The 140,263-nt window shown below is 37.8% G+C and overlaps 9 protein-coding genes, 2 long non-coding RNA genes, 2 other non-coding genes and 1 pseudogene across 22 annotated transcripts; 4 read left to right on the forward strand and 10 right to left on the reverse strand.

Moving 5' to 3' along the window:
- Positions 1–7,644: 7,644 nt before the first annotated feature.
- Positions 7,645–9,782, reverse strand: LOC131332035 (uncharacterized). Its single transcript, XR_009201575.1, has 2 exons — positions 9,446–9,782; positions 7,645–7,772 (listed from the first exon to the last, which is right to left on the reverse strand). It is a non-coding gene; the product is annotated as an uncharacterized LOC131332035 (long non-coding RNA).
- Positions 7,655–10,677, forward strand: LOC131332034 (uncharacterized). The gene is made up of 4 exons (XM_058366052.1): positions 7,655–7,767; positions 9,441–9,546; positions 9,789–9,837; positions 10,378–10,677. Exons 1-3 carry the CDS (start codon positions 7,655–7,657, stop codon positions 9,801–9,803), a joined length of 234 nt encoding a protein of 77 aa, XP_058222035.1. The 3' UTR covers positions 9,804–9,837; positions 10,378–10,677.
- A 2,983-nt stretch (positions 10,678–13,660) lies between these two features.
- LOC131332029 (WD repeat-containing protein ATCSA-1) lies at positions 13,661–21,722 on the forward strand. The gene is made up of 9 exons (XM_058366047.1): positions 13,661–14,015; positions 15,007–15,267; positions 15,365–15,524; positions 19,146–19,324; positions 19,465–19,714; positions 20,751–20,905; positions 20,993–21,082; positions 21,207–21,278; positions 21,396–21,722. Exons 1-9 carry the CDS (start codon positions 13,866–13,868, stop codon positions 21,453–21,455), a joined length of 1,377 nt encoding a protein of 458 aa, XP_058222030.1. The 5' UTR covers positions 13,661–13,865; the 3' UTR covers positions 21,456–21,722.
- A 706-nt stretch (positions 21,723–22,428) lies between these two features.
- On the forward strand, positions 22,429–24,439 carry LOC131332031 (F-box/kelch-repeat protein At5g43190). Its single transcript, XM_058366049.1, has one exon. It carries the CDS (start codon positions 22,957–22,959, stop codon positions 24,064–24,066), a length of 1,110 nt encoding a protein of 369 aa, XP_058222032.1. The 5' UTR covers positions 22,429–22,956; the 3' UTR covers positions 24,067–24,439.
- Positions 24,440–38,272: 13,833 nt separating this feature from the next.
- Positions 38,273–53,516, reverse strand: LOC131333919 (T-complex protein 1 subunit theta-like). Of its 4 annotated transcripts, XM_058368738.1 has the most exons (14): positions 53,285–53,516; positions 53,088–53,166; positions 50,991–51,318; positions 48,478–49,009; positions 48,231–48,377; positions 47,465–47,503; positions 44,924–45,030; positions 43,881–43,953; positions 43,393–43,470; positions 43,202–43,324; positions 42,951–43,045; positions 41,747–41,959; positions 41,598–41,655; positions 38,273–38,657 (listed from the first exon to the last, which is right to left on the reverse strand). In XM_058368738.1, exons 4-14 carry the CDS (start codon positions 48,985–48,987, stop codon positions 38,472–38,474), a joined length of 1,629 nt encoding a protein of 542 aa, XP_058224721.1. In that variant the 5' UTR covers positions 48,988–49,009; positions 50,991–51,318; positions 53,088–53,166; positions 53,285–53,516; the 3' UTR covers positions 38,273–38,471. The 4 variants fall into 4 exon arrangements, 2 of the variants coding, with proteins under 2 accessions (XP_058224721.1, XP_058224720.1); XR_009201968.1 differs by lacking the exons at positions 53,088–53,166; positions 53,285–53,516 and adding an exon at positions 40,232–40,317 and having other exon boundaries at positions 38,595–38,657; positions 48,478–48,989; positions 50,991–51,093; XR_009201967.1 differs by lacking the exons at positions 38,273–38,657; positions 53,088–53,166; positions 53,285–53,516 and adding exons at positions 39,874–39,928; positions 40,232–40,317 and having other exon boundaries at positions 48,478–48,989; positions 50,991–51,093.
- LOC131334909 (small nucleolar RNA snoR100) lies at positions 43,676–43,783 on the reverse strand. The gene has a single exon (XR_009202313.1). It is a non-coding gene; the product is annotated as a small nucleolar RNA snoR100 (small nucleolar RNA).
- A 2,186-nt stretch (positions 53,517–55,702) lies between the features above and the next one.
- LOC131333096 (uncharacterized) lies at positions 55,703–62,398 on the forward strand. Of its 5 annotated transcripts, none has more exons than XR_009201702.1 (10): positions 55,703–56,136; positions 56,287–56,342; positions 56,686–56,783; positions 59,441–59,559; positions 59,626–59,709; positions 59,843–59,978; positions 60,077–60,381; positions 60,470–60,553; positions 61,872–61,955; positions 62,220–62,398. It is a non-coding gene; the product is annotated as an uncharacterized LOC131333096 (long non-coding RNA). The 5 variants fall into 5 exon arrangements; XR_009201704.1 differs by having other exon boundaries at positions 55,704–56,136; positions 60,473–60,553; XR_009201703.1 differs by having other exon boundaries at positions 55,704–56,136; positions 60,488–60,553; positions 62,220–62,396.
- Positions 62,399–66,627: 4,229 nt separating this feature from the next.
- Positions 66,628–68,725, reverse strand: LOC131333510 (U4/U6 small nuclear ribonucleoprotein Prp31 homolog). 2 transcript variants are annotated; one of them, XM_058368072.1, is made up of 2 exons: positions 68,599–68,725; positions 66,628–68,047 (listed from the first exon to the last, which is right to left on the reverse strand). In XM_058368072.1, exon 2 carries the CDS (start codon positions 68,029–68,031, stop codon positions 66,835–66,837), a length of 1,197 nt encoding a protein of 398 aa, XP_058224055.1. In that variant the 5' UTR covers positions 68,032–68,047; positions 68,599–68,725; the 3' UTR covers positions 66,628–66,834. The 2 variants fall into 2 exon arrangements, with proteins under 2 accessions (XP_058224055.1, XP_058224056.1); XM_058368073.1 differs by having other exon boundaries at positions 68,565–68,700.
- Positions 68,726–92,570: 23,845 nt separating this feature from the next.
- Positions 92,571–95,118, reverse strand: LOC131334416 (protein WHAT'S THIS FACTOR 9, mitochondrial-like; annotated as a pseudogene).
- On the reverse strand, positions 93,981–105,435 carry LOC131332991 (pleiotropic drug resistance protein 1-like). Its single transcript, XM_058367293.1, has 27 exons — positions 104,909–105,435; positions 104,258–104,378; positions 104,062–104,150; positions 103,851–103,935; positions 103,608–103,767; positions 103,441–103,517; positions 103,255–103,308; positions 103,069–103,159; positions 102,407–102,708; positions 101,786–102,067; positions 101,375–101,691; positions 101,127–101,287; positions 100,936–101,039; positions 100,686–100,842; positions 99,947–100,057; positions 99,696–99,859; positions 99,051–99,383; positions 98,426–98,716; positions 98,251–98,334; positions 98,036–98,169; positions 97,672–97,899; positions 97,395–97,566; positions 96,661–96,915; positions 96,348–96,574; positions 95,538–95,664; positions 95,024–95,237; positions 93,981–94,027 (listed from the first exon to the last, which is right to left on the reverse strand). The coding sequence occupies exons 1-27, from the start codon at positions 105,229–105,231 to the stop codon at positions 93,981–93,983; spliced, it is 4,710 nt and encodes a 1,569-aa protein (XP_058223276.1). The 5' UTR covers positions 105,232–105,435.
- Positions 105,436–106,405: 970 nt separating this feature from the next.
- Positions 106,406–121,352, reverse strand: LOC131334415 (uncharacterized). 2 transcript variants are annotated; one of them, XM_058369408.1, is made up of 9 exons: positions 120,835–121,352; positions 119,526–119,685; positions 119,350–119,411; positions 118,242–118,336; positions 113,402–113,515; positions 111,223–111,288; positions 110,703–110,800; positions 108,577–109,016; positions 106,406–108,105 (listed from the first exon to the last, which is right to left on the reverse strand). In XM_058369408.1, exons 1-9 carry the CDS (start codon positions 121,187–121,189, stop codon positions 106,994–106,996), a joined length of 2,502 nt encoding a protein of 833 aa, XP_058225391.1. In that variant the 5' UTR covers positions 121,190–121,352; the 3' UTR covers positions 106,406–106,993. The 2 variants fall into 2 exon arrangements, with proteins under 2 accessions (XP_058225391.1, XP_058225392.1); XM_058369409.1 differs by lacking the exon at positions 120,835–121,352 and having other exon boundaries at positions 118,242–118,325; positions 119,526–119,613.
- A 76-nt stretch (positions 121,353–121,428) lies between these two features.
- On the reverse strand, positions 121,429–121,500 carry TRNAM-CAU (transfer RNA methionine (anticodon CAU)). The gene has a single exon. It is a non-coding gene; the product is annotated as a tRNA-Met (tRNA).
- Positions 121,501–123,405: 1,905 nt separating this feature from the next.
- Positions 123,406–133,606, reverse strand: LOC131334414 (uncharacterized). Its single transcript, XM_058369406.1, has 6 exons — positions 133,269–133,606; positions 128,646–129,385; positions 125,948–127,836; positions 125,782–125,863; positions 124,285–124,332; positions 123,406–124,033 (listed from the first exon to the last, which is right to left on the reverse strand). The coding sequence occupies exons 1-6, from the start codon at positions 133,537–133,539 to the stop codon at positions 123,830–123,832; spliced, it is 3,234 nt and encodes a 1,077-aa protein (XP_058225389.1). The 5' UTR covers positions 133,540–133,606; the 3' UTR covers positions 123,406–123,829.
- Positions 133,607–137,463: 3,857 nt separating this feature from the next.
- Positions 137,464–139,878, reverse strand: LOC131333503 (transcription factor RSL3). Its single transcript, XM_058368068.1, has 5 exons — positions 139,075–139,878; positions 138,638–138,892; positions 138,086–138,151; positions 137,795–137,860; positions 137,464–137,680 (listed from the first exon to the last, which is right to left on the reverse strand). Exons 1-5 carry the CDS (start codon positions 139,576–139,578, stop codon positions 137,588–137,590), a joined length of 984 nt encoding a protein of 327 aa, XP_058224051.1. The 5' UTR covers positions 139,579–139,878; the 3' UTR covers positions 137,464–137,587.
- Positions 139,879–140,263: the final 385 nt, after the last annotated feature.

A 140,263-nucleotide genomic window follows, 5' to 3' on the forward strand; every position in this document is an offset into this window, starting at 1 on the left:
GATAAGGGGATGGTTGTCAGGGGAGGGAAGAAAGACTATGTAAGAAGAGCTAGCGATAAGGGGATGGTCGTCGGAGAAGCGGCCGCTAGGACTTCTCCGACGAGCATTATTTCAGGGGCGATGACCGAGTTCTTGCCCGAAAAATGCATTCATTGGAAAAGCTTTTGAAAGTGGTATACCTTGTGAATTTCTTCCTTCTTTTTTTTTATTCTTTCATTTCTAAATTGTTTGATGTTTCTTTTCTTTTTTCTTTCTCATGTAAATAGGTTTTTGTATTTGCCCACATTAGGTTTTGGAGTTTTGGAGAGAGATTGAGTCTGTTGTTGACGTGCTACATTAAAGGTCAATATTGTAAACAATATGGAGTATGTTGCAATTGCACAGTTGTTTTTTGGTCCCTTTGATATTGAAGTATGAGAACAAGAATCCCACTTTTTGCTACTGCAGAGTTATAATGTTATTATTTCATAGTATCAAGGAATTTTTTCAACTAATTGTTAATTAGAACTCTTTACAAAACGTACATTCTTTTAGGTTGGAATCTTCCGAGAAATCTAACACTTATGAGAGACTAGACTTTCTGTGAACGACGTTGAATGGTTGGCCAATAATCGAACTTCTACGGCCCGGTTTTCTGACATACACTATAGCTTCTTTCTTATCGGTGGCTGATAAAAGGTTGGCAGATGTGCCCTATTTTGCAAATGTCATCCAGAATAAAATTAATGTGATCTTGTGGGTAACTGAATCTCCAATTTTTGAACACTATTAGTTGATTCGGTAGGACTAGTTAATGGATTAAAGATGATTAGCTCATTACTCGAATAAAAAGTAAGGGTATTAAGAGGTACTTCAGATAATTAAGCTTGGAGATACTTCAGATAATTATACCTGCATGTCTGTTAAGAGGTTAGTTACGAATGTTGGTTTTACATAAAAATGTGTTTCAACAAAGATACAAACCTTTTGGTTTTGATCTTTCTAACCCAAGATTTTTGCTTATTTCACCTCTTTGGTCATTTTTCTCTGGTGTTTTTCTAGTTATTTTGTTTACCCTGCAAACATTCGAGCACGAATATAACATAAAATTCTCCAACCATATAATGTTGTGTAAGTGACCTTACGCTTCCAATTTCTTAGGATCGTGGGTCACACACACAACATAAACACACAAATGTAAGTATTTTGGCTGGAATGCCTGTTCAATGGAATTTAAAGTTTGTGATAACCGATTCACAAAGGAAATAATATTTTCACTAACCGGTTGTCTAAAAACAATGTTAACTCACATTCTCTCACACCTCCGAGTCTTACTGTTCTGTTCTACACTCTCCTACAACCTTACATATGTGTATATGTGTGTGTATACATATGATAACAGTAGGAAAGTAGTAGTTTCTATCATTATTTGTGGATTTTTAAAAAATGAATTTAATTAATTATTAATTGAATGATGACCACGTAAAAGTAAAATAATAGTATCTATACTTGGTCTCTCTATAAATATAGAGGTGAAAAGTACTTTCCATTATCATTTGCGGACTTCAAAAAAATTAAATTTGATTAATTGTTATTTGAATACCAACCGCGTAAATAGAAAATAACAGTAGTAAAAGAAAAGCTTAATAGCATTCATGAAGTGGATCCCATGGAACTCAAAATATAATACTCCCTCCGTCCCTAAATAAGTGTCCGGCGGGCAAAATTAGGCCTTCAAAAAAATACATTTGTTTTGTTAAAAAAATTAATTTTTTTCACAAATCAATAGATAGCAATGAATTCTATTAGATTGTGAAAAAAAATTAATTTTTTTAATAAAAAATATGCATGTTTTGTAAAGCTTAATTTTGCGTGCCAGACACTTATTTAGGGACGGAGGGAGTACTCAGTACATGGTCAGTCGTGAATTTAAGAAACAGTAATATTTATTTAACTCTTAGTTAAACTTCGTCTTGATAGTACAAATGAAGATTGAAGTGGACCCATGGGACCCAAAACTAAAAATAACATGATACTCATGTAAATCGTCATCTACAGACAAATAAGTGAACTTAAATTTTCTCGATTACTATTTTGAATCTTGACCGCGTAAATGTAAAATCTTATTAGTAAGGGAAAATTTTAAAATGATACCTGAACTTTGCATCAAATGTCACAGAGACACCTGAACTTAAGTTTATTTCAATTAAACACCTATACTAACAAAATTTCCAAATTTAGACCCTCGCCGTTATACTCCGTCCCAAAAATTGCTGACAAGGCATCTCCAACCCGTTTAAGTTGCCTCAATGCACATGTTTCTAACAAAAGACGATGCGCCCAAGCGAAACCCATAGGCAGACTTTAGGTCTTGGGTTGAAGTGAGGGAGATGGTGGAACAATAGGCAGACTTCTGGAGAGAGAAATGGAAGAAAATCAATTAGGTTAATGTCATTTTTCCTCCAAACCATGTTTTTTTGCCTAAACCCAGTTCTTCTTTCTGCTCGGCATACTTCTAATGATGAGTTTTGCTAGGGTGCATCGTCCTCTGTTAGAAACATGTGCAATGAAGCAACTTAAACGGGTTGGAGATGCCATATGAGCAATTTTTGGGACAGCGTATAACGGCGGGGGTCTAAATTTGGGAATTTTGTAAGTACATGTGTTTAATTGAAATAAACTTAAGTTCAGGTGTCTAAATTTGGAAATTTTGTGAGTACAAGTGTTTAATTGAAATAAATTTAAGTTCAGATATTTCTGTGACATTCGTTGCAAAGTTCATGTGCCATTTTGAAAAATTTCCAATTAGTAATTAAAAAGTCTAATGGCATTAATGGAATGGGCCACGTGGGCCTACAACAATGAATAATTCAATAGAAATCTTCAATAGAACACAGTGGAATAGAGCACCGTAGGACCGGTGATAATATCAAGGTTTTGAAAATAGTAGTAGTACTCCTGATATCTACTAGCTAGGTTTCACAAAACAAATGGAAATTGAACCCCAACCTAACCATGACCGAACTTAAGCAAATATGGTTGAGCCATGGCTCCTCTTTTGCTGGCCTAACCTAACACCACCACTTCCTCATCCTACCCCCGCATGCCACACCTCCATTTCCACCAACCCATGGCCCCCAAGGCCACAAGTTTTTTTTTTTTTTTTTGCCATTTGGTAGGAAAGATATTACATCATGTATAAAGTACAAAATACAAACCATTGGATACTATATACATTGTGTGAGAGTCTACGAGGTAACCATGCCTAACAACTAAACCAACTCAACTATAAGCCCTATTAAGGGAATAAATAACCCCAACAATATAAAGGAAAGAATACCCATATGCATGTGGGAAAACTCGAATTCCTAACTTCTTAGTGAAATGTAAGAGTTTTAGTCAACTGAGCTAACCCCAATTATTTGCCACAAGTCTTTGCTAACCTCCCCTCCACCATTCTCCTTTTTTCAACACAAACACAAGTCATCTCACCTCTACCCCCTCCAATCAAGCTCCTCTCCCCCCACCGCCCCCCACACCCCACCCCCCCCCCCCCCCCCCCCCCAAAAAAAAAAAAAAAAAAAACATCTCACCTCTGCCCCCTCCAATCAAGCTCCCCCCCCCCCCCCCCCCCCCCCCACACACACACACACACACACACACACACACACACACCCCCCCCCCCCCCCCCCCCCCCACACACACACACACACACACACACACAAAAGTCATCTCACCTCTACCCCTCCAATCAAGCTCCTCTCCCCCCACCGCCCCCCAACCCCCCCCCCACAAAAAAAAAAAAAAATAATAATAATAATAAACACTTCATCTCTACCATGTATTCAAACCAATTTCGTGCGTACTCCCTACTGCATTTTAGAAACGAGAGAGAGAGGGGGGAGAAAATCAAATTCTCATGATTGTCGTCTTCTTCTTCTTCTTTTGTCTTTTTTGTCTTTTGTATGAATTTTTTTTTCAATTTTTATCTATATTATATTTTTTTATTCCTCTTATCGAGACAAACGAAGTAATACAAAATTTTGAGTCAAAATAGTAGTAAAACACTAAAACTTAAGAGAAAGCAACAACTACAAAAAGAAAATGCCAAAAATCGCCAAAAAGTCAGGCCAAATGGGCTTTTAAGTGTTTGAACGAATCGCATTCGTTCTGGGTACTACCCTACCACAAAATATCATTGTCACATTTGAAATTTATATTTTTCCTCGTAATACTTTTCTGTGGTTTAAATTCAAGTACTATAATTGATAATCTAGACTTTCTGACGCAATCATCTTTGCTTCCATCCCACGGCACTTGTTTTTTCTCAGTTAAATAGGCCTCCGTTCATTTATCTCTACAGGATTTCTATTTTGTATTATTTCTTAATGGTGTGGAAATCTTTCTTCCCCTATAAAAAAAAAAAAAAACTAGTAACGAAACTGGGGTGTATATATATAAAGATTTGCGTAAGTAAAAAATGATTTGGTTTTTCGTCTTCTTGCTTACAGACATAAAGAATCTACGCATGAAAGCACAATGTTTTAACTTCACAAACAAAAGAAAAAAAAGGACATAAAATTCATAAAATTGGTTATAATATCACTAAAGTAGTATAAATGTTACTATGGAGAGACATAAAATTCAGATAGAAGATCTTTTTTATCCATCCAATTTCGTGGCGTGAGGAAATAAAAAACATAAATGCTAACAATCCAAGGAAAAAAAAGGTCATTTTTATTCATCTTTTCGTGACATGGAAAAGTAGAGTTCTGGATCCTTTTATCCATATTCTAATCCGTCATGTGATAAATAAAAGTATAACCTAAGATCCTGATCCTTATCCATGTAATAATTCATGACATCAAGTTAACACAGATCAGACTTGTTGGTCCAAAAGCAACCCAAGAGGGGGGGTGAATTGGGTTTCTCACTAACTATTTACAATTTAAAAAAAAAACTAATTACAAGAAAGAAACAAAGACAACGCTGCAACACAATTGAGTCGACTCAACTAGTAAGTACACCAGCAAGCTTAATAGATTGAACTAGCTCAAAGATTAGAAACACAGCAGATGCATATAACAACTCAACAGATTCTATTATTGCAATGTAAGCACGAAATCAACTAATTATGCAAGCTTTTCTACCCCAAGTGTGATTTCAGAATTATACCAATTTTCTTATGCGATAATGATAAGCAAAACTGAAAGTAAAAGAGTAAGGGATAGAGAAAATTAACACGAGGATTTTATAGTGGTTCGGTCCGCAACTTCACGGCCTACTCCACTCCCCAAGTGTCCTACTCAGGAATTGCTGCACTATCTCCAATAGTCGTTACAAACCTCTAGCTTCGCGGGTGCTAGAAAACCTTACACCGAGCGATTACTCCAAATCCACTCCCAACTAGCTAAGACTCCGGCGCTAGTCACACCTAAACCCAAATGATTTTTCTACCAAAAAAATCACTCAGAAAAATGGTTTCAATCTCAGACAAGGGTGTGAAATCCCTTTTACAATATGGTTCAAAGAACAAAACTCAAACTAGAGTAGATATTCAAGATGTAAGCCTAGAATTGAATGATCAGTAGACAAATTTGCAAGTGAGAGCTCACTGGATTTTTTCTTCAAACAGTTGGAGTGCGATTTTCTGCACTTGGTCTTCTCTGCTTTATATTCTCGAAACCCAATTGAACGTTAGAATTTCTTCTCCTAGCCGTTGCAAGAAATCAGCCACAATCTTACCTTATTTGCTCCTTAATTCAATCTTTGTATTCCCAGCAGATTTCTTCTTTCCTTGCAAAGCTTTTCCAGCCGTTAAAAATTAGGGAGAGATTTTCCTTACTCTCTCCTTCTTCAATTTACTAGCCTATTGGAGATAGGAATTGTGAAGAAGAGAATCACTTCAATCTGTATCTTCAATAGAGCCGAATCCGTTTGATTATTCAGTGACAATTTTCCTTCCTTCGATAGCTTCCGTCGTTCTTGCCTTTAACGTAAAAACATAGAACTCTAGGTTTAGGAAAAAATGCTATCCTGTATAAAGCACACCAATAGATATGAGGGAATTGCTTATAAGTCCCTATAATAATGAGTGATAGCATAATTAGCCCAATAGAAAAATATTATTCCAATAAAACCCGATTAACTAACGTAAGTCCAATTAGGTTGTGTTTGTTATCATCAAAATCTAAAACCATGGGGCTAACAAGACTTTTCTCAAATTGACCTATAAAAAACTTGTTTTCAACTTTTCTCAAATTGACCTATAAAAAACTTGTTTTCAAATAGATATTTGTTTCATGAATGGCGAATAATTTTTGCACTCACATCATTATAAATGCACTCAAAAGTTGTCTTTTTATTGCTTCAAATTACAGATTCATATGTATTACTACTAAGTAAGAGACAAAATTGAAGTAAATTTATAAAAAAAAAGGCTGCTGATTTTGCCACTCCCTCTTTTGTTAACGCCACTCCCCAGCAAGTGTATTTTGGTGCAAAAATACACTTGCAGATGATTGGCTTTAACAAAAAGAGAAGTGACAAAATCATTTCCCAAAAAAAATTGGAGTGCAAATTTTCTTCATTAAAACACCATCATCAATTATCAAGGAACATAGGGTGAGTTCATGCTGTATTTTTTGTTTCAATATTGTTGTTCATCTTTTCTGAATTTTTTTGAATTCACATTTTATTTTTTGAATTAATTATCTGTTTCAACGAAAAAAGTCTAAAAAGTAAAAAAGTACTATTAAAAGTAAAAAGAAATCATTAAAGACGAAAAATTTCAAGCAAAATATTTTTTTTTTCCCCATTGTCATTTTATATAAGCCTTTTAAAACTCCCGTCTACATTTTTATACTTATCTAATTCTCCTCTTAGTTCGAGACAAACCATTAATCCAAAAAATTTACGACGAAAATCGAAGAAAAACTGCCAAACGTAAATTAAAAGGGAAATGATACACCCACCGAAGGAACCCCCACCGCACCACCCACCGCACGTCGCCTGGCCCACTCCGGCCACCGGACGGCCAATCCGAACCGTCCAAAAATTTTAAAAAAAAAACGAGTGGGCCTATGAGAGAATCAACGGCATCCGACGTGTGTAGGTGCTCAATCCAAACTTTCATTTTTAATAGCTCGAATCATCTGATTTTTGAAAGTTCGGATCGAGCACTTACACACGTCGGATGCCGTTGATTCTCACGTAGGCCCACTCAGTTTTTTTTTATAGAATTTTTGGACTATTTGGATTGGCTGTCCGGTGGCCGGAGTGGGCCCGGCAATGTGCGGTGGGTGGTGCGGTGGGGGTTCCTTCGGTGGGTGTATCATTTCCCAAATTAAAAAAAATCCGATTCATGACATGGTCAGTGGTCATTATTTAACTGATTTTACGAGGAAGTGAACACACAATCGTTCCAATAATTATTCAGTGCCTTGGAGCTCCGTCACATGATGTTTCGGGTCATTTACCACCACAAAGTTACGTGAAATCATATGCTTGACTGTGGAGCCCATGCTAACGTGCAGTGGTAAAGAGTTTGAAGCACTGTCATGTGGTGCTCCAATCACATTAATAGTTTTTACAATCGTTAAACAAAGTCAAAAGTCAGAAGGTGACAGATTTGACAGATTTTACGGAGAGAGATAGAGAGAGGAGAGAGAGAGAGATGAGGTGCTTTGCCTGCTTCGATGGAGGCAAGAAGCAGCAGCAGAGAAAAGAAGAAGAACAGAAAGCCTCTCTCGAAGCTCGATCTAAAGCTGCCGAAGCCGCCGAGAAGAGGCAATCTCTCTCTCTCTCTCTCTCTCTCTCTCTCTCTCTCTCTCTCTCCAACATATTCATATACGTATACATGTTCATATATAGTCATCGAATTTTTGTGTTTCTACTCTAGTTTGATTGTATCCCCAAATTCATCTTATCATTTGTTCATTCTATTTTGTTTAGGTGGCTGACCTTGATATGTAGAGAGTTCTTCGAATTATCCAAATTGGTGCTTAATTAGCGATTATAATTGAATTTATGGCGTATTGTGTGTTAGGGTTTAACTAGTAGAAATGTTGAGATTTCAAAAATTACTGACTGAAACTACGAGACAACAGAGTATTTAGGGCAATTTGGTCTAAAGTGAAAACAGCGAATTATTCACCAGTTTCATGGAAGAGGCAATCTCTCTCTCTCTCTCTCTCTCTCTCTCTCTCTCTCTCTCTCTAGAGCATATGTATTCATCTTCACAAACTGTTAATTCTGTTTTGCTCACGTGGCCGACCTCGATATCTTAGAATTATTAGAATAAACCAAATAGGAGGTTAATTTGCCCTTATAATTAAATTTTATGGCGCAAGAGTTAATGATTGAAGGCTCTCTGGTATTGCATTCTATCCATTGTACATGGTTTTCAATATGATAGAATTATTAGAATAAACCAAATAGGTGGTTTTCAAAAGGCTCTCTGATATTGCATTCTATCCATTGTACGTGGCGTGGATGGCCCATAGCATGGGAAGAAGCTCTCCGATATCATTATACAGAGGCTATGGTAGTGATACCTCCTCTTTGTAGACTAGGTTTTGCATGACTAAACATGTAGAGTTGTGATCTTCTCATCATATACATGGGATATCTGCCATGGAAGCATGCAGGCTCTAACATGTCTATTCAACACAAAACCAAAATGCGCTGATGGTACTATTGCATTTACCATACGCAAATTATATGCATACCTGTGTGCGTGCGTGCGTGCGTGTGTGTGTGTAGAAGAGGGGCCTTTATATTTGACTCTCAACACTAACTCTGGCCTTGACACAGATTTGTTGTGCATGTGGACAAGATGATTTAGAATTGTTATAGACAATTTTGACGGGAGCTTTTTTTCAAAATTGCAATGAAATTAGAGAGTGTGACAGACCATCTGATTTGATAGTTGTATCCTGATGTAGTGAATTGATTAGGAATTTAGCAGCCGTAAAGATTTTGCTGTGAAATCTGGTTGAGATATTTCTTCATGATTCATTGTTAGGCAAATGTGAAACCTAAATTGTAAGGGATTCTATGATCTACCTCTTAAATGGTTGTATCTCATGCACAAGGTTCCTTTGTACAGCAGGGTGTGTTAGAGGTATAACTTATTAGGTACGCAGCCTTCGCCCAAACTTTCTATGTGGAAAGGTTGATTCTCATGACTCCCCCCAAACCACAGTTCTGGAAGTGGATACCACTTGCCATCTTTGTGACACGGCTTCTCAAATTGAATATTGAATTCACGTAGAAATACATAAAAGAGTATGAGGTTGGGCTTTCCATTACTAGATTGGTCAAGCAAGCATGGTAAGTTTTGGTCATGTTGTCTCACCCATTTTGTAGTTAATTACACAATCAGTGGATAAAAATGAATAATAAAAATTTACTTGCTCTTTACTACATGAGATAATGTTTGTCTATGACCTTAATTGCAGGCAACAGCAATTTGATCAGTCTGCTGCAGGAAAGGCTGCACGTGCACAGATAGCTGCGGCTGCAAAGCAATCTGCAAACCCGAACAGTGGGGAGCCAGTTCTTAAGGTATCACTTAGAGAATGAGGGTTCTGTTGCTTGATTGCTAGTAGTAGTAGAATTTATTTAGTAGTTTCCATGTTATATTGTTCGTCACTGAATGTAAAATGCTTTAGCATGTTTCAGTCTTTCAGATAGTGACCTGCAAAGTTAGAGCCGCCTAGTTGCCATGCTATTTTCTGTTGGTACTCGGCAATGTATCATAGTTCTACTGATTGATTCAAACAATTTTTCTCATTCTGTGGATGCAGTGGCAAATGGGATGAATGATTCAAGTATTATCATTTGTAACCTCTTATTGTAAGTATGTGTTCTCTACTCAGTATTTCATTTGACTTATTGATGCATATTGTTATGGCATCTTTGATTATTCTTTTTGTGTCAATGGATTCTTCATTGGGGTTTCTTTGCGTAAAATGCAGTAGATACTTGGACGATGTTTACTCATTCACATTTTGTCCTCATGTGAGTTGCTTAACACTGTATGAGCTGACCTTTTCTGATTATCATTTTTAAGAGCTTAGGCTGTCAATAGTAGCATAGTAGGACATGACTTTTAATGCATCCTTATACAACAAAATTATGCAACATTATCAGCAAATTCGCATTTGCAGGATTCTGAAACTATTTGGCATGCCATTAGACATATGTGGTTATCTTATTTTCTCCAAGTTTTCAGTTGAGCCAGCACTTTTCCTGGTTATAAATCATTTCCGTAGTTGATTATTTATAGCAGCAAGTCGAAATTTTGGGTTGCGTGCCCTGTAAAATAGTTGAGTTCAGTATGTTCATGATTCTAGCTGTCGCTACCCCTCACTGATTACGTGATCCTTTCTGCAGTGTTTACGCGAGGAGTAAACTAGATCGTTCAGTCTAAGTTCTCTCATGTTTATCAAGCAATCAGTCGCCGGTGTAAATGCTTCTTTGGTCCAGGTCGGGATGTGTTGTAATGTAATTTATACAAAAATAAAATCAATGAATGTAAGATTAGGTTTTATGATTCAACTGTTCAAGCCTTGCTATTTTAATTTAAGCCTCTCCTTGTGTATATAAAGTTACAGATTGTTTTGGCTTTGTTTCCGTCCAATCCTATATATAAATCCTAGTGGAGTATCGTTTTATTTCATATAGTTGTTAAAATTGAGTTGGTTTTCCTCAATTTGTCTCTTCGCTGATGGGATCAGATTATTATGTCAGATGTTGCATCTTTCTCCAGAAGATCAAACTTTAAGTTGCAGGCTTCTCAACCTTCATTCCAGCGTTTTGAGATGGCAAGTGAAAGTGTTCCTTATTTACCACAGAAGTCGAAGTTACTGATATTGTGTACAGACAGGGAACGGGGGGGCTCAACTGTCCCCATTGACGGACAGCACCTGCTCTCCCGGCCATCGAAGCGAGATCTACGAAATTTACGTTCCCGATCATCGAAGTGAGACCAGAGCGGGCCCCGCTTGGCCAGGACAGCAGGTGCTCCCTCAATGGGGACAGCAGAGCCCCCCCAGTCCCAGACGTAGTTGTTTTATTTGGAAGTTTTCAGCTGTGTTTGTGTTATTGTGCATGGTTTATCTCAATTTGTTTTCCGGGGGACCTCTCTTGCGGTGTGAACCACTGCCCTATCTTTTTATTTTTCTCGAAAGAAACGAAAGAATTGCTCAAGAAAAGTATGCCAGGGCTAATAATTTTCATCTGCATCGATAAATGATTGGTGCAGAGTTTGGGATTGACTCCCATGGTTTGACCTGGTGGTGAAGACACAGAACTTAAAGAAATTTACGCCTAAGTTTCAGGTTCAAAACTTTATCAAATATCTGTTAGTTGGGGCACCTAATAATCCTTCTTTGGTTTTGTCGAATAATGGCTCTCTCTCCGGGATACCTCTCAATATCCATAGAAGTAGGAGCAGGCCGTTAAGGTGTCCACAAGCGATTCTATTAGCAAATGACTTTTGACCGGATAAAAACCTGCGTACTATCTAATATATAGTTCGTTTGACATGGTATTTTCAATTGCAGGCAAGGATGGGACCAAGGGTTTAGTGGCGGCGACCGCCACTACAAAAATTTTAGCAAATGCAATTATTATATGTAAAAAAAAAAATTGTGCCCAACTTATATAGTATCGCCACCACTAGAATTTTTTAGTATGCATTTCATCACTGTTAGAGTAAAATCCTGGTTCCGTCCTTGATTGTAGCTGTATTGGACAACATATTCTGTTATCAAGCTAGCAATCAAGGTGGAGAGACAACGAAAAGCAGCACATGATACTTTTGTGCAATCAAATTTTGTGAGGTCAGTAAATACAGGCTTTGTTTTAGCTGTAATTGATCATCTAGTAGTGGAAGGTAAAATTGGTCCTCAAGACAAGACCCGAGTTAGTTGGCCTGGTGCTTCTTTCATACTCAAATGCGTTTCCTGAGGTTTGGGCTGTGTTTAATGTTGAATTCATAGACACAAAGTTTTTCCTTTTCCAACTGTGTCACCATATGCACACACCGATTTATCAACAAATGTTGTGGAACAAATCTTTTGCCACTAGCGGGGTCCGTAATTAAAAAGAGAGCACGTTTTATATGGACTAGTTCCAAAAAGTTGATAATGCCTTAAAAAAGTTTCAAATGTGAGACAGAGGAGGCAAACCTTTAAGTCTTCGCCCAAACCTAAGTCACACAATGCACAGGCGGATGCAGATACGGAAGCGCGAGCGTGAAAGCTGCTTCCGAAAACCTCTCAAACGATTAAAATTTGTGAGTATGAGACTGAGAGCACGAGTCAGGACCGGCTCAATGTATTTGGGGCCAGGCCAAATCGTTAAGTGGGCCCTATGATTTAATTAAATAATGGATAGTATCTTTATACTCTGTGTATAGATGTGTATAGAAGTTCCTTTTGGCTGTATTTGGATCGTGGATTTTTTTTCCCCAATTAATTTTTGGGGCTGTGGGGGTGGTTGTTCTGTTACTCTAGCAGTGTTAAAAGGATGTCGCAAAACTGTACTGGAAGTCATTCTCAGAAACCCCCTGTGTTCCTTTCATAATAAATAAAAAAAGAACGCAATAACAAATAAACCTGACTACAAAGAAGTTAATAATACCTCAAGAAGTTTCGAATGAGAGATTCTCGGTCCCGACCTAAGCCACATAATATGCAGGCGGCTATGGGTACAAGAGCGCGACGTAAAAGCATTTTTCAAAAACTTTTCAAACAAATTAAAATTTGTAAATGCGAAAACTGAAAGTGTGAGCGTAAAATAGTGATTGAGACCGAGAACGAAGGATATTTCGAAGCAATTGCACTTCTCTTATCAGTGGGAGGAGTTTAGCTAATCTGTACCTTATGGGTTCGTTTGATCAAAACAAAAATAATGTTGGAAAGTAAAAATGAAAGAAAATAAAAGAAAAGAAAATTACTTTCTTACATGTGTTGGTTGAAATAATTTTTTTTGAAAGAATCTTGCAAGATAAATATATATATATATATATATATATATATATATATATATATATCTACTAGTAATTCTTAAGAGTCCGTTTGATTAGAAAGAAAATTGTGATGGAAAGTGAAAATGAGAGAAAGTAAAGTAAAAGAAAAAAAAGTAAAAAGAAATTTCCTTTTCTTACATGTGTTTGGTTAAAACAAATTTTTTTGTAAGAATTTTACAAGAAAAATATATATTTACTAATTTACCCTTAACATACATAATGAATTATGATTGAAAAGGAAAAGTTATGGATATAATGGGAACTGTTATAAAATATGACAATTTTCACTAGAAAAAATTTATTTTCTTGTGTTTTTAGAAAGAAAGTGGAAGCTAATGCATGTACTTATGCTTGAAAGAGTTGTACAAGAAAATTCGCCTTTTTACATTTTTTTTGTATTTTCATGCTAATCAAATAGGAGTACTACAAAAGCATAAATATTATTTCTTTCTACCACTTTCACTCTATTCAAACGGATCCTTATATACACAGTGGATCATGGTAGAAAATGAAAAGTTATGGACAAAATAAAAAATATCATAAAATGTGACAACTTTCGTAAAAAAATAAAATTTTGTTTTAGCGAGAATGCAGAAGCTACGTCCTTTATTTTCTTGTATTTTCAAGCTAATCAAACCCCAAGAAAAGTGTCATTAGCTTTAATTAGGGCATGTTTCACTAAACAGAGTAACAGGCTTTCCAACTGTATTTTCCGGAAGAGAGAGAGAGAGAGAGAGGGGGAGAGAGAGAGAGAGAGAGAGAGAGAGAGAGGGGGAGAGAGAGAGAGAGCTCGCGCGCAGAGTCGAAAGTGAATTCTTGGCGGGAGGACGAAGAAGATGCTCGGAAGATGTGGAAGGAGATCAGAGATAGAGAATCGGGAAAACTCCGCCCTAATTCATTCTCCAATCGGATTAGGTCGAGTCGAGTCCACTCTCTCCAACTCTCCAATCACAAAGAGATCATCTCTCCTCATCGTGGCTCCGTCAACTCTCTTCAGGTTTCTCTCTCTCTCGCTCTCTCAATGGAGTAGTTTTCTTCTTGCTTAGCTGTATCAACTTTTATCAAGCTTGTGGTTGTGGTACAATTCTCTTATGGGCTTTAGACCTCAATTTGTATCCAATGGCGTGCCCGAGCTGTTCTATGATTTCTGTGCCCGAGCATGTGCTCTTCAAGTTTAAGTATAAAAAGTAGGAACAAAAGAAATTAAGTGTAAGACCATCTCCCACACTTCCTCGTACTTCTACTCAAATTTGATTTCTTAGGAAGAACTCCAGCGAGAAAGCTCAATTCGAAGCTTAAAATTTTATGCAAAATCTTCGGTGATGGCGATTGGGGAAGTTGTAAAATTTGGAAGATACAAAATGTCTTTCTAAATTTGGGTAAAGATCTCCTGTAGTTTCAGTAATTTTTTTTATGTGAAACGCGATCTGTTATAGATTTGAGTCAAGGAGTTTAGTGTCTTCGGAGGGGGTTTTACTCAAAAGTTGACATTGAGTCCGGAAAAGGGGGTACGGGCTAGAGATGTTCTATTGATCATCTCTCAAATAGAGAAATAATTATTTTGGAGACTGTTGTATTTATCTTTTGCAAAGTGCATTGCGTGCTATCAATGGTTTCTACTTTTAAATAAAAGAGAAGTAAGTTAGTTACATAACAAAACTTGAAGAGTTTGTCGAAGCGCACTTTGTAACTAAGATAGTAAAGGATAATCTTGCATTACGGTTTCACATATTTGCCGGAGGTGCTGTTATACCTTTTTGAATTGGTGTTAAGTTCCCCTCTCGCACCTTTCTTTTTGCTTTACCGTATGGTCAAATCTTATCAAAATATTATGAATGATGAAGCAGAGGCTTTAGATTAAATTGAGGACTCGGGTTCTCTGCATCTCTCTACCTTCACTTTGTATTGTTATTTTTTTGGTGGGGGAATAAGATTTGAATTTCTCTTAGGAACTTCTTCTAGCCACGTTTTTTTAATCACAAAATCAGGTTGATTTGACAGAGGGACTATATTTGCTATCCGGTGCATCTGATGCATCGGTTGCTATCTATGATGTTCAACATGCAACGGATTTTGAGGGAGGTGGTTTGGTTGCAAAGCATAGGCCCTTGGTTGTTATTGACAAGCAACACAAACATGGGCATAAATATGCTATATCATCAGCCATATGGTACCCTGTTGACACTGGTCTCTTCATCACAGGGTCTTATGATCATCACGTCAATGTATGGGATACAAATACTACACAGGTAGTCATGCCTTGCGATTTTTTTGGTTGCCTCAATAGTATATCATCTTCATTCGGATTGTAATCTGACAGTTTCGTTGGGTAACATTTTTTTATAGGGAGTAATGAATTTTAAACTGCCCGGAAAGGTTTATACGACTGCTATGTCTTCAATGGCCACATCCCACATGCTGATCGCTGCTGGAACTGAAGACGTTCAAGTGCGCCTTTGTGATATTGCTTCAGGGGCATTTTCTCATACATTGTCTGGTCATCGTGGTATGCTTATATATTACCCTGATTGATTTATTCTGTTTTATTCCAGAATTGCTCTAGTCCATGCGGAACTCTAGATTTCCATAACTAGCTTCTGTTCAAGGCCCCAGTATGGAAGTAGAAGTTCTTCTAAATTGGACTTCATCTTCTGCTCTCTCAGCCTTGCAACATGTGGTAAGTAATCTTAAAAAGTTGTGATTAGTTGGGTCCACTGCCATGCAGTCAAGGTCATGCCCTGGTTCGGTCTTGGAAAGAAAGATCTCCATGGAATATATCGTCACATCTTTATGCCATGAAAAAGAAAAACAAGTGGCGTGTTCTCCTTACATAGGATCAACCATACGGCCTCTTTAACTCTGAGTGCCTTATAGGATACAGTGCCACTACCTGTTTAAGCTTTTTTTGGGTAAATGTACATTTCATTAAAAAGTCCTAACAATGGGAAGACACCCCTGCCAGGCTGCTAATAACATCTTGCCTCAACAGGTATCAGGAAAAAAAAAAACCCCAATAGCACGAGGGCTTTAACCGAACAACCAAAATAGAATCAAACAAAACCGCAAAAGAAGGTGACCCTGGTTCAACAACCTGTTTAAGTTGCTTTAACAAGGTTCGAGACAGTCAGAGAAGCCACTTGTCCTTTATACCTGCTTGAGCACTGCCGTTGCACCACCTGATGTGTATTGCTCCTCATCTCTTTCCTCTCCAAGGAACTATCTTCTTGTTTGGGTCCCTCGTTCAACTATGGAATCTTCATTATTGTGATCTCTCCTCTCCTTCCTAGGATGGGTATACTATCATCCAGGGTGTTCGATGCTATGTCATAAGTCATAACGCTATAGTTTCTTAAAGACCCTGTCTGGTTTGCTAGCCTACTTTTGTAGCTGCCAACATGAGCTAAACTATCCATGAAATTCCATTGGAATTTAGGGAAGAGGTGGGAAGGACCCAAAAAGGATATTCACAACCATTTGACTTTGTGACCATAGTTGTCAGAATCGTACGATTCACGATTCGTATCGTACGATTCGATACGATTCGGTGGGTAATCGATACGAAAAGGCTGCCGAATCGAAAATAGCTTTGAATTGTAAGTGAATCGGTGATCCGAATCGGTGAATCGTTCAATTCACTTAAAATTTCCGAAATTCATTTTTTACTCTTGTTTTGCTTCTTTTGTTGTTTGAAAAGGGTTCAAATATTTTTTTAAGGTCTTTAGTATTGTTATATGTCATCTTTTGTCTATGTTATATGGATAGATAATAAGAAAAGGAGATTTATTACGAGAGTGAATCGAAAATGAGGAAGATAAATGGAATATAACAACCCTATAGACCTTCTAAGGGTTTGTTTTGTACTTATAACTCTTTCGTACAAAAAGAACCATAAGTAGGCTTTTATGAATCATCATCTCTTGGTAGTTGCAATAGAAGCAACTTACCTAATACTCCATGTTATTATCAAATCATCATTTAGAAGAAAGTTTTTATTGATTTAGGCCTAAATCTTTCATTTGTAGTATATATTGTTGTTACCCTAATCAATAAGCATAGGTTTCTATGCATTATAGAAGTCATGACCGAATCAGAGTGATTCACGATTCAAAAAATGACCATTTCGATTCTTGATTCGATTCACGATTTGACAACTATGTTTGTGACAACAATAAGGGTGTTTTTCTATGTGCACAACAATCTAAGAATTTTAGATTCCATGGTGTAATGTAAATTGAAAGTAATATGGGTGAAGATTATATAAGGCATCACCGGTTTGTTTGATGCTATTTAAGCATGCAGTGAAGTGTTGGTGTGAATCTAAGAAACATGGAGACTTTTAACATGCCTCACATACTTGTTGGACACGGACATGTCTTACATGCCTAAGTATGTGTCCAGTTTTTGTCTTATATTTTTTGCTTGCTCATTATGGACAATCTAAGACATGTTGGGGACACTATTGGGGACACTTAGTGACGGTTGATTTGTATCTCCTATTTTGTGTAATATTTGTGGTTTTTATCTAATTTGATAGTCCTAATGTTTTTTACTTTTATATTAATTCATTACACTCATATGTAATATAGATATGAGAATCATACTTGATGTGTCCTCAATTTGCCTGTGACCAAATTTTTGCAAAAATGATGTGTCTGTGTTGTGTCGTATTCATTTTCCATGTCCGTGTCCTAACTTCTTAGGAGTGAATCCTTGGAGATTGTTGGGGTGGAATTGAAAAGTGCCAGGGCTAGGTTGAGGTGAAAGAGGGACAGGGCAGCGGCAAAAGTGTTTGTAACCCAAGTAAAGCATGAGAGTTTTTGGCGAGGCTTGCAACCCACCTTCAATTTTGTTGGACTCCTGTGAGTGGATTTGCCTCTAGCCTTGGGTCACCATTCTCCCTACATGACTCTTATTGCTAGACAAGTGCCCCTGGACGCATACTAGAAAAAGATGGATACAGACACTTGTCGGTCTTCGAAAAATTAGGGCATGGTCTTATTGGGAACATGCTGGATGAAACAACTTAGACAATTTTTGTATATGCATTTTGTTTATATCCATATTTGAAAATACCACAAATTTCAACAATCCAGGTATACCAAACAAAACAATAACATTACCAAGATATCAAAACAACAATGCCACTATAATTGAGAATTTTATCATAGTACCCTCAAGAAAATATAACCAAGCCAAATAGATCCTTAAGTCCCAATCAATTCGGATTGGCTACATGAGTTGTTTCCATTGAGCTCCACCGAGGGCATCGTGTTCCATGATATTCAAAAAATCTAGATCCTTTCGAACTACCGCCTCTAATGTTAATTTGGTCTACTCCTCCCCTTAGTGATACCCTCAACCATAACCATATCACTCTTCTTAACTATTGGGTTGTGCAATGTACAATAGACATATCCCAACCGCCTTAATATATTTTCTCTCATCTTATGTTCTATCAATGCTACCCTTCCGATTCCACGAATGTTCTTGTTTCTGATTCTATCTCACAAAGTCTTACCGTAGATCCATTTCAACATTCTCATTTCAGCTGCACTTATCTAAACACATGTTGATTCTTAGTAGCCCAACACTTCCTGCCGTATAAAATGGCAAGCTTATGGCAGTAGGTAGAATGGCAACCCCAGACTTGTAGAAGTGTCTATTCTTGTTTTATCTTTGGTCTAAGTTTCAGAGGTGAATATTATATGCTTTCTCGATGATGTGGGAGAGAACCTTCTTGGTAATTTGCTTTTCAGAGTCAGGGCTGGCTCTTAATACTTTCTTCATCCCAGGCGCACATGAAATATCTAACTCTTGCACCATGTATCTTCTCTTCTAAAAGGGTAAGCGGTAGTTGGGTTTCTAAGAATACGCATGGCTGATGTTGGATCCATGTTATGTTACAAAGCATTTCTTTCAGTTAGACAGTTTGCATCTATTGTTTTTGTGGAAATTAATTTTTTCTCTTGAGTTGTGTAGATACTATCCCTGTTGGTTGATGTTAAATCTTATGGATTTATTTATTTTCATTCTCTGTGTAATGAATTGTTCTTTCTACCTCCATTGCTTATGTAAGTACTATCTGCGTCTGTGCTTATATTGCATTGAATCATCCTTGCAATTGAAGATGGTGTAATGACAGTGGAGTGGTCTAATTCTAGTGAGTGGGTTTTGGTAACTGGAGGATGCGATGGCGCAATACGTTTTTGGGACATCAGACGTGCTGGATGTTTTCGGGTTTTAAATCAGTCCCACTCTCAGCTAGGAAGACGCCCACCACTTCTAGAACGTTCGGTCCTGAATAAGGTTGGCTATTGTCCTCTTATCTGTTGCAAAAGCTGTCAAGGCATGATAGTTCGTATTTTAATGTCACAAACTTATGTCCCATCGTGATTAACTCTTTGAAATTTCCATTTCTTATCCATGTTCCTTAAATCTATTCTTAGGGTTCAACATCGAAAACCTTGTCAGAAGGCCAAAGCTCAACTGCAAAAGCGCGTGCACCTCAGCGGAAAATGGCTCATGGGAATGGTTCAAAACAGTCTGCTAGCAGTAAGACACCTAGTCTACTCAAAAGTTCTGTGAGGCAGAGACTGCATCCAGGAATGTTGTCTAGTCAGGATCGTGCCACTGCTCATTATGGAGCTGTCATTGGGTTAAAAGCGACTGAAGATGGCATGTATCTTCTCAGTGCAGGTTGAGTCTGTCAGTTTGTTGAAGTAAAACACTTTTTGGATATTTTTTGTTAAATGTATTTGCACAGACCATAATTTTTGTTGGAGTTATAAACGTCAAAGAAAACATAAATTATACTTTGGTTGGAATTTAGTATAGCTCTATTCTAGCGCTTGACTTCTTTGTCTGCGGGGGCAAAAACTAGAGAAGACTGCTTTCTTTCCTTTTGAGGGAAAAAAAAAAGGTGTAACCTTGCTCTTATATAATACTTGGGCTTATATTGCTGCATTCGGCCTTTTTTGATTTGTTCCTTCACAAAACGGTGAATGCATACCTCATATATTATTTTTGGTCGGAAGCAACACTGCAGGTGGGTAGGTGAAGATAAGTGTTTGAGGTGACTCTATGAGCTAAACTGACAGCTTTTTTACCAAGCATTATGATTAATTAAAATGATTGGTGATGGCTAGGTAGAGAAGAAATCTGCATCTAGCAATCTAGATCAGTTCCTGTTGTGCCCTGCAATCCTTTTTCTGTACAATCTCTCTATCGATAATGCTTTTCCTGCAATAATGGACCTTGCGACACGTTAGTTGCCTTTAACTGGCTAATAGTGGCTATTGGTTCCTTTTAAATGAGAGCAATTACTATAGAGCTGCTTGTTGTGACCACTATTGTTTTTGAATAACTTTTTGAGTCTTCTTTGTTCTTCTACTTTTGAATAGTTTCTGAACAAGTAGCTGACATCATGGGGAATCAATATTGAGCACTTTTGATTCTTGATCACCAAGCCGCCAACCGCTCTTGCTCCACACCCATTACAGAAAGCCATACGCCTGCTTGTTGGGCCACTGGCCTTGGTATGGGTATTAATGGCAGACCACCTACCAAAAGGCTAGGCGTGGCCTTATCTGGATGGGTATGAAGCAAGCACTTGTGGCACTCAAGGAACAACTAGTAGATCCTCCAAGTCTTGTTGCTCTATATAAACCCGTTAAATTGGCCTAAAGAAAGTACATTTGATTAAGCACTTTATGTTTTGGGTTACAAATTTCAGGTTCTGATTCAAGGTTAAGGTTGTGGGACATTGAATCCAGCTGCAACACGTTGGTGAACTTTGAAACTGCTCGCTTACAAACCGGGAAGGCAATGCAGCTATCCACGACACAAGATTCGACCCTTGTTTTCGTTCCTTGCATGACATCTGTAAAAGTATGGTGTCATTCCTATATTTCTCATTATGTTTAGCCTTACAAGTCAGCTGGTACACTTTTTGAAATTATGGTCTGTATTTGTTAGGTCTTTGATGTTTGGTCGGGAAAGACAGTTCAAACGTTTCGTGGTCACTATGAACATGTGAATTGTTGCTGCTATAGTTTGCAGGACCAGGTCTCTCTCTCTCTCTCTCTCTCTCTCTCTCTCTCTCTCTCTTAAAGATGGTAGCAGTAATTTTTCTTCTCAGTACCAAACCCTGGTTACGCAATTGGTTGAACAAATGGTTGCTTTGTTGTAGGAATTATACACGGGTGGTACTGATAGGCAAATTCTTGTTTGGTCTCCATCCAAATTGACTTCTGATGAATTGGTATGTTTTTCAAAGTTGTAATTCTCACTGTACAGAATTTGTTCCTGGCTGCATAAACCTTGAGTTCTGTCAAGTGAAGAATAAAGATTGCCTAAATTAGTTTGGGTGACTATCCAGGATGAACGGAGCAAGATAGGGAAGACTTCTACACTGGATGAAGATAACTGGAGTGATTGACATTGACTACGGTCTCTCCGTGGTGCAGATTTCCAGGTCATCTATGAATTCGCCTGCTTTATATGTACATAGGAGTGTTCATCTTTGGCTGCTAGTACTGTGTATTCATTTGTTCTTTTTCATTTTGTCTCTTTGGCTTTTGGATGCAAAAGATTACACTTTGCCAAAGTGGGAAGCTATACCTTTACCTTAAAAGCGATCTTGTGTATATTGGGAAAACCATGTTCATCTGCTGAAAACAAAAAAGAGATGATTATGTTCCGGTAAGATGTTTTTAACGCACAATACTTTTTTTTTTTGCCATAATTTGTATATCAGCGGGGCGTTAGTATGTTAGTCAACGGGGATTCAGAGGCTATCCATAGCCATGAATCCCAAATCTGCTTCCCGTGGGGCTCAAACATTGGCCACCATTGGGGAGACACATGAGCAAACCAACTCAACTAAGCTTGGTTTCTCTAACGCACAATACTGTTGCTCTACCAAAGAGGAATGGAACAATGGGATTTGTCAAGTACATTCCCATTTCGCCCTTTGTCCATGTCGATAGAATGGACTAGTTAGTGGTACCGTAGCTGTTGTAATAACAAGTGGTATGCCAATGACCAAGTGTTCTAAGTGTAGAACAATGGGATTTGTCAAAGTCATTTCCCTGTTGCAGGAGGGTTTGAGATATTACCGTTGACGGCTACTTCAGAATACAAAGGACGGCTACTTCAGAATACAAAGGGTGGCGGCCGAGGAAAGATTGGTCCGTCGGTGGCCTCTATGTTTGGATCTCGGTTTTTTTGAAGAAAAAAGAGAATCGAATGAAAAGAACATTTATAAAGAAAATAAAGTGAAATAATATTAGGAAGTGAGGGGGGTGCTTCTGGTTCCCATAGGGCCCCTTTGTCTGTCTGGGTATAAGCATCGGATGAAGTGAGGGGGGTGCTTCTGGTTCCCATAGGGCCCCTTTGTCTGTCCGGGTATAAGCATCGGATTAAACTAAATATTCAACGAACATCTAGTGTTTGGTTATATTTTTTTAGTGCTGAATGGAATATATATTGGATGTATAATCGCCCAAAGTGGGAAATCCTACCATGGGATATATGGTCATCATTTACCTATCAATGTTAATCAGCATGAAACTACGTATAATACGTCCCTTTACTGATAGTCCCGTCAAACAAACAAGCCCATAAAGTATTACTAGTACATGTTTTGGTTTCTTTAGAAACTTCACCAAAGGGGGTTAGAGACCACAGCCAATTTGTCAAAAATGGTTACAACGTAGTTGTGTAGTTTCCTTGCAATGTCTATATGTACCCATCAATACGCGGTCCCACTCTCATCATCTTATCTATAATAGTGCTGAGCAAATGTAAAACAAATCTTTAGTCAAATGGTGTGTAATGGAAAAGATTAGCTTAATTGAGCTATCAAATGACTGTAGCATAATTAAGTACAGCCCACGTTTTGGATCGAAGACTTGGCCTTAGAGAATACTTCATGGTAAATGACGAGCTCACAATCTCCGGTAACTTCGCCGGAAATGGATCCCGGAATATGGAGCCAGCTGCCTGAGGTCCTCCTGGAACGTATTCTTTCATTCCTACCGCTGAGGAACTTCTTGAGCCTCAGATCAACCTGTAAGCACTTCAAGTCTCTCATCTTTTCTCCTTCCTTCGTCTCAAAACACTCTTCACCATCTTCTTCTTCTTCTCTCTCCTCTTTTCTCCTCTCTCACCCACATTTCCACCTCTATTACCCTCTTTACGACACTATCCTCAAAACCTGGCGCACCTTACGGCTCTCCGTCTCTCCCCTGCTATCATGTGCACCCTCTGGTCCACACCTCCTCTCCGTATCCCATGGCCTCCTCTGTTTCTCTCTCCCAAACTCATCCTCTTTCCTTGTGTACAACCACTTGGCAAGATCTTCAAGAGTTGTGGAATTCCCAGAACACAATTTTGCCTTTGAGTTGCTTACTTTGGTGTCGTCGCCCAATGGGTACAAACTCTTCATGCTTGGCTCTTCTTCCGGGTCATCAAACAAAGCTTTTGTCTATGACTCTAGGCTTCATCTCTGGCACCAATTCGACAGAGTTGACTCAGTTCTGGGTGATAATTTCCTTCAAGAAGGTGTTTCCTATCATGGGTACCTCTATTTCACGACACCGGAGCCTTTTTCAATTGTGTGCTTCGATTTGGAAAGTGGGAAATGGGAGAAATTGATGACAGAGTTACCGGGTCAGCTGACTTTTGCCCGGTTGGTGAGCAAAGGGGATGAGAAGCTACTCCTGATTGCGGGAATTGGGCAACACGGAATCTCGAGGGAATTGAAATTGTGGGAATTAAATGAAGGGAATTGGGTGGAGATAGAGAGAGTGCCAGAGACGATGTGCAGGAAGTTCATGTCAATTTGCTACCACAATTATGAGCATGTTTATGCGTTTTGGCATCAGGGTTTGATTTGTTTGTGCTGTTATACTTGGCCTGAGATTTTGTATTACAAGGTTTCAAGGGGAACTTGGCATTGGCTACCTAAATGCCCTTCATTGCCTGAGAAATGGAGCTGTGGTTTCAGGTGGTTTTCCTTCATTCCCGAGCTTCATGCTTCTGTGTGAGACTCTTGATCCCTTTGTGTGCCCCACAATCATGTTTTCTGATCCCTGTTACTTCAGTGATAAAACGTTCTGAGAGCAGCCACTCTGTGCATGCATATATTGTGAAAGACAAGGTCTGTCTACAGTCCTTTCCCGTCCCTAACCCCATCGGTTGGAGATTTCCGTCGTCCTTGTACAATCCTAACTATGAGTTATAAAACAGATTGACCAGGAAACGTTTTGTAATTGGCTCTATGTTAATTAGACTTTGGCAAAACTAGGATTTTATTATGGGGTGCCCAGGGGTGTGATTAGGATCTTATGTGTTGACTATACAAAATGAATGTATGTATTTTTTACATGTGTTGAATATGTTAATGTGTATCCATTTCGTTATTCTGTGGTAGAATTGCTGCAAAAGTTTTCTTTTTCCGGAGGCTCAGTAAGAAGAGATTATCACCTTTAAAATTACAAAATGTCATTGTTAATGGGTATTTTTCTTCCTCTTCTTCTTCTTTTTTTGAACCAAGGAAAATCTAATCTATTCTATCTTTAGGGGAAATGAGAGTGGGGAGTGGGGGCGGGATACGTTCCCTCATCAACTGAGCTAGGAGGCAACTTTCGTATTTTTCTTCAAAACAAACATCCCTTGGGATAAGTGTAGACCGTATGAATGGACATGCCTATACCACAATTATTTACCTCCACAATATTTTTCACATCGGCTAATTCTGAGAGATCAATTTCACCGTCCACTTCCGGGGGTTCCAATTAAAGTTGGAGCAAAGTTTTGTATGGACTGGTCCCGAAAGAGTAGATAGCATCTAAGAGGTTTCGAACCTGAGACCTAAGGAGGAAGCAAAACCCCCAAGTTCCATGCCTTGGCCACCAGATCAACCCTTTGAGTGTTTTTCCTTCTTTTTTTTTCCTGTCACATTGATGGGTTAGTGTTTTTTTTTTTTGTTTTAATAACCGGATATCCGGACCAATGGTAGATTGGTGGTTAGTAAGTTTATTATCTCTACATTGCTATCTGAAACTAGCCATCCATTGTCTACTAAAATGGAAAATATCTTAGTGTGTCATTATCGGCATTTTTATGAACGTTAGACTTTTGATCCTTATGTTATCAGGTCCAATTCGGGACCCACTGGGTCAATTAATCAAAGATCGGAATCCCATTGTTATACTCTTTCAAAGCACAGACATGAATGAATGCCATTGTTTGTTACTCATCCCATTGCTAGGAAAGTAAACTGTCAAAACGTTACTAAACAAACTTAAATCGAAGTTATATTGAGGTGCTATAAAAGTAATAACATGGGTAGCTTCTGACTTTCTTGGAGAGAGAGAGAGCGTGCGCGCTCTACATTGCATGACAACTATTTTGATTAGCTCTCCGTAAAAAATAATTAGATTAAATCATTTGCAAGAGTGAGACCCCGCAAGTAGCCTGTAGAATTGATTCCTAGAATTAGTCAAGCGGTGAATAATAATTGGAGTTTGTGTCGATTTGTGTCATCCGAATGGGTTGCACTACGTACCCTTTGGTCTGAAAGATTGAGCAGCCCGTGGTCCGTGCATAATGAAGACTCAGTTTACCCTTCTTGTGCACACAAGGACCTGGAGCCCATGAGGCTTTTTATATGGGCTTATGGGCTGTTTTCGCTAAACTAAATAGATTAAAGTTATGTTGTTGCAGATTTTTAGGCGGTCATTCTCTACATATGCATTAATTGAAATATTATTTAGCAAAAACAACCTGACTAATGTCATTAGTCTCTAGTCCAATAATATAGCGGAAACACACTTCAAATGAAGGTCCCAATCGAACAAGAAAATAACATGAAAATTGATGAGATTTTTTTTTTTTGACATGGCCTAAGTTTTTTAGATTTTTTTTAGATTTAAGTTGATGATGGGTCGGCTTTGTAACCGGATAGGATCGGTTATATCCAAATTTAAATTTTTTAATCTTTGGATTTTAGAATTCAAACCAAACGAATTATCCGATCAATTTTTGGTAATCTATTCCAAATTGCATCGGACTGGGTTCGAATCGGATCCAAACCTAATCTGCTAACATGCCTAATTCATGACATACGTTAGGTCGCAAATACGGGGGTACAAGAACGATGATTAACCAAGAGTTTAAAGTAGTTTTCATATGATAAGAATGACCAATATAGAGAGGTGGGTAATGTGTGGCTGTACAAAATCAGGATTCTCCTTGTTAATCTTGGTAGAAGTCGTGAAGATAAAAGAACAAGTAGTACTAGTTCCAACTTCTAAGGAGATGAAGAAATTAAGTAGGAACCCAACACATTTAGGACTTTCTGATCAGACCCTACATTATCAAGTTCACTCAGAATTGAAATTGGGGTAAGGTTTTCTTCACTACGGAATTTAAACTTAGCCTCGGAGTACTAGTAGTAATTTGTACCATGGATTTGTTCGCAATTCGCAAATAGAGACTTGATAGTGTGGGTTCTCATTGTTTTCATGGAGTGATAATTCGGTGGTGCTCAGAGATCTCTATCACCACACATTCACGTGGATCTATACACTTAGTTCTGGATCTTACGGAAATGTGTTGTAGTAGACTTAGTAGTAGTAGTATTAGAGGCCCTTGGAGCACCACGTGGCGGTGATCCAAGAGCAAATAACAATTTCTAGTTTTACGTTGACTTTTTAAGAAGTGATTATTCAGTGCTCTTGGAGCACCATTACGTGATGCTCCCAAAAGTTTTTCCACCCCACATTGGTGTAGAAGCCACACATTTAGTAGTGGAATCCACACCAATGTGTGATGGAGAAGACCATTGAACATAACTTGGCGGTGCTCCAGTTAATAATAATTTACTCTTTTTAAGGGCCCAATTTGGACATTTATGTCTCCTTAAATATTTAACTTATTTTTTTCCGGGCCTGACTCTTTTGGGATTTTGGGACCTTTCGGTTTTGTAATCTCCGATTTAATGGTTATTTTTACCGATGAATGAAAAAGGAAATGATTTTTACACTCTATTTCTTAATATTCACGCTTCTTTTTTTTTGGTCTTTTAACAAAAATAAAAATAAAAAATACATACACTTTTCAACCCTAAAAAACATTAAAAAAAAGAAAGTGTGGATATCATAAAGAGAAGCGCAAAAATCACTCCCCGTAATGAATCAGTATTATGCTCGATCCCAAGTTTGGAGCTCGTGATTTTAAAAGTAAAACTCGCAGCAAAAGCCTTGCTCGTCTTTACTCAGGACCAATATGACGTACGTGTAGAAAAAGGTGATCGAATGTACCATAATCAAGAACGTCGGCGCGCGTAATATACCAAAATCAAATCGAGTATGTATTAGTATTACTACTTGTGTTATTTCCATTGCAGAGATTCAAATATGGAATTCAAGAAGGGAAGTTTTCTCCTCGAGATGCAGTTCGATCCTACCGACGTCGAAGACAACGTGCTCGTGTTTCCTTACGACAAAGCATCGAAATATTTCCATTCGGTTCCGAGCCGTTTTTCCGAGAGGAACGTCGAATTTTCCGACCACCTAAAAAACAGGTGGAATATGAAACTGAGCTACTCTCATATTGATCGAGAGTTCGCGCTTACGGACAATTGGGTCGATTTTCTGGATCGTCACCGTTTGGATCGTAAGGACGTGATTTACTTCAGCATACCTTCACGACGTTTACACGACCACCATTACTTGATTGAGTACGTAAGGAGAGCGGAAATCGAGGGTAACGTTCCTGAAGGCACCGCGACGTATGAGTATCATCCCATTCGTGAAGCTGAGACTATGGATTTAAGGCAAGGAGAGGGAAACTGTTTCCTCTTCAAGCTTCCATTGACGAAGAACGATATCACATCCGGTAAGCTCGTTATTCCTACCAAGGAAGTGAAGGACCATTTCCCTGGAACTGAAATCCCACCGGAAATAGAAAACCTGGGGAATCTGTGGTTTCTTGATGAGCGAAACAAGAGTTGGCAAATGAAGCTGATGTTCGATTATCAGGCCGATGCCTATTTGGTTACGGATGAGTCGATGAAGTTTGTCATAGAGCGCGATTTGAAAGCCATGGATGTGATCGAGTTGTACGAACCGGTTGAGTCTTTGGATGCGAGACATTTTCTTATCGATCACGTGAAATCAAATACGGCGCCTGAAGAAATTTGAATCAAACCCTTTGGGTCTCGTTTGTTTGCTTGGAACTTTGGATTGTTGTTAAGAATATATAGATTTCAATTGGAGTCATATAGTATCTTTCTATATTATTGTTTAAACGGGACGGATCCGGAGACACCTAACCTAAAAAAATATTTCAAAATCATGTTCTGAACACATTGAATGACTCAAATCATTAAAATTTGAACCGGTAACAATGAGATTGAAATTTGGGGTATTTTTTTTAAGTGTCTCCAGAACCGCCCGTTGTTTAAATATCTTGATCACTGTTTTTGTTGTCGAACAAACATGCCCTTAGATAACCATATCCACCACACCCGTCCCAATAAAAATACTAGTACCTTTCAAGCGCTTATTGATAAAGTCCAATCCAATTTGGCTGGCTGGATCTGCCTCCTTCCCTGGCCGGAATACCCTCATCACCTTTGTTAACTCCACCATTCCTTCCTACATATCCCAAACCAATGTCCTCCATAAGTCTATGACTAACCGCTTGGACAAATTGAACCGGGATTTTTTATATATGGGGTTCTTCCGCGGAGTCTCGGAAGTTACATGCTCTTAGCTGGGACAAGGTCACCTTTACCCGAGGCTTTGGGGGGTCTGGGTATCCGTAAAGCTCATGCTGCTAATCAGGTTGCCTTGGCCAAACTCAATTGGAGGTTTCATCATGAACCGGATTCTCTCTGGGCCAAAGTGCGAAGAAGCAAATACGGTTCGGTGGATAGGGTAAACCATCCGTAGACCGTCTTCAAGATTGTATCTTGAAGGTGCGTGATCTTTGGGATGGGGGTATTTGGGCCCTGAACAGAACCTCTAGCTCTAGATATTCCTCCTGTTATTAAAAATCTGATTTGGAGTCATCCGGCCCGTTGTTTCTCCGCTGAGATGACGGATGGTGTTTGCTGGAACTCCTAGCTCCTCGGGTTCTTTTAATAGTAGTAAGGAGGCTTACTCCCTAGACTCTTGTGGGGGGTTGCATTTCCCCTTTCACTGATTGGCGCTGGCTTTGGAAAGTTAATGCTAATCCGCGCGTCTTACATTTTCTCTGGCTTGTTGCCCACGGGCGTCTTGCTACTGAAGACAATCTGTTTTCTCGCCATATCACTTCCAACCCATTTTGCCCGCATTGTCCAAATTCCAATTGAGGATACTGTCACGTGGTATTCACTCGCGCATCCGAGCCGTTCATTGCATGTTTGAACGGCTCAAATTTGGCGAGAGAAAATGTTAGGGTGAGAGGAGAGAAAGGGTTTCAATCCGAGCCGTCCAAAAGTGTATCGGACGGCTTAAATAGGCTGAACGGATACCACATAGGATATACCCGCTCGGTACTGAAAAGTCACTCCTTTGCTAGAGATATGTGGTCTTACCTTGTCATTCCTAGCAGTCAAGTCTCCTTCTTTGATTGCTCAATTCCTTTTCATTCTTGGCTGAAATCTCAGTGCCAATCCTCCATTGCCCATATGTCGGGTATCCCGTGGTCCATTCTCTTTCCTCTTGGGTGTTGGACCGCTTGGATTAATCGCAACAATCTTGATCACTTCCAATCTTTATCGAATACACCGGCATCTAGATATTTCACCCATCAAGATGTTTTCGCCCGGGCCATCGAATGGCACTTCACTGTCTACAATACCAACCTTGCGAGAGGGTACAGTGAAAAGCTGGTTGGTTGGGATCCACCTTCCACCGGAACGGTTAAGGTTAACACCGATGGTGGAGTTGACCGTTATGGTACTGCAGTGGCCAGGGGTTTGATTAGAGATTACAACGGTAATTTTTTGGCAGGTTTTCAACGTAAAATTGGTCCTTGCTCCATTTTGGCAGCTGAGTTCCAGGGTTTGCATGATGGTTTACACCTCGCTTGGGCTAACAGTTGGCCTCGAATTGAAGTTAGTTTGGATAATAATTCTAGAGAATAAATTCTCTCCGCCAGAGGAGGAAAAATGGGCTTTTCCTCCAAACCAATACCCTTCTGCCACATCAGCCAATAGTACAAAACCAAAGCATACAGTACAAAACCAAGGGGAAAATCACGTGCTGCGCTGTGCTGTGCTTGGACTATGTTAAAATTATACCAACTCCTCCTTCACGTCATAAAACAGTACAACTGTACAAAATCCTTTTTTTTTTACGAATGGTTACAAATCCCATTTTATCCCGTTTTGGATCTCAAAAAAATGATAAAAACGCTCATTATGTTTAAAATACTTTATATACGGCTCTTGCGAAAAATAAACTCAATTCGATATCGGTTAAGACACCTACAAAACGTCCAACTTTGTTCCAGAATTCAAGCCTGAATTCTAGAGCAAAGTTTGAATGTTTTATAAATGCTCTTAACGATACCGGGTTGAGCTTATTTTTTATAAGGACCATAAGCAAAGTATTTCAAACAAAATGAACGATTCCGATTATTTTTTTTGACCCAAAATAAGCCCAAAAAGGAATTTGTACCCATTGGTACAGATTTTTCATCTGTACCATTAGACTTTTTGTTTTTTTAACATGGTCGCAGATGTGAATGTCCGGACCATTTTCTGATCATTTTATCATAAAAGAGTCATGATTAATTTTTGTCTCTAAAGCTTTCATAATCAAATTTAATTTTAGAGAATAAATTCACATCTGCGACCATGTTAAAAAAACAGAAAGCCTAATGGTACAGATGAAAAATCTGTACCAATGGGTACAAATTCCTTATTGGGCTTATTTTGGATCTAAAAAAATAATCGGAGTCGTTCATTTTGGGATTGCATGTTTGCTTATTTTTTGGGGTTGGGTTTTAGAAGAAAAAAGAGTAAAGTAGGAGAGAGAAAAGGATTGCATGTTTTGTTTGCTATTTGAGAAGAAAGAAAGAAAGTTTGCAAGAGAGAGAGAGATGGGGCCAACCAGATTGCTTGTTTTACCCCTTTTTTTTAAAAGAATAAATAAGTAATATTTTTAATGGAAAAATTTTAATATAAAGAGTATGATGCAGTAGATATTTTAAAATAGAGTAACCAAAGTAATAAAGTGATTTTTTTTCTCTAATTTGGTCCAAAATTTAAAGATACTGGTGCGGATACTCTAAGTCCCCCAAATTATACCTTCTAAAACTACCACTCATGTATACGAACACACACATACACATATATGCGATCATTGGTGTGGGATCCTACGCAAAATTTGTGTCAAATGTTTTGTGAGTGGAAGTAAAATGTGCATATACCATATGGGTTCAAATCCCTGATGCAACCAAAGATATCCATAGATAATATAGAGAGAGAAACTCTCAAAATGGAATACAAAAGAGACTAGCTCTTGATAATATTTGTTCAAAATGATAAAAGGTAACAAAGAAAGAACTTCAATACCTATATATAGACTCAATGCAAAAAGACATAAATACCCTTACTACATACTGTATCATACTCCCCTACTAAAAAGAAACTTGTCCTCAAGTTACGGTAGTGGCCTCCGGCAAATAGGGCACCAAATGTTGCACTGAATGTGTTGGAGATGCTCAAGTGAGAGGGTAAGCGGACTTGATAAGCGTTGTCATTGACTTTGTGCAAGACTTCACAAGGACCCACTTTTCGATCGTTCAACTTCATGTAAGCACCATGAGGATACTTATCCTTACTCAAGATAACCCAAACAAGATCCCCTTCTTTGAGCAAACCTCCCTTTTATGTACATCAACGGTCGCCTTATACTTCGCATTAGACTTCTCAATATTGAGCTTAACTTGAGAGTGGATATTCTTCATCAACGTAGCCATATCTTCCGCCTTGGAGTGTCCCTTCTTAGGGGTTGACAAAGGAACGAGGTCAACCACACTAGAAGATTTCAACCCGTAAACTGCTTCAAATGGGGAAGTGTGGATGGTGCGGTTTAGAGAAGAATTGTAAGCAAACTCCGCCAAGGGAAGAATTTCATCCCAACTTTTTGGATGTTCACCAACTAAGCATCACAACAAATTCCAAAGACTCCGGTTTACCACTTCCGTTTGACCATCGATTTGAGGGTGAAAAAAAGTACTAAAGCATAAGTTGGTGTCAATCTTTCTCCACAAGGTCCTCCAAAAGTGGGCAAGAAATTTAGCATCTCTATCGGAGACAATAGAAGTAGGGACGCCATGCAACTTGTAGAACTCCTTGAAATAGAGATTGACAATGTTTATCGCATCCATAGTCTTTTTACAAAGTATGAAATGAGTCATTTTTGAAAACCAATCCATTACTACCATGATAGAATCACTCCGCCTTTGCGTAGAAGGAAGCCCCAAGACAAAATCCATACTCACGCATTTTCAAGGACTTTTCGGCACCGGTAAAGACAAATACAATCTCGCATTAATGGTTGTTTTCTTACTCCGTTGGCAAGTTTGGCATCTTTGCACATAGCCTCCCACATCTTTACTCACTTCCGACAAATAGTATGCATCTTAAAGCAACGCTAGAGTCTTATCCTTGCCAAAATGACCCAATTTGTGACTTTCGATCAACAATTGCTCCCTTAAAGAGCATGTAGGGACACACAACTTAAGTTCTTTGAAAAGAAATCCATCATTCAACATGAAACATGGATCGATAACCTTATTACCCCTTTGCAAAGTATCGATTATCTGACTAAAGTAAGGATTTTCGGCATAGAAAGTGTGAAATTCTTCAAACCCAACAACTTTGTTTTTTATTTCAACCAAGAGAGCCACTCTTCTATTCAAACCATCGGCCACTTTGTTGAGAATCCCCGATTTATGCCTCAAAGAGAACGTGAATTGTTGTAGATAACCCACCAACTTGGCAAGTCGTTTATTGAGATGTTAACTATTGATGTACTTAAGAGCTTCATGATCGGTGTTGAGGACAAATTCCTTGTAGGCAAGGTAGTAACTCCAATGCTTGATGGTTTGGACAATGGCATAGAATTTCAAGTCATAAGTAGAGTACTTGAGTTTGGCACTGTTCAACTTTCTCGCTAAAGAAAGCAATAGGTTGACCACCTTGGCTTAAAACTCCACCAATTTCCACTCCCGAAACATCACAATCAAGCTTAAAAGTTTTGTTAAAGTCAGGTAATACCAAGATAGGAGCTTCGGTAAGCTTGGATTTCAATAATTTGAAACTCTCGGCAGCTTCTTCGGACCATATGAACACCCTTTGCTTGAGGCAATTGGTAAGAGGAGCCGCGATACTACTAAAGTTGGCAATGAACCTCCGGTAAAAAGTAGCTAACCCATAAAAACTTCTCACTTCATGAATACTTGTAGGCGTTGGCCATTCCACAATGGCCTTAATCTTGTCTTCATCCATGTGAACCCCTTTTGAAGACACCACATACCCCAAAAATACCACCTTATCAACGTCAAAACTACATTTCTTCAAGTTCCAATAAAATTTCTCTCTTCTCAAGATTTCAAAGACTTGTTGGAGGTAGGATGAGTGATCTTCAAAACACCTACTTTACACCAAGATATCATCAAAGTACACAACTACACATATACCCAATAGAGGTTGACGCATTTGAGTCATTACCCGCATAAAAGTGCTTGGAGCATTGGTAAAATCAAAAGGCATCACAAGCCATTCAAAAAGGCCATGAGGGGTCTTGAAAGCCATTTTCCATTCATCTCTCGGGCAAACTTGAATTTGATGATAACCACTTCTTAGATCAATATTTGAGAAGACCTTTGAACTGGCAAGGTAATCCAACATATCATCTAGCCTCGGAATGGGAAAGCGGTACTTGATAGTGATCTTGTTGATAGCTCTACTATCCACACACATCCTCCACGAACCATCCTTCCTTGGAGTCAAAAGAGTCGGCACCGCACAAGGGCTAAGACTTGCCCTTATGTAGTCTTTCTCTAGAAGATATTTAACTTACCTTTGAATCTCTTCCCTCTCCTTTGGGGACATTCTATATGCAGGCTTGTTCGGAAGGGGCGCCCCGGGTATCAAGTCGATATAATATTGAATATTTCATAAAGGAGGCAATTCGGGAGGCAACTCTTGAGAAAACACATCAACATACTCCTTCAAAAGTTTAGAAATCGCCTCGGGAACATCCGACACACCCATATCCGCCTTAGAAACCAACACTAAAACATACCCAGTTTCTTGACTTTCCTTGAGAAATCCCTTAGAAGCAAACAACGTAGTGGGAAGAGGCTTTGCAGTCACCTTCTCCTTCATAGGTAACAAAGTGAATTGTCGCTTCTCCTTAAAGACGGTGTAGGTATTCTTCTTTCCATCATGGATGGAATGCCTATTGTATTGCCACGAGCGACCAAGTAGTACATAACAAGCATCCATAAGAACCACATCGCACCAAGTTTCATCAAAGTACTTTTGCCGAATAGAGAAAGATACCTAGCACCTTTTAGTCACCTTGATTTCATTACCCTTCTTGAACCAAGAAAGGGTATAAAGATGGAGATGCTTCTCCACTTTGAGTTGTAACTTGTCCACCACCTCTTAAGAGACTACGTTCTCACAACTTATACTATCAATAATCATATTGCAAACTCTACCGCCAACATTGCAAGTGGTGTAAAAGATATTAGTACGCAACCAATCTTCATTACTAGCATCCTTAGGAGTAAGGAGTCTTTTTGATCATCAACGCATAGCCTTCTTCCTCCTCCTCATCACCCCCAATTTCTTTATCATAAACGGGAATATCATCCTCACAACTTTGTTCCGTAACCTCCTCAATGAAAAGTGCCTTGTTACGACCTTCGGAAACCTTACGACAATCCGAAGACTTGCTACCCGGTTCCCTACACTTGAAGCACTTAAAACCCCCACTTTGAAATTGATTTCGAGCCCCCGAAGCACCGGATTGAGGCTGATTTTGAGCGGGTGTCGAGGCCTTATCCGCTCGATTTTGAATATCAACCCTAGAAGAAGCACCTTGGACACCACTAGAGGAAGAACCACCCATAGCATAAGAGTAAAAGGGCTGCTCGAACTTGGAAGCGCCTCGATATTGTTGCCTGAATCTCAAAAACTTCATCTTTTCTTGCTTTTCGGCCACCAAGGCACGATTGTAAGCTTCCGAAATCGTCCACAAAGTTTGCATAGATAGGGCATCTTGGATTGTGATTGTCAACCCACTTATGTACCTTGCAACCATTTGATCTTCACTTTCATTCAAATCAACTCTAGCAACAAGTTGATGGAAAGCCTCCGTATACTCATCAACACTTCCAAATTGTTTGAGATTATGCAAATTCTTGTAGAGGTTTTGCATATAGTTGAAAGGCAAGAATTGCTTATTGAGTTTCTTCTTCACTTTCTCCAATTATCTAATCTTTCCATTTCCTCTTCGTAGCCTAGTTCCTTGCAATTGCTCCCACTAAGCGAAAGCTTTTCCTTTGAGATGGAAAGCCACTAACTGCACCTTCTTCTCCTCGGAGACATCTCCATAATCAAATACTCTTTCAACCGTATTAATCCAATCAATAAACTCATCCGGGTTAAGACTTCCATTAAACTCGGGAAGTTCAATATTGATGTTCTTCTCCCACCTATAAGGAGAGTGAGTGAAAGGCGGCCTACGCCAATTCGGATCACCAAAAGAATTATCAAAGTGACTTTGGGAGTCCTTGGGCCCTCCACTACCCACACACGACACTTGTAAGCCTTGCACCATCGCCGTTAGGGTAGCAACTTGTTGTCTCAACTCTTGCATCTCATGGTTTGGTTATCAAACTCATTCTCTTCACTATTGTTCACCACAAAGCCTCTACCTCTATCTCTTCTTTTTCTTCTATCTCTAGCCCGATAAGCCATTACAATACCCAAATTCAACTCCAAACAAGTAAATCCACCCCAAATAATGAAAAACCAATCAACTCATCCACTAAATTCAACAGAACAACCCCAAAAACACTTAATCACCAGTAATGATATGCGAACCGACAACTACAGAGCAATCTAGCAACAACCCAGCAAAGAAAATAAGGATTTGACACTTACCCTCCTTAGATCTTGTCTGAAATCAGCAAAAATGGGTTGAAATCAGTCCTAAAATCCTTAAAATCCACGAATCTGACTTGAAATCACTGTAGCAAGCTCCGAAATCACTGTAGCAATCTCGAAATCACTGTAGTTGTGCTCGAAATCATTGTAGCAGACTCGAAATCACTGTAGCAGCTCCAAAATGGTTCGAAATAAGCAAATCTGGGTTTGAAACTTCGACTTGAGTTATGAAATGACAGATTCAAGCTCGAACAAGGCTGGGTGTTGTCAAAATCAGCTGTTTGAGGTCCAAAACAGGTAGAACAAGACTCGAAATGATTGAATCTTACTCGAAATGCACTGAATCGAGCTTGAACAGTCTCGAAATGGTTGATTTAGGTTCGAACAGGTTAGATCCAAAGGTCTTTGGTTCAATTCAGGGCTGAATAGCGTCGAAATCAAAGTATAAGGTATTGCGTTGGATAGATCTGAGGATTTGGAGTGATTTGGGAGCTCCGGTGAGATTTTCCGACGCCGCTTTAGGTTTCCGGCGAGGTTTAAGTTTCCGATGGAGTCCCCGGCAAGATGAACGGTGAGGATAGAGTCTAGAAGCTCTGATACCGAATGATGCAACCAAAGATACCCATAAATAATATAGAAGGAGAAACTCCCAAAATGTGATACAAAAGAGACTAGCTCTTGATAATATTTGTTCAAAATGATAAAAGCTAACAAAAGAAAGGACTCCAATATCGATAAAGAGACTAGCTCTTGATAATATTTGTTTAAAATGATAAAAGCTAACAAAAGAAAGGACTCTAATACCTATATATCGACTCAACGCAAAAAGACATAAATACACTTACTACATACTACGTCAATCCTATCCAGTTTTATACCCTCCATTATGGTCCATTTAATGGCTGGGATTTACTCCTGAGAAATCTAAGGTCTGCCACGTGCAACCTTATTTTTCCTCTCAAACGGCACTTACAACTTGGTAATGGAAAAGCCGAACATTAAACGTGTATAAAAATTATTCTTAAATGGGCATGATTTTGTGGGGCTCATTTTGAATTCTACAAATATAATTCCAATCGTAATTAAGTTATTCTTGAAATATTTTTTTCCAACCCGCAAGCCTTATCTAAAATTTCTCAACTACTGAATCCCAAACCGCTTTAGACTTGAATGCGGTACTCAAAGGAAGGCCAAAATAAAATGAGAAAGGTATCAACCTCGCACCCCAAAGATCATCAGCCTCGCGAACAAGAATGATTTCAAACTTCCCCACATTCACCTTTGAGGACGCTGCCTCTAAACCTATCAAAATCCCTCTAATATAACCCAATTGAAAACCATCCAAACCACGACCATACAAAGAATGAGAAACTACCACATCCGTTCCATCCACAATAATTACCCCAAAAAAACCCTATAAAAAACCATGCGCAGCCTTCTTAATCATCGACTCAAAACATCCATCACCAAGATGAACAAGAGAGAGCATAAAGGATCACTCTGCCTCAATCCTCCAAATGAGCCAGCCAAAAGAACCGTTGATCAAAATTGATAATCTCATAGACATATTTTAATCCATTTCAACCACCGAGTCCCTAATCACTTCCGATTCAAAACATAGATCAGAAAATCCCAATGATCAAAAGCATAGTAAATGTCATTACGCCCTTCTTACATTGCCACAAACTCTAGAAGTGGCTCCAAGCCTCCAACCACCAATGACACAAACTAATAGTAAGGTGTCTGCATTAGAATTGTTTGATTTTAGATAAACTCTCACAACTTTAACACATGATGTTAATATAGTGATATAGCCTATAGTATATCGCTCCTTTACGTAGTAGAGAATTTCTTTCTACCTAATATGGGATGGAAGGTTATCACATAGAGAATAAATTCTTTATACCGCCGGTGTAAACATTTGTTTCCTCCAAATCAATTATATCGCACCATGTTGCAAAACAGTGATCCCAATCAATAAAATAAAACATGGCAACGTGGCGCAATATAATTGATTTGGAGGAAACCAATGTCTACATCTGTGGTGTAAAGAATTTAATCCCTATCACATAGCATGTTGTATTTTCTATATAATACATATTTCTTTTCCGTTCAGGAGAGTTGCAGACTATGTTCACCTATCAAACCAGAATAGCATAACTTGCTATAGCTGCCAATTATGTCTCATGAACAAAACTTCAACCTTCCACGTTGCCCCTATGAACATAGATCAACCATTCAATGGTTGTGCATAGAACATCATCAAGTTTTCACCACTGGATCCAGAATAAGATAATTGAAGTGCTCAATTAATATAGAGTAATGAAGGTTTGTTTCCAAATGCATGGATTGCCACAGAATATGGTCAATCGCACTGACAGGTGATAGTAGCCCAAGGGAAAGATGCCTTTGAATGTTGAACTTGATCAGAACGTGCCTCAGCCATGTCTGAAAGAATGGATGGATTATCCAGGTTAGCTACTGAAAACAATATGGGGACAAGCTTGAAAATGCAAGAACAAATAAAACTTGTGCAGCTAAAAAGTGAGACCAAATGTTAAAGTGATAAGCTTTGAATTCATGTTCAGTAGTATTCTGCTTTTCATATTTGTGGACCTTCATAGTTTGAAAGTTAATTCTATCTTTACCTTTGAATTCACATTCAGAAGTATTATGTTTGGTGACTAAGGACAAAAGACTATTCAAATGATACTATGAATTCCCTAAGCTGATACGCTTGTGAACTTACATATTATGAAGTGTTTGTTTGCATAAACATATCCGTACCTTCAAAACTCACTACAACAGCATATGCAATAATGCCCAATGCCTGAAAATGATTATAAGCCATAGTCGCCATTTTGTCAGACCTCACCACGATGTATGAGTAGCACATCAAATCACATTTGTTGATGCGCCCAATACATGCCTTATTACACAAGATGCACAAATAACATTTCATGTACTTCTTTTCCCTTTTGCTGACATCTATATATAGAGGAAGTATTCTTTTTTGCCCTTTGTCAATAGCAGCAGTACATAGAAATTAAAATTTTCATTCCATAGGAAGATGCCAACTATGACACTGATGAGCATAAATACTGGAAAATAAGCCAACATGTAATGGAAAAAGACTACACTATTACGGTACAGTTCAGTCTTAAGTTGCCAAAATTTTCCATTCTTTTCCCCATGATTTTGAGGCAACCAAACATAAAGACAACTATGTGCCCAGCATATTTCATGGCATTTGGACATAATATATGTATGTATGTACATACATACATATATAAGCTATGGAGCACGGGTACCGGTACGCGGTACGGGTACTGGTACGGGAAACCGCAAAACCCCAAAAAAGTAGGGTATGGTTACGGCGGGGGTACGGTGAATATATATATATATATATATATATATATATATATATATATATATATATATATATATATATAATTTTTTTCAATTTTTAATTGCATAAAATGAAATATAAACCCATTTTACCAACAGAAAGCAACATAGACATATCCATTGCAGTTTGCATATATACATATCTACCGCATATCAATTAGTATTCAGAGAGAGAGAGAGAGAGAGACGAAGAGAGAGACAGATGAAGAGAGAAAGAGGAGAGACAGATGAAGAGAGAGAGAGAGAGAGAACTTGCGTTTTTTTTTTTTCGATTTGGAGCCCTAGACGTCTTCTCCAAGATCGCTGCCTCTCTCAGTGTAAATGTGTATATAAAAGACATAAATTACACAATAAACCCATATTTTATAATTATTTACAAAAAATCCTTGAAATTTTGGAAAAAAAAATCATTTTGGGCTAAAACGTACCCATGCCGAACCCAAAATTATCAAAAGTACCCAATCCAATTTCGCTGTACCTGGTACGTTTTTGCCGTACCCGTACCCGGTACACGTACGGCGACATTTCTGGAGTACCCGTGCTTCATAGTATATAAGTATATACATGTATATAAATGTATGGAGAGAGAGAGAGAGAGAGAAAGACGCGCTTACAAGGTATATATGTCTCTCAGATCAGCATCCATGTAACAGATCAAACACCAATAACAAACTAGCACACTTGAGTAGTTTCTTCAAGCCTTTTAAAAATGTAATGAATTCATAAGTAAATCATAATGACAATGCTAATCAAAGAAGTGAAATTGTGTTCCCATGCAATTAAATAAAAAGTGTCATAGGAGGTTATTAATTTACCAAATTTCAACATGAAAAAACCATATAGTATGTATGCAAAAAACAACTCTGTATGCCATATCATGAACACGGATGTTTAATACAGCACATTAAAAATTACGAAATTCTAATCCACAAGAAAAAAAAAAAACAAAGAAGGTGATGCACTGAAACATAAAAGGTCATGCTTGTCATTGAAACATTCACGGTAATAGACTAATAGTTGCCTGCATGTAGTTTGGCGCCATGCATTCGGCTTTTAGCAATGGAAACAAAATACCCTGGCGGCCTTTATTGATGATGGAGAATGCAATCCAAAGAACCTTTTCTTCTTGGAATGTCATTTTGATGCTGTCACAAATATCTTTTGCAATGACCTGAATCCGAAGAAAATATTTTGGAAAAGTATTTTTCCCAGTAGTGTAAGTGGAACATACCAATCCAAGCACAATGGAAGTAGCTGCATAGCAACAAAACCTACAGTGACGAGGAAAAGAAAGCTTGCACTGTCTTTTCGCACTACTAACTACTGTTGCCATAAATAAAAAACTACTGTTAGAGAGCACATTCTGAGCCTGGTTTAGAAGTTCTTCGTAATGCAATTAAAAGGAGAGAACGAACACAAGGACTTCCTCATTTTTCAGAGTTCCAAAATGGATAGAGGTTCCTTGAATCTAGTCATTAACCATTGTATCTCATTTTTTAAGGTACGACTGCAACACAGCTAGTTGCGTAATACTCCCTCCGTCCCATTTTGGTTGTCTATTTTTGTTTTTTGTGGCGTTCTTTCAACGCTTATATCTCCCAATCTACAATGTTTTTCATAATTTTGAAAACTTTGTATTATAGATCGAATTGAGAACTATCAAACAAGATCCATATTGCATATTTTTTGAGATTCATAATGGAAGATATAAGCGTTGAAAGAACAGCATGAAAAACGAAAATGGGACAGAGGGAATACACGTTAAGCAAGGCATTTTAGCCCCAACCATAAAAACAAAATTGCTAGTTGGTTTCCAACCTCCCTATGCCTACAGTATCCATTCATTTTCCGGGGCAATGATCTAGGGTTAATGCCAATCAATAAAATAGAACAACAAGGCACCAATTAGGCATTTTAATTGCAGAATCTGCAGCAGAATATTAAGCTAATCGAATCACAAAAGGTCGTAAAAGAATTTACCAGGTACATTACCAGCACAGCAGTGGCAGCCTCACAAGCATTTTTAAGAGCATTTAACCTGAACAAAACCGCCAACCCGCCCCAAAGAAAAAATAATTAACACGTGGCTACAAATGAAGAACTTGCGTAGAGATTCACAAACTACTTACTTTGTACTCAGAAGGTCCCAAATATTAATATCAGAAACATCCTTGCAGATGCCATTCTTGAGGTCAACGCCCAGATTGGTCTCGTAATGTGCTTCATATCTCTTATTCAAAGTACTGATAATCAAACAGCCCTCATACCCCCCATTCTTAGCCAAAGATTTAGGTACCATTTCCAAGCTTTTAGCAAACTTGCAAAAAGCCTTCTGTTCATCCCTGGAAAATATAAGGTCCCTAATAAAGTTATTTCTAATTTTGCAATGTTGCACACAAGAAGAAAATAACAAGAAGAGGCAGTTATCATATAAAATGCACTGGTTTACATCAAAATTCCAATAACAGCAATCTATGTAAGCAAACACGAAACTTGTCCAAGAATAGAACTGATTAAAATAAGGGGGAAAAGAGGCAAAAAATAACACATACATGGGATACTTTTCAATATTTACAGCTACCAAACAATTTACACACACATAATGGTCCTTTGGTTAGATGTTTTTTACCTCCTCCCTCTCCATTTACTCTCTCCAAAACCCAGATCCATAAAACTCTTTGGTGGAATTCCAAAGTTGATTACGACGGGTGGTCAACGCAATTAATTAATAACAATTGTAGTTGAATTCAATTACATTTTTTCCAAAACCAAACTCTCTTGCTCTGCTTCTTTCCTCTAAACCAACCAATTGAGGCATCAAACGCACCAGAATCGGGTGCCCTCCCTCCCCTTATGTGTGTGCATGCGTGTGTCTGTGTGTGTTAGTAAAGATATGGATATGCATAAAATACTTCAGGTTTGGTTTATAAGTGATTTGACCAAGGTTTTGGGGCTTTCTGGAGAGGATAGGTAATTGGTCTGATGTATAGGGTTGTCCCCATAATAATAGATACCATGTGTTTGTAAATTGTTTCCCTCTTTTCATGACATTATAATTCTTGAAAAGTGTCCCATGACTCCCATGTATGTGTTAGTAAGTGCCACTTTCTCCGCTGAATGGTAGTTTCCCCTCAAAAGAAGTGACGCCTATTATTCATCACACTTGACTGGCAGCCTAATATTTTCCATATGCCAAGTACGGACATTAAAATCAAAAGCCTGGAAACTTAACAGTAAAGGTCCAGCAAAAAAAAAAAAAATCAAATTTTAACTAGGTTAGAAGAAAGAGCAAGCCAAAACACCAATGTTAAAGAAACAAACTAAAAAAGTTACCTTGTCACTTCATAAGAAGCTTCACATAGTCTTTTGGACAACACAAACTCAGTTGCACCTGCTCCAAGTACAATCTCTCCATTCATGCACATAGCCTGCATAGGCATCCATTCTAACAGTCACAAAAATAGTTTAGACAATTCCAACAGAAAAGAAACTATTCACAACGGGTTTTGGAACAACAATTATCTATTTCATGAAAAGAAAAATATAAATCAACATATAAAATGGCAATGTTGATAAGAAAGTACCTTATAAGAATTGACGCCAGCCATAATCGCTCTTTTAAGGTCATCATGGATTCTTTCGCTAACAAGTGGTATAACAATGGTAGAAGTTGGGTCGCATGTGGTTTCATTTTTAACAATAACCACCTACAAGATATATTGTTAACAAGCAAAGCACTGTAACAGCTAAAGACAAAGGATTGGAATCTACATACATTGGATCCACCAACTTCTTCCATTGAAATGGAATCAACATATCCAAATTCTTCAGTGTTTGGCAGGCGAGGTTTCGACTGTTGTGACAACAAAATTAAAAGATCTTACAACAACAACAACAACATAACATAACCCATCTAGTCCGCAATCATTGGGGGTATGGGCGGGGGATGATTGGAGACAAACCTAACATTTGGCAATATATGCACAAAGTGGCTGCTCTCAGAATACCACTAAAACAATGGCCCCCCTAAACCTCCAAGAACCGAGAGGCTACAAGGACGTTTTGTTGTAAAACAATGCCCCCAAATCAAAGCCAAATGGCATCAGAGAGGGCAGACCTAGAGACCCAAATCAATTTATGTACACATTAACATGCTTCCTTCATTGATAGTCCAGAGCATTGGTATGCACAATTGTAGAATATATTCCTAGAAGGTAGAATATATTCCTAACTCAATTGTACATAATTCGTTCATATTCCTACCATAGCAACAGCACCAGTTGTACGACAAAGGTGTTTGATAATTGATTTAGAGCGCACTTTCAAAAACATAAGCCTGAAAAATTAACCCATAAGTTAATCGCAGATGGCCCAGAAAGAAAGCACTAAAAATGAATACTATACAAGCTTGTAAGTGCAATTATGTTATACCAGTTGTTTAAATAGATCTCAATTCCTCTCCCCATGCTGATGAAATGACTTAGAAATCAAATGAATTTTATACAAATACAAACAGTGTATATCTGTTATAGGAACAGTAATCAGCATCACCTCTCTAGTACAACAAAAAATATGTCATGAAGTTCACCCTCAAATTAGTGCAATGTCATCGCACAAATACATCAAGGGAGCAGCAAAATCAGCAAGACAAGGTGACTAAGGCAACAGAAAGCCCTTGTGGATCTTTCCTGCAATCGGATCTGGTGTGCTCGGACTACACGGTTTAGATTTTATTTTTATTTTTTTTTGAACAGCACAGTTTAGATTTAATAGTGATAAAACATCACATGTAAAGTTCTAGGGTCAAATTTGGAGCGAGGTTTTGAAGGTCTTAAGGTTGATTATGATTGTAAATAGATTACTTTGTGGCTGGCAGGATTCTCTTGGTAGAATATAAAGTTAAGATAATCAAGCGTTAGGGCTATGTGAGCTTAGGGGCTTTGTGTATGATATTGGTGTAATTGAACAGCTCGACCTCTACTTATCGTGGTACAGCTGAAGTTAGAAAGAATAACAAACAAAGAAGAAAAAGATAAAGCTTGGAACCTCTCCAATGGTGGTTTCATAGGGAAAAAAGCTTAATGAAGGAAATACATTTAGTCTTCCAATAACAAACATGGATAATGAAATGAAAAAGAAAATCTAATTAAGACAATTTTCATACTAGAAAAATATTAGTTAGATTGACTGGATTTACAACCAGATCAGGAAACCTAAACAAAGCAACCCAATCAGGAAACCAGACCCATACCGCTCGTAATTCAAAGAACTCAACGAATGCTAAGAGCAGATTTTAGGTAACGTACTTGTGGATATTGCAACAAAGCAATGCTTGTCCTCCTAAATCAGTGTCACTAACAATAACATTTGCACCACAACCTGCAACAGTTGTAATGAACTCCTCCACTTTAGCCTGCATAATATAGAGTGACAGTTTTCATGTAGAATTAGTACTGGCTCATACAAAGATAAAAGAAAATTTTCCTTCAATGACAAAAGAGAGTACCGCTAATTCTGAATATATTAAGTACATTGGAAATTCAATTTTAAACTCTTGGGTATATTTTTAGTGTACCTCAAAGTATGCAATGGCATCCTGTATCTTACAGCAATAAGTCAGTCCGTATCACATAGCACAACCGAATCCAAAGTGCCTTGAAAGTTGTAAACACGACTTTCAAAGCCCAAACTTATGAAATTTTGTTGCAAATGGAACAACCTAAAAACAGAATAATCAATGCAGGGATGCGATTTTATGATAGTTTCTTGCTTTCAGCAACCATTTTGTTAGTAGAGGACTCAAAGTCCCAGCGATACTTTGTGAAGATATACTCCAAAGAATAGGGAAATTTCCGATGACTTTTTACCTTTCAAAAGCCCTATCGTCCAGCCATAGAATGGAAATTGAAAACCTCTATTTTGCTTACTTTCATTGAAAGCTAACTTCTTTTCCCCATCCTCAATTGTTAAATACTTAAATTATGACAACTTTGAGATAGTATGTTCAGATGCATTGATACAAAATTCTGGCCTTCGTACTCTCCTATTAGAACATTTTGGCTTGATATTTTGTTTGCACCTGAGTACCACAGTATATAGAGCAGTGTATGAAGAACGTATAGGTTGTATAGGTGACTTACTGACTCTTAAAAAGTAGGACTCTCAAGATCTTTCACCGGATCTTCTTGCATATACTCGATTCAGATGGGTAAAGGATTGAGAATCAGGATGAGCGCCTTTACAAAGAATACATTGAAGGAATTTCATGCTAGCTAGGCAACGTAATAGTTTGAAATGGAGTAACAAGGTTTCAGTGAACAGTTTTTTAGAAGGGATCAACATAGAAGGAAAAGATATTTCCTCTGACGTAGATGACTGTCCCATGTTAAGGTTTTGCTAACTTTGACACACCCAAAGCTCATGGAACCATTCTTGGGCGTTCTAAACATGGATCAGTATATTCAGATGTTGCTGAACAAAATCATCCAAAGGGTTCATGTAGGGTGACTGCAGAACCCAAGGGACATGTACCATTTGGAGAATGCACTTGCACGACCACGATGCCTTAGACTTGGGTGCAAGACAGCTGTCCATTTTAGAGAAAAAACCACTACTCAAGTTTAAGTTCCGACTCTGGGAAACAGTCTAATGGTGCGATGTGGTGAGCAGTCAAATGGTGCCAATGCTGTTTGTCATGCGGCTGCTGTGACCTAAAGAGGCTTAGACAATTGATGCTACACTTCCAAGATCAAAGTGATAAAGCTTTGCAAAAAGTTCTTGACAGTGGCCTTTACAACTTCAATAGGAGAAAAATCGACTTATAACCAATGAACCATGGTATGGAAATTACAAACAGTATGTTTTACTGCTTGTTTAATGTTTAGTAGAATTTTGTCGCATATAAAATGCTGGTTGCCTAATCTCACCAAGTATATTGACTCATGGGATACCGTTTACATGAAAAAAGCAACTGAATTTAAGCTAAATATCTCCAGTTTCATTTTTTTTGTTAACCTTTTGGTTGATCTTTTGTCAGAGGACACAGTAAAATTGGAAAAGTGCCTTTTTTCATCATCATTTTAGTACAAAAGGAAACGAGGAATGGACAAAAGGTGATTATTAGCCATTTACAAGAGCTAAGATTGCCAGCTAAGTTGCGCTGGCTACCTTTTTGTCAAGATTATGATATCCCACTACCAAAACATGCAATAGTGAAAACTCAAGATTAACTAATGAATCAACTTTGTCAGATACTTGTTTCTACTACCAATAAAAATATGGCAGCACTGTAGCTCACGTATGCTAAAATTACCATATGATAACAAAATACGAATTCCGAAATAACAAAGATTTTAAAACGTGTAGTCGCAAAATTTATGCTGGATTAGTATCCAAGCATTGTGACCTTAGGATGCAACATGATCAAGTATATTACAATCATCTTTGTCTGGTTAGTGGTATCAACTTCCTTTTCTTTAGCATTCACCTTGGTTGGGCATGCTCAAAGCTTGAGTGTTGGAGAAAGATTAGGTAGCATGACCAAGTCCATTACGGTCATCACACTACTAAGGCCCTTCAACTCTAACTTCACAAGGCTAACCATAAGTGTTGAGAATTTCCTTTTTTGCTTCGATCTATATGCATACTCCAGGAAATTATTGTCAACAATGTACTAGTGTATACTTGTCTAGGTTAAATTGGTTGCTGATAAGTGATAACACTAGGAATGTAGCTTAAAACATCGTTACGTCCAGGCATGTTACAACGTGGCACAAGTTAAACTCCACAAAACTAGAAAATGTTTCCCACATAAAATCGCTTTTTGACACAAACCAAAAGACATATACCTGCTCAAACGTATCAATCCCGCAGGAAAATACAGCAACCTGTTAAATACCAAAAAGAAATTTAGCCCACAGAACATCCATTTGAAGCGATCATAGAGAGAGAAAACCATTTATACTATCAATATTTAGCAAAATATCTATCCGAATAACATAAAAGGAGTACCCATTTCAGTGTCTCCAGAAATTTGGAGTTGTATGGACTCTTGTGCTCCCAAAAGTGCGTATCAAACATTGTTTTCTTGAGATTGAAATTTTTTTGTCTTTCTGAAATTTTTGTCTTTCCTAACTGCTTGGGGTAGAACAGTATTCACATAAGATGGAATGTGTACTTGCCACTTTTCATGGGACCAAGGCTGTCAGCAATAGAAATGGGAATTTTTCGGTTACCTTCAAACCTTAATCCGACATCTAAATCCTTGCAGATCCAAATTGTGCCAATAGTTTTGCAGTTTCCTTTACCCCTCAACCTCTTTTCCAATCCCACTAAATATCCTAACACCACACAACTCCTGCACGTTTTGAATATAATAAAAAACACAAAGCAATTTATTGGAATCCATGTTTACTATCTCAACCTTGCTGACTCACCACCTTTAGCTTCCGTGCAAAGAATCCACTCAGAAACTATGTCGTCCACGATTTGTAACTTTTACTTAATCTTCTATTGTACATTTTAAGTCTAAAGCACTTTACTAGTTAGAGATTCAAATTTAGCAACCAGTAAAAACTTTGCAAAGAGGCATGTAATTAAAAAAAGATTACTCACCTTTCCATTGGTGACTGAGTTGATAGTCCCACCGATCGTAGCATGCAAAAGCATCCCCCGAATTAATATACCATGATCCGGAATGCCAGTGTCCAATCTGCCGTCAACCAGAAAGTATAACACTTTCGGCCATGCTTCAATGCATGCCTACATTGCAAAAGAAATAATTACTAATCCTGAAAAAGTACAAGCAACAACATCCATTGCCAAACTGAGTTAAATGATAACACAAGAAAACCAAACTAACCTGAGCTATAACTGACGACAGGCCTTCAACCGGTTGAAAAAGATGAGAAGAAATAACAGAATCAATACGCAACGTGACATGGCTCTTGTTCTTGGCATCAAAGATGTCATCACCCATCAAAGCCCATTCTTTTGCGTTTTGACCAGCCATTGCCAAAGCCCTTTCGTATCCCTTGATGATATGATAGGGGTGTACATTATTTTTCTTCATTAATTTGCCAGCCTTCTTAAGAAGCTCCCCAGCTAACGCAATTGTCAAAATAACTCCGTCACCACTAGAATCCTGTTGGTCTTTGCCTTTGAGAAGCAATATTTGGGCAGAAGGATTTTGGACATCCACACCAGAAAAAATATTACACGTAGAATCAGCAACGAAGATATCTCTAAGCAAATTTGTGGGAATCTTTCTCCCAAGTGGACCGAACCCTTTCTTGATTATGTCGCTGAGTAATCTTGCATCACTAATGTTGCTTAATATAGTTGCTTTGTCTGATTCTGACAAATCTTCCATGCCTAAGGTCAAAAGTAGAACTCTAAACTTTTTTTTATCAACAAAGAAAGATTTCCATACCATTAAAGCAGAACTAAAAACTTGTAAACACAGAAAATAGACGTTGCCATAATGCACATAAAATTATCTTATTCTCACTCCTTTTTAGAGAAAGAAAGTGAGGTAGGTAACGATGAAATTTATCCACTTGAGTTACACAAAACATAGATTAAAAAGAAAAAAGCGATAGAAAAAGAGAAGATCATGCAAAATATAATGTAAGATTGCAGAGAAGAATCAAGAGGTAGCACAACCATGTACTAAATGTATTAAAGCAAAAATGCTCATCCAAGAGTGAGAATAAAACCAATCTTGGAAGACACAACCGAAACCAAAAATCATGGACTACATTCCTTCAACCCATACTTATTCCTTCAAAAGTTTCCTCCATTCCTCCATTTTGGAGGAAAAACCAATTCCAACCCATCCTCTACGAAGTGTTTCGACAGCAATTACTCAATTTTGGAGGATGACAAGGTGTTTTGGAGGATTCATTGGAGATGCTCACTTATTTGGCCATCTTCTCAAATTCTAATAAATTAGTGACTCCAAGTCTAAGCCTCATGAATTTGTAGCTGCAAGAAAATACCCATGCAAGTGAAGCAATTGGTCATCAATTTCTGAACTTAGCACAAGCAGTGTAGGGTTACCAACAAATAACAAGTTCTTAGGTTCAACAGACACATATAGGCAGAAAACTTGCCACGGCAGTACAAATCACCTAATAAACTAATAAAAACATAAAGGGCAGTTTGAGATAGCTCATGAATTTAGAAGTGGACACCCCACATGCTAAGAGGTATATTATCTGATTAACAAACATAGGAATGATTTGAATCCTCGGTGTGCTCTTCTAGCTGTAGTCCCTAGATTTTATTAGATTTGACTGATCACACTAAGTTCAGTACTTCTTGCAAAATGCTATTGTAGTATGAAGAATGTAATTCAGTGATTCCCCAATACAGTGAGCACACCCCAATACACTAAATCTATCCTTCTCTCCGACCGGACGCAAAAAAAAGAAAAACAATGAAAATGTGCAAATGTCCTGTGTCTGTTTCTGGAAGGAAAAGAATCATCATTATGTAAGAGCCATCATTTCACCCAAATCCAACAACTTGACATATGCTTGCTGATAACAACCTTCTTGATTTTAGACTTCCACTTCCTAACATGATTCACAGTGGCTAGTGTAAACCCTCCCCAAATAACACTATCGGTCTTTTTTGTGTATAGTCAGACCATTTTTGTAGTTTCTACTACTACCGTTTCAAAAGTTTGTGGTCAAATTTTCGTAGTTTTGTTATCTTAGTAAACTAAGTGTGAATTTATAAAACCCATCATCCCTACCATAGTATAACAGACTACCACGTAAAGCCATTATATTCTTTTTCAAGTCTAGCTTGAATTTTAGATTTTTCCAAAAAGTACTATATACTACTAAACCATATCTAGAAATTCATTAAACCACCTATATCCTTAAAAGTCACAACCCAAACTCAAACTAAGATTTCACATAAAAATCAACTGAGGTCTCCATTTCAGGACAGGAAGAACATGAAATATTGGAAAGCCAAAATTTCTATTTCTGGTTTTAGCCCCTCTTTCTAAACAACAAAATAAATCTAAAAAAACAGAAGACATACACGAAGCATGAAAAACAACACAGCAACCAAATGAACATAGAAAGAAGATGGGTAAGAAATGACATGTAGAAATCAAAGCTAAAGCAACATACCTAATCTTTTCAAAGGAAGCACGAAACAAAGAAATAGAGAAATGGTCAAACTAATGGAACACAGTTCTGCAAAATATAGAAAACAGAGCAAAGTAAATAATTGTAACGGAAAAATCATTATCTTAACTTTTCTTTTTCAACTTTACCTATTAAAAATGGTAATGAAAACTGAGCAAAAGCTCTAAATTTATATGCGACAGTTTGCAGAAGTGATAAAAGAACTTACCTGGAGTTTTATCTAGAGAACCAAACACATGGCAGCAGAGAGCTTTTCAGTGTAGATAAACAAGAGCATTCAACCCCATAAATCTAAAGAACTAAACAATGTCTGCAATAAAAGAAGATACCCAAATTTTAGTACATATTTAACAGACATACAATTGTGAGCTGCGAATTGCTGAAATTACTCGCCAATTTATGAGCGAAAACCAGATACCCATTTCGAGAAAAAACTGTGAAATTAAGAGCCTGTTCCTTGGTGGTGGAGTGAGCATTCAATTGGAGGGGGAGGCCAGTGCTGGAGCGCTCTGAAGCACGTACTCTGAACAACGAACCTGTAGATCCACCAACAAAAAACAAAAACAAAATCAGCCTATACAAGACTTCTTAATGCAACAAAAACTATAGAAAACAGATGGAGTGTAATCTATGAAGCACAGATACTCCGAAACTAGTCACGTACATGTATCGGATACTTCCCGGATACGGATACGCGCCCGATACGCATCGGATACGGCAAATAAGTATCCTGTAATTAAATTAAATGTTTTTATTTTCGGATACGCGAGGGATACGGCCAGATACGTTTCGGGATACGGCGGGATCAAAAATGAAATTTTTTAAAGATTTAAGTAGAAAAAAATAGAACTATAAGGAGAAAAGTGTAATAAAATTATAAATTAGAAGGGGGAAAGTGTAATAGAACTATAAGGAGTATAAAGTACTTACGTCTGTTGGCAGACATACTCGACAATCAACATCCAAGCCCTAGAACTCAATCGATTCCTTCTCTCCCTAGATCGATTGAAGGCAGGTACACACACACTCTCTCTCTCTCTCCTAAGTCCTGATCGTACTCTCTCTCTCTCTCCTGATCGTATCATACTTACCCGGTGGTCATATATATATATATATATATATATATATATATATATATATATATATATTGTTAAGGTTGGTTTTTCTTTTATTGCCAGGTTAACTTTGCTTTTTATACAGAAAATACAACAGGTCAAACTAGTTACTAGTTGTAACCTGCTCTAGCAAAAAACAAAATACGGCAAACTAGTGACTTTTGGCATGTATTGGATGTTGGATGCTTCGTATTAGTTTTTGTTAGGTTCTCTTTTGTTTGTACATGTGCTTAATGCTTGGTATTGGCAATTTAACTTCTTTTTGACTTCTTGTGCCTAGTATGAGACTAATAATTATATAATTTGCACAGCCGTATCCCCGACGTATCCATATCCTAGTTTTTTAGGTTTTGCCGTATCGCCGTATCCGTATCGTGTCGTATCCGTATCCCGTATCTGTATCCGTGCTTCATAGAGTGTAATTCTGGCCCAATAAAACAAAACCACCAGCATACTAGTATAAGCTGTCATATTTTCGCATTTATGTGTCTTAACTTCAGATCAGGCAACGGAATCAAATCGAACATGAAAATGACAAAACATCGAATTAGTACTGGAATTACAAGGTAAAATCAGCTACATCTCTGCAAAAAAAGATCTTACCTTTAGAGAAAGGATCAATGAACAACTTAATACGACACAATTGGAAAATCTCCGCAAACCTACAAAAACTCAATAGGGAAATCCCACCAATATGACACAAAAAAAAAAAAATCACAAAGAGATAAATAGATAACGTACGTGTATATGGAAAACTACTTTTTTATGCGGATCTAATGACAAAAGGCCAGTAAAGCTACACTATTTAACCAAATAACTGAAGTTGAAAATTTAAAATAAAGTGTATCCTTTGCCAACAATTTTGAAAAAAAGGGAAACAGTGGCCAGACGAATTTCTGGTCACCAAACAAAAGTGTTTGGACAAGGGGAAAAAATATGAAGGAAAACAGTACTTTTGGCCATAGAAAGCCCAGAGGCTCAAATAGCAAGCCTTGCCTTCACTGCCAACACAAATATAGTACCCAAAACCAGCGCTTCGGAAGGGAAATCAACATAAAAGCCATTGGAACCACGATCGACGACCAAACAAACCTCAGACACACAAGTTTACACGTACATCAGTCGTCCTAAACGACATGCAAACCGCAAACCCAAATTGAGAAAAACCATCGAAGAAAAACGGACCAAACCTTGTCAAGCAGATCGCAATAGCGCCGGACGGAGCACGAACTTAACCGAGCAACAGCACACAGCACCCAATAAGAAAACCTACGGAAAAATCAACATAAAAGCCAACAGACACGCAAGTGTACACGTACATCAGTCATGCTTAACCACATGCAAACCGCAAACACAAATTGAGAAAAAACGTCGAAGAAAAACGTACCAAGCCTAGTTAAGCAGATCGCAAGAGCGCCTGACGGAGCGACGAACTTAACCGAGAAACAGCACACAGCAACCAATAAGAAAAATCTACGGTGAAGAACCCACCAAACATCTCCTAAGTAGCGATTAGTATTCAGATTTTAGGGTTTGTGTGAATTACGCCTTCTTCCTCCATCAAGGGTTTTTGCTCCCTATCAAATGACGTGTACGTCACAATCGAATCGAGTAAAATTAAACGGGATTTGCTGACATACATTTTTCATTTTAGCAAAAGACTTTTTCTTATTAATTCTTCATAGTACAAAATAAAAAATCCTGCTAAGATTTTTGGGCTTTTCCCTCTTTTGTCCTTATTCAATTTTATTTTTTTTGCTTTTGTTAATTTTGCGATAAACTTCTATAGATTATTGATTCATTGCGACGAGAGAAATTGACAAAGTACTAATTTAATAGAAAAAAGTATTATTACAATCCTTCAAAGAGTATTTTTGAAAAAAAGGTATTATTATAATCCTTTATTTTTTACTCGTTGAAAGAACTACTCTATTCAAAAAAAAGAAGAGAGCTATTAGTGTAAAAAAAGTATAATTTATTACTTTTGGGTAAAAAAATTTTGAGAGTTAAGAGTTTATTATTATTATTTATTTTATCACCAAGAAGAGTGAATTTGTCAATGTATTCCATTTTTGGATGATTCCATTATGCGTTTGGTCGAAATGTGTTGTTGTTTGGGGTATTGGTGAATTAAATATTGAAACCACAGGGTATATAGGATAATGATTTTGTCACTTTACTTTTTTATTATCACACTTTAATATTTATTATTTGTGTTTTTGTCATGTGTATTTTAAATACTAAAATACAAATATTAGAATATGATTATTAAAAAAATTAAGTGTCAAAATCACTTGCCGAAATGCTGTCATTTTCATACCTGACCGAGTATCTTTTCACTCTCTTATAAAAATCAAAAGAGTTGTCTTATGCCCCGTTCCAGAAACCTTTTTAAAAAATAAACAGCTTATTTCACATTTTCAAACTCAAAAATAAAATAAATGAAAAATAATTTTTCAAAATTTTTTGCATCGTATAAAAGATCTCATCAAGATCTTCCAAACAAAATCCATATTGCATATTTTTAGATTTCAATAAGACCATAATTTTTTAGCTTGAAATTACCTTCTTAAAAAATAAGAATTTATTTTGGTTTCCGGAACGGAGCCTTAATCTAAATAAATTGATTCATTGGATAGTATTACCTAGAGGCGGCAAATAGACAAGTCTGGATGAGTTTGGACGAGTTAAAATGGGTCGTGGGTGAAATATGGGTTAAATAGTAAACGGGTTGAATACGAGTCTATAGGCCTGCTTTCGCCTTTGGGCTTTAATTTTTATTTCTAGGCATTTTAGGTCTGTTGATTTGTTTGACCTTTATTTGTTTCAATCTGGATATTTTGAGGCCTATAGGGTGTTATTGGGTTTTGCCCACGGGTGTTTGGGATCTCGGCTCATTATCCAACCTTCTGTTGGATCCCCCCCTTTTTTTTCTTTTTCTTTCCCCCTTCTCCCCGACGATGGAAAATACGATGTAAAAATTATACCCAAATCTCATATGAATTGAGAGAAAACAACCAAGAAAACCTTTTTTTTTTGTCTTCATTTAAATTTTTTTGTATTTGTTAGTTTTGCGTCAAATTTTTGTGACTTATTATTTCATATTGACGAAAGAAATTGAAAAAGTAAAACAAAAATTTGATCGAAATTGATAAGACCCAAATCTGCCGCATTATTTTCTACCTACGTACAGATTTTTTATTCCGTCCATACGGTGCAAACAGAGGAACCATCAGCAACACTTTTGTGTATGACAATGCAACCAACCAACCCAAACAGAGGAATCACGGGAGCAACTCAACACAACAAGCAATATTAAATATTTTTTGGGGAGAAAAAAAGAACAATCATTTTCAATTAAGTACTAGTACTATGAACTACTATATATTTTCCACAGCCCGACTATGGGTACACCAAATTGTGTGGGTCATCCGTCTAGATGCCACACAAATGATTTGGGCTCACCAAATGTACATCAGATTGTGTGAGACATACGCCGAAATGCCACACAAATGATTTGAGCCATTTAATTCATTTAAAATATTTTTCTAAGGATCTTGAATCAAATTAGCTCAAGTGAATATCGATAAAAGCTTGAAGGATTCATTAGATGTTTCGTCTCTTAAAATTCAGGAACCAAAAATAAAATGAACTGGTGAAGCCTTTAATAATATATTATTGAATTGATTTTTTAAAACCGACTCTTGAAAAAAATTTTGAAACAAATCGAATCATTTGTGTGGGAATCCGAAGTAATGCTATACAATTATGTGTACACCCATAGGATTTGTTTATATATATATATATATATATATATATATATAACATCGGAGGGGGGTGTTTTCAAAATACCCCCTCACAAACTAACTTTTTGGGCCTTTCAAGGGCTGTGATTGAGTTGGAGTTTTAAACCAAGGGCCAAGATCAAACCCATTCTCTTCACTTCCCCCTCAAAACTGTCCAGTCAAGAGACCAAACCCCAGGAAAAAAAAAAAAAAAAAAACCCCATTTTCTCTTCAAAACGTGACTCTATCTCTCTCCCTCCCCCCCCCCTCTCTCTCTCTCTCTCTCGCCCCTGCTTCTCTTCTCCGCGGTCCACCGAAAACCAAGAATCTCTCTCTCTCTCTCTCTCCCTCTCTCTCTCTCTCTCTCTCTACGCCAATAATCAAAGGGGTGCGGATGAAGTCTCTTGATGCTTGAGATGGGAGTAATATGCGCCCCTACTTTTGAACTCTGCAGGTTTTGTTTTCCCCTAATTGATTTCAGTTTTTTCCGAATTGGTAATCCGGACTACTTGCATGTGAACTCCCTTTTTTCCCTACTGGTTTTAGGGCTTTTTGTGTGTTGATTTTAATTGGAAATTCTGACTTTTTCTCTTCTCTTTTCCAGATGCATAGTGGGTTTCATGAAATCAGTGCTCAGAATATTATAGGCTAACCAAAAGGGTAAGGATTTTGTAATTTGGTCAATTTCATCGGGTTTTGTAGAATTCTAATTGTAGAATCAGAGGTTTGAAAAAACCATATACCCTTTCACAGTTTTTCGATGGTAGTGAGAAGTTTCGTTGGAAGGGAGAAGTTTCGTTAATGAGAAATTGTGGAATGCTTAGTTGCTTACCAGTCTCCATTCATAGTTTTTCGAAGATTTTGCTTTTTGATTTAAAGATTTTTCAAGTTTAGTTTTTTTCAAGGTTTCAGTAGTTCATATTATTCTCTCCTGTTGTGTTTTGGGTTGTATTACAGCGCAATGATTCTAAATGCAGTCTAATTTTTTACTGCCTGTGCTCAGTTTGTTCGACCATCGCTAACTAATCTCCCGTCGAAGTTTGGGGGTTTCTTTTCTATTGAAGGAGATATCGCAGGAGAACAATTCGCTTCACTCTTTCAGTAATGATTTTACTTTTTAGGAACTTATTTTTTTTAGGGAAAAATACTGTAATAGTCCTTGTAGTTAAGTGTTTGTGTCAATTTGGTCCCTGTAGTTATAATTGGCTCGATTTACACTCTGTACTTTTCATTTTGTTTCAATTCGGTCCAATTACTAACTTCCGTTAGTCCGCCATTAGTATTTTAAATAGCAAAATCATATGGCTCCCTTTTTTTGAGGTTAAAATAGATCCATTCGGCTAAATAAGCCAATTTCTTTATTTTTTGTCCTTATTCAATTTTTTTTTCGTATTTGTTAGTTTTTCATCAATTTTTTGGAGTTATTGCATCGTCATGACGAGAAGAATTTAAAAAGTAAAAAATTATTAGCGAAATTCAATGTTTTTTGAATAAAGACGAAAAAATTGGCTTTGGTTTATTTTTCAACATTCCTAGTCAGGAATCAGTGCATAGGTCAAGTGTAGGAAAATGAATGGAATGACAGGGCACTATTTTTTGTAACCACTTGGGCTGTTAAGTTAGGTTTATTGTAACCTAATTGAGTGGTTTGTTATGTCTATGTATTAGGTTATGACATGGTAAATTTGGAACTGAGTTTATATAATATTTTGACTTATGGACATGGTTATTTATCATGTTGTGACTTTTGGATCTATATCATATTGTAACTTTTGCACACGGTTCTATATGCATTTTCAATACTATGCAGAAAAATAAGGCATCTCAGTATTTGTTCACAAGTTGAACATTTAGACAATATCAGTGGTTATGATGCCTTATGGTTGATCATGAAAATGTTGAATTCGATGACAACTTTTTGTAGGAAATTATAACCAAATTTCTTCCCAAGTGCCTCATTATCAATGGAGAATGGAAGAATGAGCTGTGTTTTGGTTCAGAGGTATATTAGGGCAAGAGAGGAATGAATAACCCTATTCAGCTAAATAAGCCAATTGGCTTATTTTTTTGTCCTTATTCAAATTTTTTTCGTATTTGTTAGTTTTTCGTCATTTTTTTAGGAATTATTGCATCGTCATAACAAGAGGAATCTAAAAAGTAAAAAATTACGATCGAAACCTAATTTTTTTGAATAAAGACAAAAATAAGCCAATAAGCCAATTTTTTCGTCTTGATTTAAAAAAAATTGGATTTCGATCATAATTTTTTACTTTTTAGATTCCTCTGGTCATGACAATGTAATAACCCCAAAAAAATTGACGAAAAACTAACAAATACGAAAAAAAATTCAATAAGGATAAAAAAAATAAGCTAGTTGGCTTATTTAGCCGAACGAGTCTATTTTAACCCCAAAAAAGGGGGCCATATGATTTTGTTGTTTAAAGGACTAACGGCGGACTAACGAAAGTTAGTAATTGGACCAAATTGGAACAAAATGAAAAGTACAGAGTGTAAATCGAGCTAATTACAACTACAGGGACCAAATTGACACAAATACTAAACTATAGGGACTATTTCAGTTTTTTTCTCTTTTTTTTATTACTACTATATTTTTCATAGGAGTAACATAATACGAACTTTTTGGTGGCAAGCCAACGTTGCATCCCGGATACTTAGTAGTGCAGCCTGGTATAGTTAGATGTACCAGCCTTGGGTACGTCTAACCCAAGTTTTTTTTCCAGCCATTATCTCATTGAATGATAAGTATGTATGAATTTTGCTTCTACATGGTCCTCCCATCCCCTTAATTTACGCAACCTTTGTTCATTATCCGCACGAGTAATTATGCGTTGACTAACACCTGAATTTTGCTTTTACACGGTCCTCCCATCCCCGTTATCTTTATTTTTTTAATGGACACGCGATGCGATGCAGGGCACACGCGATGCGCTGCCTGTGCGAATTTGCACAAATGCTTCCTATTTAATAGCGTGTGGCCTAGGCCGGGCCACATGCGCGATGCGTGTGCAAATTTGTACAAATGCTTCCCACTTATTGGTGTGTGGCCTTGCCAACGTTTTAGTTCTCATTAGGAACTCAAGGGATAAAAAGGCTAAACTGCACTAAGAATGTTAGTACGTATTAATTTCCCAAACTGAGTAATTTTTCTACAAATAGAGAGACCTGTGATTGGTGCCCTAACAAATCACGTGAAAAACAGATCAAAATTAAAAAAAACATTCATGAAAACTAGAATTAAATTTATGCTCTACTCTAAAACATACATCGACAGTTGGCTTCCATTTTTCAAATGTGAGAAATGGGTTAGATAACTTGCCTTGGTTAGACTAAAGGTGAGTGGGCGGAAAAGTGGAGCATGTGACAGTGAAGAAGAATTGGAAAAGTACCTTATTCTGAAATGTGTGTAAAGCATCCATTTTTTCTCATATGAAGTAGGTTTCCGGCAGCCATGAAGTTTTTCGAATGGGTAATTGTTGTACTGTTCTAAAGTGCTGAGTTGATGTGCCAATTTCTACATTCATTAGGAAAATGTGAGCCAGCCTCAAAAGGGAGTCCCAACCAAATGGTGCTCTCCCTTTGTATATTAGAATAGATGTCTCATGTTCCCGCCGTGTCCCTCACGATAGTAATTTGGGCATTTTCACTAAGTTATTGATTGAGGTTATTTATTTTAAGAGAAATTATGAACTGCTTAGCTCTATATTCTAACTATTTGTCCTGGAACATCCTCACTGTAGAAACCTCTTAAGCAACTACTAAGCCTCCATTCAATCCACAAGCTATGGACAATGTCTTCAGAAACTTCAGTGTTGTGCTTCGAGAGGAACGCGATATGAATATGATCCGCTTTCTTAGGGTAAGCACATCCTATTTTTCATGAAAGGGACGAAAAAATCTTCTCACATGTTTTTTTACTTACTAGGACAAAGAAATGGAGCATGCAAAGTCCAAGGGAAAAGAGAAAGTCATCTATGCAAATAAGAGAACAGTTAATTCATATCCGGGAGTATGGTTCTTTAACCATTCATTTGTCTTTTTATTTTTTTAATAATATATTTAGCGACTATATGCTAATGAGTAGTGTGGTCATCCATTTCTTTTGTACAAAATTTCCCTAAATCTAACTTATTTCTCTACAGATTGGACATCTTCGAGATAAAAAATGTCGGTGTTGTGATCCAGGAGGAACGAGACCTTGAAATGGTGCAGGAAAAGTCCAAGGAAAAAGAGAAATTAATCCATGCAAGTAAGGAAAAAGAAAATGCATTTCCAATGGTATGATTCTTTTGCCCTTTCTTACCAAATTGAAACAACTTGATTACACACTCTCCTTTTTAAGGAACAAGGTCTAAGAAATTGTGCTCATATTTTAGGGAACTAATGATAGCACAATATCAGAAGCTTCCTTGGCCCAACATAAAAGGCAAGAACGCGAAAGAAGTGAAAGAAATCAACCTTCTTATCAATCAGGCCAATGCTTGCGATGAGAGAGGGATAGAGCGCTATCGTGCATCCAATCGATAAAAGCCACGTACTTCCCTTCTCTAACACCTACCCGTCGAGACACCATGGAGCATGGAGCAGTTACAGTCTAGCAAACCTATAAGCGACAGATGGTTAGTCGTACTTCATGTTCGATCTTTGCGTAGAGCACATCCTGGGCTACACAAAATGAAAGGTAACAACTACAATTTAATTGCTAATATATAAATTTAATCTTATCCTTCCATATGTCAAACGTGATTAATTTTGATAACCATTTGAAGTAGGATAAATATTTGTAGATCTACCCCTTCGAATCAACTCCATGAAGAACAAGAGACAGCTATGGAATTAGAGGCTTCTGATCTGTAAGTATGAAACTACCTTATTACGCAGTTAGCTGGTGTGCTTTGATGTACTTATGTAGTTAAATGCAGAGCACTGGCTGGTGTGCTTAAATTTGCTCTTATGTTGTTACATGTGTTTAGATTTTGAGCTTGATTTAGTTAATGCAAAGCACTGGCTGGTGTGCATTTATAAATGTTGGATGGTGTTTTTTGTTTTATCAAGTCTTATGCGTTTTGCTGGGGAGAGGAAAGCTGTTAGAGATTTTAAGAAAGGGAAGAGGAAGCTAGGGGGATCATCTGTTAAGTTCATAACTATGCACATAGAGATATATGAAAAAAGATTACGATTTTTCATGCTCATCTATTTAATTGTTTGATTCGTTGATATTGTAGTTGAATTTTGGTTACTCCATTAAGCTTCCTGGGATGGGGTGTCCAACTTGAACTCCTACTTCTTCTTTTTTTCCCCTTCGAAAGAAACTGATTTCTGCTCTTATTTCGGAACATGGCACCATAATGAGGGTGTTGAATTTTAAAATTTAGTATATATATTCATCTCCTTTTTGTGGAATCAATAGTAGGGAAGGGTGGTTTAGTTTAATTGTGTTAAGAACACGTCGCGTCGTCCCTTTGGGCACGTGCAATTCATAGAACACAAGCTTTAACTCTAAAGAATTGATGCTCCATTGCAAAGGGAAATTCATATAACAACCACATTGCTTAAAACCATATTTTGTATATCCGTCGAGTAAAACTTAGTGGAATAGGTTGTGGGAAGTTATGAGATTTTCTGGAAAAAAGAAACCTAATTTGGTTAGGTGAGTCACCAACACTCCTAGAGATTGCCATATCCGTTTCGGACACTCCAAAGACACTAGACACACCGGGAACACGTACGTGTCCATTAGATTTTAATATGATTAATCGTTTGACAAGTCGGGGACACGACAATGTGAATTATAAATTTACGAGCTTTGTGTTGGAGTAAAGTCCTCGAGAAATGCGAGTTTACATCTCACTAAAACATTATTTCCATAGCTCTTCGGCTATAGTTCCTATCTATTTTTTATAAACGGTTTTTAGTTTCTATAATAACATGAGGTAAATTGAAGTAATAGTAAAGGGAGCATTGCTGGTAATTGAAGTGATAGTAAAGGTTTTTGTCAGATTTCAGCAGTAAGTACCTTCAGGCACGGTGCAATCCCTATGATTGTCGTTGCCCCAATGAACATGGTTGTCGCCGGACTATGTTGACCATAACAGGATTGTGTTGCTAGAAGTATTGGAAAAAATTCTGATTATATAACCTTTTGTATTGATTTGTGGTATGCTTGATCAGGTAAGTTATTGACTATTCTCTAGAATGAAGGCAACAACTCTTTTGTAGTATGTGATTCCTGCTTTTGGGTTTGGTTTCTATTAGGTAATTTGCACACGGAATTATACTCTTTCTATCTTGGTTATGTATTTGGTAAACTCTATCTTAGTCTTTCGCTTATTGTTAGTGAATCTCATCAGACACGTTGATACGGGAGCATTGTAGGTAAACTGTATTGTTAGTAAATGTTTTTGTCAGATTTCGGCAGTGAGTGTCTTCAGGAACGGGCAAGTAAAGAAATGGCATTTGCTTTTAGTCTACTTTGTTTTTTAAATTTATATGGAGGCTCATTGGTGATTGGTTGTGCAGGATGATAATTCAGGTGGTCCATTATGTATAGGTTTTTGGTAAATATGATGTAGACTCGCGGGCATGTGTCTTGACTCCTATTGTACTTATGTAAAAAAACAACCTACCAAGATTGTTTTTTTATGGAGCTTTTGCTAATTGTAATGCATTTGTTCTAAGAAATGCCTTAATGGAATTGGACTGTGTTGGTTTTTTTGTGTATATTATCATATTTTTCTTTATTTTGCTTTCAGATGACTATGATTATCTAGGAAGAATACTTTTTTAGATTGAACAAAAAATATACTGCGTTGCGCCTTCACGCACGTGTTGGTTGGAAGTAGAGAAGGGTAATTCAATTTAATTGTGTTCACAACACGTTGCGCCCTGCCTTCAGGCACGGGCACAATCCCTAGTATATATACATGCACGGGGCGGTTCCAAGGACTCTGAAAAAAAACCCCCCAAGTTCCCGATCGAATTTTGATGATCCGAGCTGTTCAATGTAATTAAAACGTGATTTTAAGGGTGCCCGTGAGAAATCAACAAAAAAAATGACCAGGAAGAGCTTCATCTGAACAGTTTTTTGTTGAACTTTATTGAACAGTTCAATAAAAAATTGCTCAAATTAAGCCCTTCCCGGTAAGTTTTTTTGCCAGTTTCTAGTGGGTACCCTTAAAATCACGTTCTGAACACATTGAGCGGTTCGGATCATCAAAATTTGATCAGGAACTATGAGATTAAGATTTGGAGAGTTTTTGTAAAGGTCCCCGGAATTGCCCCAATATATATATATATATATATATAGAGAGAGAGAGAGAGAGAAATTTTCAAGTGAGGGATCCCTCATTTTGTTAAAATGAGGAACTTTCATTTCCTGATCAAATTTTGAAAATCCGAACCGTTCAATGTGTGCAGAACGTAATTTTAAGGGTCCCCGTTAGAAATCAGCAAAAAAAATGACCGGGAAGGGAATCATCCGAGCAATTTTTTTTGAACCGTTCAATAAAAACTACTCGGATGAAGCCCTTCCCGGTCATTTTTTTTTGCTGATTTCTCACGAGGACCCTTAAAATCACGTTCTGATCACTTTGAGCGGCTCGGATCATCGAAATTCAATCGGGAAGGGGAGTCCCTCATTTTATTAAAATGAGGAATTCCTCACCGGAACCTAACTCTATATATATATATATATATATATATATATATATATATTGCATTAGTACTTCGATTTGCGTGACAAGCCATACTTGGTACGTAATCAGATATAGTTGAAACGAAACAGTGCGTAACTATTTAACAAGTCAATTTGGGTTTTATAAGTCCAACTCATATGGAATCCATTTTTAACCCACATAAACCCATATAAATATGGGTTGAACTCATATCAACCCATTATATAATATGAGCCGATTGGATTGGGTTATAAGTGGGCGAATTTAGACAGGTTACAAAATATGAGTTGGAATTGCATTAACATATGACTTGGAACACAAATTAGCATTTTTATTTCCAAAATGCAGCCTAAATATTATCTATAATAAAAATAAAGCAGTTTCTGTTGAAAAATGTCTAGGCATATAAACAAAAGTAACATCTACAACCGTTGGATCACTTCATGTTAAATTTATAACCATTCGATTATTTATTTTTTAAAAGGTAAAGGGAATATTCTCCTAATAAATTTATCCTTCTCTATCCTCACTTTTTAGGCAATGTATCCGTATGTAAAATATAGGAAAATATCTCAAAATGGTAACACTTTGTGGAGATAACAACTATTTCGTAGAGCGTCAGAGATACATTAAAGGCACGGGCATCCACTAGTTATATTATAAATGAGGGAGACTAGAAATTTTTTTTGGGAAAAGATTTCAGTCGAGTATTATATTTTGAGGAACAAGATCATCCAATTTATATTTATAGTAAACGAAAAGAGTACAACTCCAAGTTTTATAAATGCACTGCATTTCTTGTTTTTATTAAAAAATGACCCATAAAAGTTTTACTATAGGAGAAAAAATGGAGTGCATTTATTAAAAAAAAAAAGGAGTGTAAATCACCACCCCTTTCTTTTTTGGTAGTCCTACATTTGGTATGGCCTATTTAAATATGTCTAAGAGCGCCTAAAGAAAAACGTGGACACTCACGGATTGTAGTTCCTACAACTGAATTTTGTTGTTGTCAATGTTCAATAATTGCATTGATTATTTCTACTCGGACATTTCTACTCCGAATACGGCAAATTAGGAGTACTATTACATACACAACAATCCAAATATAACACCATCCAAAATCCCTCACATATATGTAGAGCTCACTCACTAATAGAATTTGCATTGGGATTTTGGAAACGAAATTTGGATAATTAGATGCCTCATTTCGCGTCCATAGTCACGAAAAGTCACTTCTTCTATTTTGAAGCTATCTGTCTATCTACATCTATCTAGTCTTTCTGATCCGCATCTAGATCTATCTAGTCGAAATAGAGTTTCAAAGGACGAGTACAATTCGTGAGTAGAGTTTTGAATGTGCCAAAAAAAAAAAAAAATACTAATTCTTGTTCTCAAAAGAGGAAAACATATCCACAGAAAAGAATCTGGAGTAGAAGTTCCCGAATTCATCACTAAACAGATACTATTAATTATTAGCCTACTGTGTGGTTAAGTAGATGGGCTTCTACAATAGATCGAATGACTTATAGAATAATAAGGGCTGCTGATTTTGCCACTCCTTTTTTTGTTAACGCCACTCCCCTGCAAGTGTATTTTTGGTGCAAAAATATACTTGCAGGGAAGTGACATTAACAAAAAAAGGAGTGGCAAAATCATTTCTTATAAAGCTGCAAGCTCGGCTCCAATCCAGTTCCCAACATTTCATTTAGAAGAAGTACCAGTGATATGCATAAACGGTAAATCCATTATACTAATATTACTCCAATCAATGCAACATAAACACAGAATGAACGCAAAAAAATCACTAGTATTTTCAATAACATCACTGACTAAGAAGTTCAGGAAAAAAACATATCACCACAATGAAAATACTAGAAGAACAGCTACTCTTCAACTGTTGATCACTTTCGTGCCATGCTAAGTGCCAAGTGCACCATTCCTTGAATACCAAGCACGGATATCTCCTAAGTAGGAATTGATGCCCCAGAAATTTACACCAAGTACAACAAATATCTTGCAAGGTCCAGGTGATGAAAATGCATAATAACTAACGTCTATGAAGCACGGGTACCTTTACTAGCGAGTCCTGTCCAATATTGATATCGTAGATGCGTATCTGATACTTCTCATAGTGCCAATACCTGAAACTAATATTCACTATTGGAGGACGAGTCGATCTTTTTTGCATACTCTAAAGAATGAGACAAGATTACAAAACACCTACTTGCAGGAATGAATTATGTAACAAATACTACGAAGTATATTTTGACCAAGACATCCAAGCCAATAGAGGACAACAGACAACTTACTGAAGAAAATACTAGCAGAAAACCCTCCCTGCCATTGCTATTGGGAATGAATTCCAGAGTCTGACCCCCGCACGCAGATCACAGTACGCTGATTTGTGGTGCAACCCTTGGACAGACTAGACGGTCTAAGCTGTTGGTGATTAATTAAAGGGATTTGAGGGCGGCGGAGTAATGGAGAAATAACGATCCATTGGTCAGGGAGAGGAGGGCTTTTGGTTTGGGTGGAATGTGCTTCATATAGATGGATTGCAGGGGAAGGGGGATTTGGGTTTTCCGATTCCTTGGTCTCCCGTTCACCCATCAAATTATTCAATAATCAAGAACTAAATCTATGGCATTAAGGGCTATACATAACCATAAGCCTTCCCTGGTTCTGAGATACTTGAATGCAACTACAGGCAAAAGAATGGTGACACATTACAGCTCCGTTTTGTTTCGACGTAAAATGTTTTCCATGTAAAATGATTTTTCAGAAAATAAACTTCAAACTTCTATTTTCCAGTGTTCGGTTGGCACAGGGGGGGGGGGGGGGGTGGGTGGGTGCGGTTACGATGGTGGAATTAGAGAGCTAAGGGCAAGTCATTTTCATCTAATTAGTGGAAAATGTTTTCCTCATTTTCTATACAACCAAACACCTGAAAATAGGTAAAACATTTTACGCCCAAACAAACAGAGCCTACAATTTGTTTCATTTTGATCACGTAATAAGTAGACCAAGGAATTCAAATGACACGGACCAAGGGATGACACATCTCCGTAATGGATATGCAAATAATGCATACACGATGCAGGCATGCAGCACAAGGAGAACACCACACTGCTCCCATTCTACTGGAATCGTGTATCATACCAAATTTGAACTACACCCCGCGTAAGGTACTTGAAGTAATGCTCCTTTTTTAAGTGCATTATGCAGCTCCAGTCAAATCACCCATAAACCAAACCTGAAATAATTTATGCAGATCCATATCTTTACTAACACACACAGTTTTCCCAATGTTTAAACTTTAAACAAATGCAAAAAAGGGAAAAACATAAAAAAATAAAAACAAGAGAGAGAGAGAGAGAGAAACTTGACTTCACTCAGACGGTCATGAGGCAGCAGGAAGCGCACCACAGCTTCCGTAATTCCTTTTGGCATGAAGCTTGCTCTCATGGGCAGCTGATCTGTGACGAAACTTGCCCAATACCAGCTTGGCGTCCTGCATCCCTAGGGGCTACAAATCCCATCCGCTCCAATTCGATCAACTCCTTTATTTTCTGCATCCTCCTCATGGTAGCATATCTCTTCTTTTGCTTCAGTTTGGAAAGAGGATCTTCACGACGTTTAGATTTCTTCCTCTCATAGCCGCCGTAGTAGGGCTCCTTAATCCATCTTTCAATCTCCATAAATATCACATCTCTCATGCATTTCCCTGTTTTGCCTGTTGGATCTTCTTTCCTACAGTCTACGCCCGCTGCATCTGTGATTTTCTTAGCAACCTTTCGGTAGACATGGAACTCCAAACCAGAATGAACCCTAAGCAAAAAGTCTGTATCCTCAAGCCAATCAAATTGCGGCATTTCAGTTAGAAACCTTTCCAAATTCGTGATATTCTTGGGACCCAGAAGGCTGAAATTATCGGCTGGGATGTTAGCTAATGGTGAAAGACCGCCACTAGCCATAATTAGGTTACCAGTAAGACAACTCCCAAGAAGCGCAAAAAGATTTGGCGCTATATATTCAGTTATTTTATCCACAAATGCGTAAACTGAACTTTCAGTTGAGAATAAAACAAGAAGTCGATTGCACGCATCAAACACCTTCCGGAGAACTTCATCTGGAAGCGGCTTGCCACAAGGAGTCAACGCTTTCTTTAAGAAACCGCTAATCATAAATGGGGACATAACCCCATTCAGGTTAACAAGGGTTAGATCCATTTCATTCCCAACCTTTTTAACCACTTGAGCATACGTTTCCAAGGAAAGACCAGACAATTCGAGTTTCGGAAACCTGGAACGATACTTGCCATGGATAAACTTGTAGAGTTTACCAATGTCTCTAAGAATATCACCCCGCAATGCAAAACAATCTGCTATCAGCTGCAAGCCTGCATCTTCTTCCAACACAATTCCTCGAGTTGAGAATAACTCGGGCATCTTCTCAGCCATCTCCATGATGTCAATGTAACGGCGTGTTTTATGGACTTTGGAAATGGAATCCAGATCATCATCGGCAGAGTTATGTGCTTCAACATGTTCCACGACCCCATCTTCATCCATTCTGTCCTGGTGGGCCTTCTCAGAAACAGCTTCAGTGACTGACAAGGCATGGAGATTTGGCAGCGTAGATTCAAAATCAGTTTCCATTGAGTCTACTTCTTCTCTGGAAAAAAAAAAAAACACAATGGGGACTTCAGTGGCAACTACAACAACAGAAGGAACCAAAACGAAAACCACAGCAAGGGAATTCCCCTGGATACAACTGCAAAACCACCAACCAAGCACCAACAACCAACTACTCCTGGGACTAACAACGATATTATTGGATATACTCAAAGAGATCTCGATTCCACATAAAAACACTAACCCTAACCCTAACCCTAACTGTCCATGATACGAGAATAGGAAAACAATAGTAATAAACTACTAGGGATATGAACGCATATATGTAGGTTAGGGTTAGGGTTAGCCTGGGAAAGGACATTGAGAAAATTACAAGCTCTGTCAGGGAAATATAAAGTGAAAAATCGAAGAATTAAACGCCAAACCTAAGAAGCGAATCAAAAGCGCGATGAAATCAACAATTTCCAAAACGCAATCAGAATACATCACGACAACTTCTTAAATCTTAAATCAGATCGAATGCGCTACGAAATATGCATACAAAATTGTAGGGATACCTAAGTTAAAAGGATGAATAGAGTTAGATCGAACCTTGATGTGAAATCGTCTCGTCGGACTGCTTCGTTCGTTCGTTCGTTCGTTCGATATGTGGGTGGGTTTGTTTGAGGGTGAGTGGGAGAGAGAGAGGGAGTGTGGGAACAAAATACCTACTGCATTCACGCCAAAAGAGGAGGGGGTTAACGACATTTTACCCCCTTAAATTATCAGCTTTTTCACTTTATCCCCTGCTCTAGGAAACCCTACACTTTGATTCTTAATATATCATTTAGTTTACCCCCTTTTGCTACTCTTTCATCCTAATTTGGGTGTTAAATTACACTATGACATGAACATATGAATAATCCATGCTGAAAATGTCTCTCTTCATCGAGATATTAGCATAAAATCATTTTAGGACTCATAATTGAAATATTCACAAATTACAAATTATTTTATGGCTGAATTAACTATGTTTCTCGAATTAACTAGATGATGTAGTTTAAAAAAGAAGTAAAAGAGATTTATAAATGCATTAAAAAAAGTCTTATACGTTAATATGTTGTAACGTATCATATATATATATATCATGGCCATAAACTATTGACACTTGCATGTCATATTAGAGTCTAATGCTCAAATCCGAATGGAAGAGTGATAGAAGGGGTTAACCGCTTCTAATTGAGAGAATATGGGAGTAGGATTATATAAAAGGAGTAGAGGGTGAGAGTTTAAGGGCATAATCTGTAACTAACCTCTAAACGATGTCGAATGTTTTTACGTAGGGGTGAAAACGAGTCAAACAGGCAGTTGATCAAACTTGGTTTGATAACTTATGCCTTGTTCTCTTTCATTTCAAAAAGAATTTTTCAATAACTTCCCCCTAGATTCCCCTACTTCTAACATTTCTCTCTCTATCTCTCTTCACTTATTACCCCTACTATTTTTCAAAAAAAAATTCAAAACACAAACCAAACAAAGCATTAATAAGCTTAAAAATATGTTTAAGCTTAGCTTATTTACGAGATGAGCTGATCTCAAACGAGATTTAATCAATCCAAACACAAGTCAATTTCAAGCAGTGGCGGAGTTAAGATTAAGAATTCCGGGAGGCTGAGTTATAACGAAAAAAATTTAACGTCAAACATCACTCTATTTCTTAGTTAAAAAAAAAAAAAAAACACCACTGTACTTACATCCCATAGTCAAAGGATAAGGCATAGTCAAAGGATAAGGCAAAATACATTTTTCCAAATTTGATTATCCATAAAAATTAGAACAAAATTTGTTTAACACTCTATTAAAGTGGAACCACCGTGTTTTCAAATCTCAAAAATCACTTAGATTGATTGATTCTAAATTAAATATCACAATTTTCCTTTTGATATATACAATCACTTGTCTGCTGAGATTGAACATTCAAGCTGACTCAATCAAAAAACAACAAGAAAGGTAACAGGAGTTATCGAGTTTGTAAGTTGTAAAAAATAATGGAAGGAGAAGGAAGGGCTTTGTTTTATTTGTTAAAGAGTAGAAGCAAAATTTTATTTTATTTTTGAAAAGGGGCCTTAATACTTCCACTCGGCCTCGATCTCCAGTAGTTTGAATTTTTAATATATAATAAGTCAAACGAGTCAAGTAGTAGCTTGTTTAAGTTTTGGTTTTAAAATTTAACAAATTCCAAAAAAAAATTTCAAGTTTGGGTTGATTATGTAACAAATTAATCTTGAACAAATTTTTAATAAACAAACACAAGTTCAGACTCGAATAATAACGATGAATATATCAGTGAAAACTGTTGGAAATTTTCAGATGAGTGAATGGAAATTGGGGCACTCGTAGGATCATCGAGACTACCGAAGGGTCTCGATTTTGGGTTCATTGTTCCTTTAATTTCCAGCAGTTTTCAGCAAGTTATTGCCCCATAAAAGTGTGGTTTATGGTAGATTTCAATCACCAATTCACTCTGGCAATTTCAGTATTGAATTACCCTATTCAAGGCTGTGAATTGAAGGTCCTAAATTCATTTCTGGAAGTTACAAATCCTTTCAGAGGTGTATAAATAGGGCAGTCCCGTATTGAATTGATCACAATTCCACAAAATACTCCAAGTATACTCTGAGTTCGTTCTTGTATGAGAGAGAGGCAGACGTAGTATTCAGTTTGCCAAGGCGGCTTTCCGGTGGTGTTCCAATAGCCGTGGTCTAATCGTTCTATCTTGGGAGACAGACGAGGGTCAACCTTCAACACCCAACGGTGAGGCGGTGAATCTGTTTTAAGGAGACTGATTCAGGGCTCGGTTCGGTGTAACAAATTTCTGTATTATCTTCTTTTTTTTTCCGTTTCTGTTCATGAAATAACAATCTGTAATTCGTTTTTTTATTAGTGGAATCATACTCTGGAATTTCCGATCATATTGCACATGTTTCCTAACAAAAACTTCTTAACAACCTCGTTTTGTCATAGCGGTAATTCTAAAGCAACCAACGGGAGCCACCGACCGGCTTTTGGGCACCGCATGAATAATTCGAGCCGTTCATTAATTTTTTTTAAGAAAAAACTGAGTGAGCCCATGAAAAATCAGCTAAATCCGATATGTGTAGGTACTCGATCGAGTCGTAATTAAGCTGATTTTTTTTAGACCCACTCATTTTTTTAAAAAAATTATTGAACGGCTCGGATCATTCATGCAGAGCTCGGAGCGGGCCCGCGTGCCCGTTGATGGCTCCTGTCGGTGCTTCCTGTCGGTTGATGTAGCAGGACCCTTTGTCATAGTGTAGTCCAGACCCACCCCGCATCACAGGTTACCCACGATTTAGTGCGGAAGAAATATTGACCAGAGGTGCTTAATTCTGGTAGCCGGTAGGATGGGTTGGTGTTGTGGAAACCATTTTGCCTTTTGTTAGTTTATTTCACATATACAGTTGACATGTGGCATTTAGTGAGTGATTGGAACAATATTTTAAGAGCATCCACATCTCCCTTTCTACTTCTCCTTTCATGGTACAATAAAGAGCCAAACCCCCAAAATTCTTTTGCATCAGCCACACTTTCTTCCTCACTACTTTGCAAAAATTGTAGATTTGCTACGTGCCTTATTTCATTGAGCAAGGCACTATTCATCAAACTATCCACTATTTTTATCACTTAATCTGTACCTAATCACTTGTTGTTCACCTGCCCCTTCACCGGCTCCCATGGCCGCTAGGGCTCAAACGATGACTTTGACCTCAGCTTGTGAAGAGATGATGCCATGGTTGAGACAGATTTGGAGAGACATGGGGGTTGATCAAATGAGGTAATTTTGCCGGTGAGAGACGAGTTGGTTGATTGGTGGTTGAGAGGGGGGTTGATTGTTGGTGGCCGTGTTCGTTGTTTTTTGGGATTGGGTTTGAGAAGAAGAAAGAGTAAAGTAGGAGAGAGAGAGAGGGATTGCATGTTTTGTTTGCTGTTTGAGAAGAAAGAGAGAAAGTTTAAGAGAGAGAACGAGAGAGACGGGGCCAGCCAGATTGCTTGTTTTGCCTTTTTTTTTTTTTAAGAATAAATAAGTAATATTTTTAGGGGGGCGACTATTCGCAGCTCCATATTTTCTTCCATAATCTGTTAAAAATTTTCAATTATACTCGACAGTTAGTTACCAAAATTGAGATACATTTTCAGCATACAATTACCGAAATATAATATTTTTTTCAACAACTATTTACCGAAAATATATGTTCGACAGTTGTTTACCGAAGGTTGAACATATTTTCGACATTTAGTCACCGAAATATAATCTTATTTTCAACACATATTTACCGAAATGTTATGTATAATTTTCAACAACTATTTACCGAAATATAGTGGGTTAAGGGAGAAAATACGGGACTGCGAATAGTCGCCTCTTATTTTAAATGGAATAACTTTAATATAAAAAATTTGATGGAGTAGATATTTTAAAAAAGAGTAGCTTTTGTAATAAAGTGGTTTTTTGCTCTCTAATTTGGTCCAAAATTTAAAAATGCTGGTGCAGATGCTCTAAGTCTCCCAAATTATATCTTCTAAAACTACCACTCATGTATACACACACATATGTGATCATTTGTGTGGGGTCCTACGCAAAATTTGTATCAAATGTTTTATGAGTGGAAGAAAAATGTGCATATACCTGCACGTGGCAGACCTTAGATTTCTGAGGAGTAAATCCCAACAGTTAAATGGACCATAATGGAGGGTACAAAACTGGATGAGATCTGAACCCATATCATAAATAGTTATTAAAATTTTAAAACAAGTATAACTTTTGTTCTACAGTGAACCAATGGTTTCAAATGGCGATAACGGTATAGCTGTGGTAGTGGGAGCAAGAGTAGTGAATGATAGGTAGCAGGTAATAGGTATTGTATGTAGCGGTTATGAATTTTTTAAAATTAGTTTTGGTGCCAGAGCATATAAAGTGGCTGTAATGGTCACATAGCGTCCGTAGCAAATAAAATATGACACACAGAGGGAATTGACTGATATAGCACATTAGATTTAAATTAGCACCGGTATACCGGAGTGTAATGGTACAGAAAGTCCGAAAAACCACTACGTGGCGGCAAATCCATGCGTGTAAACTGCCCAAGGGAACAAGGAACCCAAACCTGTTTGTCAACGTCTTGATTAAACTGTACCAAAATAATAATACTCCAATTTCTCCCAAGATATTCGAGGGTATTTGGGTTGAGGGTTGGCTCAAAAGAATTCCAATCCCACCCTTTTTCCTCAATCCAGTAGTCACACACTTTTACAAATTGATTGAATGCGTATCTTCTTAATCACTTTTCCCGATAATCCTAACTAACTACTCCTAATTACGGTGCGTATCAAAATGTCCCACGCATAGGTTCGGTTCGTTTGTCATTGGGGCAACCAATTCACCTTTTGTGCCTCATTCCTTCTGTCAAGTGTGCTTTGGGCATCGATCAATCTATCAAAAGCCGCTATGTGTCATTGTTTGATTTTTCGTTGTCTGATGATCACACTCGAAATTATGTATCTACTTATCGTATTTTTGCCCCTGCTCAGTAGTTCCGAAGCGGTTTTTTCAGACGTTTTCTAGGATCAGAAGGAACCACTATAATGACTACCACGTGCGTTTCATTCTCTTCGATCTTGTATATATTTGCTCCTCAGAACTAGGAGTGGCAAATGGGCGGGTTTGGGTCAAATTGGATAGGTTGTAAGGGGGTTGGGTCCTTAATGGGTCATTAACCCATTTAGAACCCATTAGTTATAAGCTTAATTACCCATACGGCCATACCCAACCTGATCCATTTATTTGAAATCAAACCCAACCCACCCATTAACCCAATTACACATATATTAAAATTTTTTAAATGACTAAAATACTCATATACACGAAAATGACCACATTACCCACATACATCTAAATGACTAAAATACCCATGTTCACTAAAATTACCATATTGGGACCATCTAATCAACAAGTATTTACTAATTTGTGCCCATACATATATCGGGTAAATGTTTCGGATGAATACACCAATCTTTCCAGTGGTTTGAGAAAATATTTTGACCTAGCTCACCTACTTTTGAAACTATTGTCGAGACTTTCTCGTACCGTTAAATTAAATCCAACGCCGCTACTTTTTTTTTTTAAAGGAAACTGAAAAATAACATGCATTAGAACAAATAAAGAAGTCTTTATAGATTTTGTTAATCACAAACCAAATGTCCGAAGGACGAGAAATACAAAATTTGTGCGATGCATTTTAAAAAAAATTTGCTCTAAGTTTTTTCTCTGGCTCATTTTTTTTGTTTGCTTTTGCTTATTTTTTATTCACTTCATTTTACTTTTTAATCCTTTTCTTCTGCAAATTTGGGAGTCAAATACACACACAAAAATATATTCGTAAATTGAGCAATAAAAAATTGATGTGGTTAAGGATCGAGATTTTGTTAGCCACCTTTTTTTTTTTAAACAAAAAATTTTCATTATATCATGACACTTTTTGCCCGTTACTCTGAGATATGAACTGTAAAGACCTGATGTTTGTAATAAATAATAATAATTACAAAAAAAAAATTATTTTGCTCGTTAGTTTATTTAATGCTAAAAATTATTTATGTCATCACACCAATTTTATTTCCGTAATTGATCGTGTGCGCGCGTACCCAATGAGTGATTTTACTAATGTGTGCATGTATTGTTCCGTACCAAATCCTTCGCCCAAATTTGTTTCGGCCGAGAGAGGGAAACCAAATCCCTTAAATTCCTGCCCTTTTTCCTCCCAATGAGACAACACAACAATAACCATAAGCTATTATCCCCTATGCAAAAATCCAAAACCCAAGTTTATATTCCCCTTCTCCATTTCATTTTCTTGTTCCCAGGCTATACACATTTCGGCAGATAGAGAGGGAGAGAAATCTCAGCCGGCCACCACTCCTCCATTCTCCAACCCCAGCCGTGTACCTCCATCACCACCCCGAGCATCACCACCGTAGTCCATTTCTTCACCACCGGAATCCGACCGCCGCCGTACATTCCAATCGCTACCGTACATCGTCATCTCCATCAACCGGTCCACCACCAACCGAGCTCCACCACCGCTCCAACCCGCCACCGAACCTTTCCGTAAATCATATCGCCGGACGAGAGGTAGTCCGAACTCACTTCCCTAAATATATATTATGTTCCGTACATATATTATGTTCCGCATTGATTATTTCGCGTTTCGTTATGAAAATAATCGAACCCGATGTCGCGGGTCGAGTCCGGCCGTACCTCTGTTTCGTAGTTCCATTTTGTGCAGCAACTGAGATTTGAAAATATGTTTAGAAGAATTACAGTTTAGTCCTTGGTTCGTAGTTAGTTTGTAAATCCACCCTAGCATGCGAAGAAATGATATTTTTAGCCCCCAAAGTTAACAAGTTCTGGTTCGATCCTAGTTTTGTCGTAAATACAAATTTTATTAATATCGTCAACACTCCGAAATGATATAGAATTGACATAGATTTTTGGTTCTGAAAAATGAAAAGAGAAACAAGAGGATTAACTTTAATATTCTTCTTTTATTAATTTTATCGCATGATTAGTGTACCGAATAATTAATTTTGTTGCATGATAAGTTTATGGCACGATTAAATGTACAATAATCATTTTGCTTTTTATTGAAATCCAAACCTCCTTGGCATTGTTAGATAAATTTTATGTTGTAAAAAGAAAAATGATTTTTCATGTTGTGAATTATAATGTTTGATGGTTGTTCACTCTGTTTCACGAGAACTTAGAATGGACATTAGGCTCACTGGAGATTGGTGTACGTACATAGAAGATCACATAGACGATTTTTAAGTTAAAGGAAATCAGAAAATAGGAGATGATGTGATTGGCTGTTAGCCAGAGGAATGATGTTTAAATGGGATTCACTGGAGGTTATCCAGTGAATTCGGATCTGTTGGAGGTTATCCACAGAGTCCAGTTTGGGAGAAGAGAAATGAAGCCAGGGTATGGCAGTTGATTGTCGATTCGAAACCTTAGGATATGGCATTGCGTGATCGCTCTGTTTGAATAGGAGATAAAATGGTGATATGTATTATAGTACCAAGTTATGGTCTATATACTCCCAAGGTTACGGTTAGTTCCTTGTGGGCCCAGTGGTTACAGTTAGTTCCCTGGGGAATTCATCTTTGCAAGGCGGCCAATGACTCCGACTAAGTAAATAACTTAGGCCGTTTCATCGGGGCTCCCGGTTAGGGCAAGCAAGGGGGAGCGGTATCACGAGTGGCCATAGTCCTAGTGGTTAACATGGGAGGATGTTTCTCAAAGGTTGAAATTCTAGATTTCACTAAGTTAAAGGCTAGTAATTAAAATTGATCGCTTGCTACTTTGATTGTTCTTACTTTAACAGTATTGTACATGCTTTGTTTGTAAGTTATGGGTTTCGGGTGGGTTTTGGCTACTGAGTTTCATCGCTCACGGCACTATGTTGCCCTGGTAACTCGAACGCCAAGTACTGAAGACAAAACAGAAACGTTGTACAATCCAACTGGAGTCAACGCTACTAAGGAGGGAGTCGAAGAACCTTGGTTTCCGTATGTGTAGTCACTCTGATTTAATTTAAGTCAACTTTATTTTGGAAGCTTTAGAGTTTAATTGGGGAATTGTAATATTTGGTCAAATTTGACTACTTAAACTTAATTCGATATGGTTGTACTATGATGACATTTGCTTTTGAAACAGTGATGTATTAAATCTCTAAATTTTAATTAGAAAAATTATCTATTAAATGTTTTTATTAATGTTCCGAAATTTGGGGCGTTACATGAACAATATTTTTTGGACAGTGAAAAATGAAAAGTTAATTAGGACCAAAAAATTGGGGATGGGGGAGTAGTATACATGGAGGGCGGACAATATTGTCATTAACAGTGATTAAGTAAAACTCATATGACTTTGAATTGGAAACAGTACACTTAATTAACGAGGAGTAATTTGTGGCTGATGAAGGCTTTTTTTTTTGGTCATGTTTATGACTTATTGGGTCATTTAAGTTGACCCAATTAAGACCCAACTATGACCCAATTAATAATGGGTTAGATGGGTTGAGACTCATTTTAACCCAACTAATAAATGGGTTGGGTTGGATTTGTTTTCTAGTAGATGGGTTTAGATTTCTTAATAGGTCTGGGTTCAATTTGCCACCCCTACTCAAAACCCATGCCCATAGAGCTTCATTTTCCTTCGGAAGTCTCCAACCAAGTTCCATTAGTAGCACTGTATTTGAAGTTTCAATATAATGGAATAAAGCTACAATTCTCCGGGCCGGCATATTTATGCTTTTTGCAAAAAAAGCGGATACGCTTTGGGTGAAGTCGGTTCGTTCACACATTAATTAATTATAAAGGGGCAATGTTTATGGTCCATGGACATTCCAAATGATGCCTCATGGACTATGCGAAAGGTGCTGAATCTTAATTAGAAGTTTGGTGCAACCTAGATATGATTAAGTACTTAATTTAATTGGTAATTTTGAGGATACTTTCCTGTGGCTTGAAACTTGGCATCCACTTGGCCCCCTTTTCAATAGGTTTGGTGAGAGCGTACGTAGTCTTTAATCTTGGTAGGTCTTTGCATTCGAAGGTTTCCTTGATTATTGTTCATAAGGGGACTGGAGCTAGCTAGGTGACCTAGGCAAAGGAATAGGATCACCCAAAAACTATCATGCATGGATCGATCAAACCCCTCCTGACTTTAAGCCAGATTGTGATAAGATGGTTTCAGTTATATATATGTGGCTTCCTCATCCGATCCTACTGGTTTTTCTGAGCACTCTGCTCTGCATGGGAAGCAATTAGGCTTAAGCTTCCTGTCCTGCAATGGTCGAAGGTAATCCGGTACAGTAGAAATGTCCATCGTTGGTCTTTTTTTTCCTTAATAATTTGGTTAGCAGTCCGGCTAACAGAGATTAAACAGGCTATCATCTTTTGGGCGGGGGTATATATGAATGTGCAGGAAGATGCTTGCACCTTCTGTAATGATGGCCAGGAGTCGACACACCACCATTTGTTTTTCGAGTGTCCATTCTCTCTCTCAGTGTGGGAAAAATCTTCTAACGTCCAAATCCCCTCCTCTTTGACTGATGTGGTCGCATGGTATATTTTTTTTTTTTACAACCGCGGTTGCATGGTATATTCAGCATCTAATTAAATGAGGTTGGTTTCAGTAGTTGGATCTCGATGAGTGCGCTAGCCACTTTTTTTGTATAGTATAAATCATGGATTGAAAGGAATCAACGGGTCTTCCAGCACCAACGGGTCTTCCAGCACAAGGTCTCATCCCAGGACCAGATTTCATTCTGGACAATAGATTAGGTGGAGTCTGTATAATGTTGCTGTTTCTGTTTTAATTCTTTGTATGTGGCTTTTGTAGTGATCTTAAGGGTATTATTATTATAGTACCTAAAATAACGGCGGCGAGCGATACTGCCACGAGGATTTTGTTTAATGCCACAAACATTTACCTACATTTGTCATTTTTATCCTCAAGTTCTTTGTTTCTTAGAGTATTTTAGGAGGCGACTATTCGCAACCCCGTATTTTCTCCCTTAGCCCACTACATTTCGTAAATAGTTGTTGAAAATCATACATAACATTTCGATAAATAACTGTTGAAAACAAGATTATATTTTGGTAACTATATGTCGAAAATATATTCAACCTTCGGTAAACAACTGCCGAACATACATTTTTGGTAAATAGTTGTTGAAAAAAATATTATATTTCGGTAATTGTATACTGAAAATGTATCTCAATTTCGATAACTAACTGTCGAGTATAATTGAAAATTTTTAACCGGCTATGGGAGAAAATACGGGGCTGCGAATAATCACCCCCTTATTTTATTTCTTCTTCTTCTCTCTCTCTCTCTCTCTCTCTCTCTCTCTCTCTCTCTATATATATATATATATATATATATATGTGTGTGTGTGTGTGTGTGTGTGTGTGTAAAGTGTGATTATCAAACCCACTTAATCACTCATTACTTAATCTATTCAGTTGTAAATGGTAAATTTGGGTCATCAAACAACCGCATACATAAGTGGAGTGGAGTACAGTTGGTGTTTCTTTTATACTCTCATGCACATAGACAGAATTTGATTTCTGTAAGCACCCATCTTCCTTCTCACGTCCCCTAAAATAGGGTAAATTAGGATTAATAGTATTATAGAAAGGAGGAGGAAGAAGTCTTAATCCAATTAAGAAAAGAGGGAGAAGAAAGGATAAAAGAAAGGTGAAGTCAGTGGAGGAAATCATGGGAAAGTTCAATAAAGTTATCTAACGAAAGAACTAAGGCCTCGTTTGATAACAGTAATAGATGGATGAGATTCGTAAGGAGATGAGATTAAGATTGTCATTGGTAATGAGAAAGGATTGTTAATGAGAATGGATTAATAATGAGTGTGCTTGGTTGAGATGAGATTAGAAGATAGGATTATTAATATCATGTTTGTTTGCGATGAGATTAGATGATGAGATTTGATTGATAGAAGAAATTGGTAAAGAGAAAGAGTTGGTAATGAGAAGGGGTTGAGACTTGGGATTGGATTATGAATATCAAGTCTTACGGAGTATTAGGAATATCCCCTATTGGCCGGCTTGGACATTCCAATAGACTAATAGTCCGGACCTTTTTTTGTTACCAAATAGAATATTAATACTCCCATGGGATTAATACTCTAATCCCAACCCTCAAACCTCTTATCAAACGGGGCCTAAGAAGGGATCTCTTTTGCTGTTTAGGGTAAGTGTTTTTGAGGGTTATGCTTTGGGCATTCTCTTGTTTTTTAGGCTCGTGTCTTGCCATCTTGTCTTTGGGTCTGGGCATCATATGATTGTCAAGGTTTATAGGTGTGTCAATTTTGTTGAGATCTATTATTTTTTGTTGTGATGTCATTGTGTCTTCGATCCTTTTAATCTTTGTATGTTCTTTCAAAAATCGATTAAAAAAAGTTACTGTTCAAAAAAACAAACAAACAGTATTATAGAAAATACAGATTAAAGTAAAAGACAAATTAAGTTAGCATCGTTCTTCGTTGGATTTTAATAGACAAGAGAAATATTAGCCACCGTTTACTCCGTATTATTTTTTATTTCTGTCAAAATAGAGCTAAACTTAATTCTTCTATGTGGATTTAACTTTATGTGACTGTTCAATTCCGGATTTATGAACAATTTCTACAGATGAGAATGGTTATGGTACAGGTGCACATTCAGTATAACTAAAAATGTTGCGTCTTTCAATGAATAAGGTTATGTCATCTCAATAGTTAAGGTTATGTCTCTCAATGGTTAAGGTGCACGTTATTACCGGTTACGCCTCTCAATAGTTTTGGTTATGTCTAAAATGTTATGCCTAGCTAAACTATGTTACAACTCCCAATAGTTTGATTACGTCTTCCAATGATTTAATTAATTATACGGATGCATATGATTTGTGCTTGTGTAAGTATCGTAGTTTTTTCCATCATGATTCATGAATATCAACACCTCTTACGAAGTATGACCCAGAAAGATAGATGAACGTAAAAAATTACATAAATTACCAACATGTAATTCAATTCGATATGCAGTAGAACCTAGTGGGAAATGTATAAGAGTGAATCAGAATCGCTCATTGAGTTTCTTGTGCATAGTATAAGTTCTTTCCATACAGGCATATACGCACCATTATCCGAAACCAAAGTGAAACACGTACCCATGCATGTAGATATAGATCACTGGTTCAGTAACTGTCGACTGGACACATGCAACATGCATGGTGTACGATCCATATATCACACTAAACTTCAAATATCATATAACAGATCATAATGTAGATGAAGAGTTACAACAAATAAAAATAGTGACGGCTCACATGCATATAGGACTCTCGGGACCTGGACGTCTACTAACACATGCATGATGCAATGCCAAATGTGCGCAAATATTAAAGTCAAAACCTAAGCTTCCCAAAAACTTTCTGGAGTATAACCTCATGACCCTAAAAGGTTTAACCAAATTACTAGTAGTAGCTTTTATATATATATATATATATATATATAATAAAACAGAGCTGTGTTTGAATTCAAAAGATAACCAACGCTCCAGATTTATCTCTTCCTCCTGCATAAATCTCTACCCTCCATTCTACAAAATGGCATGTCCGTAAATTGATAACTTTTTTTGACCATTTTCTAATCACACATTCCCCTTCTATTTTCTATTTTGGAAGATAATTGGGGAGTAAACGTAGGGGGTGTTCTAGATAACCTTACTTTTTTAAAACTTTTTTTTTTTCAATTTTCAAACTCAAATATAATGAAAATGAAAAATATTTTTTTGATTTTTCTTACACCGTATAAAAGATCTCAATGAAATCTATCAAACAAGACCCATATTGGTAGAAAAATTATTTGCGTATACAGATAATTTTTGGGCTTGAAATTATCTTCCTTTTTCTAAAACCTTCCTTTTGTTTAGTTGGAACACCACCGTAATTGCTTAATTAGTGGCAAAAGCTAATTGGCCAAGACAATTGCTTAATTACAGTAGATTTTTGTTAAATCTTTCAACGAATTCTTTTAGTTATTAAATCTTTGATTTGGTGGGTAAATATTTCATCCCTTGAATCCATATATTTTGGACCATTAGATTGGTACATATTTTTTAAACGGAATTAGTTTTTGAATTCGTATATACGGGTAGTATAGCCAGCGACATATTTGAAAAGAATTAATGAAATGAAACCTAAAATACTCCTTCCGATTAAAAAGAAAACATTTGGCCCTTCTAATTAAAATTCAATTTGTATGTATCTCCAAACATTTGAAATCTCATGATTTATGGGATCAATTATAAACTGAAAAGGAGAATACGTATATATATGGAATTGATTTAGTCTATTTTAAATCCATAGATCGATAATTGAAAAGGAATCCATAGGTAATTGATTTAGCCTTTTTAAAAGGAGAATTGCGTACATATCACTTGGGATATAGACAAAACTGTATATAATGAGTCATTTCCGCCTCCTATTTAGGCATTAGGTAAAATATATAAGAAGTCCACAACCTAAAAGGAATATACCTTCTATTTAGGAATGTGTGAGTGATTGGTTCCATGTGATTTCCTTATCACATAAGATTTAAATTTTAGAAGATTTAAACTTATCACTACGTTTTAGAAGTCCCCGTTTCTTAGAAGACCAATCTACTGTGTGCAATTGATACCTTCTATTTAGAAGTCCACATTTTTTGGGTTTGTTTGTCACATGCATAGATTTTCCATGTCCTCCAACTTCTGAACGACCATTACCTATAGTAAGGTAAGTTCGATTTTTTTTAATACTCATTAAAGTTCGATTTCTTTCTTGAACGATTTTTAATCATATTGGGTTTCTTTTGCCAAAAACAACTTCCTGAACGACCATTACCGATAGTGATATAAATTTGATTTTTTCAGTTCTCATGCAAGTTTGATTTTTTAATCGGACGAGTTTTACTCATATTGGGTTTCTTTTGCCGTAAATTAGGAGTTTCTTGACTAATTTTTTTTAGTTTTATTGCAAGGGATTCAAACATCAAAGGATTTTTTTCATTTCTCATGCAAGTTCAATTTTCATATTGGGTTTCTTTTGCCGAAAATTGGAAGGAAAAATATGAGTGTGCGAGAATTTTATTTTTTTTGACAACCTTGCATGGGTCTTTTGCGTTAATCCTAACTTTGTTGTTTATTCTACCATCTTCTTACTTTCTTTTGTTGTTTATTCTACCATCTTCTTACTTTCTATTATTTTACTACAGGAAAGATCACAAGAAATATATTTAGAGAATTCTTGCGTTGAGCTTAAATTCGAGGTACTACAATTTTTTTTTGGATTGCTATCCTTTTTCATGTTGAGCACTCACAATGATTTTGTTGTTAAACTTATAAACGTTTTAATTAGGTTCATGGCCAATTTTATTTGTTGTTTGGAACATGCATGCTGACTCCTTCATCATTCTTTACAAAGTCGATAAGGGAGGACTGTGTTTGAATCCAAAAGACAACCAACGGATCAGAATGTCCCCTCTATAAATCTAGACTGTTGGTTGTTCAAGGGTTATCATCATCACATTTTGGTAACCGGCTAATCAAAAAAAAAAAAGAATCCATGAGATTGATTCCCTGTGATTCAGGGATTTAATTTTTTACCACATTTAAAAGGATGCATGAGATTGATTCCCTGTGATTCAGGGATTTGATTTTTTACCATATTTACCAAATATTGACATTTAAACTTCTATTGATTATCACATAAATTGGAAAATAATGCTTACAGTCACATTTCCGGGTAAGAATGGATCCCTGTGATTCAGAGAATTAATGCCGAAAATTAGGGTGGTTTTCAAACGTTTTTTTTAACAGTTAGATCAAACGTTTGCTATTTCAAACCTTTCATTTTTTCTTTTTTCTTTTTTGACATAGGAAAAGAAAGAGTGCAAAACTAATTAACGCCCTATTCTTTTTTTTTTAACAGCAACACCCTATTCTTTTTTCCCTTGATAGTTGTCAAAACAATATTTTTTTGCAAGATTAACAAATGAAGTAATTGTAAACCTTTTTTCTCATTTTTTTAAACTTCGTTTCATTAGAACATGTGTTGTTATTTACACTCTTTTAAACATTACCATATATATGCATCGATGAAAATATTACGATGTTAACCAAACACATCGCAAACTGGAGTTTTGTGTTCCTTTTTTTTTTGTCACTCATTTAATATTATGGGAGTCTATATATATCTTTAAAATGCTTTCTGTTGTTATTCCCATGATAACTTTTGACTATTACTCTCTTTCAAATTTCAGATAACTTCTTGGGACTTAACTAATCATGGACAATCTAAGCGTCTATGCCCATGTGAGTTGAACCGTTTCATTTTATACCTTGGTCGTAATAATCAAATTAATTGTTTCCTATGCATTCGGTGAATTCTTCAATTTCTTATGCAGCTCGACGGTAACTTGCAGAAAATGTAAGAACTATTTACTCAATTGCATTGCTTAATCTGATTTTATACATTTGATTCATATTTGCTTTGTTTTATTTTTTTAGTACAAAGGTTGCGTGTCTTCGAGAAAAAAATGTAATTGTGGTGATTCATGATGAGCAAGAAGTTAATCGTATTTTTATGCATGGGGTATGCCTACCAATGCCATTATTACTTTACTCCCTTTATACTGTAAGGGGTCAACGAATTGATAAAAGGGATGTGGTGTCATACAATACATACCTTTCGAGAAAATATAATTCTCATATCAATGTGGAAGTTTGTCTTAGAATAAAATCTGTTAAATATATTCACAAGCATATCTACAAAGGTCATGATCGTACCATGATGGTGTTGAGAGACGAATAAACAAGATATAGAATTAAGGTAACTATTATTAGTCATCATTTTACTTTTACAAGAAGAAATTTTTGCTCATTAATTATTTTTTTAGGCTGTTATTCATGTTCCTAATTGTGCTTTTTGGATGAAGTAGATATGCGTTGGTACAAAAACTCTTGGGAGGCGGATGGAGAGACAAATTTCAAGACAATAAGATCTATGTTGAACACCTTTTTTTTTCCCTACGTAGTGTATCAGATTTGACTCTATATAAATTTTTAGATTTTTTATGTATGTTAAAATTGGATTCTATGAATGCAACATGGTATTGGTTTTGAGTTTTGTGGTTTGGATTAATATAGTTCAGTGTGTATCCTATCAATACAATTAACTCGGTATATGTGATTAGGATTATCATTGGTAGTGATGTACACACGGGTAGAGGCTTAACAAATAAAACTTTTTGTTGCGGAGTGCTGCAGGCATAGGTAATTAGCATATTAAAGTTTTGCAACAACAAAAATATACCGTATTTTACTTTGTTCCTACCCATTTTTTTCAACATGCCATCCCTTTGCTCATTGCTCGACCCGTAGCTTTAGTTGTCTTCAAAATGTGTTGCGCCGTGCCTTCAGGCACGGGCATTCACTAGTATATATATAAAACCAGGATTAGATTTCCGATGTGGGATATATGGGTCTTGCAAAAAAAAAAAAAAGGTTAGAGAGTTAGAGAAAGTCCAGTACTAAAAATAAAGAAGCTCAAACCAAATAAGGTCATAGAAAAGTTCATAAATAAGTTTTCGATACCATCCAGCATGATAAGATGCAACTCGATCCACGAGTAAATACGTACATTTCGTCTCAATAACATAGCGAAACAAAGCCAAATTAAACCAGTACTAGTTAAACCACATAACCTGCAAATATCCAGCTAATTAAACCAGTTCAACAAAATAACACTAGTGATATTAAAGGATAAGTAAGTAGTAGTAATACTGATGATAACCGTCATAAAGTTCCAATTAACTTCTAACATCGATCAAGCACTCTTTCATCCTTCTACACAGATCCATCACGCGACCTGTAAATCAAAAAGAAGGAAGAAGAAGAAGAAGAAGTAATGAGTACAGCAATAAGGTTGAATAGAATCAACGTATTCAAGCTAAGCTAGACAGGAAAGTTTCAAAGTTTCTAATTTCTAATTACTAGTAATCATAATTTGAACAAACACCAGAATAGTCTCACACGCGAGGAAATCATCTTGTATTATCATAAGTATATACTTAAGCAAATCAATGACCATCTATTCCAGTTTAATTAGATGATCATCTAACTTCCAACAAACAAATTTATCCACTTTTTTATTTATTTTATTTTTTTTTTTTTTGGGGGGGGTGTTAATTATGTCAGTAGCTTCTCTTTAAAATCGAGAGTATTCAATTGTATAGGGTTCTTATTACGTAGTTATCCTAGTTCCTTTGGACCCTCAACCCACCGACGAAGTGATGAACAATGTTACTTAGGCGACGATTCTGACGATGAGGTACATCAAACCGTCCGAATAGAAACCGGGTAGGAGAATTATGGAGCGGGCTGCAGGGGAGGGAGAGAGTGTGTGTTTCGCCAGAGTAGGGTATCACTATAGAAGCAGAGCAGGAAATTACGTCGCCGGAGATGGGTCTGGGCAGAGAAGTGGTCGGCCGGAGTTGTTTTGCGGAAGAGGGGGATAACTTCGTGGGGAAGGAGAGAGAGGGAGGGATCCTGAGAGGGGTCAGAGCGTTCCAATCTCGTCATTAATTTCAACGGCTGAGATCTTGTGTCAAAATTTCTATTAAATATTGTTTGAGAGGAACTGCCCCCCCCATTAAGGGAGAGCACTCTAGTTTTTGGTATGAACACCTTTTTGAGACTGGCTCACATTTGTCCTTCCAAATAAAGAAGTTTCACAATTTAGTTAACCACAACACCAATAACCGTATGGACAAAAAATTAGGGTAAAACAGAGAAGCCCACCTAAATATTTCTTGCTGTTACAAACAGTTATCTGCCCTAAGCGTAGAGAGATTCTGGAGAAACCATAGCTGTCTTTCATCCATCCACTCCGTCCATCCAAAGAAACACATGTTCTAAAGGTGTCTTTTGTTCTGTTTCAACGTTTTTAATTCAAGGTAAATTAGCTAGTTAGCTTATGAGGACAGGATGCTTGGCTTATTATAAGAAAGAGTCTCATAGGGACTAAGGAAGTAATCTGATAAGGAAACGAGAATACAATCTATTGTGGGTTTTCTATACAAGATAGAAAACCTAGGTCTACGAGCATGCTTGGGTAGCAAGCATATGGACGTCTATATATACAAGGTAAACCAAGAGGTAATGATACGCAGTCTATTGCAATCAAATTACTTAGCTAATGATAATTAGGGTTCATTTGTCGACGAGAGGCAAATGTGCACTCACCCTTGTCTGTCTTGCAACTAGGGTTCCGGCAAGGTGACATGTGAGGTCGATCAACAAAAACACTATTTTAGCACTAAGTGGATTTTTCCACTTACAATTGCCATGTTCATGTAGGAGATCGTGCAATGGCACATAATTCGCTTCCTCTTTTATTGCTGAAATTGAGTCTAAGAAACCAATAAAACTTCCAAATTCAATCCAGTTTTGTTATTCAGTGTCTTCCTAGCATGGTTTCATCATCATCACTCGCACACGCATCGTGTGTGCTACAAACACTAGTATATATTACTATAAGCAAAAGAAAAATGGATAAGGAGATACCCCTTTTATTTGTTTACCAGTTATTTTTTAGATTCCAAAATTTATTGGGAAGGTTATTTTGGTCTGCTGGGCTATGTTATGTAGTTACCCAAATTTAATTGGCCTTGCAAATAGTTTACAACTTTATTACCACCACATATCCACAAACATTTGCAATGTATACTCACCACACACACAAGCTCTTAAACACATACTCGTATTATATATGGATGCATAAACACTTAAATACATTCACGATGTAGGTGGGTATGCACTACAAATGTTTGTGTAAGTGCGGGTGATTTTACAATTTTTGTTTATTTTAACTCCGCACGAGTGATCTCATGCTGATAATGTTAGAGAAAATTTATTTTAGTTATATGCAGAAAATAAATTTTTTCGCTCAACTAATAGTGTAGCTGCCCCTGCTATTTAAGAACACCCAGGTTAACATTCCTGTGAGTACACGTGACTGGTATTTCTTTTTCGTTCAAAAGAAAAAACATTAGTAGTTCTTTACTTGCGTTTTCTTTTTTTTGGGGTGAGGAACAACTTGTTGCAACAACGTGTAGTACTGGAGTATTTATTTATTTATTTTTGGAAGAGAAAGATTTTATAATTTTTGATAACAAATTACGAAGATTAAAAGGACCCCAAACACGAGGCATCTCAACGGGGCAAAGAGCAAACCTATAAAGAAAACCTCGCACACTGACGATCATATGCCGCCAAGACCAAGGTGTACTATTACTTGTCTTGTACTCCGTATTTCATTTTCACAACTTCCACAGATCCTGAAGGAAGGAAATCATACCTTTGAAGAACCACATGAAGTGAATAAGTTAGTTTCCCCTCGAATCTGTCGGTAACTGGTGGCGGCATTGGGGGCAAGTGTTTTTCTGGCGCAACCAATGCACAATGCAGCTGTAATGGTAGATATGATAGCAAGGCAAACGAGTGCCCGATTCATCCACATGGAGAGTGGTCGAACAAATTACACATTGCTCTGGTGCGTCAAGCGTTAAAATCTCCAACGCTTCGATAGCTTCTTCACTTGCCGGGGTTGGTTCCTCCGGCGGTTGTTCATAATCTTCCTCATCTTCATCTGAATCTGACTCGCCAACATCTTGGGGCCGAATGATTACTTCCACGTTGATCGCTTTGTTTACAGTATCATTCTCCAATGAGTGAGCTACGTTGACAGCTTTCCTTATTATATTATCTTCAACACCTTCCGGTAAACTCATTGGAGCAAGAACTTGCAACAGTCTATCTTCAACCTCTTCTGGTGCTTGGAATGAGAATGAGCGAGTGTACTCATTAAAGATTTCATGCTCTTCGTCAAGTTCCCGAACCAAAGCATCAACAAACTTCCGACCTCCCTGATCATCATCGTACAAGCTACCAGCCTTCTTGGTTACCTTGTAGTCATAGTCCATAGATACAACTCTTTCAAGAGATATTGAACTACTTTGGCCAAGAGTGATTATTACTGTTTGTTTGCACAATAGACTTACAACAAGAATGTGGGATTTTTGTTTCCCTCCTAAAGGCAATCCCACAAAATCAACATGTCAACATGCTTTTTGTGTTTGTGTGTGTGTTTTCTGGTACAAGTCAAAGCAAGCATTTACCCGGTGGTTGGACAAATGCATTTTGATTCCATACAAATATCTAGATATGCACTAAATGGTTGCAGTGCAGCACACAGCCATCGATCTCATTAATCAACGGTCCAAATTAAAATCAATTTTGATTGGTGAATTTTTCTTTATTATCGGCCCAAATTAAAAACCATATCTCAACCATTCATTGTCGAGATCGACGGTCCGTATGCGCCAAGGGTGTTGTACTATAGGATTTCCCAATCCTTCTAGGAACTTCTAACAAAGACTCTTTTAAGTGAAGTTATATGGACATAAATAATAAGCTCTATGGATCACGCAAACTAAGTGTTCATTAGCCACGGCTAGCTACTCGATCTTCAACCAAAGGGTGCATAGAGCAACCCATTCGACACAAACTCCAATCATAATTCTAACACCACCTACAGGTGGTGGGGGTGAGACTTTAATTTTGGTCTGACATAGGTGCAATGGAGTACCCTATAAATAGTGGTATGGTGTGATAAGACAATACTATACTCTCTAGCAGAGGTGATGGGTACCATAAGTGCACTTCCAATTCGTTTTTAAAAAACACTCCCATCGTAATTCTCCACTTTTACTTCTACTTTAGAAAATTAACACTACATTACTATCTTTTTTAGGTACATTACAAGAATTGGCAGATATTTCCATCAACATATAAGTGAGGAGATATTGCCATCAACATCACATCATCATCAGCATAGGATATCTACCGCACGTATGTTGCGGCTGAAGCTAAGACCTCATTGCATGCTACACACACTATAGAATATGTTTAATTAGTTCCACCAAGAGGTTATAGAGACTTAAACTCAAGCATTGAGCAAGAATTGTAAGTACTTACACGCACATAACATCTTAACCACTTGGTGCCTCGGTCCATTCTATTCAAGAGTACAAAATTTTCTTAATTCTAAATATAATATACATTGTCTCATCTTGGAGGCACAGGTATCTTTCAAACGGTACTAGTTTCGTAAAATATTACTAGTAATAGTTTTCACATCGTAAATAAGTGGAAATAGAGAATGTTCTTCAACTGTGAATTATACCTGCATTAATCCTATCAAAAAATGAAGAAATTTTTCCTTTCACATTCATGGTTTTCCCATCAACACAATTACACAAATATAGTGGAGTTTAGAGGGAAAAAAAAAAAACCAAAGTATAGCAAAAGAAAACCCAAGGATCAAAACAGAGTTAGGAACTCAATTTCTATGACTAACCAAAGTAGAATTATCCACAAGCTAGATCCATCATAGAATTGGGTTGAAAATTGGAGGTCCAAAGCGGTCGCTTGGTGAGCCTAGCCTATGCCCAGGGCCGGCCCAGCATAGAATTGTCACTTGTTTACTAGAACTGAACGTATATTGGCAAAAACATTACAATCCAAAAACCCTATGTGTAGATCAAGAGAAAAAGTTTTTTACGGGGTGTTCCGTAAAAAGGCGCTCAATCACTCGCGTCCAAAGTGTTTTTGGATGGTTTGGACTAAAAATTAATTTTGACCGGTATTTTTTACCGATCAAAATTGAAAAGCAATCTCAACCATTGATTGCACAAATGGAAGGCCAAGATTACGCGAAGCTATGAATAAGTTATTCTCTCCTAGATCAAATACTTAGTTCATATTCTTTTCGTAAATCCCCTGGCACTGAATTTGTATCCCCTTAGAGCATCTCCAGCCTTCACCCATATTTTTCCTCAAATTTGAGTCAAATTTTGGGTAAAAACTCATTTTGGGTAGACACATCTCCAACCATCAAACCCAAATTTTACACATCTCCCTCTTTCTCTCTCTCTAACTAGCCGTTGGAGAAATGGGTCAAGACAAAAGTTGTCTCAGATTTGGGCAAAAAAATGGGTAAAATCCAAAATGGGGAAGCGTTTGGTCAAAGATTGGAGAGAGATTTTTGTGGTTTTTGCTCCATTTTTAAATTTGAGTATTAAAATGGGTCAAGACTGGAGATGCTCTTAGTCCCACTTACATATATTTCTTTTTCTATGTGCAAATTTGTTCGACAACAATGACAGTGAAGATATTTAAATAATTAGAGTCCATCTGCTGTACACAAAAGTGGTATTGGTGTATGGTGCCCAAAAACTAGCCCCAGCCATTGGATGGGAATATTGATCTTGACCCGTTGTATTTAGAAATAAAATTCAATATTGTGACTGGCTTTAGCCGGTTCCTTCTAGGGGTGTTCGCAGTCCGGATCGGATTTCTAGAAATTCGAGAACCGAACTTCTAGTTACGATTTTTACAAAATAAAATTCGTGTCCGGACCAAAAGTTTTACGGTCCGATTCCAATCCAATCCGTGACTCGTGGATCGGTTACAATTTTATCCACGGATTTTGTTTAACTTTTCGTACTCAACAAGGACACGATCCAACACTTCCCTTATCATTTTTGTTAACCCTTTCTCTAACTCAGAATCAAAAAGTTCACTAAAATAAAATTTCACATATTTTAACTTAAAACGGGGATCCAACACGATAGCAATGAACATCATCATGTTCATCTTTTCCACTTTACTCCAAACGAGGAGAAAAGAAATAAACTACTTTACTAAAGTCTTGCTAGCGTTACTTGTACAAAAATTACTCTTTACATCCTATGTTTTATGTAGACCTCCACTATATCCCATTATTGAGGTAAAATAATATAATTGTTAAATTATTTATACACAACATATTTATTATTTATATAAAATAAATATCTCGCAGTCCTGTTCGGTTAATTCACGGTTTCGTAACGAAAATTCGTGAATCGAACCGCCAGTCACGATTTTTTAATTTTTCAATCCGTGACCGGATCATTAATCCACAGCCAAAATCCAAAAGGTACGGATCAGTTTGGTCCGAACGGGTTTCACAATTCAATGGATTTTTGGCACAGCCCTAGTTCCTTCTATTCCCAAGAACTCTTCAGTCAATGCTCCCCCAAAAGCAACACGCTATGTGTTCCTCCAAAAGCAGCAGACCTCCTCTATTCTCTTCCTTCGCCCCCCCCCCCCCCCCCCCCCCATCTCTGCCCCTATTTTTTCCTCGCCTCCACTGGCGTGCAGATCTAGTTGCCAGCACAATCCATCTCCGGTGGCTTTTTCTTGTTTCTCCAAATGATACAAACCAAATCAAGGGAAATATTCATAAGAGAGATAAATTCCAAAATAGGATACAAAGAGCAAAAGTTCTCTATATTCTTTTATCAATACATCAAAAAAGGCTAACTAATGAGGGCATGTTTATAGACTCAAAACCCTACGCACGCTAAAGACACTAAAATGACAACAATACCCTTAAATCCTACAGCATCAGTCATGCATCAGTCAAGCTGCATAATGTTGAGTGACAGGTTTTAACATAGAATTAGTACTGCCTCATACAAAGATGATAGAAGAATATCCTTCTACGACAAAAAAAAGAGTACCGTTAATGCTGGACATACAAGTATATTGGAAATTAAGCTCTTCAGTAAATTTAAGTAGGCAATGGTATCCTTTAACTTAAAGCAACAAGTCACTCAGTATCACAGAGCACAACTGATTCCAAAGCGCCATGGAAGTTTGTAAACAAAACAACTTTCAGAACCGGGAGCCCTAGCAAACAAACGGGCTAGAAACAGAATATTCAATCTGGGGACGTGATTTCACAATAGTATCACCATCCACTTTGTTACACGTTCTTTGAAGTCTTATCTATTTCTAGGCGATACTTTATTATAAGGATATAAAGAGTAGGCAAATTTTCTATATGTCTATAAGTTTGTTTACCTTCCAAAAGCCCCATAGTCACTAAGATCATCAGTACAAATACTCTTTAATAGTCACTAAGATCATCAGTACAAATACTCTTTAATCCGACCTCTAAACCTGCACTTACACTTCTCTTGTACAAGCCCTTACTCCTATCAAGGAAACCTTGTTGCATCATATTTGAATACCTTGCTTGGGTATCGACAAGGGGGTGTCTTTGGATGAGTTGCTGACGGTCATAGGCTTCCTTGAGAACAACCGTCTGGGTGTTGCTCTTCTTAGAAATATAGAAGATGCCAAAGTGGTGCTCAAAGACCTTTGTAAATTTTTTGGGGCAAATCTAGTGGTTTACAGAGGTTGCTCACATTCTTCCCCTCAGTTTTCTTTTGTATAGTAAGGTCTTTTTGGATGTATCTGTACACGGATCCAAATGGCAGGCATCCAAGTAAGGAGAAGTATAAGGGAGCCTCTGCCACTCTTCTAACCATGGCATGCATTTTCTCTTCAACCCGAAACCCCTTGTGAATCATACTGGAAAGGCTAAGCAGCCATGTTTAATAATTTCCTTTTCCTGCAAACCAAGATTTTTTTGCAACTCTAAGACAGCAAGACGATCATCCCAGAATAAAAGTCTTAAGCCAACACGATTATCAGGAAGGCGAAACAACGAAAATAATTCTTGGGTTGTGTGGAACCATGGACTGCTCGTAGCCATATGGCAACCCCATGTCCCATTTTAGCAGGTCAATTGTTTGCAAAGGAAGAGTTTCCTTGGTGAGCATGAGAAGCTTACAAAGTCTATCAACAAGGTCCTTCTGATGATGTTGAAGGACGTTGAGTTCTTCTCAGTGGAGATTGAGGGCTTCAGGAGTCTAGCAAAAGCAAGGGACAAGAGTGCCACCACTGTCAGGGACATGAAATTCATAAAAAATAGTGGGATACCTCCTGACGAATGTGGAAATCTTGAGATCATGTGGAAGACCGAGTTGTCCTGGACAGCGGGAAAGGGGGTATACAGGTACCAAACATTGAGGAGTAGAGGATATGATAGAAACGAGGGTGCAGACTGCCCTGAGATCCCTCTCACCAACAATGACAGCATCCAGTACCTTATCTTTCACCCATTTGAACTTTACATCGGCAAGATTCAGTTTTTGCTGATAGTTGAATCCTCTCGAATATCCATAGAGAAAACCATATGCTTCTGCACTACCCGATAACCACCGAAACATCTACCTAGTGATGATGTTGGCTAGTTAACTATATATTTATTCACTCCAGTTACATCACAAGACATAAGTTGAATGTGAACTACCAATCTCCATTTGCTAATACAGATATCCAAGAAGATTATACAGTATTAGAAATGACTAATAGTACTGTCCAGTAGTATTAAGCAGAACCCCAACCAGAACTCCTGCAAAAGCCAAGGGTTTTAGTTGTGTAAGTTCATATGTCATGCAAAGCAAATAAACATTTGAGAATAAGAGAACTCAAATCCTAAGAGTAACAACTAAAGACACAAACAAACACTTTATTTACCCATTTTGGTAATGAGGAACCATTCCAAGGCAGGGCCACTTTGGACCAACCCATGTAGGGCAAACCTCCACATATCTTTAAATCCACCCACAAGCCAAAGATGTTGCCATGGGGGGAATTGGACAGACACAAACCCTCCAATTTACAGTTCGTCCAAAATAAACCTTAAGCGGTGGATTGTAACTGTACTGGTTGTTTAAATGAAACCGCTATTTCCCCTCATTGCTACCAAAACTGCAGAGCTGTGGTTCAAAACATTAACAGACCAAAAATGCTTGGGACAAAGACATCGGGATGCAGGTTCGGACGAAGTCCCCAGGGGCATCGGACAGACAGTGTCCGGATGTCTATGTACCTAGCAGATATATAAGGGACAATTGTTAGGTACACAACTCTCGACCACTTCTCCGGACACAACTACGTCTGGAGCCGTTCGATGCACATGTTGTTCACATCCATCGAACGGCTCCGGACGCAGTTGTGTATGGAGTGTATGTAGACTTAGGGTAGGGACAATAGTGGAAAACAAATTCGAAGGTCTGGAAATATAATACACAAACACAATATTTTTTCATCATTCACACTTTTTGTCGAACACTTAGCGGGCGACAGAGGAAGAATGGCAGTTCACTGAATCAACTCATGCCACGAGTAGATCAAATGCCCCATTTTGTCCCCTTACTGAACAAAAGATTACACACCCAAATTGTAGTGAAGCATGATTTTTGTAGCAGAATTGGACACGTAGAGGTAGTGAAGTCTAAACAAATTAGTGGAGTAGCAAATAAAGAGAGAATTTCAACGGATCGTTCAAGACCCAGACCACAGAGACGACGGAAATTATGAGGTGGGGCGGGGAACACAGGCATACCGTGGTAGCCGGAGTCCTTGTTGCCGGAAAATGCAGAGGGTCGACGGGATACGACTTCGTTGTTTTCTATGGCATTCGACAATCTGGGTGTTTTGGCAAACGCTTGAGCGAGAACCAAAAAGAGTAACGCGGGCATAGGAACCGCGAGTTCCATACTGAATACACTTCGCATGTTCAACATGAGAAGTCCTACAAGAAGGCTTCCCCACTGTTTCTGGAGATTTTCAAACTTATTTTAGAATTACTTTGATGATTCGATTCGTCCACATTATAGAACCTGTTAGTAAAAATGATGTTTTAAAATATCAAGTCAATCGGGTGCATAAAGATACTTAATCCGAGAAGATATATTTCGGAAAAGAGTGGAAAAAAGTTACCTTGGCACACTTGATTATAACTGTCGCAAATTTGCGTCTGAACATGCGAGGTTTGTTGCGAGGACATCGTGCTCGGGAATAACGCTTTTAACAAGAATGAGATATACATCCAAAATTGAGTTTATTAAAGTAATTACCAAAAATCGCGTCTTCAACATGATGCGAAGTGCTTCTCCTCTGTTTTTCGGAATTTTCGACCTTAGATTGGAATCAATATGGTGATCCAATTTGTCCCGATTATAAAATTTTGATGATCCGATTTGTCTAAATTATAAAATTAACAATAAGAGTAATTCCGTAAAATATCAAATCAAGTTGATCAGATGATGCCTATTGGTATTTGACGAAGAATATATGAAAAAAGTGAGCTGTTCACACTTGATTACAACTCCAAAGACTTTTTTTTCTCTTTCTGGTCTTAGTCCGTTATAACCGTTGCAAAACCAAGTCGAACTTCACTGTTGCCGATCCGAGTTCCGATCACTGAGTCAGCCAGTAGAGTTGCTCATGACTCAGTGATCGGAGCTGGGGAACTCATCCATGCTGCCAAACCCATTGCCTCTCACCCTTTTCTCTCTCTCTCTCTCTCCAACAACCGGTACAATATGGTGTTTGCTATTTGTGGCTCAGAAGTCTCAGAACCACATCCGAATGCGAGGAACAATCTCAGGCACAATGGGTGGTTGTTGCATCTAATTCAATTTCTGTTAACCCACATCCTAATGGCAATCTTGATTCTTGGTAAGAACAATTGATCGTCCGGATGATCGTCTCAGGCCTACATTCGGCCAGTCAACTGGGCTACAACCGGCGTTTTGGCCTGAGTACCTCAGAGACCGGAGGGATTTGTTCGCTGGAGGTGGAAAACTTGTATATGGAGTTGGTTATAAGTACAAAAGGAAACAGAGCCCATATTGTCATGGAAGCAAAAAGAACAAGAGAAGAACAAAAGATTTAAAAAAAACCCAAAGAGCACGGTGAACCCGAGTACAATGAGCTCAACAAATCCCAAAAAGTCATGTTCAAATCCAAAGTAACGATTGACAAACTCTTTCACAGTTTCCTTCGTGTCAAGCTTGTCGTTTATGTCTCCGAACTGTGAAGCAACTAACCCATACATAGTCCAAGAGAACGGGCAAATGTAACTATACCACCTCCACCACACTGGAATCCTCTGTTATAAAAGGGATGATGAAAATTCTCAGCGCTGAGTTATGAGCTCATTCTATAAGAAACTGTATGAGAAAAGCCGGGACTTACCTTCTTTGGAATGATAAATTCTGAGAAAAGAATCCATATTAGGTAGAAGAAAGATGAAACTATGGTAGCAATGTTGTGGTTGGGAGTAACAGCCACTGCCATCATTCCATAGAAGGTGAAATATAACAAGGTGAAGTACATGAAGAATAGGTACCAAAAGAACTTGTCCGTTGTCCACTCGAATCCAATCATCGCATAAACTATCACTGTATATATGATCGTTTGAACCAAAACGTATGGAATCTCAATCGCAATCTGCACGAAAATGGGGGACGAGGTGAGTCAAAATTGAATGGGACTTGCCAAAACTTTTAGAAGTTTTTTTTGGGAAAGGTAATCTTATTAAGACCAGCAGACCAAGATACAAGGACCAAGGGGGTGATGACCTTGAGAGTCCAGCAAAGAAGACAAAAAGGACAACACTCGAAAAACGGAAAAACAGGCCCTACCTATTTCTAGAAGTTCTTGTCTACACTAAACCCAAGTTTATTGTATTGGCTTTTCAAGAGAGAAGATGAGTTGCTTAATGTTTCTGCAAGTTCAATGTGGTGAATGCATCTCATTATTGGCTCATCTATTACTGCATAAGACTATCATTTCACGATATTTCCCACTCTCCATTGATCCCTGAATCCTAAATTCATATTGTAGAAAGGCCGCATAGATAAAATAGATGTAGTTTGTCCACTTGACATTCACGTAATGTCATAAACGTACAATGCAAGTAAAATTACCTGTCCAAATGCGTATGGCAAAGCTGAATACATGCCAGCTGCTCTTTCGCGGTAAAAGACTGTTCTCTCAATCGCAACCACTGGCTGCACTGATGAGATATTATGTCCACCGATAAAGATTATAGCAACAAACATAGACCCCATTGCATTGAAGAGGTCTTGTTTCTTTTTGCTACAAATCACATAAAAAGTTAAGGATGAGGCTTTAAGTTAGAGACTAACATTTGAGAAAGAGGAGAGGGGAGAAACCTGTTTTGCCTTTTATAGATATACATACATTTTAGAACCAAGGCGCCAGAATATTGTTCCAAACATTAGAGCTGTGAATGTGGTAAACATTAACCGCACTGCACTGTATGAAGAGTTTCGCCAATATGACCAATATTGCTTCCACAGACAAGCCATGCATTGCGTGAAGAAAGATTGCGAGTATTTAGAGGGAAAGTCTAGGTCATTTGATCCTGGAGCTGGTATGCTCAGTTCTTTGATCAAATCTTTGTTTCTCCTGATGCATTCAAGACTATTAGTAGCTATAACATAATATTCCTCCAATTACACTTGATGCCATCCTCTCAAAAAAAAAGAGAAAAAGACCTATATGTTTTAAACTAGAATTTCTTGAGACTGCGACATGAACCGACCTGTATGGTTCTGAGTTCTTGAACACATTGGCAAAGTCGATCCCAAGAGCTGTTTCTGATTCAGGTGCAGTTACCTCTAACATCCAGGTTGCAGGATTATAACCATCTTTGATTTTACTAACTCCATCGATTCCCTAGACCAAAGATAAGTTTCATATGTTCACTTCTTAGATAAAACATCGAAATTACTGATCTTATGAGTTCATCAGCTTTACCTCAAAGTATGTGATGAGATGGGCAGAATGATGGCCTAACGGCCCAACATATATTTCTTCTCCTCCTCTTTTCAAAAGAAGCAGCTGTTGTTTTATAGTTGTTTCATCAGCTTTCTCAAAACAACTAGAAAATAAATATACTATTGGATCTGAAATTTTGTGCAAGATTTCCTACCTCGTCAAAAGCGTCAAATATGTCGATGCTTGGCTGATGGATGGTGCACACCACAGTTCGTCCTGTGTCTACTGTGTTCCTCACTGTTCTCATCACTATTGCTGCCGCCCTAGCATCAAGTCCTGAGGTTGGTTCATCCATGAATAGTATTGATGGATTGGCTACAAGCTCAACTGCAACTGTAAGCCTCTTGCGTTGTTCAGTTGAAAGGCCATTCACCCCAGGCAATCCAACAAGTGCTCCCTTTAGTCGGGTTAACTCCACAAGCTCCATGACCTCATCAACAAACATCTGCAATTTGTTGTTTAGATTTAAACAGGATTCATATGGATACTACCAGGGATAGAGTCCAAATTGAAGTAAGTCTTCATGACCCCTCTAGCGGGCATATAGTACATCGACTCCCCCCAAGACTCAAAGGATTAGGAGGTTTTTCAACTAAAGATTCAAAGTTTCAATGGACTTTTTTTCTAATTCAAATTAAGGAATGAAGAATATGAGAATAAGAGCTTTACTTGTAAAATTTGTGAAAATTGTCGCCTAATCCGTAGGAAAATTAAAGATGAATAAGCCTAATATGGAAAATTACAGAAATAGGGATTGCGATTGCAAGATTAAGAGTCACCATTTTGGTTTCAGAATCAACTTCAGGGGGCAACCGAAGCCATGCAGAATACTCTAATGACTCGTATACTGTAACATGAGGAGAGTGAATATCAGTTTGCTCGCAGTATCCTGCCATGCGAGCAAATGTTTCTTGCTTCTTTAGGTATCCAGATATTGTGATTCTTCCATCAATATATCCGCCTGTTTTTCTACCAGCCAACACATCCATCAAGGTGGTCTTACCAGCCCCACTGACACCCATGAGAGCTGTAAGGACTCCTGGTCTAAAAGCACCACTTATTCCTTTCAGAAGTTCTAACCGGTCCCCAGGTATGCCTTGATCTTTCATTTCCTGCAAGCAAGTAATACTTTAGTAGTATATAAAGGGTTATGTTTTGTACCCAATCTACACCTCCTAGACGCCCATTGTTGGGCACGAATTAGGGTACTTTTAAGTACTATTTTAGTATAACCAGGCTATTTGCATCTCATATATGTGGAGGTTGTACAATCAACTTAAAGAATTTTGGATGCCCTGTTGGCATAGTTGTTCCAATGGAAAAGATATGAGTGTAGCATGAGTGTAAAAATGCTTTTTTTCTAATCACTTGGGTTTAAACAAAGGATTCATGACCTTCCATTGTGTACAAGTCTTGGAAGATACCTGCGGCATATCTACTGCATATCTGATCTCATCAAAGGTGATGGAATGTGGTTCGAAAGGTAGAACCATTCCTCTCTGTCTGTTCTGGCCAGCTTCAGTAATGCTTCCAGCTCTTGATGACAATGACCTGGACGACAAGCTTTTTTGTACTTCATTTCCCTTTTCTGCACAATATTTGATTCTATATGTCATCTTTCCAAATTTGAATCACAAAATGCAGAATCAAAAGTCAAGTAAGGGAGCTTATTTACCACCAGAAGTATTATTTCCTCTTGATGATAACTCAACTAACTCTCCTGTTTTGATGGCAACTCTCTCAGTCAAGGTTTCTTCGGTTAGAATAGCTTGCAGCTTGCCAAAAGCTGCATCAAATTGACCTATCTATGAGCTAAGTGGCATTGACACAGACACGAGACACAACACTGACACTCTACATTCAAGTTTCTAAAAAATTGAGGCCACGAGACGTTGGGACAGTAGATTTTTGAAAAAAGACCCATTTACTAACCATTAGATTTTTACGACATCAGATTTAACAAAAAAAAAAATTGATAAAAACCACAAAAGGCCTTAATTGTAGTACTATTACCATACCATATATGCCCTCACACACAAATGCCGTTGTCTCTTTACTGTTTACCAACCGTCATCTATCACAAAAAAAGAAGGTTGACCTAAGCTTTGACTAGAGCCAACAATTCTATTCGATAGGCACCACGTTTCTTGCATGTCCATAGAGTGTTCTAGAGTATCCTGGAGCGCCCATGTGAGAAAAGTTTCAAAAAAGTAGGACACTTGTAATTCGAGTTTCAGGCACATGTCAGGGAGTGCCCAGAGTGTTGGTGTACAACTAGGGTCTGACACCTATATGAGACCTCCAAAGAGGTGTTTGTGCTTCATAGTCCGTAAAGATAAAGTGAATGCCAAGAATTTCTACAAGTACTGAAACGTATATTTCTAATGCTCAAAATGAATCTACTTGTTACTTACGGTTGAGATAAGCTAGAGCCAAAGAGAAAAGGAATTGGAATACAACAAAATATACGAGCGTAACTCCTAGTCCGAGCCAATACCAATATTCCTCAGGAAAAAGTCCGCAAGACTTCAAGACTTGTACTCCTAGAGTCTCCATTGAATTAGGAGGGATCTGCAAAACAATTATTTCCTCAAAATTAGATGATAATACTCACATTGCCTTCTTCTATTTTCTTTATCCAAATTCATGAAAATTGATGCTTACTTTTGTCCAACTCTTGCCAAGAAATTCATTCACAGCTAAAGCATTTTGCCCATACATCATCGGTGACAACCAATAACCCCATATCCACCATTTTTTTACATTAACTGAGGGCAAAGAAATTAGTTCTCAATTAAATCCTAGTTGCATAACAAAGAAGAGATTTTTCCCAGTCTTGCACGTTCTAGTTATACCTCGTGACAATGCAAATCCACCCAGTACAAGAACTACAAGTAAAGCAAATGACCCGTATGTGCTTGCCACGATGATGTTCCTTCCTATTCCCCCAATGAATCGAAACAGCGCAGAAGCCATCTGGTTAATGGATACAAGTAGCAAGTATTGTTTGAAAAACCTGCCATTGAGAACAGCCATTAGATTACGAATCTGTTTATTTTCCAAGGAAACAACCCCCAAAGATTAGAGCCTAGTTAGACATTACCTTCCAGCATCTGGATCAAAGCCTATAACATAATAAGTTAGGAAAACCCATGCACCAACTTCTATGAATGTTACTGGGATCTTGAGGAACCATGTCGGTAAAGTGTATGCCCAAGCAGGAAAAAATAGAAAGTCCCTTTGCTTGTAGAAGACAGGAAGTTTCATGACTGTCAGTGAAATTTCTGAGTACCCATTGAACATTATCATCACAAGGGTGAAGAACAAGGCACCCATAAAAATCCCTCCGTCATCTACTGTTTCCTTAGGCATCTCAGTTCGTAAAAATACTGTCATCGTTATCAATGCCATAAGAATAAGCTGAAATGAAAGATATCCATTAATTGCCACATCAAAATGTTTAGACAATTCACAACTTTGTGAAAGATTTTCACACTTTTGACATGCCACTCACTTGAGTCAACTTGAATGTGTAGACAAAAGAGTTCCTCTTCATGATTAAGTATTCTCTGGACATGCAAGCTGTCAATAATTCCTTTTTGTTGACACCGTATGTCTTGGTTGTTAAAGCGGCAGGGTGGCCCTTAGCTCTGTCAAATGGAACAGAAAGCTCATCGCCCAGTTTCCGGCCGACATGGAAGGACTGAAATGCTTCTGCAAACTCCTTGACAGTAACAAAAAGGTAAGGCACTTCTTTGTTTGCCCAGTACTGCTCTTGATCTTTCCTTGATGTCACCTATGGTCCAATAAATAATACGAAGTTATATTATGTTCAAAAATGATTGTGTGGGTGGTGGTGGTGGTTCGGTCAGGTTTGGTATTGTGTAAGGTGGTGGTGGTCTGAGGGTTGGCGTTCATTGTGGTGGTGTAGTAATGGTGGTGGCAAGTTGTGGGACACTAGGTGGCGTCATTGACGAAACGATTACCTGCCTAGTTAGGTCGAGAAACGTCTCCACCTTTAAAATGTAGAAAACATTTCCTTTAAATTCAACCCTTTGATTAACTCTAAACTTCAATCGTACCAAACACTAGAAAATACACAAAAATATACACAAAGTTCAAAGCTATAATTTACTTCTTGTAAGAAGTCAGCAACTCCTTTTCTTTCAGGACACTTGAATCCCATGTGTTCAAAGAACTCTAGCACACATTCACGGGGGCCTTCATACACAACTTGTGCATCGGAGAGCAGAATTATGTCATCAAACAGGTTGTAAGTTTCTGGTGCCGGCTGGAGGAGAGAGATTACAGAAGTTCCTTGAAGGTTGTGGATGGACTGCCTAATTGAGTTTACAATCTGGAAAGTTGAAGAGCTGTCCAACCCAGTTGATATCTCATCCATGAAGTGTGCTCTAGCTGGTCCAACCAACATCTCCCCTGTGTCAGAAACTCGGGAATAGTCAGCATTTCAGAACTCGTTTGGTGAAGCGCATAACACAAAATTCAGGAGCGATTGGTAAGTACCCGAATTTGTTCGAACTAACAAGTTACAAGTTTCTAGCTTGTTTGTTATATTTCAGATAGATAAAGCTTGCAAGTATCTTCTTTTTTGTAATTCTTATTTTCGTCTTCAGTGAACTTTTTTGCGTTGGTCAAAATTTTTTACTGTTTGGGGAAGAAAACGAAAATTGACCCAAAACTTTATAACAGTTCTAAAAGAAAAATTCAAGCGATATATGTGTAAAGTTAGTAGTCCTTTGTTAGACTAGGGTATGCCGTTCTGCGCATGCATTTTACCTATTGTGAGCCGCTTTTTCTCCCCACCAGATATACCTCTCAGCATTTCATCACCCACCAAGGTATCTGCACATACTTCAAGACCCAATATCTATGGAATTTGAAGAATCAAAGGTGGAGGTCAAATCAGGTATCTATGGCTCTTTTTCAAAATTGTTTTCAGCTGAATTTCAATTAAGTTGGTACCTTAAGAGCATAATCTGTTACCACACTGGCCTCCTGCCCTTCTAGTGATGCAGCCTGTACATGATTAAAATGTTTGTAGATGGAATACTGTCACGCATACAAATAACAACAATAATAGACAATGAAAGCAAAGTCAGAAATAAATTCACAAAAATTGGTTTTCTAGTGTGGCAAAGTTGCTGTTACCTTCATGAAAATATCAATATCCGAATCAGGCTTAATGTTTGCTTTCTTTTCTCTCCTTGATAGTTCTGCCAACATTTCTGCAAATTTGCATATTTTAACAACCGCCGGTTTAGAGCTACTATTGTTCCTCACTCATTAGTAAGAGAGCATCCATGAATCTAGTTTACCATAAAAAGGTCCAACCCCTTGACATCTAGCCGAGAATGCTAATGTTTCTCTCACCGTCAGTTCTCCAAGATGAAGATCATACTGACTTACATAAGCGGAAGTCCTCTGCGGTACAAACTCGTCCATTCCATGGCCGTTGTATGTAACTCTTCCCGAAACCTAGAGTCAGGAAGGACTTAAATAAGATGAAATAGTCCATGGAACTTAGTTAGAAAACTGGAATACAATCAAGTTTATTTTACTTTTAGATCTGTATTGAGTTTTCCGGCCAAAGCTCGCAGCAATGTGGTTTTCCCAGAGCTTGGTGGACCTAAAAGCAATGTCATTCTGCAAAAACCAGAACAAGGCAATGATATGTGGGGTACTTTAGGGGACTTTTACTAGAGAATAGTTATTTGTTTTACAGGTAAGTTTAATTTTGAACCGGAGAAACTGTGAATGGTTGTTTCTCACCTGCCAGGCTTGATTATTCCACTGACGTTATGAAGAATTGGCAGTGGCTTCTTTCTACTTGGAAGAATATGGAGGTAATTCAATAACCCCTTCATATACCGATCAAGAGAGAGAGAGAGAGATTGGAGGGTCAGTTCAATTTATACGTGGAAACATGATGGAAAAATTCAAGTTGATATGACCAAATAGGAATTACCTCTACCATATTGAGAGTGAAATTGAACACAGTGGGCTGTGCTCTACTGCCAGCATAAACTTCTGCATTAACATTCAAATGCTCAAACCGGACTTCTATTGTTGGAAGTTCCAATCCAACCCTGTCCCAATGCCGGTATACAAATAAAAATGCTTGAGCAAAGAAAATTTCCAAAAAGTACAGAACGGAAAATTCAAATACTTAGATCGGTTAACAGTACTCTAAAGGAGCGAAAGGGTGCAAAACTAGTGTATCCTTTCGTTTCGTTTCTGTATTTAATTTTTCGGAATAAAACAGGCCGCTTGAGATTCTCCTTCATGGACCAAGGCAACTCTAGTTACCTCTACTTGGGCTTAGCGTGATTCGAAACTGGTAAAAACTGGTTTGGCAAAGTGCTTAATTGTTGGACAATTTTTTTAATATAACACATCGTACTGCTTGGAAAACACCAGAAACCGAATTTTGCATTTTCGGGAACTACTTTTGCACAAAAATGATGAGTGTTTCTGACGTTTTCAATGTTTTTATGTCGGAAACATGCAAAACAAAATAAAATTCAATATAATATAATGTAAAAATGAATAAACGGAAGCAACATACTGAAAAGCAAAAACGAAGAACTAAATGAAAACATTTTCAAACTAAGTTTACCGGTCAATCCGCTCCTTGAGCTTAATCAAGAGCTTCTCATTATCTTCCTCCGCAACCTTCAACAGTCTCTCCAACAGCTTCCTTTTCTCCAAAAACCCAAGACTCTTGATTTCAATTTCTCTTGGCGGACCCTCTTCTTCGGTCAGTATCCCTCTGGCTATTCGTAAATAAGAAGGAAGCTTCTCAATAGCAGCCCATTTCAGCGCTTCTTCATCGTCTTCTTCGCGAAATGACGCAGAAAAAACCTCCCTTCCATTGTCCCTCCATATGTTTGAGCTGCCCAGACGTGCACTGCTCGCCCTACTTATTTCGCCACTATGCATTTGAACTCCTCTGATCAGCAGAAACCCAACACTGAAAAACCCAGAAAAGGACTTCTCAAAGTTTCATGCAGAGGAATTCACATTTTCTTGGATTTTGGAGAGGAGAAGCATTGATGCTCATATTTTCTGCTCTCTGAATTCTCTTTTCTGTTCAAGTATTTAGTACTAATAGACAGAGATGTCAAGAAATGTATTTTGTTTGTGTGATTTTAATCTGAGAGGAATCTTATACCCTGGTATATATATATTTATCTTATGAACCATTCCGGTCAACTGCTCTATATCGTCATCACCATCATTATACAATGTATATTAGTATACATATAGAGATTGACTTATTCACGGGGGCCAAGATTTTACGGAGCCACGCGATCTCGCCCGTCCATTTCAGCTTTGGACGGTCTGGATTCACCTCCGTAAAAACTTATTCACTGAGCTCCATCAATAAGTTCTTCTCATATGTATACATACATGCACATATATGCATTCGCAGCATTGTACAAGTTGATGCACTTTTATGTGTAGCAGAGATTGGAGCTTACCTAATTGATCTTAACTAGCCCACACTGAAATTACACACATAGACAGAGAGTTGCATATGGAGAAATTATGGATGGAGGGGCAAAGAATTCACACACACACACAGAGAGAAAGAGAGAGAGTCTCAATTGAACAGGAAAATGATAGTAACTTCGAACTATCAGCGATTACAGGTTGAGGATGGCGTGGAGGCAAAGCACAGTAGTTTACTGGTTTTGAATATGCATAAACCCAGTCAGAATCCACATAAAACCCGTTTAACTATTTAAGCCCATTTGTCAACGGGTTTGTAGAATATAACTCAATTACAGCCGAATAAACAAATGGGAGGATTACAAGTGGGCGGACATTGACATATGCAACTGGGTTCGGGTTGAGATTGCCACTTCTAACTTCGAACATTGCTCAAGTTGCATCACAGTTCTCATTTGCGGTGAATTCGGTGATTGGGATTACGATGATACTCCTGCTACCTGGCACCTTTTCCACTCTAACAAAACCCTTTCCCCGCTCTGCCTGCTTCTAAGACACGGGTGCACAAGCCGAAGCGAAAGCATGAAAATACTCTTCGAAAACAATATAAATTACTAAAATCTGTGGACGAGAATCGGGGATGAGAGCATAAAAGTGAAGATGGGAAAATTGCTTGAACATTTGAAAAAGGGGCAATCTATGCTATATTCATGGCACAGAAGAAGAATCTGGAACACATCTCTTCAGATGAAAAGATGCATAATAGTACAGACAATAATACAGTCAAATGAAATTCATGACTTCCCAACAGAGATTATAACACCAATTTGAATTCATGAGGTTCCCTGTACTTCAAACTTCTTTTTCAAGCTTCGTTGCACAAACTTCGCTTAATGAACTTCAATGACTCGAGCGATACATAACACAGAAGACCAAGAACAAACTCTTTTCATCCACACAAAATGAAATCCCTTTTTTCCAGCACGACACTGCAACTATATATGACAAAAAGTCGAAAACGATGCTCTAAGTTAAATTCTAGAGCTTCTGAAAAGGGAAAAGAAGAAAAGACCACAACCACCGACAGGTCATATGATGTTAATAGCCCTATATGATGTTGGCGGTGAGACGGCAACATAAACAACTGACAGGACAGTTGTTAATAGCCCTATATGTATAGACTGTAATCCAATTTGAAAAAATTCTCATCTGCAAAACAAATACAAATTCTATTCTCTCCTCTGCATGCCTAAAAACCAGAAACTCCACTGAAGTGCTTCTTCATCGCCCTATCTTTCCTATTGAAGTTTCGTCCCCCTCCTCTCCTCCCTCCTCTACCCCTCGGATTTCCACGATTCCCTCTACCTCCAACCTCATTATTATCACCATCGCCCTCCTCCTCCTCTTCCCTCTCCTCATTCGATTCTGTCCACCTCTTAGCTGCACCCAAAGGAAGGTTACCGCCACGTCCAAGCCCATGGATCATTTCCCTCTGGGCTTGATTAAGTACAGCCGCTTCATTATAATTGGCAACCGCAATGGAGCCCGCAACTTTGTAACTGTAGTTCTTTCCATCCTTAACATAGAACTGAGGGGTTTTCCGCGAGCCCCATTTATTAGAATTAGAAGCACTCTGAGCAGAGCTTCCAGTTTCTGTTTCCCATGGTTTCCCCCGACTAGAATTTAGTTTCTCTCCCAGTGTTTCAGTTTCTTCCACCCCTGAGTCGGCAACACTGAAACCCAAATCATCAAAAGAGTCATCGTACTCATCTTCATACTCGAGTTGTAGTTGCGAGATTAGGGCAGCAGTTTTCCCCACAACCATTTCATCTCTAGAGGACTCTAAAGTCTCAGAATCATGCGAGGAGATTGTAGATTTTCTTACAAACCTCCCAACTGAAGATGATGATGAAACTGAAGGGCCCTTACTTTGTTGCTCTCTTAATGCAGGGATCACATTTGTAGCTGGCCTTGGCGGTGGCACTGACTCCACTAATTTTCCTTTTCCTTTATCCTTCCGGCTCAAAGAAGCTGACTTAGGAGGTGGAGCACTCTCAAGTGATGTGTCCAGTGACTGTAGATCTTCATGGAGCGTTCCTTCCAAAATCCTCTGAATCACCTCTTCTGGATTCTGGTTATAGACTTCAAGACAAGCAGATAAGAAGCCATTACCGAAGTCAGGAAAAAGATCTTTTATTTGACTGATTTTGGACTCGACAACTGCAGAGTCTTCGTCCACCAGCAACTTAGTGTTTGCCAGAGCGCTAGGCACAGGAGGTCTCTCCTTAGTAATGGTTTCCCTAGGATAGCTCATGATTCCAGAAAGATACTGGAATTGTTCTCCATCCATTGAAATCCATACTGCATGAAAACATATAAACTACAAAATCAGTTTCTCCAACATACCCAAGAATAAAAAAACGAAGTCTTCAAAGAAAGATGATGGTATATTTTCTCTTCACAGCTCATTGCAATTTTTTTTTACCTCAGATCTGGAAGTGCTTCCCTGATATAGAAGGACCAGGCAAGTGGGGCCAAAGGATCTTTGGGTCAGTACGATGGCTAGACCCAATCTATATTGGTTTAGATTTATTTCAAAATTAGATTGCAGGATTTAGAAGAGGAGAACTCCTAAGAAATATCTCCAAAGGACAATCTTGACACAAACTCTATGACACTCAACGCCATAACCAAAACTTTTAAACCATGCAGCAAGTGGATCACATTGCCTAGAGATTTGGTCTCTCTCTATTCTGAGTACTCTTCGGTCTAGCATTTCAGCACGAATAATACCGAAAGCCTCACTGTTGCTTCTCAAATAAGGATACATACCTGTACTATGCAAAAATTCAATTCTCTCCATAATTTTGTGATTCTTCTCAACATTTTGCAGAAAGGTTCCTCTGCTCTGGCCCTCCTGAACATGCGAATACCCTCCACTTAGCTCCCTAAAAGTTTGAACCAAAATGTCTGCCCTTATGACAGGATCCTCTACTTTTGCGGGGAACATCTTAGTGAGAGCTGGAAGAGGGAAGTTTCCTTCAAACACTTCATGATTAAGATAGCAAACATCCAGTAATTTCCAGCCAAATTTCACTATTCTCATTGATAACATCTTCAAACTTAGAGTGACTTGAGAAAGCATATCACTAGATGTTTCTTGAAGTCCTTCGTCTCCTTTCGTGAAAATGATACGGAAACCCTTTTGTAAAGACGGAAGCAGCGAATCATGTAGTCTTGCAAGGGTACTAAGCAAATCCTCATTTCCGAAACTGCATGCACAAAAGATTTAATGGGATGGTGCTTTGCTAGCAATTCAACAGAGACAACAGCTCCGAAACAAACAAGAAATAGGCCTTCTAAATTAAACTAGTAAAATATTACTCTCTCCGTACCATAAAGTTACCCCCTTATTCCATTTTTGGCAGTCCCACAAATCGTGTAATTTACGGAATTCAATGTCTAAAATTTGATAAATTTCCCATTCTGTCCTTTCTTTTAGCACTCAAACAAAACTCACAACCAAGTAATAAACTATTGCTAAGGGCAATTGTTGAAAGTAAAATGTGTGTAGATACAGCCTAATATGAATATTGTCCATCTTGAGATCAAAGCACAACCATAACACCTGTAAAAGCCGTTAGCCCCTCATTTTCCACCCTTTCACATTATCGGCTTAGATGACCTAGATTCCATCACTTCATATACGAAGATTGTTGATCAACAAGAAGGATTACTGACTGATTCTGAAATTTGAGGTACTACTAATTGTCTTTTCATTTTTACAAGCATGCATAATAAAAGCAAAAACCCAACTCTTATGAAAACATGCAATAAACTCCTTGCATCTAATCTATTCAACAGTTTCCGAAAATGCTCCAAATTAGAATGCACCCAATCGCCAGGTACGCAAATGGCCGAAAAGTAACCCTTGTAAATATACAAATGTTTCTTTACACCCAGAACTAATCCCCATTTAAGCATAGCAGAGCCAACAACCAAGCGTTTCTCCTACATTTTCCTCCCATTACTTCTTGCCATCGCTGCAAGCAATGCACGTGGAAATGGCCAAGACGTCCCAAACACACAAAAATAAACTCCCACAATGTCCTCTACCTCACAAAACACAAATGAATCAGAAGTTGGGACACATGCTTGTCTAAGCAAAAACAATTAACATAACGATGTAAAAGCCGTTCAAAAAAAACATAACGATGTAAAAAGCCGATATGTCCTTACATTGTCGCAAGTTCGCACCATTGCTATAAAGAGACAATCAAACAACTTATCAAGCAAAACCAGCCCACCTAATTGTCCGGTATCCAGCATAAAAAGAATAATCAATTGTCATAGAAGCCTGACATTAACATGACTAAACTTACAGACTATTCCACAAAAATGCAGTTCGCGATTTCTCAGGTAGTCAGGTTATGGGTCAACACACATTACTAACTGAACAACAAATTAGCAACAACAGATCCAGCAAACAACCCCACCCAAAAGGATCGAGACTGATCAATGACTTAGACATCAATTGACCCAGTTTTATGAAAACTAAACACCAAAACCATGATTGTTCTGAATACGTATGGTAAAAAGACAGCCGAAACTGGAAGAGCTAGTTTGTGACTCAGTCTCGGGTAGAGCTCAACCCCAAAAGCTAGCTATTGAAGTGAGGGTGTCCTCACACACACATCACAATAGATGTGATTTCATACCTTCCCAAACACTCAACATGCTCACTAGGTAGCTCCAGTCACATGGAACCCAAAGATATGCACCCCACCCATCCTTGGTACCTGGTCATGTGATCCAGTCTCATGTAGAACTCAACCCACAAAGTCTAGCTATTGAGCAAGGGTGCGTTTATACAATTCGCATTACTTTGGTACCAAGCTTGAACAATCAAAAACCTCTTTTTCCTTGGCAGATAAAAGTTTAAAGTAAATCATAAGTACCTCATTTCAACAGGGTGGGAGAAAAAGACAGCTGCCGGCTTGTATGCACTAACAAATGCATCCATGGAAACAATAGCGTCATTGATGAAGTCCATTACCTAGGGAAAACAGAAAAATTCATATCATAGATGTAATGTCACACATCTGTAGTGAAAAGTATGAGAGACAGAGGTCAGAAGACGCTCTCAGTAAGCTTAGGAAATTATTTCCTTGCAAAGGTTCATCTGTCAGTGGCTTTTATAACTAAGAAAACCAGTTTATACCTTCATTATGGATCCACATAGTAAGGATTTTTGTTCCCCCTTTTTCATCTTGTAATACTGCGTAAACTAATTGAGAGAGTTTTTTTTCCCCTCAAAATGGGGTTACCATTTAACACAGGTCTCTTAAGACAAAAGAGAAGGTTTTAAGCACAATACACAAATTACATATATTCTCCAAGGAAATAATCTTCACAATGTTCACATCAACCAAAAAGCAGAGACAATAAATAACATGCATAAGCTATTTGGATAATAACCTCCATATAACCTGCATGAAGACGATTGGATCCTTGATCTTCACGACCATGAGAAGAAAATAGGGCCTGCATGTAAATCCGGGAAAGCAATGTCAATCATGACTTGCTCCAGAATACGACCGATCTTGTAATGCAGCTCTTTGAAGAAGACAAAAGAAAATCTTAAGCCAAGATTGATCATTGAACAAAGAAAAGAAGATCTAGGCTTAGTTGCACAGTTAGTACATACCGTACAATAGAGCAACCCTCAAGTTGCCACTTTTTTCTTCTATCATTTTATTAGTATTACTTTACCGGACTTCTACTTGAGAAAGGTACATAAAGATCTGAATTACATAGACTTGATTGTGCATTGCGCAGGGGTAGGTCTTGAAGCTTCAAAGTTATCTCTAACTCATCAATCCAAAGACATGACACAACTAAACTTTTACAAAAATAATATTCTACTTTTATCTCCTCATGTAGAAGAGAGCCTCTGCCTTCACATAAAATTGAATGATCAGCAAGGTGCTTCAGTGAAGGAAGCAACAATGCAATAGATGGAATTACAGAACATTAACGTAACACTTCAGTTACAAGTTTTGCTCTTTGAGTTCCTGTCAAAATCAAAATCAAAATCAAATTGTAAAATACTTCAGACATCAGCATATTAACTGAAATAATAACAAAAACTGTTTTTGGCCCTCATTAAACTATATTTTACACATCTGACAGTGAAAGAGACCAATTCAAACTTCCACGAGGAGTAGGTCTTTCTCGAGCACAAGTAGTTGAAAATTGTTCCCAACCTATTTACAAAATCAGGAAATCCCACAGAAGACCCAAATTCAACATCTTAGGATTTTTTAAGCTCACATGGTTTCATGTACACCTCAGTTTAGCCAACTAGAGTCACTAGACTGATTTCATTACCCAAATCCACCAAAACAGACAGGTTCCGATAATAAGTGCACTCGCTCTTCACTCACCAATTAGTACTGGAGTAACTTATGCTATGTTTGGATGAGTTTTTGAGAAATTTTTGAGAAATTTTGTAGGGTTATGAGTGCAGAGATAAATGAGAGTAATGATTGGAAGTAGAGGTAATGATTGGAGAGAGACAGAGAGAGAAATGGAAATAATGATTGGAGATATGGGTGAGTAATGATAGAAAATAGGGGTAATGAGTGTTTGAGTTGAGAATTTTTTTTCAAAAAGTAATCCAAACAAAGCATTAAGATCTGCCATGACTTTATAAATGACAAATTGCACAAAGTACTTTCAAAGAATTAACTTCACAAAAATTAAAATTGTACACAAGCTATCACATCTTCAGAGTGTTAACACTCGGATATTTGAGGTATTGAAAGTGTTCTCAACCCAAAACCACTTAGGTCATAAATGACTCATAATACGAATAATTAACTTGTAAACAATGTTCTACAAGTCGCTAGGCGCTAGTCGGGTGGCGGGGGGTGCCTAGTGCCTAGGCCGATTAATTGGCACCTAGAGAATGGTCGGTTTTTCCATATTTTTATTTTTTACATTTTCCATATATGTAAATCATTTATGTAACTATACAAGCACTAGTACCCGCTATAGTAAAAAAGTAGAATGCATAGCCCAATCTGAGAGAGAGAGAGAGAGACGACAAACGCGAGAGAGAGGAGCTTACCGCCACAGAGAGTTCGATCGAGCAGTAGCAGCGATTAGGTTAGATCGTGATACTGTAAAGTCTATATGCATATATTCTATAAAAACTACACTAAAACCCTTATAGTATGTTACAACTAACAGTTAACCACCTTAATTTTGGAAAATTATGTATTTAAGCCCCCATTAATCCTGCCTAGCCACCTAATCCCATCTAGTCAATTAGTCGTTGTCTGGCCGATTAGTCACCGAACTAATCCCGCCTAGCGGCTGCCTAATGTGATGCCTGACCATTAGTCGAGGTGACCAGGCACCGCCTAGTGCATAGGCAGCCACCTAGAACGTCTTTTCAAACACTGCTTGTAAACCAAATCACCTGATGCTTTTAAGTTTTAACTCAAAATCTGCAGTATACCGTACTGGCAGCAGGTGTAAAAGCTAGAAATGACGGCAAAGAGCTGAACTCATCAAATCTCAAAAACCAGCAACTCAAATAGGAATCCATCTCCAATAAACAAGTCCAGCCAAGTTAGTTGAGAAAATATACCTCTAAAGATGCACCGCAACGCTGATCCATTGTGTGGACAATTTTCAGGAAATGAGACACCGCAGCAGTGAAATTATCATGGATCCCAGGCTGGGCCTTCAAAGCATTCTCAACCTACAAAATGTACCATATGAGATGAAGCGGAGGTGGGAATTTTATGGACCCACGGATTGATTTAAAGAATAAACTATCCAAAATAACTGCAGTACAGAGTCCAAAACCTGCAAAACTCGCTAATGCTACAGGCAAAAAGATTAAGATCAACTACAACTTCCAAAGTTCAAGGAGACCTAGTCCCTGTTATTCGACGAGATAAAAACTTACAAAATGTCAATCGACCAAATATAGGCCCTGGATAGGCCGACGATGGTTGGTGTTGGGGCATCATGAACTTCTGAAACCAACAAGAAGTGAAGCACTATGCAACAAGTATTTGTTTCTTGAAGCCGACCAAGAGCATGAATTTTATTTTGAATATGACCAGTTACATTTAACCACTATTACTTCTAACATGCTAGAACTGTTAGCTATTTTTATCCTCTGAAGTCAAAAAGTACTGGAGATTAAACTACCAGAACCCAGTGGACATTACATCAATTGGAAAAGTGTTGCCTTTCTCTACTAGCTCCATCAATCAAGAGGTGGTGAGGTTTCCACAGGAAACTGAGGCAAACCATTAGAAGGCTCTATAGCAAAGTAGCATGGAGTTAGCATCATGTCGTGGGGTAAACATAAAACACCTCCTTTTTTTTCCATCCAGATGAGTATCCATGAATTAGAACACAAGATGTTAGGGAAAATGGATATCATAGTTACAGACTGAATTTAACTGAAAGTAGAACATTGATCTAGAAGTCAAAAAGGCATGAGAAACGTATTTGAGGCACTGAATGACTCTCGAAAAACAACAAGATGAAGTTAGAATTGAGATGGTTTCAGCACTTATGGCCCCTGTACTACGATTTCTTACCAAGGGAGGCGTAACGAGTAAGGAGAATGTAGCACACGCCATCAAGCAAAGATTTTCCTAAGCCAGATTTTAGAATAGGTTTATGCAGTTGATCCATTCCAAAATCCAAATAGCTGATACGGTACTTTACAGTATTAAAATATTAGCGGAGGTAAGGCGGGGCTATAAGGTAACAAAAGATGTAATTTTGAAGACCCAAGAATTTCAAAATTTAAGTTCGTTAAGGCACTGTAATGATGAAGAGCCATTCATGAAATAACCACTTAATGCTTTTACCAAAAAAAAAGCTTCTATTTTCTTGTCAAAGGCATTATAGCCATCACTATGTAATTTAGGGAAGGAACCACAGGTCACAAATTCATTCTACCAAGATAGGAAAGGCCTTAGATGCATGAAACTGGTGATCAAGAGCGAGGACAGGGGATCAAAGGAATTTAAGAGATTCTAAGATTGGCAGTGTCTATAGGAGCGCACACACACTAACAAATCTAAATATAAGGAAGCTCAGTTTTTGGAAATATGCATATATACGAAGGTCCAAATTATCTCAACACTACAATAATGGAATAAGTGTGAGAGAGAAAAATGTGCTACCACCATCAGATCAAATCTCATTCATGGAAGAAGCCACAAGTCATAAATTCATTCTACCAAGATAGGAAAGGCCTTAAATGCATGAAACGGGAGCAAGAGCGAGGACGGGGGAGAGAAGGAATTTAGGAGATTCTAAGTTTGGCATCTATAGGAGCAATATAACAAATCTATATCTATAAGGAAGCTCAGCTTTTGAAAATATGCATAAATCCAAGATCCATAATATCCCAACACTAATCTAACAGTATATGTTTGCCAGAAAAAGATCTGCTACAGCTGTTAGATCAAATCTAATTCCCACCCATCAAATCAATGTTTTAAAAACCGGACCGGTGAATGAAACGGAAAGGATTTGGGTGGATGGGTCACTAGTTCAACTAAGGTTAAACTAGAATTAAACCGTACTTCATAATTATGTCAAAAATATAATCAGAATATACAAATAACTACTCAAAACGCACATGTGAAGAATAAGGCATGAATAAAATGTATCCCAATTTATGTTACCAAAAAACGCTACTACCCTAGCAAATTACGTTTTGGTACAAACATTCCGAAACAAGGTACACTACCATTCCAAAACAGTAAATCTAGCGATCCCCTTAGTTTTCCCCAAAACGTCGACTCACAATGGTTAAAATAGAGAGAGTGAAATTTCGGAGGGATAAATTGTAAAAAGTCCAGTCATTAAGCTCCTAGAATTGTGTTTTGTATGAATAATTTGACAAACGATATTTAGTTTCACTTGATCTTTATCGCTTGGAAGAGTAAGTTCTGCTTTTGTTATCTATAGAAGCCTACCCCTATCGTACCACAATTTAAGCATGTGGCGTATTGCGTTCCCGTTCCCATTCCTTGTTCCCATTCCTTGTACTGGGACAATCCGCGTTCCAGGTAACATAGATTTATTCCCAAATAATTTGAAATGGAAGGAGTTGAGCTATACACAAGTTTTGAACCCCTTTTAGAGGATCCCAAATCTGTAGAAACAAAACCTTTTGAGTAAGTCCTTGAGTCTATAAAGGTGCATTAACTGCTTATTAGGTTTGAATGGCTATCTCAAAGCAGTGGTCCAACCAATTGTCACCTTATGGCAATGCAATTAAAGCTGTAGAGTACACTCCTCAACTAGTTCAAATTTTCTTTAAGGCTCGACAAACGTGCTCCCGGTTTTCGAGGGTTGCTAGTTCAACTGACAATTTAAAGCGGTGATGACAAGAGAAGCAGGTTTTGCAATCAAGGCGGGTTTTGGGGTTAGTCCGGACCGGAGCAAGGCCCGGTCGACAGTTAAAACGGTCGAAGTGGCCGGTCTGGTCAGTCCAGTTTGTAAAACATTGGATGAAATGCTCTCTCGCTCTTACATCATTTTGTGGAAAAAATTCTCATGAAAATTGGTATTTCAAACTAATAATTTCGAAATCAAAGAAAGACACAAACACCACATTCAAGACAAAATTGTGTTTCAAATAGCCAAGGGGTGTCCCTTAAGTGTTAGTGTAATTTGTCATTTTCAATTTAGAGTCACCAGTATGTGAATATTTTATGATGTTTATCTCGGAACACTTGGTTAACACAAACCTGTGAGTATATTTCACATTTGAAAATTTTATTTATACCGCATTTTCTATTCTTCGATCTTTGAATATCATATTTCCCACATGGTCATCACATTTTCCCCACATGGTCATCACATTTTCCCTACAAATTTGTTGTTCTTCTGTTTCTAACCTAGACCTTCAATGGGTTTGTATGACTTATTAGGTTTATTCAACTAAAATGCTCTCTCAATTCAAATGCTTCAAGTTCAATATGCTATTGAGGCCATTAAGGTAACTTCTCCCACATTTCCCATTTTCACTTGTTGATTTGTATTTGAGCATTGTAGTTTTTCCCCTTTTCATAAATTGGACTTCCTTTTTCCTTCTTGAGGCATGAAAGGCCGGGTGCATGTTGCATTTTAGTGGGTAGAGTGCAAGTTCAGAAGTGTGATAAGATGATTTGGGATATGTATCTGAGAAATTAGGACCTCATCTTGAGCAAAAACTTTTATTTTTTTATTTTAACCATCTATCGGCTTCCAAAAATATTAGAAACCCAACTTACAACAACTTTTCTTTCTTTGTTCAATCTTGGTTTTATGTTGGCTTCTCCCACCTTAAATATCTTTCGCACTCGGTTTTCTTTGATAATGTTAGTTTTTCCATATACAACAAGAAAATAAATAAAATGTGATTATTCCTCACGCAAAAATGCACTCCTAGAGATCCATTATTGGTGATGGTGGTTCGTTGAATTTGTTGGATTTTATTACTTTAAAGAAGTCTCCTACATCGCAAAGGACAAAATCTAACTAGCAGATCATAGTATTGCTGATTTCACTTCTTCGTAACCTTGATTTGAAATAACCAAATGTGTCTACTCTTATTTTTCCCGTAACAATGGGCCTGTGTCTTTAGCAAGTGTACATTCCATTTTCGGTTCGCCAAAAATTCAAGAAAACTGAATGGTTGTATTGCATGTAGTAAAAACGAACTGAAAATTATTCAGGAATGGGTTTATGCTGTCCCCTCTCTACTTAGCTAGATTGATATCCCCTTGGTCTCAACAGGCTTTAGTTTGGAACTTTGGATGTCAAGTTTTGGCTATCATGTTTTCTTTTTATGGTTTGAAGTGGTGACCATACTTTTTGTATGCATTTCTTTAAAGCATGGAAGAAAGGTTCTGGAGCGGATTCATCAACTCCAACAGGAAGATGTTGCAACTAAGTGAAGTCCAAATAAAGCATCTATAATACTACCGCCATCATCAACTTTATGGCACGCAAGAGATGCCATCCTATTAAAAACTCCAAGCAATTTCAATACAACCAAATAATCTTTTAATCATTGGTGCACACATGCTATGCTTGTATCTTTGCCTATACATTGGCTCACAAACAAACTTATTGAGACGCCAACTTTTTACCAAAAGCAGAGGCTTGGTTTGAGATTAACACCCTTGGGTGGCCAAAAGCTTGCAACCTGCTGGGATGATTGTGTCTCGTGCCTTCCGTTCTATAACCTCTTGAAAACATTACAAGCATTTATTACCCTTGACCCACCATCTCACATGTAGACAAGAAGTAAATAAATAGAACACCAATAAAGAAAATCTTAAGCTCCAGCAGGGAATAAAAAGAACTCTAGACAACATAGAAATAAATTGATTTAATGTGCTTACAGTAGCACCACTTAACAAATCTAATCACAAGACTAAGGAATAAATGAGCATGCTTACCAATGATCTGGCTAGATCTTCATTTTCATGACCAAATATGGCACATATATCTAACAACTTCGGCATATCTAGCAAGTTTGTTTCCTGCAAAAGAACTATAAGTCGAATTTGTGAACAAAAGGGTTGTGAAATACACAGCGAAATCTATAACAAGAAGAAAAATCCATCCCTTTCAAATGTTCTACAATCAATTCTTTAAAGAAGAGCGAAATCTATAAGAAGAAGAAAAATCCATCCCTTTCAAATGTTCTACAATCAGATTCTTTGAAGAAGAGCAAAATCTATAACAAGAAGAAAAATCCATCCCTTTCAAATGTTCTACAATCAGATTCTTTAAAGAAGGAAATATAGCGCATCAAAAGAAATGGGAAAACATTTACTAACTTAAGACTTCAAAAAAAAGATCATGCGTGATTAACATCATAGTATGGATACTATATTCTCACATCTAATTTGATGTCCACTTCTAACGTTCGATGCAAATAAAAACCAAACCAAATAGAGCCTTAAGACCCAATCAATTGGGATCGGCTACATGGATCTATTTTTTTCCTTCCATTGAGCTCTGTCAAGGGCATCATGTTCCATGATATTCCAAAACCTAGATCCTTTTCTAACTACTGCCTATGATGTCAAATTGTCAATTTTGGTCTAACACTACCCTTAGTGTTACCCTTAATCGTAACCACATCAATCCTCGATCTACGTACACATAACCACCTTAATCTAATTTCTCTCATCTTATCTTCTATCAGTGCTACCCCTAGGTCCCCTACAATTTCGCAAAGTGCAACCTCAATATGTACAAAAAATCTGGGACATTCCCAAATGCTGACATACATGGAATAACATTGGGAAAGATTCCTCAATCATGTTATTTGCCCTCATCGGATGCTCGAATACTGTGGGCTCTACGCCAGTAGATTTGCATATATGTCATTCACAAAGCAGCATAAATACACCATAATCAAGATATTGGCATTAACGACGTGACTACAGTTCTAACCACCACCAATAAGCCCACACTCTACAAACGTATGAACTGCCAAGTTAAATTCCCTAGTCACCTAGAAGTTCTCATATAAGCAGAAGAAATAAGACAAAACACCTGCATGATCTTTTGGGCTGAGACTATCAGCAGCCCTAGCACCAGGATCCCGATTGGAAGATCTGCAAAAGAAAGAAATTTGCAAATCAAGTCCAGCCAAAAGGAGTGGCACAATTATCAAAAAGTCCTTTTAAAACAAGGATACACAATGAGACTAAAAGTTACAGGAAACTTACATGCGGTATAACACCATGAAAACACGCTTGCTAAGTTCAAATTCCCCCACAATGATCCCTGCAACTATTCCTTTTACTCCACGATATGGAAAATCATACCACCTACTCCTAAATTGCAGGAAGCTCTCCAAAAACCCATGCAAGGAAGAATCTTTAGCCACTGAGAAGCACCGGAAAAAGAAGTAAGAATGCAAGCTATGGCATAACTAATCAATAACTTCGTAATAAATCAAGAGCACTATTGTCTTTCCAACATTATATAATTGCACAAGTAGTTCGTCATTTATGTTGTCTCTCAACATATTGAACACTCACACATCTTCATCTCCATGCACACAAATAACCATTCCATGCTTCCATCAACAAAATGGGAGTTCAAATACACATGAACTATCGTGCACACAACCACATTGATTGACTGACTACTATCAAATTATCAATGAAGTAGGTTGTTAAATGAACCATGCTTTAGCTTGTTTTGTGTTAGGCTTGTTGAAAGCTCAATTGAGATTGGCTTGTTACATATACATCCCCAACTGGAACAAATTTTCGGAGCTAATTAAATTTTCAAACCAAACTCGAACAACCTTTCGACTCATGCCTAAAGAAAAGCCTAGTTTAATGCTTCACAAGCCCATAAACACATATTTCCACATGTCACCAGTACAACAAAATATATTTTATCCGAGGAACTCAGACCTCTCTAGGCAATCAATACAAAATATGACATTTAGAACACCAAGTAACAACGCATCAATAAGACTACCTAATAAATCAACTCAAATGACTCTTAACCAAACCAAACCAAACAGAGCCTTGTGTCCCAATCAACTGGGGTCAGCTACATGAATCTTGTTTTTCCAAGCTCTGTCTAGGGCTACCTCTTCACTTAGATTTAATAAGCCCAAACCCTTTCGTATCACAGTATCCAAAGTCCGTATAGGTTTTCCTCTTCCCCTAGCCTAGACTATCCACTCTATCATGTAACTCTTCTTGACTACTGCATTAGGTCTACGGTAAATATGTCCAAATCACCTTAATCTATTTTGTCTCCAACTTATCCTGTATAGGTACAACTCTTCTTGTATAGGCTCGGTTCGTTTAAAGAGGCTCGTTAAGTGCTCGATGAGCTGAGATTGAGCTTAAGTTTTTGGATCGTTTAGTAAACGAGCCAAGCAAGAGCACTCCAAAGCTCGGCTCGTTTGCACCCCCAGGACCAGAAACCACAATGACACAAAACGTTAAGCAACACAGTCACGAAATTATACAACTCAAAATAATATCTACATCTCAAAATTGCAGTAGTAACCTTCTCTCCAGAACTCCTTAGGGCTCAACTTAAGCAACCGGGACAACTCTCCGTTCAAATGATCGACGACTCGCTGCGACTCCACGGGATCCAACCCGCCCTCGTCGGCACCGAGACCCGCTGCGACCGCCTCGTCCTGGGGCAAGTAATTCACGAAATTGCCGCCGCTCCATGCGGCTGCGGGGTCCGGCGGGCGAGGAACGGATTGTCTGAGGGAGTTGGAGAGGGTCGGATTGGCTGCATGGGACTGCGTCGGCGTGGAGGTGGCGGTCTTTGGGACGAACTTCTTTTGGTATTGGGGTTTGGTAAAACCCTTGGTTTCGTCGTGCTTGCTGTGGGCGTGTCGGTTGGACATCTTAGAGAGAGGGAGAGGGAGAGGGAGAGAGAGGAATAGGAATACTGTTACGGCGGCGATGAGAGCGGTGAAGAGTGATCGTAAAGCGGAGGTATTTATAGATTTCTGATTGCCCTGGTTCGAAACGAGAGTGAGAGAGAGACAAAAAGAAGTGGAATCTGATTGCCCTGGTTCGAAACGAGAGAGAGAGAAAAAGAAGTGGAAGAATTGGAAAAAATTGGCTTTGGGAGCTACTCTGATATCAGAGCCAGGTTTCGATCCTGGAACCTGTGGGTTATGGGCCCACCACGCTTCCGCTGCGCCACTCTGATGTTGTGATACATGTTTAGAATACAAATTATATATACCTAAAAAACGGAGCTAAAAACCTTCGAGGCATTTACATATATAAAAATAAAAGATTGACTTATCCGCGAAATAGCACAATCACTTCCGTCCATTGATAATGTATATCACTTACCAGTAATCATTTGTTTTAAATGCGGACTGTCTAAAACACTTTTGGATGCATAAGATTGAGCGCAGTAAACCTTATTTACGGAGGCTCTGTAAATAATTATTTTTTCTATTTTAGCATGCTACAAATAACTTTCATTTATACCAATGGTAATTCCTTCAACCTTATAAACTTTTCAATTATAAAACCGGGTCTTTGTGTTTCTTAAACTACCTGTTTACTGTTTAATAATATTTGAAATTAAACCCCAGAAGTAAAATTTTCCTTGAAAATTTAACAATTCTTTCTTGTTTGGTAATTCAACAACAACAACAACCACAAAAAAGCGAGAAAATAAAGTCAAAGGCGTAACACCATTTTTCATATCTCGTGTATTTTTTCGTTCATTATTCTCCAAATTCAAGATCTAAACCTAGCATTATCTTTGCATTAGCCAAAACTCTTCACAAATTAGACACTATGCGAAAATATTGCTACAAATCGTTACCCTTCGACATCATTCAGATGTCATGAATCAGAGAAGTTTTGTGAAGTTCCATTTTGCATTCGACATGAGTTTATTTGCTGAGCCTGTTTCACTTTCTCAAATAAGTACTTAAAAAATAAGAACCTATTTTCAATTTTAAAAATAATAAGCTTACAAAAATAAATTTTTAATTTTTTTTGAAAGGTTTAATAAATCTCATCGACATCTATCAAATAATATTCATATTGCATTTTTTTAAATTTTAGTAAGCCTATTATTTTTAAGTTTGAAAATTGCAAATAAGTACTTACTCTGTATTTTTTAAGGGGCAAAAGCGGAACACCACCTTAGAGCAACTTGGTTGTCAATTCATGTGGCAGTACCCCAAGAACACACAAATAATTGCTCGTTAGAATGATGCCTCAACGCCTCATATGCATCAAAACATAACACCGAAACACAACATTCACACAGAACATTAAACTGAATAAATGTCATATTGTTAGAAAGTTATTCGAAACAAACATAAATTTTGAAATCAGAACAGGTACTTTTGAGAGGCAGGGAGAGAGAGTTAATGGCGTTTGAACTGGACAAAATATTACAATCCTGACCAAACAATTAAAAAAGTGAATAAGACGTTACTTGGCTCATCCCATAAAAGAAATGAGATTACCAAATTAATCCCACACATCTCTAAAATAAATAAGTCTTGGATAAGATTACCAAATTAATCCAACATTCAAGTGAAATTACTTCCTGTATTTTTCGATGATACAAAATATATACTCATAAAAAAACATTACAAAGGACAAACCGGTCCCACCGGTCCCAAGAAATACAACAAAGGACGGAAAAGGTCCGAACAAACACAACATAAAGATTCGTCAAAAAATAGCAGCTACAATGTCGGAGACAACTCATCCGCTCATGGATATGGTTGGAGGAAGTTAGAGAAATCACATCGACATTGGAGCTCACTATCCATGCGGTGGGGACCCATTGCATGCACTGGTGCCTAATGCCACTGCCACTACTACTGGAGAAACCCACAGATTCATTGCCTAGGCTAATCGGATCCAAGGGCCAAACATCCCAGATCTGGGTCACCACCATCAAAAAAATAATGAGATGAGTGAGAACTCCTCTCTTAGAATCACAACCACAGAAGTGGGAGAGGAGAGCCGCCGGGGAAGGGCAAAAAAGAAGGGGGGAGGCAGTTTCTAGAGAGAGGATGTGACCTCTCTCTACCTTTGCCCTACTACTTCAAGAATTGAATTACTAAGAATTTGATTATTGGTAATCAAATTTCCATTTCTACTCAGGATTACAGGCATCAAAAGTCAAAACATAGACCTGAAAAAGAGAGTAACAAAATAAACAATGGAGACCAAAGAAAACAAGTTGGATTCAAAATGGATAGACAACTTTGCACCCATCATCAGACAAATCTGATAGTTGGAACTTGTATGTCCTCTTGTGTATCCGAACTAACTAGTTTCATTCTTGCCTATTTGCCCTCCCTCTACATTTGTGGGAAGTGAGAAACTAGGGATTTACTGACATGGATTCCTCAAGGAAGTTGGGTCCCTTGCCCTGTTGCCGAATTCTATTAGGATTTGAATACGAACGGCATCACTGTCCCCTGAGATCCATGAAAACAATTTGCCCGTCCTGCATTTGTTCCATAGCAACAATCTCCCATAGACTAGGATGCTCATGCCCAGTCAAAGCTAGTCTCTTTAGCCAAAACTAGAGCAATCAAGCAATCAGATGGATTAGGTGCGATAGAGAGCATGGAACATGAATCTACCGAAGGAGGAAGAATGAAGAGAAGTCTAGGCCACATGGATTTGGAAGCTGGGATCTTAATCACACCAGCACATTCCCTTTGCTTCAAGTAGGATATGAAATCCCGAAACTGCACATTTTATTTGCAACAAAAAGAATCAGCATGACTTACTTTTTAAGATAGATCAGAGACACTCCATCATCGATTAACTTAAGCTCTTATCAAGGTCTTCGACATGACCCTTTTTATTTGGTCTCAAGAAATTGGAAAAAAGAAACTTAAGTTGTTTTATTGGGGTGATTTGATGAACAACATTGAACACTTTATCGTGGAAATATAATAACAAAGCAAAAACCCAAATAAAATGACAGATAACTTACTCCTTTACGGTCACTTTCAGATAAGGGGAACAGCCAGCACACCTCTCTCTGCACGGGATACCAAAATATGAGATCAATATAGTATTCAATGACAACATCAGCTCAACCCAACTTGAGAAGCTGAGTATAAAACAAGGAAACATGCCAAACACTAACCACTTCTAAGCTCTGCAACATGCTGACAAGTATCTGAATACACAATGTAATCCCTTATTTAAAATAATTAAAATATTCAGAAAAAACAATGCAGGGATACTAGTGAGCTCTTCTTGGTGAAACTTTAGCTCTACAAGCACGCATCTCAGGAGAAGGCATGCCGGGGGCTCATGACGTCCACCGACACTCGAAATTGTCTTAAAAGCATGTCCGACACTTCTTCAATGTGTCTTAATTACAAATTAAATTCATGATATTGGGAACTTAACTAACACTTCGCCTACAATTCTTGAACCTTCTGGTCAAGACCTCTGTGATGAACCCCTTCACCGTAACTGATGATAGACTGACACCAATTACCAGTTCAAACAAATTTAAACCAATCTAACTTTAAACAATTCGCATACCCCACATTTTTTATTAAATTCCAGAAGAAGCAATCATACGATATGCAATGAAAACAATCATTCTAATATGAAAACCTCACAGCCTAGCCCCCAATGAAAAAATCCCCGATCCCAACATCCAAACAACTCACGATGAATCTCAAAGACTGCAAGACATTAGAAGACAACGAATTACATTCATATTTTGACATACTAGATGCCATGTTAACATCCATAGGATTCTGAAAACAAAGAATATAAAGCAGTACAAGATGCCAACTGGGTACAATTACTTGTGCAATATTGGGAAGGGACATTATTAGAATACATGAAACCAACTGATTCTCTAATATGAGATAAGTCAAATACTATCGGTACCTGCATGCTTTGGAAAGCTATACACCACAACCTTCTTTATAGAAGACAAATACCGGCCCCCATGATACAAAGGCAAAAATTCCTATCTACCATGAAAGGCATATTCAACAGGAGTCTGGAACTAGTTGTTGGAAAGCTTGACATGAACTGTTTGCCAATTTCCTAAGAACTTAAAGTTTTTAGGATGGGATCTAACATGGTACCAGAGCTTTGGTTTCAAAGAGTATTAGGATCCATTCTCTAGTCTGCATTTGTCCCCCCATTTGCATTCTTCTTCAATAAAATTTGAATTTCTCTATTTGCATTATGCTTCTCCATGTATGTATGGAGGTTTGCATCTCCAAATGCAAAGACAGGAATGCAAGGGAGATGATTGCTTCAGAGATATTGTTAAGCCAATATTCTAACCACCACAACTTTGGGGCTACTAAAGAACATTGCACCAAGCATTGCAAGATGTGTTAGTAGCTTTAATTGGGTTACGCAATTAGTTGCGTATCTTCAGTTTCAGAAAGGTAGAACAACATGAGAGAGAGAGAGAGAGAGAGAGAGAGAGAGAGAGAGAGAGAGAGCTCACTTTATGAGATGGGGTACTGGAAAATGTTGACTTCACATGCCGAAAATCTGTGCGTTTGTTCATATCCAACTTTGCAGGCCACCTGAAAAAATGTCAGCCAAATAAACTATCTGATTTTACTCTCCAAGCAGACATTCAGAACAGTAAAAGAAGATAAAGTCCTTACTCAGCCGGCTCAGAAACAGCATTCAAGTATTTGCAAGCATCAGAATCCACTCTAACAGCATAAATAGCACAGTAATGAACCCCACTTTTACCCAACGTTCCCTGCCACTGATACTGTAGATGCTGCCCAGAAGTTTCCGAATATGAAGATTCCACAGCTGGAGGTGGAGGCGGAGGTGGAGAGGGAGGGGGAGAACTTGGTGGTGGTGGAACTAGAGGTGGCTGAGACGGAGGCAAAGGAGGTGGTAGCGATGCTAGAGGGGGTGGCACCACAGGCAAGGGAAACATCTGGGTGGAGTGCTGCGAGCTTCCCTGCATTTGTGCAAGTGGAGTAACAGAAGCAGGCATAAAAGGGAGATGATGGGTTAATCCGCGTGCATCCCAACTGTTTGGAGGAAAATACACAGGTCGAATGAAAGGGGACGATTGAAATGGCGGTGGTGGTGTTGGAAGGATAGGCGGCTGAGGTGGTGTTGAAAGGATAGGCGGCTGAGGTGGTGTGGGACCTGTGGGTGTAGATGGAATATTCCCCTGACCAGAATGAAGCTGAAGTTCAGGTTTTCTATACATCCACATCTGTTCTGCTGTACTAAATCTCTCCGCAGGGCTCTCAAGCACTGTTTGAGCATGTGGTGACTCCACCATGTTATCGCCCCCATCATTTCTCCTAAAGTCACCATGAATAGATGGTAGAGGATGAGTTCTCTCCTTACGGAGGTGTCTAACATGTCCCATTACAGCAGCAGCGTCTTCAGGAGACTCAAATTCCAACAGCAAGGCACCCTCAACAGTAAGATCAGTAACCATGCGTGGACCCTTGTATACAACCTTCATTGATTCATGGAGGATCTCATCCTTGGCCCACTGCCTTGAAACATTTCCAACATAAACAAAGCAACTAGCACCCACTGCAACACCATTTACAGTTCCCCTGGTTCCCAATCCTTCATCTAGGAACTTTACACGGAGGCAGTCACCCCAAGGGGAGTGCCCCTTCATAATCTCTCTAGCTTTTATTGCATCCATGATATACCTATACTCAATTAAGGTAAATCTTTTAAATGGAAAGTACAGAAACCGCTCTACAGGACCAAACTTCTCAAACTGAAACCTTACAAGAGCTTCAGATGCATCGGGGCCTAAGGAACCTAACCAGAGCTGGTTGGAAGCTGGGAAAATATCCATGGCCCCAGGGTCCCCATCAGAGTACCATACAATGTGACTTTTAGGAGACTCAAAAATAGTATCTGTGCCTCCACTGGAGGATCTCAAGATAGGTATTCTAAGATCTGAGGTGGAAACTTGATTCTTCTCAATTTGGCCATAATGGTTTCTAAGTTCAAATGACCTAGCCCTGAAGTCTGAGGGTTTTCTTGAAACAGGTGAGGGAATTTGATTGTTGGAAAGATCCCTGGGAGTGGAAGACCTACCACGTGATAAATCTCCTTGCTCTGAAGTCTCAAAATTTATAGACTTTGAGCCACCACTATCATGACTAGAACTTGCATTCGAGAGGATGTCAGTTTCAAGAGGAACTAAAGAACCCTGAGGCTTTAAACGTTGACCTGAATATTTGTCCATTAAATCATCACTGCTAGGTCTATCATAAACCCTTGACTTACAATCTCTTCCAGAAACTTCGGAAGAGGTTTCAAGTTGATTGCTGCTCCTAGAAACCAAATATGGTATGTTTCTGGATTTAGAAGGATTTGAATCGTCTTCATCACTATGTACTCCACTGTCTTCTAGTTTAACTAGCTCAGCAAAAGATTCAAATATACCTTCCATGACAGATGAAACTTCTGAAACAACTTCTGAAGATGACGACTTGCATAACATCTTGTATTTGGAGAATATCCACTTTCTCAATGAAGGATTCTTGGCAACAGCCTGCACTCCCCGGTACATGATAATGTCAGTTTGAAGCCACAAACCAATAACAGGATCAAACTCACAGCATTAGATACCTCAATTCAATAAAATGAACATCAAGAACCTCGTATTGATCTAACCAAAAAGTTTCCCGCTCAACTTCTAGGATCCAAACATGTACAAAAGATATAAACACATTGGCTTACATTGTTGGACATAAGTGAGAGTAACAGAAGTATACAATTCATATCTCGCATATGTGCATGTAACAAAGGAAATGGTTATTTCTTGAAACAATTTTCATACTACAAGTCCACAATAATAACATCTGTATAGCAGCCACAATTCCACTAGCTGCAAAACACAGAGTGGGAACTCAATACTCTATGCCCTCACAGTTCTCATTTACAGAAGGCCTATCTTCTGAACAGGTTAGCCAAACAAGTTCTATGCACACATGTTCGTCACCTGAAGAGTGTCAAGTATAGTCTTCAAGTCATCCCAAGCAAAAAAATCTTGGAAAGAGTTCCCCATATCTTTCCATGCAATTAAGGATGGTTTCACATAAGACTCTAAACAAGGATAATTTCAAGGATCTGAGCAGTAAATACTGGTTTCCAGGGTAAAGATAATAAAATCCACATAGATAAGCAGCATTTAACTTCAAAGACACCTTAACCAAGCAGCTCTCAAATTAACCAGAAAGAATCAATATCTAGATGGATGGGATTAAGAATGTCACCACCAGAAGTTATCGAACTTCACTTAAATACAATGTATAGTTCATGAGATTTAATCAAAGATATAAAGAACATTTGTAGTATTACCAGCCCTAACAAGCAGTTCTTTAGAACAGGTGGCGCACCAACCAGAGCCTGGTCCCCATCCAAGACTTGCCCCGCACTACTAACATCATCGCCTTTGCCTCCCACAGTAGCTATTGATGATTTGTGTTCATTTCTTGTACTGTCCAAATCATAATTCATAGCAGAAGCATCAAGCCTGCTTGTCACTTGACTAAGTAAGTAGCGTCCTTCGTTGTATGCTCCCTCCATTGCAGTTCTCTCAAGAAGCTCAAAAGAAGCTGCAAGTAAATTTCTTGGACAGTGGAAGAAAATCTTAAGAAGGCATAGCACCCGGAACTTGGATAACTTGACTAATTCAGATTCATCCTCATCGGAAAACTTCTGCTCAAGCTCAGACAATAACTCAGCGGAATAGTGTAGCATAAGAGTTCCCGTATCAACAATCTGGAAAATATCCTTCCCCTCAAAAGTAGATACGAGGAATGTGAGCACATTAAGGAAAACTGCTGAACAGATTCCATGAATAACCGATGATGTCGGCGCCTCAGATGAAGCCGTGTGGCAAATATCAGCCAAACCAAATATACAAGCTTTTGCAGTCGTGAATGCAACACCATCGGCATCCTCTCCTCTGTATATTACCGCCAAACTCCAGTTGTGCATATTGATAACAACTTTAGCTGCTGCTTCAAGGGCAGTTGGACAGTGCGATGCATATCGGGGTATGAGATCAGCTACAATGCGCTGGACGCTTGTACAACCTGCAAAGCAAAAGCATATTTATTAGAAGACAAAGACGGAGAAATTCACAGGTAACCTTCTTGCTTTTCTGCCTATATGCTACAAAAGGGTCCTAAATTCATCAATATTTCTTGTCAACAAATGACAGTCTTCCACTTTTCTTTTGCAAATCTCAAGGTACGAAACGAGCAGCCAGAAACACTTACTGATACTATTGTATTTTGGATGGAGTCATCAACTCAGTATCCATTAAACACTTACTGATACTGTGATTGTCTTGATTATAAGTTGAGACCAGGGGATGTTATTCAGTCATTCAGTGTGGAAATATCTGTCTTTCTATTTTATTCGGTGTCTAAGCCCCGTGGACACTCCTTAAGAGGGGCCACATGCCCACAATGATTTTTGACACGCATCAATACATATTTCTCCTTTTAACAAGAAGAGGGTATCCACACTTGGCCAACAAAGATCGAGTATGCAACAAATCTTTTTTAAGTAGAAAAGGTATATTGGAGAACATCATAATATAAACCAATGTTCTCAAAGGCGATTCTGGGGCTCATGTCGAAGCAAGGCACTCCAAAACCGCCTCTGGGAGTTGATTTTTGGGCTGAGATCTGCAAAAGCGTTCGCCCATCCATTGGAGGCGTACACTTTTCACGCCTTTTCACCAAGATGACGAAGGTGAACGCCTCAGAAGAATCAGTTCATTTAAAGTTGTTGGGGGCCTTGGGGCAACAGGGCCGGGATTTTGCATTTTTGCAAGACGACTTGGAGTACTTTTAAAAGTTGGATCTATTAATGCACTATGTTTTTATGCCTCAACATGTGCCTTTTGGATTATATCAACTATTTACTTTTCTCTTTTTGTGAGGCAACTTTGTATGGCGCAAACACTATCCCCCTCATTTTAATGTATTTATAGTCAATTTTTATTTTTCATAAATAAAAACTAAAAACTCCAAAGGCTTATGCCTCAATGCCTTGAGGCTTGCGCCTCGCCTCGCCTCGCCTCATCACTCATGAGAGGTCAACAACCTTGCCTTGCACTTTCGTCTCTAAAAACTTGTAAACCCAAGTAGTTGGCACAGGGCTACTGGTCCCTTAAATTTGTATGTCTGAAATGTATACTTTTGCCCCAACATGTAGGCCCCCAGACCTTCACGAGATTCCATGTCAGATTGCCGTCATGTTGTCTTAACAACCCATATCCAAGCATGCAATATACTGGTCTTTCTCTCGACACAAACAAACTACCGCAATTGGGCATGAACGAATTTTATGGCGTGGAAAAGCAAATAACTTACAGATGTCCAGCACATAAAAGTATAAACGAAACTTGAAAGCAAAAGTGAGCTATGAAGCCTGCCATAAAGGGAAGAATTCAAGGGAGAAAAACAATACATAGCAAGTCTATAGCTAATTAACCAAATAAATGCAATCCAGTTGAATGCCCTTGTTCAATCACAATCCCCTCCAAAATTTTCCAATTGTTAGAAATAAATTAGATCTTTGATGGATACAAAGAGGAGAGGGACTAAAGGAAGAGGACAGAGACTAAATGAGTCAAGCTCTAGACTAGCTATGACAATGAAGCCGGGCAAGAGATCACATGGTCTTTGAGTTCCAAGTTTGTATATAAACTATAAAGTATTAATGTTCTAAAAGTCGCTAGGCGCTAGTCGGGCGGTCGGCCACCTTTGAGAGATTAATCGGATAAATCCACAATTAATCGGATCATATTAATTAGTAATTAGTGATTAATCGTTAATCGGACCTAATCGGATAGGCCCCGCTAGCGATTAATCAGAACACTGTAATAGCTCGTTTGGATCGAGCAAGTTCGAGAGAAAAGAAACGGAAATGAGAGAGAAATCTCTCTCACGTTTGGCTAAACAAAAGGAGAACGGTGGGAGACGGTGAGAGACCAGACCCCCTTACTACCCCTATTTTGTTTCTCACCATTTTTTGTGAGATTTTGAGAGAAATAGAGAAGATCCCGTTTTGACCCCTCCTCCGCCTCCCCTCACCGCTGCCACCACACCACCACTTCGTATCCTTAGCCCACCATCACCGCTGCAACCCAGTGGATAGAGGACTGTAGGGTTTTTTTGAAGAAGAAGAAGAGGAGGAGGAGGAGGAGGTTGTACGTATAAATGGATGGCTGGAAATTGGAATAAAAGGGAAGGGTATATTGGTAAAATACATACAACCCTCTCCTTTCTTTTCTCACCTATATTTTGTCCATCCAAATGAGATGGCGAGAAAGCACACTCCTTTCTTTTCTTTTCTCACTAATAAGGGAAACCACACCCCTTTCTTTTCTTTTCTCACCTAGGTAGCCAAACAGGCTGTAAAGTATACACTTAAAAAAACAAAGGGAAACGTTATTTCGCTTTTTCTGTTTAGTGTTAGCAATGACCATTGTGCTTCAGCTGATGCAAAATTAACCAAATAGTTTAAAACTTTAGCAAATCCCAAGGTGATAAAGGAAGATCAGAAAAAAAAAAAGAAACAAAACCGTAGGCATCAAATTGAGTATTTGACATAAGGACCACCAATTAACTAAATTGAGCAAAGCATTGACCTTCTCGTCTAGAAGATAGTATGTGTTATGGCATCTGCAGGCCTTATTCAAATCTTAACTAAAGGATCCCATCAATCCATACCCACTTTTATACTCAAGGTCATATAAAAAAAGTCTCAATGCTAATTTGTGTCTCTAACTTCAATGCCTGAGTTTGTGTTCTCCCATTGGAGTGCTTCATAGCGAACCAAGCTTTCACCCAAATATAGTGAAAGAGATAGTCTTAGAGCATCTCTAGCCCTCACCATTGTTTGACTCAAAACCAAAATTGGAGTAAGAAACCCTTAAAATTCACTCTAATCCTTGACTCAAACTTACACCAAATTAAGTTTTACTTAATATTCTGACCCAAATCAGGGAGACTCAACTATATGGCTATTTTCTCCCAATCTACTGATAGCTATACCATTAATGAAACTTTCACTCAAATTTGCTTACATTTCGTTTAACAATCGGAATGGTTCATACAACATTAGGTAAGGGAAAATGTAAAGGTAAGGGCTGGAGATGCTCTTACGGGTGTTAAACAGTTGATACATTAAAATTCCAAAGCACTACCCATAAGAGCATCTCCAACCCTTGCCCTCTTTTTTTGTTTTTACTCAAACTAAAAATTTGATTAAAAAAACACCCCTCAAACCCACTCCTACTCAAACCTACACGAAATTGAATTTCACTTAAATTAGTACTCAAATCAAACTGGAATTCTTACTCAAATTTTGCTAGGATATATTCTCCCCTTACATTTCCAATCATGCCATTAATGAAGCTTTCACTCAAATTGGAGTTTAGATCATGCCATTATTGAAAAATGAAGCTTTGGAGCCAATGCTTGGGACTTAGGGGTCAAGGCTTGGGACTTAGGGTTTTGCTCCCTCCTAAGGCCTCAGATTCGAAACCTCTCAAGTGCTATCAACTCCTTTGAGGCCAGCCCATTCGGAGCTCTTCTCCGACAGATCTCCAACTTCAATTAGGCTCCTTGCAAGTGAGCGGTGGGATTGGGCCCAGGATACAGATGCGCGTAAACTAGCCCAGACATGTGAGTTATCAAAAAAAACAAAACTAAAGCTTTCACTCAAATTTGTGTTTAGATTTCGATTTACCCATTGGAGTGTTTCGTACCAAATCATACTTACTTTTTTAACTCAAATTTGTGTTTAGATTTCAATCTGCCCATTGGAGTGTTTCGTACCAAACGAAGCTTTTACTTAAATTCGAGAGAGTAATAAGGGCTGGAAATGCTCAAATTAAATATAAAAAAAAACTCCAGAAATTTCACGAGAAAAACACGAGTGATAAAGAAAAATTCCGACCTCTGGAAGTAGTGATGAGAGAGAGGTAGGCTTGCTCGAGGTCGGGCGTAAGCCTTGCGTCATCTTTCTGAGAGAGACAGTACTTGATCCTCTTGTAACAGTCGTATAGGGTTCGAATTTCCTCCTTGTTTCTCCGTCGCCTGAGGACTTCGTCGGGCGGTAGCGGCGGATCCGCGGAGACCTGCCGGAGGTTTTGCGGCGGAGGCGGTGGTGGTTCTGCGAGTGGGTCGGAGAGTTTTCGCTTCTTCAGGGGCTGCTCCGAGGAAGCCATGACAGAGAGAGAGAGAGAGAGAGAGAGAGAGAGACGAGGTGAGAACTGGACACGCGATGATAGTAATCGTTTCGGGACGATTAATTTGATCAGTTGGAGATGGGGGTTGTTATTTGCACTCACTTCTTATCTCGATACACATATTAGTCGGGGTGTTTGGAAGCCTATTTTTTTACATTTTGCATTTTGTTTTTATGTTTTTTTTGGAATTGTGCTTTTTACATTTTTTCCTTTGGAATTATGGTCACAATTTATGATAATGAATTTGTAGTATGATAATGAATTTGTAGAATGTCTTAAAAAGATATGTGCAAGATATTTTTTTTTGTCTTTTATATTTACCAGAATGGAAAAAATAAAAAATGAGAAGTAAAAAAGTTTCTCTCCCCTCAAGCACAAAGGTAGGCTGGGGGTGAGGGTAGCACGGACGGCCCCCAGTTTTACTCAAAGGCTATAATTGGTCCATTTGAATGACCAGAATCTTCAATATAAATAGGAATATAATTATTCATAATCAAATTCTATTAAGGGCCGTTTCAGAACCGGAATAAGAATTTTTTTTTTGTCTAATAATAAAGTGTGTTCCATAAAAGGGTAAATAAGTACTTATTTTTTAAAAAGGTAATTTCAAGCTCAAAAATCATATGCTTACGCAAATAATTTTTCTATCACTATGGATCTTGTTTGATAGATCTCATTGAGATCTTTAATACGGTGTAAAAAAAATTGAAAATTTATTTTTCATTTATATTATTTTTGAGTTTGAAAATGTAAAAATAAGCTGCTTATTTTTGGTTTTATGCAACAAAGCTCCAAAATAAGTAGTTATAAAATAAGAAGGTTTCTGGAACGGATTCTAAGTGGTATTATGAATATAATACCAAAAGTAATTTCATTTTGGTGTTTAGATTAATTCAATAATTTTATGTAGGAATAAATTATCTTGAAAATATATTAAAATCAAAGAAGACGGATCTTCATATGGTTTTCATAGACTTAGAAAAAGCTTATGATAAAGTGTCTAAAAACATCATATAGTGGGTTCTGGAGAGAAAGAGAGTGACCAAAAAGTATATCGATGTGATTAGAGACATGTATTAAAATGTCGTCACTGCCATTCGATCACCAGTAGGGGAAACGAGTGAATTCTCAAATACTGTAGGATTGCATAAATGGTCAACCTTAAACCCGTACCTTTTTGCCTTAGTTATGGATGAATTGACTAGACAATTTCAGGATGATATCCCATGGTATATGATGTTTGCAGATGACATGATCCTCGTGGATGAAATCGTTAGAAGTGTTAATACGAAATTATAAATTTGGAGGGAAACATTAGAGTCAAATGGTTTTTGGATAAATAAGAGTAAAACTGAGTATATGGTGTGCAAGTTTAATGGTATCAGCAATGCGTAGGAAGAAAGAGTGATGATCCAAGAACAGGAGATACCTAAGAGTAATCATTTTAGGTACTTAGACTCAATTATTAGTAGAGATGATGTGACCCATAAAATCCAAGTGGGGTGACTCAAGTGGAGGAGTGCTACTGGTGTATGTGTGATAAAAGGGTATCCATAAAATTGAAGGAAAAATTCTATGGAACTGCCATTAGACCAACGATATTTTAAGGGACAGAATGTTGGCCTATTAAGAAACAATAGGTGAACAAGATGAGTGTAACGGAAATGAGAATATTGAGGTGGATGTGTGGTAAGATTAGATGAGATAGGATTAGAAATGAAACGGTTCGTGAGATGATAGGTGTAGCACATATAGAAAAGAAGTTGAGGAAAAATAGGCTAAGATGGTTTGAGCATGTTTACCGTAGAGGCGTAGACCAAGAGATGCAGTAATTAAGAGAGCGGATATGATAGCTTTGGGTCGCAATGCTACGGGGAGGGATAGACCTAAATTGACATTAGATGCTGTGGTGCGCAACGATATGAGTATAGTAGGTTTGTGTGAACAAGTAGCCCTTGACAGAGCTCAATGAAGGAAAATGATTCATGTAGCCGACTCCAAGTGATTGAGACATAAGACTCGATTTGGTTTGGTTATTAAAATCAACAGTTCCTTTTTTTATTCGTTGAGCCAGGAATCCAAAATTTTCATGGGGTAAGAGATGAATCAAATTTACACTCAATCTGGTAATGTAATTCTTGGTCAGATATATCATCAAAAAGTACAATTCTATTCTTATCTCTCCCAAGCATAGAATCCCAAAAGTATGGCATCATATTTATGTAGTTGTTCATTTTAAACATCGGAATCATGGAACTATGGCATCGCATTCTCATTTCTCCTCAAGACCATGCCATCCAAATTGAGCCTAATTGATTAGGTGCTTACCGGTACCCAAATAACTTGATTTTTCACACAACTGGTAGAAAGACAACAATTTATAAAATGAACTGTTTAGATCATAATTTTTTTTTATTTCAATGGCTTTCATTTAAAGATCACAAGAGAATTGAATCAGATCTTTATTTTGGTTTTAGCAAAAAAACAAAGTCCAAGACAAAACCTGACAATACACTTAACCATTTCCTTCATATTGTCAAATATGCAACAATAGTAGTGGACTCCAATTAAATAGCATCACCCCCGTACCTAAACCCTAATTCTGTCACTGTCTCCCCTTATTTTTGTCTTTTGTTCTCCAACTCAAGAATTCATTAATTGATAAGCCCTTAATAGCGTGAATAAATGGAGCTTATCCGTCTCCCTTTTGATAGTTAGGGATCTTTCATTAGATCTAGAGTTGGACAATGGATACGAAATACGATAACACGATACGAATCGGACACGAAATTAGCAGGTTAGGGTTGAATATTTCTGACACGAAACACGAAAATGATACGACTCAAGAACACAAATTCTAATTGGGTCAGGTTCGAGTTGAACACGGAGACATAAAATTGACACAACAAATACGGTTACTAATTTGTGTCACCCATTAACACGAACATATATATATAATATATGATATATCTGTAATTCTATATAGAGTTGGGCAACGGACATGATAACACAACACGAACTGGACACGAAGTTAACGGGTTAGGGTTGAGTATTTCTGACACGAAACACGTAAAATAACACGACTCGAGAAATACGAATTCTAAGGCCCCGTTCCGCAACGCCAAATAAGTACTTATTTTTTAAGAATGCAATTTCAAGCTAAAAAATGATGGGTTTATTGAAATATAAAAATATGCAATATGGATCTTGTTTGAAAGATCTCATTGAAATTTTTAATACGGTGAAAAAAAATTTAAAAAATTATTTTTCATTTGTATTATTTTTGAGTTTGAAAATATGAAATAAGTACTTATTTTTTTAGAAGGTGTTCTGGAACGGGCTCTAAATAGGTCGAGTTCGAATTGGGTGGTTTGTGACACGAACTTGACTGACACGATCCGACACGACCTGTTACGTAGGTCTAGTTAAATCCTTATCGAAGAAACATTGCATCCCTTTTTCATCATCAAGTATAAATAAGCTTCAAATCATTACATGGGATCTCAAAATGTGGAATGAACAAATATCAACTGATTGGTCGATTCAAGAATAATATTACATTATGTTATAATTTATTTCGATAATCAAAAGATTATAGATATGATCAGACTCAAACCCTCTTGTTTTTACATTTTTATTTGCCGGGGGGATGGTCCATAATCCCATGCATGTACCTTAAACCATCCTCGGTTAATTAATTAAGCACTAAATTAAACCATGTGCAAAAGAACATTTTGGAATAGTGTTACCATAAGACATTAGAATTAATTATGGGAATTGATATTGGCACTCCAAAAATTGATGCATGCATTCCAAAAACAAAAGAAAATGGCTTTGGAATTACATTGATTTGGAGTGCCTACATCAATTTTTGGAGCGCCAATATCATTTCCCTTAATTATTCCTCATCAGTCCTCAAGAAATATCATTCTCTTGAGTATTTTCGGTAAAACCGCTGTAGCAAAAAATTGTTTTCTTTTATAGGTAATAGCCAAAAATTGTTATGATCGAGCAGCTCCTTCCGGTATTATTGAGATGGTGAGATTTTTTGGTAGAGGCCCGTGTCCATCCCGTTATAGGCGATTGGAGCATACATCCACAGTTCATCAGAACTCAATATCTACAATGATAAAAAAGAAAAAAAGAATTAGATAACGAAAAATAAGAAAATAAAAAATTTGGGAGCTTATGGATATATAGGACGACAATCGAATTAATTTTGGGTTTAAATTACCTTAATTTGCAGCTGCAAAAACTTCACATATTGGACTGCCTCTTCAAGCATTGTGCTAATATCAACCTGTTAATCTGGATTAATTAAAATGCTTTTGCCTCATAAACAAAGGAAAATAATATTGGCACTTCAAAAATTGATGCAGACACTCCAAAAAATAAAAGAAAGTGGCTTTGAAATTACACTGATTTTGGAGTGCCTGCAGCAATTTTTTAGAGTGCCAATGTCATTTTCCTAAAAAAAACAGTTTAACAAATATATGCATGGGAATTAACACATCATTAATTGCACCTTAGTTCCATTGGGGACAAGGCTCTGCAGTGTTCTCAATCTCTCATTAATTCTCTCTCTTCTTTTCTGCAGCATTAACACAATGAAGTGTTAATACAACGTACTAAAACTTTTGGAATTTCTGCAGAAAATTATTGCACGAAAAATTTACGATTTTTTTTTCTCTGCAATAGAAATTTACTAATCTTTATAAATGATTAAAACGATGAAAAGGATCAAGAGCACACTGACACAAAGTCACCCGAAATTGAAAGGAAGATAAGACGCCAACTGAAACACCAAAAAACCCAAAGAAATAAAACAACCAAAACACCAAACGAAACTAAAGCCCAACGAAACCGACTTGAAAACAGCCGGACGCCTATCTAACCTAAAAACCAAAGAACACAACCCCAGCAGCAAAACCAAAACCAAACCAAACCAAACCAAACCAAACCGGAAAGAACATCCGAACTAACCGAAAAGCCAAAACCAAAAACCTAAGCAAATTTACGCGTTTCAGTTGTGTAATTCTGCGTACGTACATAGCAAAGTGGTAAGGTAAATTCTCACCCTTGCATACAGGCTTTGGGGATCGGTTGCAGCCCCTCTACCGGCTCTCGTTTTGCCATCTGAATCTAGAGCCGAAATCGATTTGGATTCTGAAGTTTCTTCCCCATTGAGCTCCTGAGAAACAACAGAGTCCTCCTCCGAGCTAAAACAGCCCGAACGATTCGTCGCAACATTAATATTCTCCTCTTCACCAATACCATTCAAACTGAGCTTCTGGTTCTTTTTGGATGTCACATTCTTCTTACCTTTTGGTGCCTGCATTGAGCCATGATAATGTTACTTTTTAGGTGCTTGAAGGCTAGTACGTAGACACGATATAGTAAAGAACAAGAAGCGGGTATTTTTCACAACGATGAAATTAAATATCGTTGTGAAATAAATATCCACTTCTAGGATCTTTATAAACAGAAAAAAGTACTAGTTTAATGATCACTTACATCTCCCGAAGTACGAGTTCTCTTCTGGGGAGCCTCACACGAGTCATTTTTCCTCTTTAGGTGCAATTCTTTGCCATTATGGTCTTCATTTTCCAAATCGTCGCCCCTTTCCTCTTCTTTCTCGTGCAGAATTCCCTGGTTTGCATTGTTGGAAAAAAGTGGAACCGATGTTTTGTTTTCGGCCGCGTTGTTCATCGCGTAAAAATACGCGGACTCGAGAGCGTGATTCGTTTCTTGAAAATTGTTAGGATCGCCAGAGTGGTGGTTTTGATTAGTTGGAATAAAGACACTATCATTAGAACAACTGAAAGCATCACAATTAGGGATTAATTGTGATAAACTCTCATCGGTAGGACCAAAACTGATGCTGGCCACATCAGAATTAATGGGCCAAAAAGTTGATGAAGTCCCAAAGCTGAAACCATTTTCATGCTCTGATCCAGTGGAGAACATTCTGTTCAAGGATTCCCATTCTTCATCAAGAAAAGCTCCCACACCCTCCATCTCTCTCTAAATTCTCTAAAAATATGGGGGTATGATTTTGGAGAGAGGAAGGGGAGATAGGGGCAATATGGACTAATTTGGGGATTAATGCTTTGAGATTAGCAGAAACTTGGAGTCAAATTTATACCAAAAGGGGATAGAGAGAATGTTGAGGGGGATTGACTTGAATTTTATATGAGATTTTTAATTACCAATGATTAGGGTGGGGTAGGTCCTAGTTCTCTGTAACTGATCTCTTTAGGGAGTCCACTGTGGGGCCAACAATTTTTTTCCAGGCAAAATACAACGCAGAGAAGGACCAAGTTCATGCAATGATTAATTATGGGATTAAAATTAATAAGGCCACCCTCCCTCTTGGATTAGCTTTACCTTAAACTCATATATAATTAGGCTTAAGATGAAAGTGAAATCAGAATGATTAGAGGTATTCATATTGCTGTTGGGATACGTGTTGTTAGTAAATTGGGGAACTTGGACACAAGGTTTGAAGAGAAATGGGAGCAGGAAATTAAGAAATTATTATAAACACTACTAAAGAAATTAAAGAACAGAAGATCGACACGAATGATAGACATCGGTTGAAATTACCTTTTATATGGATATGAGATTCAAACAATGTATATTAAGCTCGAGTGTTATGAATGTGAATTCTTGCGGCTTTTATTCTCATGACTAGAGCTAATTA

This window comes from Rhododendron vialii, chromosome 7a (assembly GCF_030253575.1).
Source record: "Rhododendron vialii isolate Sample 1 chromosome 7a, ASM3025357v1".
NCBI lineage: Eukaryota > Viridiplantae > Streptophyta > Magnoliopsida > Ericales > Ericaceae > Rhododendron > Rhododendron vialii.

What these genes read in the sequence shown, in the direction of transcription:
- LOC131332034 (XM_058366052.1), top strand. Translation starts at nt 7,655, where the DNA reads ATGAGGTGCTTTGCCTGCTTCGATGGAGGCAAGAAGCAGCAGCAGAGA. An exon ending in GCCGAAGCCGCCGAGAAGAG is followed by an intron (nt 7,768 to 9,440) that starts GCAATCTCTCTC and finishes CCTTAATTGCAG; the next exon opens with GCAACAGCAATTTGATCAGT.
- LOC131332029 (XM_058366047.1), top strand. Translation starts at nt 13,866, where the DNA reads ATGTGGAAGGAGATCAGAGATAGAGAATCGGGAAAACTCCGCCCTAAT. An exon ending in GGGATACAAATACTACACAG is followed by an intron (nt 15,268 to 15,364) that starts GTAGTCATGCCT and finishes ATTTTTTTATAG; the next exon opens with GGAGTAATGAATTTTAAACT. An exon ending in CTTGCATGACATCTGTAAAA is followed by an intron (nt 20,906 to 20,992) that starts GTATGGTGTCAT and finishes TGTATTTGTTAG; the next exon opens with GTCTTTGATGTTTGGTCGGG.
- LOC131332031 (XM_058366049.1), top strand. Translation starts at nt 22,957, where the DNA reads ATGACGAGCTCACAATCTCCGGTAACTTCGCCGGAAATGGATCCCGGA.
- LOC131333919 (XM_058368738.1), bottom strand. Translation starts at nt 48,987, where the DNA reads ATGGAAGATTTGTCAGAATCAGACAAAGCAACTATATTAAGCAACATT. An exon ending in TGTCGTCAGTTATAGCTCAG is followed by an intron (nt 48,378 to 48,477) that starts GTTAGTTTGGTT and finishes TTTGCAATGTAG; the next exon opens with GCATGCATTGAAGCATGGCC. An exon ending in CTGTGCTGGTAATGTACCTG is followed by an intron (nt 38,658 to 41,597) that starts GTAAATTCTTTT and finishes CCATTCTTTCAG; the next exon opens with ACATGGCTGAGGCACGTTCT.
- LOC131333510 (XM_058368072.1), bottom strand. Translation starts at nt 68,031, where the DNA reads ATGGAAACTGATTTTGAATCTACGCTGCCAAATCTCCATGCCTTGTCA.
- LOC131332991 (XM_058367293.1), bottom strand. Translation starts at nt 105,231, where the DNA reads ATGCATAGTGGCGAAATAAGTAGGGCGAGCAGTGCACGTCTGGGCAGC. An exon ending in TTGGCAAGAGTTGGACAAAA is followed by an intron (nt 100,843 to 100,935) that starts GTAAGCATCAAT and finishes ATTGTTTTGCAG; the next exon opens with ATCCCTCCTAATTCAATGGA. An exon ending in TGCCATACGCATTTGGACAG is followed by an intron (nt 96,916 to 97,394) that starts GTAATTTTACTT and finishes ATTTTCGTGCAG; the next exon opens with ATTGCGATTGAGATTCCATA.
- LOC131334415 (XM_058369408.1), bottom strand. Translation starts at nt 121,189, where the DNA reads ATGTCCAACCGACACGCCCACAGCAAGCACGACGAAACCAAGGGTTTT. An exon ending in TTCATGGTGTTATACCGCAT is followed by an intron (nt 119,412 to 119,525) that starts GTAAGTTTCCTG and finishes TTTCTTTTGCAG; the next exon opens with ATCTTCCAATCGGGATCCTG. An exon ending in TCCCACCCTGTTGAAATGAG is followed by an intron (nt 109,017 to 110,702) that starts GTACTTATGATT and finishes TTGTGCATGCAG; the next exon opens with TTTCGGAAATGAGGATTTGC.
- LOC131334414 (XM_058369406.1), bottom strand. Translation starts at nt 133,539, where the DNA reads ATGGCTTCCTCGGAGCAGCCCCTGAAGAAGCGAAAACTCTCCGACCCA. An exon ending in AGAACTGCTTGTTAGGGCTG is followed by an intron (nt 127,837 to 128,645) that starts GTAATACTACAA and finishes CGGGGAGTGCAG; the next exon opens with GCTGTTGCCAAGAATCCTTC. An exon ending in GCTGTTTCTGAGCCGGCTGA is followed by an intron (nt 125,864 to 125,947) that starts GTAAGGACTTTA and finishes ACATTTTTTCAG; the next exon opens with GTGGCCTGCAAAGTTGGATA.
- LOC131333503 (XM_058368068.1), bottom strand. Translation starts at nt 139,578, where the DNA reads ATGGAGGGTGTGGGAGCTTTTCTTGATGAAGAATGGGAATCCTTGAAC. An exon ending in CCCAAAGCCTGTATGCAAGG is followed by an intron (nt 138,152 to 138,637) that starts GTGAGAATTTAC and finishes TTAATGCTGCAG; the next exon opens with AAAAGAAGAGAGAGAATTAA. An exon ending in TTGTCCCCAATGGAACTAAG is followed by an intron (nt 137,861 to 138,085) that starts GTGCAATTAATG and finishes CCAGATTAACAG; the next exon opens with GTTGATATTAGCACAATGCT.